The 144,179-nt window shown below is 38.2% G+C and overlaps 1 protein-coding gene across 2 annotated transcripts; it reads left to right on the forward strand.

Annotated features, from left to right (window-relative positions):
* The first annotated feature begins 35,793 nt into the window (after nucleotides 1–35,793).
* Nucleotides 35,794–115,945, forward strand: ADAMTS18 (ADAM metallopeptidase with thrombospondin type 1 motif 18). 2 transcript variants are annotated; one of them, XM_074839877.1, is made up of 23 exons: nucleotides 35,794–35,995; nucleotides 36,154–36,232; nucleotides 38,109–38,425; nucleotides 64,585–64,867; nucleotides 68,650–68,849; nucleotides 69,602–69,685; nucleotides 70,550–70,709; nucleotides 71,337–71,442; nucleotides 74,751–74,888; nucleotides 76,353–76,506; nucleotides 77,541–77,636; nucleotides 78,604–78,752; nucleotides 84,315–84,487; nucleotides 86,456–86,586; nucleotides 86,722–86,845; nucleotides 88,075–88,319; nucleotides 98,982–99,123; nucleotides 100,652–100,778; nucleotides 105,311–105,515; nucleotides 107,824–108,015; nucleotides 108,391–108,603; nucleotides 110,021–110,168; nucleotides 113,876–115,945. In XM_074839877.1, exons 1-23 carry the CDS (start codon nucleotides 35,894–35,896, stop codon nucleotides 113,989–113,991), a joined length of 3,684 nt encoding a protein of 1,227 aa, XP_074695978.1. In that variant the 5' UTR covers nucleotides 35,794–35,893; the 3' UTR covers nucleotides 113,992–115,945. The 2 variants fall into 2 exon arrangements, with proteins under 2 accessions (XP_074695978.1, XP_074695977.1); XM_074839876.1 differs by lacking the exons at nucleotides 35,794–35,995; nucleotides 36,154–36,232; nucleotides 38,109–38,425 and having other exon boundaries at nucleotides 64,813–64,871.
* The last annotated feature ends 28,234 nt before the right edge of the window (nucleotides 115,946–144,179 follow it).

Consider the following 144,179-nt stretch of genomic DNA (forward strand, 5'->3'; position numbering starts at 1 on the left):
AAAAAGGTGATTCACTTGGATGGTGGGGAGAACTACAGCTCTTGTGTAATGAATTCATTATTAACACAGTGAGAGACAGAACCAGGCAGTTTCAAATTCACAAATCATCTGTCTTTTTACTAATATCTGTGTTTTTTGGCACCCCAAGAGCAGGCCCTGTTCCCCTGGAGAGACTCTTTCATAATGCTCAATAATGCATCTGTTATTATGAGAAGGATGTTGAGAGTTTTGAACACAGCAGCTCAGCTGAAGCAGCTGTTGCTTCAGAAATGGCAAAAGCAGAAAAAAGGACATTTAAAATTTTTAAATATATGCTCCCATGTGGTCTATTTCTCAGCCCAAAAAGGGGCCTTTGCATTGCAGCTGCCACCTGTCTGCAATGGGGGAAGCTTTATAAAGGGTTTTCCTGGAGCTGCACTTGGCTGCCCGTTTCAGGCCACAGCCAAAGCCAACTGTTAAAAACCATTGTAAAGAGTGAATTCAGCTATTCCTCCCTGCTTAGATTTCTCATGACCCTGATCTTCCACAGGGGCTGGCAGTTAGAGTGAGTGACATGGTAAATTTTGGTCAATGAAAAGCCTAGCAATCTCCAGAAACAAATATAATTATCTGGTTGATGATAGGTATTTGATTCAAAGTGCCACAGGAAACAACAATTTCTATTTCACAGAAAAATGACGTGTTGGTAACCACAGCAGAGGTCTGTTTTTCAGCCAGGTAATGATCCTCACCCTGCAAAGGGAACTGTTGTAGGCATCCATCTCTCATGGGGTGAGAGAGTCCACCTGATTGAATGTGATAGCAGCACTGACGCTAGTTAGCAGCTTTCTTGAAAGGATACCAGGAGAGAATCCTATGGATAAGCTGTGTATATCTTTCAAAAACTGTATTTTATTGTATACAACCTAACTGCCCTGTTATATGCCTACCGCTGCTTTTTCTGAATGACAGATATTTACTCTAGTTTAGATTCTGCCTCCCCCTGCAACCTGCTTTCTCATATTAAGTAACACCACACTCCTTAGTGAATACAGCTAACTCAGCTGTGACTTTTAAGGAGCGGTGAAAATCAGTTCTATAGGAAGTCTTGTTTTTAAAGCTGTTTCATATAAGATTTTATATCTAACTTCTTTAAGTATGAAGTGGAAAAACTGAACCATAATTCATGCAGTAGTTCCCTTTCTCTGTGTTTTGAAAGTGTAAATCAAAGGTAAGATTTATACAAATAAAAACCAGCAAGTGCCCGTTAACACAGAGAGTGTTGGAATTCTGGATTTGCCACACTGATGTGCAGAGACCAATGGGAGTCATATATATTTTAATGCATTTCTAGTCATTTCTAGAATTCAAGAGCAAGTATCCTGTCCCTATTGCATATTATTTTGTTTATCTTCCTTGACTTCTCCAATTAACACACATGGCTATGCTTGAAGTTATGGCTTTTATAGACCCATGTGGCTTTATACTGACACAAATTGCAGCTTAAAAGAAAAGTAAGGAAAAGGAAAATTTATAGTTCAGCCCAATACTGTTTGCCAAAATCTAAAAATGGTTTAAGACAGCTTCTTAAATAATCATACTTCAAACAGAACACTCAAGTTCTTAGGCCAGAAATGTTAGGCATTTTTGTACTTCCCCAAACTCTGTGGAAATGAATTAGTTTTTAAAAAACAATCAGACAATTATTGGAGGAAATGCTGGACAATTTTCATTCAGTCTTAGAGCTGCCAGTTCTCACAATATTGGGATTTTTAAAAATAATTCCAGGTCCTAGAGCATGAATTACAATAGATTTCTAGTTCTTATTTTATTTTTTAAAGGCAACTTCCTTGTTCTAACTGTGGAAAGAAAAACATAAATGTGAACCCTTAAGGCTAAAAAAGTTGAAAGCAAATTTCATAGTATTATTCTAAAACTGTGATGGTTAAAGTTAACTCCTCATTTTGGGGACCTAACTCATGATACTACAGCTGTGCCAATACTGCTGTCTAATTGACGATAACAGGCATTCTTCTGGAAGCAACACTGCTAAATAGGATACTGTAATATTGATGTTGCATAGAGAGGTAATGCCCAAACTTAAATGTTTTAACTGCAGATTCTAATGGCATATATGAGAATAAAATTGAGCCTATATAATTCTTTATGGACTACATATAATTTCTTGTGATTGCCTTCAAAATAGTATTTTTTTAAATTCTCTAAACAGGTCAGATAGTTACTGTTCCAGAAGATATTACAAGAAAAAAAATCTGTGATGGTTTAAGACCTAGTGCCCATTGAAAGGGATGGAGTTAGATTTCTGGTCAAACATCCCATGTCAGTACAGGCAAATTGTATAGCGTTAAAGTACATGGCATTTTTGTATCTCAAATGAGATACAGGAGTATAATTATATCAGCAGTAGGAATCATATAGAGACCTAGTGTCTACCATTACTAGTTTAGATTAAGTAAGCAAATTTTGGGCATTATTAACTACAGAAGAAATGCATTAACTGTGAAAGAAATGTATATTTGGAATTTTTCTCGAGTCAGTAGAGTTGCAGAGACTGCATTTCAGGCAGATTGGTAATATGTAGTTTCCAGAACAAATTGATGTCTGAAAGATCATGTAGATAGCTGATACCAGGTCTATCTTTTGGTTATATCCATGCTTATGTGTGTCACAACCACACTGACATTGCAGAAAAGCATTGGAGAGAGTTTATTTTATTACTGCAGAGAAAAATAATCCAAGGTTTAGGGCCAGTTCTTGGGCACAGGTGGTAGGATTGCTCTTTGTGTGTTCTGGCTCTGGCATAGGGTTAGGTGGTGTGTTACTCTGCATAGCCCCTGTTCCTGGTGCAGAGCAACCACCTGCTTGTCTGTGCACACAGGAGAAGCCAGCTGGCTGCTGGGGCAGTGCATGCTCTCTGAATAGCTAATCCCAATCTTTTCTGAACAGAATGTTGTGAGCCAGGTGGAAGGATACACTTGTCTATGACTGGCTTGTGAAACAGCTGGAATTGCTACACTATTTTCTTTTAACTGACATACCCTATATTAACTGTCTCATTTTGTTAGGAAGTAGGCTGTACTTGTGGTACTACAAAGACATGAAGAAGTAGTAAAGCATGAAGTATAAATCTGTGCATAGCAGAATTATTCTGCAAAAATGAAATACTTACTGATAGTGACTGATGGCAATGTTTGTACATTAATTTCTTAATTTATACTGTCATTGACATGGAGAAGAAAGTGGGGATAAGTAAGATCCCATAATTGCTGGGGAAGTATTCCAATTTTCAGCTATTTATTCTTCCTTGTTAGTCTCAACTCCTTTATGATAATCCACTGTTTCTTTTTCTTCCTAATCCATTCTAATATTAATATATTTTAATATATTAATCTATGTTAATATATTAATCTATGTTAATACATGTGTTTATGTATTTGAAACATGGATTCTAAGGTGTTATATAGCTCTGGCTCTTCACTTATTCTGCTTCTTATTATATTTATTTTTATATGTGTATGTATACATATATACACGTACAGACATATTTATGAATATATAAATATGTAAATATATATGTAAAAACATGTATGTATGTATGCATTTAATTGCTGTGTGGTTAAGTCAAAAGTACCTGAATACATACGTATATGGGTTTTGCCTTTTATGTACACATCTTTCCTTAAAAAGAGAATATATCAAGACATATGTTTGTGTATGCACAAACACTAAGAACTGCGCAAAATGAGGTAGCATCTTTTTAAACATAAACTGTAGAAAAGTCAGACTGCTGTCCTAAATATTTTTGCATAACATATAAATACATTTGTGCAAAAAATTCATTTTCCATTGCTCTACAGATTTATGCACAGGCTTAAGTCTATAAACTGTGGATAATCTCATTATGATCAGTGGACTGCTACCAGGATTTAGTTAAATATGAACCTAAGTCTTTCTAGAATTAGGAATATATATTAATTAAATTATAAAGAACAGGCATTTATTTGGATGGATGCGCATCATACTGAGAACATTTGATCACACTGTAGCAAACTGATCCTTTTTCTATGTGTCATTTAAATCCACTGGAAAATGGCCTTAGAATTGAAACCCCGATGTAACTCTAATGTATTGTGTAATCGTTCATTTTAGTTAAAACTGAGGGTTGGGAGGGTTGTTTTGGTTTGCTTTTTGCCCTAAGGATGTCTAGGACTTAATCAGACTTGCTGATTTATTTCCATATCAAAGTTAAGTAGTAAATATTTTATTAACAGATGTCTGCATCAAAAACTTCCATTTGGATACCAGCCCTCAATACAAAGTCTTATTACAGAATAAGAACAGCTCCTGTACTGCAATTATAATTCTCATTGTTCTCAGACAGGAACCCACCAGTGCCCCACTTATGAATGTTCTTACATATTTCCTCCAAGGAATAATTGCAAAACAATCAGAGCACATCTAGATGGGGCTCTGAGTTGAAAGCTTATAAATCACTTTTGTCAACATTTTCCATCAGTGGTTGATTTATAAGACCGAGTGCTATCATGACACAGGGATCCTAATTTGTAATCATCCATACAGCAGAACTGAGATTCGACATTATGGAAAAGCAAAAAAGGACTTTCAGATGAATAGATGAAATGTGCTGAAGGATAATATACCATAGACAATCCCTCAAGTATTGGAGAATGGGGTTTTACAAGCCAACATGTGGCAAAACTGTTTGTGTTCCAGTAAAAACTGAAGATGAGGTAAAAATTCAGTTACAAATTATTAATAGCTTTGGTTTTGTAGTGGTCATTTTGGTAAGGAGTACAGGATCTATCAGAACTGTGATACTCTGGAGTAGTTTATTTTACTCATTTTACAGCCTTACTGACCCATTGCATGTACTATACACTTGAGTAGAGCAGTGGCTTTGGGAGGCTATCTAAACTAGGCTTCCAGATTAATTCCTTTTTAGAAGTGTTTTTCCTCTCTGAAAACAAACACGTAGAGTGAAGCAGTGTCCCCTGAAGAGAAGAAAAACCATGGAGTCACCTCAGTTAGAGGCTACAATGGCCAGTTAAGTAATTTATTTCATGCTCCTGAATAGAAGCTGATTTCATTCTCTGTGAATGGAGATTGATTCAATATAATTATCCTCTCTAGAGCTTTAAAAAAAACAGCTTTAAATATTTTAAGTGATGTGGCTTTTATCACTTCCTTTGGACAATATTTTCATTGTCTAATAGATCTCACTCTGAATTTTCTTCTGATATCCTGCCTACATTACTTAACCATATATCATTATCTCTTATTCTATTTAGCTAAAATTCCTTATAACAAGCCCTGTCAATTACTGTTGCCAGGAGCTGCTGCTTCAAACGTTTCAGCAGAGATCATATAGCTAAAATCTTTCATCAAAGAAGGCATTCTCATAGGTATTAAAGCATTTGGCATTAAAAAATATATATATCTCACAGATCATCTCAGTTTCTAAGCCTATAAAATAATCCTTAATTCATTATAAGGACCCTATATTTATAATTAATGCAAAATTGGAGATTGATCTAATGATAAGGAAGATATGCTCCTCTGGTAGCACTGTGGATTGGGATGGCCAGTGGGAAAACCTTCTGCTGGGTATTGAAGCATTTGTCACCAAGTGCCATGATTTGTCTACAAGCACTGTTCATCTCTTGCAGCTGTGGGCAAAAACAGGTCTGTCTCTGTTCTGGCAGTCATCAGGATTCATGATTGCTCTGTCTGATGGCCATGGGATGTTAGAAAAGCAATCCTGCTTTCTTGATGAAAAGGGTGAATGAGCCAAGAAGCTTGACTAATGGAGAAGGGAGCAAGCTAGGAAACTGCAGGGTTAGATTCAGGCACTTTCCAAGCAGAAGGCAGATGGGTCTTGACTGTATTGGCCAGGTTAAGACTTGGGAAAACCAGACGAGTGCAAAGAAGACACTGATGACAGCTCATTGAAAATGGTTACACTCACTAGCTTTTACATGGGAGTAATCGTGTTCAGGTTTGCTGATTAACTTATAGCTGCTTGGCCAAAAACCCTGATGTGCATATCCACCCTTATTACCCGCATGCCATTGACAGATCTCTTTTTACATGGGCTTTCATTAGATAGACCACAGTCTGAATCCCTTGAACTTAAACAACCATATAATTTGCATTTTTGTCAAGTTCAATTTGCGGTAAATGTTGGAATCTTCTCATTCTCTTGAATCTTTACCTAGTGCATCTTACCATGCTGTAAGGGAGTTGGCCTAGTATTTTGCTTCTGTTCTCAGCAAGGAAGATACTGTGTAGACCCAACCTGGCTGCCAGTCAGAAAGTTGTGTAAGACAAAATAAGCAGATTTTGCTCACTTGCATTAGACCTTCAAATTTACTTCCCTGTAAATCCTTATTGTCACATGTCTTACAGCATAATTCCTGTTGAAGGGTTTGTTTTGCTAAAATCCTGCAATGGAAAGCAATATGTTGGCATGTACGGATGCAGTGAATGTAGTAACTGTTGGGCGATGTAGCAGGACTTTTGTGGTGCTCTATGTTTGTCAAACTAGTATACAGGCAGACCCTCAAGTTAGGTCTGCTCCCAGCTAAACTAATCTTTCTTATCTCATGCTTCAGCAGCTGTGGGTTGACTGTGAGAGATGCATTTAGAAGCTTGTCACATAATCATATGGGATGGTAAAAGAATTCCTGACATACTTCCCTTCCCATGGGATTGCAACATCTGCAGTAGAACATGTTTTCAAGTGGGTTTCAGTCATGCTTTCTACAAACTCTTCTTTTAAAGCTTCCTGCAAAGGAAAAAAAAAAAATTTTCCAAAATGCAAGATGATTTTTATTTCTGTCCTCTCTCAAACTAGTAGGATATTTGCAAAGGAGAGATGTAAATTACCTGAGATAAACACCAGTTTTAAGACAAATTCCTGCCAGGTGCTGTCCTGCTGAATGTTGACGTGATGAGAAGTGGACATAGCAGAACCATGAGCGTGGCCTGTGAAAAGAATCTAATTTGACACATCCTCTATAGATATAGAATATGCTGAACTCAGTCGCTCAGTTACATATTTATAAGTAGAGTTGCATTTATTCCTTTCTTTTATTCTGCTCTGATAACTCCTGTAATGCCTTACCATTGAATACTTCCTTATGAATACTTCACTGTTAAACAAAATCAGTTGCACATCCTGTTCAAGAGATTGTCTTGAGGGCATGAGGCTAAAATGGTTAAATTACTCACCATAAGAAATGACTGATTTTCCAAGGACTGAACGGTTACATAGTGTCGTAGGACAGGAGACATATGGCTGATGAGATTAGTGTGAGGAAATACACTTTTAGTGCAATGCTTAAGGAGCCAAGACACTGAAGCAGCGCACTCACCAACTCACTCACCAGTAAGAATTTCAGATCTGTCCTTTTTTGATCCATTAAACATAATAGATATAAGAATGTAAATAGCCCTAAATAAAACAAAATAATGAAAATAATGTTTTGAAGATACTTGCTACCTGCTGAGAAAATAAGAGACTATACTAATATCTTAAGCCTTAGATTCCCATTGGTAAACTGAGCTCTCTCTATTTATACTATGTACCACTGCTGCAAGTCATATGACTTCTGTGTCATGTGTCCCTTGAAACTCAAGTTCCTTCAGCTTTAGAGTGTCACATCTATTTCTGAGTCTTACAGTATTTGAACTAAACTGCAGAATTAGTTTAGCCTTGAAAAAAGCTTTTGTAATAGTGTGAATGAAGAATCTCCAATCAGTGTTAAAAGAATAACAGAGAGTGTTATTTTTTTGTATTTCTACCTTCCATAGCAGGCAAAATTGTGAAGTTCAATAGTCAGAGGACAGAGAGAGCTCCATGTATCATCTTTAAAAAAAGAATCTGATTATCTTGTATTTGGCTCATGGTGTCTTTAACAGCTGGGGTTGGCAGAGGCATCAGCATGGGGACTGCATACCTTACAGTACCAGTACTTTGTTACATCTTTTCACTGGGGAGGTGCTAGTATAACAGTATTATTTTAACCATAGCAGCTACACATGAAAGGTTGGTTGATGCCAGAATACTGTGAAGTGTAAAAACGGGTCAAAGTACTTCTCTTCCATTATATATATTCCCAGGGTGGAGGTGAGGAGGAGAACATAAACAAATGAACACTTGTGCTCAGCAATATAGAGCTAGCGTAGTCTCAGAGAAGACAATGAGAGGCAGAGTCGGAGTCTGACCACATGCTGTGCTGCTGTCCTAACCAACAGTCAAGTCAGCTGGGGCAGGGAATACACAAAGACTCTTTCTTAAGTTGTTTGAGGTCTTTTTCGTTGTAATACACCCCAATAAGCTGTCCTAGACCTTGTGCTACTGTCCAACAGAATAGACTAACTCTCTATTAGCTATTCAAAACAGATAGCCAGAGCAAGCAGTTTAGAATAGAAAAAAGACTGCTAAAAGAAACATCAAAATGGTACAGTTCTCATGCAAAATATGCTGACTTTGTGGGCCAAGTATAAGATCCTCTAACAATAAATAGAAGAAACAACAGAATTGTAAATAACTGACTGAAAGGACAAAGCTGACTACAAATAAAATCACAATAAAAGAGAGACCTCTATAATTCTTTTTCCTGGCTTTTTTTCCACCTACTCTGCCACATGGAAGGAGAATTAATGTATGCACACCCTCCACATTGCTCCATCACTGCACTTCCATACACAAAGCAGCTGAAATGCAGATCGTGTATATTTTGCTTCTGCTGGCAGCTCCCCACATCCCATCAAAGGCTAATAAGGCATTTTGGATGCTTCATCTCATTTGTTATCTTCCTGTTGGCATTATCATTCCAGTCAGAAAGGCACTGAATTCAGTCACCCATCACTTACAGCCATGTAAGCAGGGAAAGCATATCCAGAATTATGGTCCCCGTGCAAGTTCTTCCTCCTATTGCTGTCACCACAGACATACACACCCTTAGAGACTGGTTATACCATATTTTTATTGGAAGAGTTAAATGAAAATTGCCAGGGCAGCTATTTTTCTTTCCCAATAGTCTTGCTGTAAAGGTGGCCTTAGTGCACTGGGAAGGGAAGTGCTCACCCAGTTATTTTACATGCTGCACACACAGTCTGTGTTAAGTAGGCTTCAGCTGACAGCATGAAAACACTTGGATTTACACATCAGTAATGCTCCACTACAGTGTATGGGCCTCTTCCTCTGATAGCTTCTGCAGAGCAGTGCCCTGGAAGAGCACAATATGACCACTCACAGACTAAAGCTGCCCATGGAGGTTTGCCATGCCAAGCTTCAGGCTCTTCTGTTTCAGCACTGGCATCCATCCTAACTGCACAGCAGGCTTTAAAACAGTGTAGAAATTGGTAATAGCTTTCCTAAGATGCCATACCTATGAGATTATTTATTAAAAGATCTATATCTTGTTAATGATCTCAGAACCACCCACAGGTTGTTTTGCTTTAGAATCTGTACTTGTAAATTGATGATTAGGAAGTAACACAAGGGATTTGTTCCAGTGAAGCACTATTTTCTCCTTAATTAATACAGGAATTTCAGGGGAATACACTCTTATCTCTCTCTTCTTAAGGGGAGCATGAATCTTCATCCCAACAGCAGTAAACTTTAAAACATAAGCACTGTTTGGTCCGTATATATTATTTTTGCAAGTATAAGTAGTCCAGGTAGTTTGTTACCGGGATTCTTTGCTCCTTGTCCTCAAAGGTGGCAGTGAGCTTCAAAGATTTGGATAAAATAGAGCTCAAGGGCAAAAAACAGTGACCAAAGAAAAAGGTTTGTGAGGGTGAGACTATAGCAGACCAGCTAGGTGTCATGCTGCTTTTACATGGAGCACTCACTGTGGGGAAGGGAACTGTTAATTATATCTAGAGGCTTGATTAGAGAAGAATAGATCACTGCTCTGTGGATCTTGCGGTAAGATAACAACATGATCATTAGGCATCCTTCACAGCCTAAAACAGCAAGGAGGGGTATGGCAAGTAGGCAAACTCAGGTCAAAGAAGTCAATGATACAAGCAAAGTCCAAGATCCATGGAGACTTATAAAAGATCATTCTCTGGTGAACTAAATAAAGGGGACTCCTGTGCATTTTGCATGGTAGACATTTATGAAAAATTTATCTTCTTGGGTACTGCAGTGAATTTTATTACTGAGGCTATAGCTGGACCCTGCCACAGGTGTGTGACATAGCATGCTCTAAGGCCATGTTTTTCCAAATTATTCGGATTAGGAACCTGGCAGGATCACACAGACACTCCCTTTGAAGACCTTGGCAAGGCGGTAAATGTGTGCCAAATTCTCCTCCCAGATAAAAATCTAATGAGGACTGTACCTATCTTCAGGTGCTTAGCTTACACAGGCTAAAATAAGCTTTTAGTCCTGAGAAGCTGCTCAAAGAGATCTCTGACAAGACATGCCATGGCTACAGTAAAAGGAACAGAGGATTCAAGTATTAAGACAAATCAGTGCTTGAGTAGTGAAATTTATGTCTGGTGAACTATATGTTTGGCAGAGACTTCTATGCAGTTAGTAAAAATAAGTGATTTAAACCAAGATTTTGGAGGTGGTAATGCTGTGTTCCACATTTTCTGGAGATCCAACCTGAGACATCTAAGCTAATGTTTCTGGTTTGCAGATGTGGCAAGATCTCTATTGCATTGACATCTGTTCTGAGTGGAAATGTGCTATACATTGTAATTGCTTTAAAAAGTCAAGCCCTGTGCTGCTTAAACCAGGCAACCAAAACAAGATAGCACATTTGGCAATAATGGAAGGCTCATGAGTCTGATGAGGTGCAGAAGGTTATGCAGTGAAGGAAGAGGTCAAAATAAAATACTCAATAGTGGTAGTGAGCATTGCCTCTTCCTGTACAAGGCATGTGGCTGTATAATGAGAGTCTGTACCATAATGCATTTATGCACGCATGCTGAATTAAGACTGCATAGGCAATGGCAGAGGAAACCTTAATTCTGGTGCCTCCTCATTGCTGAATCCTTACTTCACAAACTTAATGTCCTTTTGTATGTAGGTTTTGGGAGACTTGACATCGTTAATTTGCACTGCACAACTCCCCAAATGTAGGAGCTTGTTATATTAGACACCGTGCAAACCTATAAAAAGGGATGGTCCCAGAGCAAAGAGTTTACAATTAAATATAACAAAGTACAGGATGAGTGGATATAGAAAGCATGAGAGAAGTGCTGAAAGAACAATGTGTCTCTGAGATATATTATAGTGATCTCTCCTGTCCCGTATCAAACTTAAACTGCAGCAATTAATTAATAGTGGTAGAAGATGTTCGTACATTGTTCAGCCCCCATTTTGTACTGACACTGAACAAGTTAAAGATCCTTTAATCATCACAAGACAGCATCCCTTTCTACAGTCATATTTTCTTTAATAAAAACTATTTGTATCATATTAAAAAAACCCAAATCACCTCCTACTAGTTCACTGGAAGCAGGCAGTAATGTACCATAGGGTGCCTACTACAGGAGGGCTCTGAGCCTGGAGCCACCCAAAAATTCAATAGAACTGTCCTATTAATAGCTTTGAAACCAAAGATTCTTGAGACCTTCTTAAATTTCCCTATGAAATCCTGTCATGCTTTTCCTGACCAACCAAAACAACAAAGTACAAGCCCATACAAGTCAAAAAGCTGCAGGAAAACCTGGTGCAAATTGAAAAACAAAAATTTCAGTGTTGGTGGGCTTCAGAGCTGGACTATTGTGAACTCTGTGAAAATCGAACAAAGCAACCCCCTAACGTTCATATAGGACATGTAAACAGAGAGTCATATCTGCAGCAATTGGACTGCGTTTCTTCTGTGGGGCTGTTATTGCTTTAGCCAGACCACATGCACGACAAAGTAAAACATACCTTTGTCTTTCCTCAGCCTTACTTCTTTCAGAATTAAATGCAACATGAAGCTCATCTTCAGGGAGGTGATGGACAGAACTACATGCAGTCTGTTTTCTCATGTGTACTCACCTTTGTTAGCAACAGAAGGTGTAAAAATTAAGAAATATTTTTATTACTCCTTTTCCCCTAATTCTTCTCACCCCAGCTTTGTGTCTCTTCAGCAAAAGGTTGGTCCTTTAAAGCACGATTTAAAAAATGCACCCATAAAAAGTGAAGAGAAAAACCACAAATACATACTCTCTTGCTGAGGTCTGGTTATCTTGTACTGTTTTGTGAGATATTTTTGCATGGAAAGAGCTGATATAAATGATACCTCTAAGGAGCAAATAAAGGAACTAAGATCCTGATCATGTTCTTCTACAAGACAACTAATGAGATGGAGCTTTAATGAAGATCCTTGAAAAGAGAGCCATACGTAAAGTGGGGCTTGGGAGGGGGCAGGTTGAATATCTCCAGATTCTCATGGATCTGCTAGAGGAGATCCAGATGCTTTGCTGCTGCTTCCCTAATAGCACAGAATAACTGAGGCCTCATGCAATATTCTCCTGCTACTCTCAAAACTCCACTTTTAAGCAGTCCCGCAGTCTGGTGCCCTTCTGAAGAAAAGCCCTATTAGGCCATAATAGCATCTCATGGCAACCCATGAAAGCTCAGGCCTGCAGCAGACTTGCCACAAGGCACAGGTTAGACAATTGTACACTGTGAACATTAAATAAATACAAAACTGAATGCATGTAAAATGCAGGAATTTCACTTCTCATGGAATGGAGCATTGCTTGAGGCTTGCTAATACCAAATCCCTGGATGTGAACGTGGTGACTAATGTATTTAATGCTCAGCAGGTCATCTCTGGAACAGCTTGAAAATGGGGGGTACATTAAGGAAGGGTGTTACACTGCTTTCTTTCACCATCTTCCTGTGTAGAAACATTCCCTTATCCTGAAAGCCCTGAGTGATCTGTAAGATAAAACAGCTGGCTAATGTGTGTGGAAAAGTAACACACTGCTACTGAAGCTTCTGCAAACACTGGAGATGTGGGAAGTAAACCTCCCCCTGCACGTCTGTCTGGCATAGGCAGGAGATAAGTAAAGACAAAGTTGTTGCTTGCAGGCAAGCTGTGTTGCAATGAACCAACCTGTATGCTTTCTGCTAAGATTCATTAGGTTTACTGACATTGTGTAATATTCTTAGTGTGGCAGTAAAACACTTCAGTTTTCCAACTTTGCATCCACCAAGGCTTTTAAAAATCCTGTGAATTTATCTCTAGTCACTTGCAGGAACATTTTAATGGAGGAAGAGACATCATTATAGATTTCTTTACCTCAAACAACAGGGAAGCAGGGTACCCACTGGCAAAAAACAAAGCCAGAAACAAGAGCAAAATTCTCTAGGGGGCCAGGGAAATACAATTCTGCCTAGAGATAATATTTTTTATTTGAAGCTTTTATTGTCTAGATTTTCCAGCTGAGGCTTCTGCTGTGTGAGAATGGGCTGTGTATTGTGTATATTTGGGTTTTTGCTGTTGTTTTCCCAGGGATGTTTGGCGTCCTAAAGGAATATGCAAACTACAGATGGTGCCCAAAGCAAGGAAATGTGGAATGTAGCTTGGAGTGCGACACAAATGGAGCGCCTGAAAGCCTCCTTGTCTGCTCGTGCAGGCCAGGGGAGCAATGCAAAGTAAAGACTCTTTACTCCTATTATGTTATATCAAACTGTTGCTGAAAGACTGTTCATTTTCCTTTTCTTTCTCTCTGTTGCCCACCCAAAAAATCTAAACATAGCCCAGTTTGAATAGTGGAATGTGTGGTACATTCTTGTCTTGCCTGATGGGACAATGTCTGTGCCATGGGGAATTGCTGAGGTAATTATTTATTGACCCAGAGTGATTCTGAGAGCTCATTGTATAAAATTCCAATTAACTGTATTGTGTCAAAACTATGTTTAATTTAATATCTAATTTTATTAACTTTTGTATTCCCTGTGCTGAAGAATGCTAACATGGAAAGACACCTCCCAGGTTGTAGCCAATGCATTTCATGGGTTACACTTGCTCTCCAGTGGCTTAAGCTGTTTTTAAATTATTATTTTGGCTTTGTATTTAAAAATTTTTACATACAATTAGAGCTCACTTTTAAGCAGCAAAAGCAAATTAAAAAGAAAATAGTGGTTTTTCATGTTGTTAAAGAAAATGAAGAGTTACTGTATGATATTTGGGCTTTATTCTTTTTAATTTTCATTTGTCAAAAAAAAGTGTATTGTCTAAATGAATACATCATAATTCTAGTAAATAAAGGGGGACAAGTTCTTGCTGTCTGCAATCCTATACTGAGGTATATACCATCTCTTCTGTGCTAAGTTCATTTACACCATGACTGCAACAAAACAAACAAACAAACAAACAGCTGATTGGAACATAATTGCCTCACCTTGTAAAAAATATTGAGACTGTGTAGAAAATCACAGAATCACAGAATCATCTAGGTTTGAAAAGACCTTGGAGATGATCTAGTCCAACCATTAACCTAACACTGACTGTTCTTGACTACACCGTATCCCTCAGCGCTATGTCGACCCTACTCTTAAACACCTCCAGGGATGGGGACTCCACCACTGCCCTGGGCAGCCCATTCTAATGCCTAACAACCCGTTCTGTAAAGAAATACTTCCTAGTATCCAGTCTAAAAGAAACAATGGATCAAGATGGAAACATAGGCTGTTAATTATTTTGAGGAAACTAAATTCTGAAAAATACATTGAGTTTTCTCCAAAAGTTGTTTCAAGATTTTAAATAAAATCAGATCTTTCTGAAGTGAGGCATATCCAAATGGACCATTCAGGCACTTTCAAACTCAATTGTTTCTATTTCATTAAAGAATTTGTTGGAATGGACAAAATAGTCATCTATGTATCATCACAAACCCTTTTTCAGAACCCTTTGTCCTAAAACTACATAGTCTATACCATTATGCAAGATGCCAGCTTACTTTTTTTTCATCAACTACAGGGGCAGTGAGTCATGGCTGAAAAAGGTCAAACAGGGCACGTGATGTGATCCAAGCATAAATATTTTTAAAAAATTATATATTCAACTTTAGAAAAAGTTGAAGCTATATAATATTGCTTGTCTATGATTTAACACCTATGTGATAGCAATGCAATGAAAGAGGAACAAAGTGATTTAAATGCAGTCAGAACATGAGGTTGCTGATGTAGCAATGACATTCACATCTCTTGAAGATGTACAACTTCTGGAATACAAGTAATCAAATTTGCTAGATAATTTAATTCAGATGTTTTGTGGTTACTGGAAAACAAACAAAGACCACAAACTGAGAGAGAGGCCTAAATATCCTCTAATGATTTATTAGGAAAACTTTCAGCCTACATAAGTGGTCCTATAAAATTGACTTAATAACTGAGATACGGAACACAGTAAAACTATACATTTTTGTCTTACAGTTCAGTGTAACTGTATCCTACAGCAACATTCTGAACACTCAAGCAGATGTTCTTTAAATAAATTGTTTCATGAAACATGCTGCTCTTTTCTTTTGAGAGGAAATGTCCTTTTGGTTGGGCTGTAATGGACATACTTCACTGACTTCAATGGACAGCGGAGAGAAAACTATAACCATATTGATTAAAGCAGACATTTTTAGCTCAAAAGCAATAATAATAATAGAACTGAAGACCTTAGTGAGATGAAAATGTATTCCTTGGTAAATCTCCATAGCTGTAACCACAAGAGCAGTAAGATGTGTGTTCTTTCTTTGGGGTGATGCGATGCATTGATCCCAAACCAGAGTCAGCATGCCATGACACCCAGCTGCAAGGTGAGTCAGAGAAACACCAGAGCACGTGTTCTGAGTGTTCCTCCCATTGCTAACACGGAGTGGGATGTCTGAGAGAGATTTCAATAGACTTGACTTGGTACCACAGGTGGAAGGAGGGAGACTTGATTCTCTGGATATTATCAGGGTACCATGCTGCAGCAAGGGAATATCTATGAGCCTCATCTAACAATTGTGTAAGTGAACGGAAAAAGCCCCTACTGATTTCAGTGGCCTCTGGTGATTTACTAAAGAATCAATGACCTTTAAAACTGAGTAAAAGCAACAGAAGACTGTAGCCTGGGTGAAGGGAATGATGTAATATTGACAACAGTTCCCTTAGTCAGGGAGCTTTTCTTTCCATGCTGGTTAAGGACAACTCTATTTTACAGGAAGAACTTTATGAATAGACTGATAAAATATTTTATAAGCATGTAGGTTGCAACAACGGATCCACTCAACACCATTCCTTGCCTCCAGTGTTTTCTGAAAATCCTTTGTAGGCAGGTGGATTTCAGGCTGCCAACCACCTGGGTAGAAAGTCAATTTTCCAAAGCCTTTTTTTCTTTTTTTACTCAAAAAGTGACATTTGCAAAACCTAACGCTGCGAAGTAGCCTGGGCAAAGACCTTGGAGTTTAATGGGGATTTTGATTTAAGAAATTAATCGGCCCTTCAGATCCTTAAAGATTGTACAGTGCTGAGATGAACAACAAATTATTTAACCAACTGAATCTCTCTCTCCTGATGTGTTTGCTTCCCTCACATTCAACTCTCTTCAGAAAGACTTTTCTGTGACACGGCCTTTGGGAATGGACTGTCTTCTGGGTCCTGCAAAATGCACATGGCAGCATTGTGATAATACATTGGAATAGATGATGATATTAATCAATATTAGTAAAGGATCCTCTGCTACGCTGGAAATATGGGGAATACTGAATTTACTCATCAAAAGATGACATTCACAATTATTATTGTTAAGCAGACCATAAATATGAATAATTTGGTGTCAGGTTATCTGTAAAACACAGGTGATATTTATCACCAAGAAAACTCATTGTGTTGATATATATAAGAAAGTAACAGATAAGAGCTAAGATATCAGAAATGTATTTTCCCTGTACAATAACAATAACTTAATTAATATTTCAACATCCAGGACTACAGATCTCATTTTTCAGTATATTCTACTGTTTACAATAGCTATCTGCACATGCACCTCTATATCCTCTTCATGTTTTAGTCCTTTAAGTTGACAGTTCTTGCTGAAAATTTCTTCTGACATTGGGACTGGTTTTTGACTGTAAATATGTAAATTTCCATTTGATTGTGGTTATTAGAAAAAGCACAGAGATGGCTTAGAGCTCTGACCTATATTCTATAGATGCTGAAATCAAATAAAGCAGTAGAAAAACATTTTACACTCTTCTCTGATTGAAACACAGTAGCTACAGTTACAGAGCAGCAGCCACAGCATGTTGAAATTTTCTGACATTGGATATTACCAGTTTTCAAACCAGGTGAAGTAGTGCAGAAGGCAATGAGACTCCTGTTTCTCTGAATGAACTGTTTCTGTGTGGAAAGCACCAGTGTAACAGCCTTACAAGAGGGTCAGTGCTTTATTTTGGCCTGGCAGAGAAAAGGTATTCATGGCACCAGCAATCAGCAATGTGGTTGGACTGGAGAGGAGACCACACATAGGGTGTGCGAACACACAGATTAATTGGCCTTAAAATATTGCGTATGGGGCACAAAGAGACTGTGGTTAAAATTCCCGGTATGTTGGTTCACGTAATGTCTTCGAGTGCAAACATGTGCTGAAGTGTTCAAGAAGTTTTGCCTGCACATTATTTTTATTATTCCTATGTACAATCTCCAGTTTGCCTATGCTTGATATGATTTCCCTCTATATCTCTGGTTGGAGTGAATAAGCTAAAACCCTTCACCATTTAGCAAAATAACGATTTATGTTCTCTTCATTATTTATTGGCAATCATTTCTGTCTCAGGGATATTTTGTATTTGGTAAAGGATAGATTTAGTTTTCAGCTCTAGGAAACCTGTTCAGTGATGTCTCTGAGCCACATGTCTGTGATGCAGGAACATAAATATGACGTGAATATAAAAATGGAGAATTTCACTGAAAACAACTGTTATCGTAGGTGTGAAATGATGTAAGTAAATTGCCATCAGGCACTAAGGCTGCCCATGGTAAGCTGCTGGAAATATGCCAAGAAACAAGCATCTATCAAACTCTGAATTCTTATAATGAAGGTACTTCATAAAAGTATTGGTATTTGCTTTTTCTTGAGAGATTAATAGAAATTACTTGCTTGAGTTCATCAGGAATGCATGTTATAAATGAGGTACAAAGCACCTGAATCTGTGCTCATTTTTGTAATCATATATATTTTAGTGGAGCTATTCATAAATGGGGCCTTTTCTAGAAGAAAAAAACTCCACAGAGACCTTTTTTTAAAAAAATAGTTGCAGAAATTCAAGTGAAGAGAATTTCAAAGATGCCCCCAATTCTTGTATATAATGTGATTGATAAATGGTAAATTTGTATTTGATCTTTTGAAAACAACTTATGAGAAAAAGTTCAGAAAGCTCAAAAGCCTCTAAAATTCTTTTCTCTAGAAACAATTCAGACTGTTTGGGGGAGTTGTTTGTTTAATCATCAGCATCAGACATCTCTTTTATGTGTTTGGCAAATTCTTACCATTTTTTTTTATTTTGATTTGATTAATTAGACCACAATGAAGACATTGGAATAAAATGGACTGGTTACTTCTTCCTTTGTTTGAAAAATAAACATTTGGTTTGAGATCACATTTTTCCACTTGAGTGCATGAGAATATACTTTCATGGGGCTTGATTTTTGAAGATTTATTTGCAAGATGTCAAGCATGTTTCTGTTTAGCTTTATTTGCAATTATGATTTCTTTTTTATTAATCTATATTATATGAACCATGTTCATATTCTTTGGATTATACTGTTTAGCAGCTTTCAACTACTGAGCCCTCTGTTAATAGGACAATGAGAAACTTGTCAAATTCATGAGGAAAAAAGAAAAAAAATACCAATTTTTTTTCAGCAATTTTAAATCTTTCCACCTCATGACACACAACTTATATGATCATTAAGGAGTTCTGTGACATAACCACATGAAATTATGAAAATATACGGGGTGGGAGTATTACAAAGTGATGACAGCTGATTCTTAATTTCATCATCCATTATATTTCTTGTCTATGAACAGCTTGAGATAAGCTGATTTTTGTGGTTGGTATATTCATAGTTACCATGTTGCTATATTTCTTGAGACATATGTACTCTGCAAAATATTTTAACCAGTGGAAGCCCCTGTCTGAACTAAATAAAATAAGGATAATTTAGGACATGCCATGTAGAAATCCCCCTTCCCCCTCTCCTGCATCTGCATAAGGAATGAGCCATGAGCCAAACCAGGAAAACAAGTTTGACCGTGCTCCAGTTGCAGGCCCACTGAATAAAATGGAGAAAGATGGAGTGAAATAAGGAAAAAAACCAGCTACAAACAAAAGTTTAGATTGTTTGCCTGTATTGTCTGGTCTGTGAGTCAGGCTAATTTAACATTGCAATTTAAGGAGCCAGATAGGAAGAAAATGAAAAGCCCCACCGGTGTCCTTTGACATGACATTTTCACTCCACATTAAAGTAACAACATTTGTATTTGTTGGTAATCAAAGTAAGGGGTACTTCTCCAAAGCCTCCTTTCAAAATGCTATCTGCTTGCTAGATTACACGTTATTACTGAATGATAACCTATGATCAAATACTGAAATAACAGTTGAGAATGGGCCTGAAGTCAGTTCTCCATTCTTAGCATGTTCTTCTATTTTAAGTTTTTTTATGTATTTTATGGTATGTAGCAAGTGTTTCCACATTAATATTTAAATACTTAACTTTCTATCTCCGCAGTTTAATCTTATTCTTATATCCTTCAGCCTTTTATGACATTACAGTTATCTGATAAATGCACAGTTCTCTGTTTCCTTTGAAGTAGTGAATTATTATACAGTATAGACTAGATTATGCATAGATTATCTTGCATGCAACACAAATCATGAGTTTCTCAAGAGCCTGGGCAAACACTCTACATCAAGCTGCAAGGTCTGGTTTAGTACTTGCTCCAAGATTTTGGAAGTGAATTTTCCTTGGCTGATTTTAAGGCAGCATATGAGCTAGACTCTTCACAACAAGCAGCATTTAATTTGTTTTCTCTGAAGAGTGATTTCACCATCTAAAACCAAAAATTGTCCCTGCTCTAAGAATAGTCAGTCAGTACTAAAAGGAAGTTCCAATTTCCAAAATTTTGCTTTTTAGGTCCAAGATTTGATGCTTATTATCAAATTTAGTGGTGGTAGTAAGGAGGAGGTAATGTCCCAAGTTCCTTGAAATCATGTGGTCATTTAAGGATACTACCTTTCACCTAAGCAAAGAAGTTTCCATCTTGTAGTTGTAAAAGAAAGGCTAAAGTCTACAAAAAAAAAAAAGCAAATAACCTGTGCACAACTGACTTCTGCTGCATAAACTCATGCAAACATGAGTACGTAATGGTTTAATGACTTGTACATTTCTCTTATGATTTTTAAAATGGCTTTCATACATCTGGTTTGATGTAAAATGCTAGAGTTAGGACTGGAATGGTGCCTCAGCCTTCTCTGCATTCTGGTAACATCGATATCTGGATAGTGAGAGGTGGTCTAAATCTGTTAGTAAGTAGCCCTGGGATTACATGCATGTGAAACATGCTTGCATCTATACTCAAGACTACAAAATCCAATGTGAAAATGAATGTTTCCTATAACATTTCAAAAACAAATATTCTAAAGTAAAGGAACAAAAAAAAAAAAAGGAAGATATTTTATCAGCTAGAAGTCTAAATGAAGAAGTGTGTTGTCTGAAGATTTATGAACCCTGTAATTCTGAGTGTGGCTCCTGTTACTCGTTTCCTCACAGGGCATCATCAAACTCTGTGATATTCACAAGGGTTGCAGTGAAAATAGTTTTGAAGAAAATAGCAATACCTCCGCTGCACCCTTCAGTCTCCTGTTCGGGGAAAGTATTCTGTCTGCATTGTGCACACCTCTTCAGGTTTCCTTAACGGATACCTCCAGTGGGCTGATCTTCTGGTCTTGTCCTGGCCAATTGTTTAGAAGCTTATGGTCCATGCCCAGTTCTTAATAACTTTTTCCACTCCACAGAGAGTCGGATGGTGCCCTTAGGAAATGTGTGATTCAGTCATTCCAATTATCTTTTAATTATTAATTTCTACTCTCCATTTGTATTTCATTGAACTGCAGAAAATCTCCAGTCATCACAGTGCCACTTCCATCTCTTAAGAGCCTGAAATATTTATTGAACTCATTAAGCTCCAGTCTCAGTAGCTAATTACAACAAACGTATGTTTATGGAAACAGATCTAGCCATGAAGATTAAATTTAAATGAGTGCTAAAAACTCCTTGCCTTTGGAGATTTTTGTTTTTCCTCTTTTTAATTTGTCATGCTGATTTGTAAAGCTTCCTACTTATTTGGGTAACATTAGCACTGTTGATAATAACAGACACTGTTTGTCTTGGAGAAGTGCCAGTATTCTAAGTACATATCTAATTTGTCCAGACAGTTTTAAAGTCTCTTGAATTTAAATTATAAGTTTAACCTGAAGAGTTACAACAGCTAATTACAGATTAAAATTTGGAACAAGATTTTTTTAAACAAAAAGAACTACCAGAATTCTTTGAAGTTAAGGTCACTGAACAAATTCTACCCCTTTTGTATAATGGATATCACCAACCCGTGTATTCAGGCAGGGGTCTCAGAGGATTGAGCATGTGGGTTTGATGCTATTTAAGGGTTTCAACAGACTTTGTGTAGCTGATTTTAAGGCCACTGCTAGATCTAAACCTCTGTGTGTATATCTACTGGGGTAGAAAGACACTTTGCCATTGCTGGAGGCTCTTCTGGAACACCGTCCAAGTTAGACCTCCTTTGAAGCATCCTCTGGAGGACCATCTCCAGGAACTATAGATAGGCTATTGGGATGAGCTATTTAGGCTGTGATAGGTCACATTTTAGAGTAGTCTTCAATCTTGCACTGTCTCCCACAACAAAATCCTCAGTAACGTATTTTTTCAGCAAAGTCTTCCCATGAAGATAGAAAAGTGTGTTTAGGCTGCCATAGCAAAAGTGTTAGCTACTTGAATACTAACTCTCACTCACTAAGAGTAATTGCCTTCATTTCTGCTTATGAACCTCTCTGGAACCTGTCGCCAAAAGTATGGATGAGCTACACAGTGACTCCCCGAAGAACCATTGGAATAATTCTGTGTACGTAGGCTATACAAATCTTTCTGGAGAGCACTTTCCTGTCTTCTTCAACAGAAAGGGAGCAACCTCTTTCCCTCAAGAAATTCTGGCTGTAGGATTTACTGGGGTTGCAGTTTGTTTATGGATATAGACAATATGAGACATCCAGACTGGATTGAAAAGCCTCTTGGATTGCTTTATATTCCCTAGACAAAATTTGCTATTGATGCACATTTCTGCAGTTCTGTTGGATTTGTTACACTCTGAGCTGGCCTGAAATTCTGTCTAGCAAAACGTTTCAGCAAAACATGACTTCAGTGGAGCTATACCAGTTCACACCAGCAGAGACTTTTTCGGGAGAATCTGACCCCCTGTTCACAGCAAGGAGCCTTGAAGTCTCACTGATGCTTTTTAGTAAACTGATATCCAGTTTTACTACAAATATGTTTGCTGTGAAGTGCTGTGAAATTCAGGGAACTGTATAAGATTTGTGGGTTATGTGGATTAACAGAACATGAGTCAGGAAGATTCTCTTCTGAATGAGAAAGGTAGTTTAGGAATTTCTTGGTCATTTATAGACTTTCACTTCAGTTTCAATAGAGTGAAGGATCTGGAGTATGTACAAAACTGAGCCCAGCTTGACTTGTAATGATGGGACTTCAATTCAAAGTGATACAACACCTGGTATTACAGAATGCCATGTTTCAGAGTTATATAGCAGCATGAAAAACCTAAGAAGCTTAGCTATAAAAGATAACAGCAGATCTAAGTAAACAGGACATAAAGAAATAGAAGTTATATGCTGAAACAGTAGTTTTAAATAGTATCTTTCAGCTTTAGAGTCAAAAGGTAGAAGCCAGAGATTCTTAAAAAGACAAAAGGCCTCCCACATAATCACCCTTACAATGGAAATATTGGGGTTTTTAATAGAGCTGTTTCCTTCTTGATTTATATGTCGATGACTTTCTCTTCTACTTTTTGTATAAACTGAGTTCAGTAAATGCCCTGGAAGGAGCTACAAAAGATTATGTGACCTGAAGATGGGTGCACAAGGCTCACTGTTGACATCTCCTGGGTGGAATTTCAGGTTTGCTGGTGAAGGGAATGTTGTCTTGACTTGCTTCTTGGCTGCAGTGGAGTCAGGATATAAAATGTTATGGTGGTGTAGAACAGAAGAATTGCTTTATGCACATATTAGGTCTAGCATATCATTCGGACGTGCGTAGCAAGTTCCACCATCTCCACACTGACTGCTTTTCAGGCTAGAGCATGCAGAGGGACTGGATGCAAAAGTTGCCAGATAAGTGTTTCTGGGTTTGTGATTGCCTGAATCTTACCCTTTGAATTTAGAAAAATTGCTTAGCGTTATTTTCATAATGTTTTAAAAAATATTTGTGGGTATGCTTTGAGTTAGGGTACTTAGACAGATAAGCTTGAATATGGAGTGTCCCTCTGGCATGGTATGCTGTAATGAGACAGATTTTAGGAAAAAATAGCCCTTTTTTTTTTTTTTTTTTTTTGTCCAAAGAAATAGGAGTCAGATAAGATATCATAGCCTGATAGCCATCGGAGTACATTTCCAAATAAAATCAGATTTTGTCTTAAAGTGTTTCTGTAACTGCCAGTCAATAAGTATATGCAGAACTTGAGTCATGGTACAATGACATTAAACAGGGTTCAGAGAGGTATAGGCATGCAGAGCGTAGCTTTATAAGGTGCGGTCGTTCAGCCGCACTAGAGTGGCATGTTGTACTAACTGTTCCAAATCCAGTTATTTCTTCTAGTATACTAAAATATTAATGGTACACTGCTGAAGGTAGAATCACTTCATCATTTGACTTTCAATTTTATAGTTCAAGACAGGGAATGTGTAGATGTACAGCAAATGTACATTCTGGAGTTCCAAACATTTCAGTCACTCTGAATATGAAGGGCTGTCTTTCCCCATCTGAGGACTGCAGAACCTGTTCAAGCTACATTGAAATGCATTTCCAAAAATGCTTAAAATCCTTAAAATCTGTGGTTAAGGTCAATATTTTTAGTGTATATTAATCAAATTCATCTATTAGGCTGGAAAGAAAAAGGCTTATTGGATTTTTAATGCTTCAAGGAGTATCTCTCTTTCTTGAACACCAACACTTATTTCTGTCCCTCTTTAGACAAGAGTGGACAATGAAATTTTTCTAATCTTACTCCACTGAGCACTCAGGGAAATAAAATGGAATTCTCCATTTCAAGAATCTGTGGATTTAAATCCTTTTTTTTTTTTTTTTTACCTGATGCGAATGATAACTTCAGATGTTTTTATAATGATACCATTAAGCATACCAAATGAAACTGGTACTGACATAGTTTACTTAGGACTGCATCTGACTTTTTTCAGATGTTTTCCTCTTTTTTTCCTCTTTTTCTACCTAGATATTTTGTCCAGGAAAAATTGAGGCAATGTGATGCCTGTTTAGAAGACTGATGAGCTGATCAAGGCCATTTGCAGACATATCTATTGCATATGGTCAGGTCTATTCTACAGTATATGAACAATGGATCCCATGCATTCAGGATGTATGGAATCTAATGTGTGCACACTGAATAGGTGATCTGTGTGAGCACAGTAAATCCAGTGCACTCTGAACTTACTCTATGTGTATAAATCAAGGATGCATCCCAGACACATTAGTCTCACTGTGTTTCATTTTGTCTGGGAAAACCTGGACAGAAATATGGTAGCCCTAAGCTTCCCACATTCCACACTCCACACACACACATAATAGTTTCATGTCTTGAACCCTTAGTCTCTCTTGGGATTTCCATTATTGTTGATACAAAATATAAATCTCAGGTTAAGTGTTATTCTGACTTTGCACTTACTTGTGATTTTCCTATAGGCCCAACAGTCTTTAAATCCTTCTGAGTCACTTATTAGACTTTTAGGTGGGAAATAACAGACGACCCTTGATTTAGCTCTGAGGATGATTCAGTAGAAATCTCTTTTCTGTGTAATGCCCTGGTATCCGACAGACCACTTCAAGTGATTTTTGCAGACGTGGGCATTGTTCTCTTTGTTTAATGTTCTATGTTATTTTCTTAGCCAAGTTTCTTTGGTATTTACTAATTGAGAGTTGTAAGTAATTTGGTTAATCTAACACTTGATCAGCAATTTCAAATCAACATTTGAGAGGGAACATGCCCTAAGGCGGTTGTTATTTATTCTGGTCAGGTAATTCCTTTCTGGGCTGTTTAAACAGCAACATGTTTTCTGTAACAGTGAGACTACCCAATTTAGGAAAGAAGTTTGCAGAAATCTGTCTTTCTGTTTCTTTAAAAGTTTAGCTAAGTAGACTGCTTAGTGTGATAATGATAATCAAGTATTAAGATGGGCAGATAGCAGCATAATTAAGAATATGCAACACTGCAATATAAAGTCCAGGCATCTGGTAAGGATTAGATTTGCTGGTTATACAAAATCATGAAGATACAAACCATTTTGACAGATCTGATAGGGAAAAGAAAAATGAATACATTACCATTTAAGCTGCCCTTGTAGCACTGAGAAGTCCTGTAGCACTTTCCACTTAAAATATTTCAACGTCAAAAGCTAAACATTTGGCTCTCAGGGAAAAGTTCTCATATTTACATGTATCACCCAGTGCTAAATTCTCCCTTAAGTATTTAAAGTATTTTATTCCTTTGTGGAGGAAATACCAACTACACTGCTCACATTTGGATTTTAGGAGATTTCTTTTCTCCATTTGAGTTTTGGAGTGTGTGTAAGTCTGACTTGGTATTCCAAAAGAGTCCGGTAGTCATGAAGCTCCATAGTAGAGTTGTTTCTGGGCAGCCCATAAAGAAGAAGTTAGAATAATCTCACTGAAATATGAAAGACTGAGCTATAATAAAAGCACTGTGATAATTCAGGGGCTAGCATATACAAGCCACATTTGTAGTTAATAAACAACCGAGCTTTAATCACTGCAAGTAGATCGCTCCCTTTACACCTATAAAAAAGTGCTTTGAAAGTTAAGCAGCACAGGCGCTTAGTGAAAACTCTGACATTACAAAAGTTATACTTCATCATGTTTATCAACAAGGTAAAGCCATAACACAAGCTCCGTTATCCCTTTTCTTTCTCCTCCTAAGAACAACAACCTGCACACTACCAAAGCATTAAGCTCTATTTAGTGAATTGTTAGAGCAGGTTTTTCCTGGACCTAATAAGGCAAGTGTCTGCAGCTCCAGAATAAAGTGGGAAACTGAAGAAAGCTTTGAATTTCAAACATCTTTCAGTGAGGAATCAGTTTTAAAAGACATACAACAATAAGCCATGAAATAAGTCCAGACACCATAATTCAGGGATAGAATATGCTATGAAACTGGCAGGCAGCCAGGCCAGAGCCAGGTGCCTGTTTTGGATTAGATTCAAGTGGCCTTAGGCCACCTACAGAGCTTTCAGGTAAAATCTGGAAGCCGCTCACCTCAATATGCCCTACCTTACTTCTATTTCAGGTACTTGTGAAGGATCCCCAGATGGCTGGCCCTCGTCCAAAACTATGTGCTTTCAGATCACATTGTCTCTATACTGTGGTGAGGCAGGTTTCAGAAAAAATGTATCTGGAAAGCAGAGACTTAATAAACTGTCCATTTTCCTCAGTTTGCAATGAGAAAATTTTACTCATGAGAACAGCATTTATGTCTTGCTGCTCTTAACACACTTAGTGTGTGATTGCAAATGAGTAAGACACAAGTGGATATATAATCAAAGGGACACAAAAGGTAGATCCTGAAAAAAACAATCTTGTATCTTAGACTATTATAAATCATAAGAAATAAAAATACTTTGTCAATCTAATTCATATTTTATCTGTCACATTTTTGTTTACTTTTAATTCCATTTTATTCGTGAAAATAGGCCAAGGTATCTCAAGTTGTAGACTTTAGTGTGTAGACTTCTGACTGCAAATAATTTTTGCTTGACTGTGGCTAAGTCCTAGACATGTAATGCCTTCCATAGTCCTCTGAAAGATCCTGTGTATATCCCAGTACTCATCGTGCAGTGTGCGACTCCAGTTTCATACCATGAGGGCAGCAGGCACTGCTAGCTGGCCTGGCAGAGCTGGAGTCAGCACATTTCTTCCTGCTAGATGCAAGTCAGTAAAATTATCCTGCGAGCATGGGTAAAAAATAATCAGGTTACCCTCAAATAGACTAATCAGTTTCAGTTTCTGGTTATGAAGCTCTAGCACAATGTTGCAGTGTCTGTGTTGCCAAGAAGGTTTAAATCTCATTTAAATTCAAGCTAAAAAAACCCTCTTCTCATTAAAAGTAAAATGATTGAAAAGGCCATGAAATCACTTTTATTAATATTACACTCTTAAAGAGTTCATCCATGGAGCAGAACAACAGCACTTTCACAATATTTGGTATTTCTTAAAGGAGAGGAAGGGAAGGATTTTGATTATAAGGCCCTTCCCAGCAAACATGAACATACCTAGCATTAGACTCGTACATAAGGGTTTACGGAGTAAAGCTTCAACCTACATGACTCCAAGTTTCATGAATATTCTATTCTACATTTCTCTTATTGTAATATGCCTAAAAATCACTTCTCCTTTAACTCTCCCAGCTACCTTTACATTCTTACTCCACCAGAGTGCTTGTCTTAATATGCAAGTTCAGAATTGCCACCATAAAGGTCCAACTCTACACCTACTGAATTCAGCTTAAGAGGGGCTGTTAATTTCAATGTTACAGGCGTACAGCCTAAAATGATTTCATTCCTTTTTCTTCCCAACATCCAGCTCTATTGAAAATAGACAAAAATCAAACACTTTCCACTCAGTACACACACAGAGTTATTAAATGTTGTCACAGCAACTGGTGCAACACTGAGTTTGTAAAACAACTGTTTGACTCCTCAACATGCTGAAATCACTTTGGAAATCAACACCAGTCAGGGAATAGTTTTGTTTGCAAATTAGGAATGCAAAGAAGGCTGTGGTAAATTAAAAACCGTAAGCTGAGCTCTTGGGATAGGGACCAATTTTCTGTTTCGCATGTGTTCAGTACCTAGCTCAAGGGGTCCTGTACAACTACTGCTACCATATTCTTCATCTGTTATTGTCATCTTTTGGCAAGAAAAATAGTAATAAAAATATCCTTCTTTGCAGACAATAAAAGGTAAGTCATAAAGGCCTTTTTTTCCTAGTGGAAGAGTATAAAGCAAGTTAAATATTTAGAATTAATACTCTTATACAAAGCTGTGAAGTGATTGCTCACTGCCATTGTGGTACAAAATAGCCTACAAGAAATTAGAATCTGGTCCTCAAAAATACAGCTTTCCAATGTCTAATACAAACCCACTCTTGTTATGGTACAAGAGTCTGAAGTCTTTCAGTACACAGCAAATAGAATATCTATGCAGATTTATTAGACAACGCCTTCTTTGTATAGTATTGCAGGGTGCTGTAAGCCCTTTCTTATAGAAGCAAATATGGAACAGCTCCATAATTCTGTGGGAGACATTTTCCTGTTTGATTGCCAAGCTGTAGTTAAAATTCCCACTGAGAGGTCCATTTTGAGTAAGAAAGAGATGAAGGTGGTGGGTCTCAGCAGACAACTACAAAGGGAAGATGAACACACACTGAACCAGAAGTAAAAGTACCTAATTTTTATAGGAAATGGGCTGATACTTAATTGAAAATGGTATAACAAAGTATTTGTAGGTACCCTGCAACTGTTACAGAGAAGGGACTGAAAAGGCTCCTGAACTTCTTTGCAATCTGTGTTCCCAGCAAGAAGGCTGAAGTAACAAAGGCTCATTGATGTGAAAAGGGGGGGGGGAAGTTTTTAATAGAGGAATCCCAGGAGCCAGCCAAAGAAGCATTATCTTGTATTAAAAAAATCTGCAAATAATGAAATTCAGAGGAGAGAGAAGCCAATTTTCTTCTTTGCTTGGCCCATGAAATTAGTAGCAAATAAAAGAAGAAACACATGTAAAAAGGACTGGAGACTAAATCTTCCCAGCAACATTCTTCTCCAGGTATGTTGTTCAAAAGAGTACAGGGGTTTGGTTTCAGAAATGCTGAGCAGGTTCAGTTCCTCTTGATCTCAACTGGAGTTGTGAATTCTTGATACTTTGGAAAATTGAGTCCACCGAGTGCACTTGAAATTTTCATCCCAGACCTCAGACTCCCACCCTGAAACTAACTGGATACAAGCAGAAAAATTGTCATCAGAGATCTTATCTTACAAAGCAATGCAAACTGATGCTAGCACTTGTGGGAACAAGTCACATCAGCAGAAGTTACCTTTCCAGTCCAGAAATAAAATGAAAAAGCAAGATAATATGTCAGGCTTGGGTGAGGTGAAGCAGTACGACTAGGAATAGGGGAGAAAAGAACAACTTTCAGCCTCTTGGATGAAACAAGTATGTTTTGTTTACAGAGATGAAAAGAAGAACCAATAAGAAATGAATGAGGTACCATTTCCTCTCAATGCCATTTGTTTTGGGGGTGGAGTAACCTCATACATTCCTATCATGGAAGACAGAGGTTGAAACTTCCATATGGATTTTATCTCTTGGCCTGGTTTATCCTTTTCTGGGGTGCAGATGCTGGCTGACTGTAACAGAGACTGGGCTTTCCTTCCTGCATGTGATGCCAAAGTATGTCTGAAACCAATACTAGTGTCTTAGAAGTAATTTGCAGGGGTTTTAAATATGTCTTTGTGACTCTGTAGGCTACACAGCCTTCTGGGTATAGTGCAAATCAGTATTTATAAAAAGAATTTTCAAAGTAGATCTTTGAACCTGCTGGACTGCACGGTTTCTCCCGTGCCATTTTTGATCCATTGTATAAATACAAATTTTGGCACGTGCACAACATTATAAACTGCATAATTGTTTTTATTAGAGTTCTGTGAGTTTGGAGGTACCTGTGCTTTAATTACACTTGGCAAGTTTCCAGGAAAACTCTTCTAAAATGTAGTGCTTGCAAAGCCTTAGTCGGGCCACCCACAATGACAGCTTTTATTTTTCTTCTATTACTGATGGACATTTTCATTTAATTTTGGTCTGGGTGTGTGACAGAGCCCCCATGTACTGCGCTGCAGCTTCTCCTTGTTCACTTTTCAGCCATAGAGTGTGTCGGGACACTGTGGCAGCAACTTGTGACATTTGGATCCAAGCCAAATGAATGCTATTTGCAAAGTTTTTAGGTTGTCTTTCTTCCTTCCTTGGTCTCCCCTCCCCCTGTTAAAAATTGCTGGTGACACTAGAAATGCAAGTCAGTTAATCTCTTCTAAATATCTAAGCATTAGCCTACAGCACTGACTGCAAGAGAAATGCAGAACATTGCTCTGTGAAGTTTCTATATGTCAGCCGTAAGCACCCAGCATGGAGGTGGTTTTAGTTCCGCTCCTGAGCCCAAATCTCTTGTGTTGCAGGATAGAGCAAGTACAATGGTAACAAGTCAGCAGGATAGCTGGAACTTCATACTCCATGCCAGAAAATAGGATGTCCAGCTAGCACAAATAAATGTGTAGAACTAATCAAATTAGGATGGACATGCTGTGCAATACAGAGAAATGCATGTAAGCAGAAAATTGTTTTTAATATTTGTAATCAAAAGCATTTATTTGGGACTATAACAGCTCAGTGCTACGTGCAAATTGGGTGAGGAAAAAATGTAAACATTGTTTCTTTGATTTCGTTGGGAGTTAGGGTACAGCGGGAATGCTGGATCAAGCTCCTTTTCCAGTGGCTGTGATTAAAAAGCTATGTGAAATGAATTTAGGGGCTTATTGACAGAAAATATTACTGTAAATGGTGGTGAAAACCTATTCCACAGAGATTACTCTTTATTGCATAGAGTTTGCCAGAATTTATAGGATGTAAACTGAAAACTGTGGGTTTAGAGACCATTTGAGGAAATAACTTCAGTCCTAACACCACGTTTTGAGGCTTCTGCAGAAAGCAGAATTTAATACAGAAACTGGTGAGACAGTGGAATTTTATTCTGTGAACTTTCAGGCCCTTAAGGATCAGGAATTAATGGAGGAACCACACTAAGTCAACCAGTAGATGTTTTTGTTACTTACACAGTTTCCATGTCAGCTGAAATATAGTTACCCACAAACAGAATAACCAGTAACATGCTATAGCCCATGCCGTGTGTCACTGAAGAATGCAATTAGCCATCATGCAAAAGCAGCTTTATTACAGTAGCTCATATTATAAACTGAACACTGGTTAGAAATGCAGAAACATGCTTTTGAGACCATGCTAGACTAGCATTTTCCATTCCTGAGAATACTGTAGTCAGCTTCCGATTTCATGGAAGTAAACAAAGAAGTCCTTATCTTTTCTTTTTCTGAGAATAACCTTTTAAAATTTGGGGAGGGGGGAAGGGATTCAGTGTAGGAGTGGATCTGCTGTCAGCAGGCATTACAATACTGTCAGGTGCTTTATAAACCTACTCCGTGGAAGTAAGAGCAAGCGCTAATGCCGTTCCAGCTGGAGGGGAAGCTGACGGGTGTTCTCAGACCATCAGTCTGTTAGGATGTGTCTCTGTGTCACGTTCCAGCTGTGCCCCCGTACCTTACCTGAGGTGCTCCCTGTGGCAGGGAGTTTACAACCTTCTTTCTGCACAAGGGATCTTTCTGGCAGGAAGGATACAGTAGACTATCTTCTCAGGTTCTGTAACTCAGCCAGATAGAGGAGCTATGATCATTTATGCCAGTTTAAAGGATTTGGTCTCTTCCTAAACTGTATGGTATTGAGGGGGTTTAGATAGCGTATGAACAGCCATGCAAATGTAATTTGATACCAGGTGACTACATCCCTGCAATTATGCTCAATCTGTATGAACCCTTCTTTTTTGAGTGGCCCATATTTTGTTCAGCTAGAGGTTTTGTCCTGCTACAACTGAGTAACAGTTGCTGAACTATTTAGGCAAATTGTATAAATTCACAAAATGCCTTGAGATTACTGAATGAATAATATGGGAAAGAAAAGCCTCCATAGCAGTTGTGGTATGTATGGAGCATAACCAACTCTGGATCATAACCTCACTTTGGAGCCTCTTCAACTTGGGACAAAGATGAACTTGATGGGTATTGAAAACAACCAGTTCATTCTGAAGAGGGTCATTTTCATCTGTAAAGGGATTTCCATGAAGTCTTCTCCACAAGGAGTTTCACCCAGCATGTGGTTAATCACCACTCTCTATAAATGAAGGCAAAGGGCTTCTGTGCGTCACAAGAATGAAACATCTTCATGAGGGTACACACAAAGAGAGCATAAAGATTGAGCTGGAGGAATCCTGTGGAGTGCTTACATGTATTTTGAATAGCCCAACAAGTATGTCGTTTGGTAAGAAATAGTCACAGAAATGGTCAGGTAGGAATGGACAGTTGCAGAAACTGAATGCTGAGTTAGCAAAAACTGATTCTGCTCTGATTCTGCTACGCGTGTGCACTCAACATGATGTGACTACCTGATTAAAACAACTCCCTCTGCCATTTTCCCATTGGAAGTACTCTGCTTCCAGTCATCCAATCATATATGATTTAACTATGTTATAAATTATTCAAATTAATTTCTAATAAAAATATATCTGGAAAAAATAATCTAGGTTGACAAAGAGGTGAAAGCTGTCAGGCAACAGACTTCTGTGAATCATTCACTCATCTCAGTTGGCACAAATGTCTCACGTGATAAAGAATTTGCTCTAACAAAGACAGCAAAACAAACACAATGGCATTTTAATTCAGGGCGTATTCCTTCTGCATGCCTGTCAGTCATGTTAGTGTGAGTTCTGTGTGGGGCTAGACTCTATCACGATGACCATGACAACATAGTTCTTGGGGAAGAATGTCTATAGAAATTCACAAGAAAAGAGGATTCAGAATTAGAAAGACTAGAGTTATTAAAAATAATAATCCATTTTCTCTGATAAGCTAATAAACGGAATCAAGAACATTCAGCATCTTTGCACCTAGACATCAAGACAGTGGACATTTGCATGCAGTTATGATCTGTCTACAGCAGGTGGATAAGAAGCCATGGTGGAACTCGGGCTATGCTCTTGCAAGCCTCAGTATGGTGATGACAGTGAGGCGGTAACTCACTGCTTGAAAGTAGCAGACCCCTACTTTCCCTTCCAGGTGCCAGAGAATTTCTGACTGCCTGAGTCATGGTACCTCAGTGATGTCCTTACGCTGGAGATCCCGTCCCAGGAAGGGTGTTGATCTGTAGTGCAATGCTGCTTAAGGGTGACAGGCTTCTACTGGGCCCCACACTTTGTTGTATCCACCAGTACTGGAGGAGTATCTCATGTGGGTGGAACACAATTACAACAGGTGGATACAAACAAATAGGGGAAGAAAAAGACCTACTGAAAACATGACAAAACTGATCAGGATAAAAAAGTGATAGCAGCATCCAACCTGACAGCTTAGGGAGAACAGAGAATAGTCCAGTAACAGCCTGTAGTATGGTAATGATTATCTCTGAAGGAAAATAGGGTTGCTGGTCATCCGAGGTGGGAATTGCTAGGGAGTGGGGGGAGGAAAAAACCCCTCTGACTGCATTGTTTACTACACTGCTGACTGTGGAGCTTTATTTCTCTAATGTTTTGCATGGTAACTATGTTTGCACATGGTAACGAGCTGCCTGCAGGATTCTCTGATGTTTATGACCGTCACTGCTGGGATCTTGATTGACTCGGGGAGCAAAGTATGATGTTGTCTGAGCATGTTAACTGATCGGTGTTGCTGCCTACAGGCCAGGAAAGGTTGGGGTCCCCTGCCTAATGCCAACTCAAATTTGGACGCATGTCATTTATAGTCATGCAAAGCAGTGTTGCATTTTTTTCTTCTTCTTTGATCATGCTCAGAAACTATAAATCCCCAGGGTGAAATCTTAACTCCACAGAAATCAAGAGCAAACCTCCTCTCAGTGGTGCTAGGTTTATGGTGAAAGTTGTCTTTTTCTTTCTTAAACAATTCTTGTAATTGCTAGAGAACTGTTTTTATTTCCCTCCCCTCACAGCAAATAAAATGTCAGTCTTCACAGTCATGTAGTCTTCTGAAAACAGTCAAGTCTGTCTGTTCAGGGTGTTGAGGGCCGATAATAAAATTACAGCCCAATAATTTTGTGGTTTTCTCCTATTATCTGCAATGCACAGCATGTTTTATGTGTTCTGCTCCACTGGGACCATCGTAAACCTGTAGCCAGCTATTTCGTTTGGATATACTCAGTGGGAGGTGACAGGTGCACTATTACAAAAAGATCTTGAAACTTTATCATAATATATTCAGCAGGGTGATAATGTAAAACCCACTGGGAAATAGAGAGAGGCGAAGGAGAAATTCCACACCTGGGAACTTATTTAATGTTTAAAGACAGGAAATGCTTTAGAAGGGAAAATATCTCTGATCTGTCTAATCCACTGCCCCAAACTAGTTACCACGAAACCCCCGGTGAAGGAGGCAGATAGAGGAGATGACCTCCAGCTCACCTCAGCTTCCATTGTACTCTCCAGCTTGTGTGCCAACTGGAGCAGTGAGGCACCTTAACTTGACACAGCTACCATTTATTTTCATGGTGTGACCCTGGGACAAGGGAGATTTTGAGTGAGATTGGACTGAGACACATACTGGAAAACAGCACAAAAGGGAGATCATGAGGTGAGGGACACATCTCCAAGTGCAGCCAAAACCATCAGAAACAAGTTCTGTCTTGATTTCCAACCTGGACCAGTCCCATTCACTTCAATACTTGAGTTTCCTTTCAGATTATTTAGATCTTTGATCCTTCACTGAAGTTTTCTGTAGAAGAGAAAGTGTAACCTAATAGCTTAGACTAGAGTTAGTCGAGACCAGAACCCGGTGCTGCACTTGGCTCAGTACATGTCAGCCACTCTGTGAAAGTCAGCTCCTTTATGGGCATCAGTGTTCAATATTCAGTAACTGGGCTTGGCTACCGCAGCTGTATTTTCTTCCCAGGCAACCTAATCTTCGTTTGATTTTGTTTGATTTCTTTGTTTCCCCGTGAAGTAACCTTTAAAAATAATAGAAAATAACCAAGTGAATGGTGCTTTGGCAGCTGAATGGCTGGTCCTGGACTCAGCTCCTTCTCCCAGCATCATCGCGAAAACTCCGCTCCTTTCGATTAAGCCCCGCGGGCCGCCCCCCCGGCCTCGTTTCCGCGCCCCTCCCGCCCCAGGGCCGGTGCTCCCGCGCTCTTTGCATTCCGCCGCAGGTGTGCCAGTGCCGGCGCTGCCCTGCCTCGGCCCGGCCGCTCCCCGCGCGGTCTGGGGGAGTGTGGGGGGGGTGTGCCGCAGGCCACCCCCTTTCCCAGGTGCCTCCCGCCTGCGCCCGGGAGGCCCGGCCCGGCCCCGCCGCCTCCCCATTGGTCCCGCCCGCTCCGCTCCCCGTCGCCCCCCGGGCGGCGGCCGCGCCGAGACACGGCGCCGGAGGCAGCGCTGCCCCGCGGCGGCGGCGGCGGCGGCGGCGGCGGCGGCGGCTTAAAGCGTGCGCGCCGGCGGTGGCGGTGGCGAGGGCGCGCTCACCTGGGCGCCGCTCCATGGGCTCCGCTGCCGCGCACGGCGGGGGAGGGTGTGGGGGCGGGGGCGCGGCGAGCCGGCCGCCGGAGCCGCGGCGGGGCAGCGCCCAGGTGACCATGCGGGGGCTCGGGGCTCGCCCGCCGCACGCCTCGGGGAGCGGGTAGCACGCCAGGTGCGCGGCGGAACATGGACTGTCTCCTGCTGGTCGTCTGGACTTTACCTGTTGCGGTTCTCGGCGGCAGCTCCATGCGATTCCCGACTCTCCCGTGGCTTGGAAGCACTGTAAAGGCAGGTCGAGAGCACTTTCTTTTGCAGTCGCCTAGTGTACTTTATACCAGGTTACTGCACGGTTTCTCGTGCCTTGTCTTTCTGCCTTCCCTTGACAAGTAAATCTCGCCCAATACTCCTTTTCTCTCTCTCTCTTTTTTTTTTTTTTTCTCTTGCAGACCCTTCAGCTGTGCTGCCTCTGTTGCATGTCTCATGCAGCAACTTTAACCAGTGACAGCATCAGTGCATTGAATCATGGTTTGTATAGCTCTTTCTGTGTCTGTGTATATGAACATTTGCATGGATGCTTTTTTTTTGTTTGGTTTTTTTTGTGGACTGAGTATTTAGAGGGAAGAAGCCACAGTGTTCGGGGAACATAAAGTGAAAGCAAGTTGGCTGCTGTGAAATAGCTAACCATGGGCAGAGATTAACTTGTTAAACCCTGTGTGCAAAAGCTAAAAGTAGCAATCTGGAACAGCAAAGTAATGAATGAGATAGTAAATACATTCACATTTACACGTGCGATTAGAAGGATGACTCTGTATGTAGCCCCAACAACAAAACCTCGTGTGTCTGTTAGGGGAGCAATGAGACAAAAGTAATGAAAAGATTTGGGTGGGAGAGTGGAAGAAGCTGTGCAATGCAGGCTAAGGGAAAACAAACCTGCAGGGAAAGGAAGCGGGTGAGTGAGAGCTCAGAAGCTGTTTGTTCCCAGCTTGCAGAGACTAACACTTAGATGCTGATGACTTTGGGAAGTTTGAAGTGCAGTATATGCTTTTTATGGGGTGCGAGTGGAAACAAAGTACAATAGAGAACCACACCAGGGTGCAGAAAGGAAAACCTTCTTGCACCCTATCATCTGCTCACTGGGGGATTCCCTCTCTCCAGCAGCTGCTTGCATTTTTTGGCTAGCAGCCTGCTTAGCGTCCTCAACTTCTGCCGTTGATTAGCACCACTCAAGGAAAGTGAAAGTTCTTGATGTATTGTTTCCACTGTCTAAGGAAAACCAACCTATCTCTGGTTGTGTCTTAATGTGTGTCCAATAAAATCTATTCAGGCAAAGAGATTGATAGTTATTGTACAATCTGTTACAACACAAGAAGGGGGTTTTCTTCTTTAATGCTGTTATTTCAATTTAGAAAGAGAAATGAATTGTTTTACTGTCAGAGGCATGGAGATTTTTAAGTGTTCACAGAGAAATACAGCTCAAAAATAAAATGGGGTTGGGAAGCAGTTCATTCACCATAATTACTCATATAACCAGGAATAGGTGCAAAGGTCCTAGTTCAGCAAACGGCTAAAATTCAGACCCAGCTTCCAGCATACAAGTGATCCCTGTATGACTGGGTCAACAGCAGTGGTAGGGTACTACAAGCTAGGCACCTGCTTATACAGCTAGCTGAACCATGGTCTCTATTTCTTCCTTTCTTGGGTGGTTGTGAGTAGATCTTAGTCTTCTCCTCACAAATAGTTTTGTAATTTTCCATGTATTTTATCCAAAACAATAAACTTCTTTGACATGCAATTAGCAATGGCTGACTAAAGGTTATTAGGTAGGATGTAATCTCCTTCTGCTGAAGGTCGGTTACAATTTGAAACCCAGTCTAATCAAGTCACTACAAAGAGACGAGGTCTCACTCAGTTAAGGCATTAATAAATTAATCCTTTAATCCATTTGAACAAGTGGTACAGTTCTACAAAGTCTCAGTCATGGTTACCCCTACAGTGATATAACATTTGCTGCATTCTTAGGAAAGGGAAAAAACTCTAAAACCAGAGCAGCCTTCACATTTGACAGCAATTAATACAGGGGGAGGGGAAAATCTACAGATCTGCTGGTGATGACAAATGTCTTCAGAAGAGCGATTGTGGGAATGTTCACAGCTATGCTAGTTAGTCTGTACCTCTCAGTGGGGCAGAAAGGAAACAAACACAGTTTGAGAGCCCGTGTGACTTACAGGGGTGAATTTATGAAGTCAAGACTATACACACTTAGCCTGCAGAGCTTTCAGGCCATTCCCTAGATGAGGGAATGCTTCATGCCTTAGTGAAAGCCTGATGCTTACCATGTTAGAATGATGCTTACCCTACTTGTTGGATACAGAAGCTGATGGCTAACTTCTTATCATTACAGATTATGTGTTTGTGACACCTGTCAAAGTGGATTCCAGTGGATCGTACATTTCACATGATGTTTTGCACAGTACTAGGAGAAAGCGATCAACTCAGAGTTCAAAGAGTTCCTTGCACTACAAATTTTCAGCATTTGGACAGGAACTTCACTTAGAACTTAAACCTTCAACCATTTTAAGCAACAGTTTTATTGTCCAGGTACTTGGGAAAGATGGAGTCTCAAATTCTCAGGAACATGAAATTGAGCAGTGTTTCTACCAGGGATTTATAAGGAATGATAGCACCTCTTCAGTAGCAATATCTACATGTGTAGGCTTGGTAAGTGTTTATTTAAAACAAATCAGCATTAAAAGTATTTTCATACATGGAAGAGTAGCTGAAGGTATGTAATTCATATAATATTCAGGATACCGTCCACCGTTTGGTGATTTTCCTAATACCACTACTCGCTATTGCATTTAACAGGAGAGGTTTAGTTGTAGCCAATGAACTGCATCACACCCTTTGTATTTTTGGATCACAGTCTTTCAGGGGGGAAAAAACAGAAGACCAGCTGGTAGTGCTAGTAATTATCCCATAGCAGTTTTCATTTGTTATAGTTTGCGATTGCTTTTCTTGCCTTTGTGAATGACTGTGAATAAAGAAAAAAAAAAATCAATCCGTAAGCTTGTGAGAAAAAAATATTATATCTAGGTTTGTCAACTGCTTTAAGAAAGGGTGAATTTCCTAGCTCAGCAGGAGTTATGAACCAATTTCCTCTCATTTCCATTGATGATTCCAGCCTTATTTGGGTTCATAAGCCTTGATTAGTTGATCTCTTATGAATGTGTTAAATGTTATCATCGCATATTTTCCATTTATGGCTGTCATCCAAGTTCATGAAAAATTATTACTCACAAATGATTTTTTCAAACTACATTTGACAGTGCTCATTGCCTGCAGAGAAGTCTTTGCTGATGTAATTCAGAAGAATCATCTACAGAATTAATAGTTATTGATGTCTTTTAGGCTTAAACCCTTGCACTTGCAAAGCAGTCTTCTATGAATGCAGATTAAAGCAGTGACATTTAAGTGTTAGGTATACGAAGCTATCTGTATGCTTTGTGGTTAACAAAGGTCCAGAGGATATGTCGGGTCACCCTCTAGAAATCTGTTTTGCAAAGGTACTTGTCCATAAGGGCTATTAAACTGTGTGACGACCAAAAAAAGGAGCACTTGAGACACCCAGTGTTTCCTTTGAAATAGTAATCAGTGACTTGAGAAGAGGGTGGCTCATTAGGAAGAGCTGTTGAATACTGATAACTGGTTGAAGTGGTCTGGTTTATGTTTTGAATGCTCTACTTCTTTTTTTTTTTTTTTTCCCCCTCAGCAAGTTAGAGAAATTAGTATCTTATAGTTCATTTGAACACTTGCAAACATGACTTTGGAGCAAGTGCCAGGAACTGGAACAAAGCTTTCTTCAGTTTAAGTTGTGTTTGTAGTGCTGAACTGTTAATATTGGATGTGCTTAGTTGTTTCTGTGGAAGCTTCATTTTCAAAACTGCTTATTTATTCAGAAAAAAAATGTTTTCACTTATTGCAGTGTTTGTCTTTTCCTCTAAGAGAAGTGTTCTACCTACACACAGCAGTTACAGTTTGGGTGATCTCCCCTGTTTGGTCACGTTTTGTTTTTTAACATGTTTTATGAGCTAAGTGAAGCTGGGCTTGTCAAGTCTTGTCTGGAGAAGGAAGGTTCAAGTCTGCCTCAGGTCACAGAGAAACAGAATGTGGTGATCTTAACTGAGACTGAAATGGATCTTTTACCACTGTCTCGACATAGAGATTGTTATGACTGGTAAGCTTCACTTAGGAAAGATCCAGGAACTGATCAAAAGAGAATAAATATTGTGGCATGAACAAATTTATTAAGGCAGAACCTTTTTCAGTACCTAGATTATCACCAATTAGAATCTCTGTCTTCCTTTAATCAGTTCCAAGGTTCAGTAGATTTCACCTTAAATTGTTATTTGAAACTGGTAAATGAAGTAAACTCTTCTGCAGAGCAGATATCACAAATAAAGTATAATTGTTCCTTTCTCCCTATCTATTTATTAATTTCTGTACACCTAATGAATCCCAGGCAAATTATCAACAGGATTCTTAGTCTTTTAGTTTGCAAGGCTGCCTTCTTAAAAATGTGTCGTCAGCTGTCTGTAATGACAAACACGTCATTTTTTACTGTGATTCAAATTCAGTAATCATATGTTAAGTCTGGACACTGTGCTCTGATCAAGAGAACCTTGTGAATAGCTTCTATATCCTCTTTGCACCAACTACTTTTGTCACTTGGTTGCCCTTCTTTCCTATTTGCTTTGTTCACTGCAATTAAACCGAAAGTGGTGTTTCTTCTATATGGTTGGTAGCACTAATCTTTCCATTGTTCCTTTCATTAGCAATAGCTTCTCTACAATAAAACTGCAGTGACCCATTCTTTCAAGCCTGGAACACCACAATGTGATTTGGAAGCAATTGCGTTTCAATAGACTACAGGGACTCTTTGATCTAATTTTTTGGATGACCTAGAGTATTCAGTCATTCAGCTGTCTGTTATCTGCCATTGCCTGCAGAGTAGACTTTTGAGAGAGTCTATATGAAATGGTTTGTTAGGCAGGATGACCTTAACTTAACACTGGAAAGGAGCAAGAATTTGTTCCTTTGGTATAGATCTGTTAAGAGATGTGTGTATCTTACTCATGTCTTAATAGCTTAGTTGACAGTAAGGCCCCACATTTTTATGCTGAGTTGTTGATTTGAGACCAAATGTTTCCATCAGTCAACACAATTTCCTTGATGTGTCAGAAGGCAAAACTGGATCTATGCTCTTTATCTGAGTAAGTACTCTAATACATTAAGTTAGCATTTTAGGAGAATGCATACAAATTTACTATGAGTACTGTCTCTTGCCTTTTCATCATCAAAGTGTTTAGGTGCTTTGATTTTCAACAGGAAACTTGCTTTCTTCTGTCTTCTGCCCTTTCCTGCTTCAGTCAGCATCCTTTACTTGCTGGAGCATCTGTTATGCATCAAGAAAGCTGTGGGTTTTATTTTTTTTTTTAAATGAAATAATCTTGTATGCAAGAAATCTTGTTTAGATCTTTGTAAGTGTCTGTTTCACCATCAGGCATTGAGTAGCAGCATCATACTTACTTAGTGATAAAAGAGTATGACAGAATTATTAAAATTCAGGCTTATTGTTGTACATCACACATTTACTCAGTCACTTTATCAAAAAAAGCTCAATAGGCAGATGTACTTTATACACCTTCAGAAAAATGTGTTCTGGACTATCTGTAGAGACTATGATACATTCCTTCCAAAGAAGTTGTGATAATTTTTTCATATATTTTGTAATACATTCTCACTCTCAGGGGTGTTTTTTTTTAGCTCTTACAACTTTGGGTCAACAAGTTCATTTATGTTAGTAAATCCAAAACTAGTTTTTCTCTTTGGCATCATCTTAATGTGGCCCAAATAAAAATTAATGCAAAATTTTCAACACCTTTCTCCGCTGATATTCATTATTACTTTTAATAAAGCTCTTCTGTTTCTCCAGCATGACTTCTTGGAGCTTCCTTCAATCCCTTGTGCTCTCCCAGTTGATATAGGCAGGCCACTGGTCTTGCTGCTTCATCTTCTGTTTATGTTCTCCAATTCAAGCTGTTCGTTCTCCCCAAATTCAATTTTTTTTTTTCCAAACTCCTGACTTGACCTAATGCTCACTTATCTTAATTATATGTTTTTATTACTATTATTAGTAAGTAACATATTATTACTTATAATTGCCTTCAGCTATCTAATTTGGAGACAGACTATGCCAAATCCATAGAATGCAGGGTTTTTTCAGTTTTTCCGAAGGAGATGGTGCTGGCCTCTGTTAGAATAAGAAATTTTAGGACTTAATCTGTGTGGCCGTATCTGTATTCCTACCTCATTCCTCTTGCCCATTCTCATCCACATGTTGTGCTATCTCATCTGCATTAAAAACAGGTACCTATTGTAGGTTCACTATCTTTAACTCCACTTCCATGATGATATTGTCTCTAAAAGCCTTACTACTGTCTTCCTACTCTGTGTATAAACTGTGTGTTGTTTGTCTCTCTTTATATGCTAGCTTTTGTCTTCTTTCTGTCTCCTTATGTTAGGTCTATGTATACATAATCTCTTGTATAAAGTGACTCGTTTGCAGTCACACAGTAAATCAGGGCAGAATACAAGAGAACCTCAGAGTTGTCAGTAGTCCACTTGTGTTCTACAGAATTCTTAAAAGTAATTTATAACTGTGCATTTAGGAGCAGAAGTCACATTCCCCTTGTGAATAAGAACTCTCTCTTACAAAGTCAAACAAGTTTACGCTATAGCCCAATACACAACATAAAAAATAGTGAACATAATGAATGAGTAGTTTATTCTGTAGCATTTGTGGGGACGTTGCTGCTATTTAGTGGAGGAGACAGGTGAGGGTATATAGCAAGTACAAAACATGTGCACCCAGAGGAAAGAAACGTACGTACAACATAAAGGAACTCTCCTACCATTACATTGCAGAGGAGACATGCATGTGTATTTTGGGTTGGAGAGAAAATCAGTACAGTTCAGTGGAACGGTTCAGATCTTTTAAAACTGTATGATACACACTTTTATTGTTGAGGCCAAATTCAGCCCTAAGCAAGCGCACTGGCATGGAGGCCTGAGAGGCTGCACCTGCTTACACTAGTGGTGAATGTGGGCCATTCTCTCCCTTTTATTTGTGTACCTCAATTAGAAGAGTGGAGTCAGCTTCATGCACTAGCTAGTGCCCTCCTTTGTTTTTCGTAAGATGTGATTGAATCTTTCATTATAAGGGGCCTCTTTCTCTTGTCTCAGGTTCTGTTATGTTTGTTAGTGTCTAGTCAAGGGAAGAGAAAGAGGAGGGAAGGATGAATCATGTTACACTCACTGAGCTGTCAGAGGAGTCTACAGCTGGAGAAAGGGTTAGATGTAGCACTGAGAGATAAACAGGAGATGTATTAATTCAGTGGAAGTTGTGTGTGCATGTCTGAGGGCAGGACTTTGCTCAACGTATCAAAGAAGCCACAAAATTAAAGCTTCTTAATGCAGTCTGGCCACCTAAGAGGCAGGCAGGAAAAGCAACTCATGTACCCATTCTTTGTAGTCATTTAATTGCACCCTGTATTAGCGTTATTTAAGTTCATGCTAACAACAGCCTCTTATTTCTAGAGCTCACACTTTAAGTCCAATTAAATATGTTGAGACAAATCCCAAGTTCTTTATGCAGACAAACTCCCATCAAAATCAGTGAGCCAGACTGCTGGTAAAAGTACAAAATAATTGTTGTTTGCAATGAGGTTCCTTTAGAAACCTACAGCTGTAAAAATAGGACAAAATTTGGCCCGGTGGGACCTTGAAGAGAAACTAAGTACAGAATTGGTGATTTGACTCATTCTCAAAACTATTTTTAGTCCATCCACAAATCTTACATTTTCTGCCATTATACCAGCACAACATGAACAGCATCTGGCATATGAATTCTTTGTCTTTCTTTTTATTCACACACCATTACCTCTCCATCCTTTATAAAGCACAAACTGTTTTACAGGATCCTCGTTTTGTCCACTGTTTTAATGGACATTTTGCCATTATTCACTCCATGATATGGTAAAGATGAATATAAGAAAAATCTTTACAAGAAAATGGAATGACAATGGGAGAAAGCCATTATTCTTGAAGATATTTTAAATTATACTAGACAAATACAAGACACTGTTTTTGGTCTCAGCATTGAATTGACTGCTGATGGGGAATGACTTGTGTGATTAGATTATTGATTGCCCTTCTCCATATCTGTCTGATAAGCTTTCTGTTTAACTCTGGCTTTAGCTCTGCAAGACAAAGACAGTATTATCTCATGCATTTTGACCCTATTGATCCCTGATGGGTAAGAAATGGAATTAAAGAGGATTAATGATGGAGAAATAATCTGCTTCTACTGGACAGGAAAGGTAATAGAGGTTGCATTTCTTCCAGGCTTAATATTAAGTAACCTGGAAAATACTTAGAGGAAATACTGTGTCACTGAGAGCACTTTGGCTCCATCAGCCTGAACACAGTGGGCTGTAGACATAGAACAGCTCGCAAGAGTGCCCACAGGAGCTGGTACTTCCAGCCATCTTTGCCTGCTCCATTATTGCTCAGCTGGCAGTAAGAGCCTGGAAATTGTTCATCAGTGTATTTCAGAGCAGACTTCAGGCTGTTGCGAGCACTGCACCACTGCTTGCACCCTTAAAGCAGCTCCAGAAAGAGAGAGCCATCCGTTTGTACATAGATAGGCAGTTCATCCTGGCTTTTCTTGATAAGCAGCAGTCTTATCATGACTTCTAAAGGAATTAGTAGACTCTATCTATACTTGAAACATCAGCATTTGTCTTGCTGTAGCAAAGTCTTTCCACAAAGCTTAGTTCCCACACTTTCCCTAGTCCATTAGAGAGAAGCTTATAGTCAAATGCCCTCCTAAGGGTCAGGAGAGGATGACCTGTCTGCACAGACTTGACCTCTTCGTAACAGGATGTCTTTGATGTAAATGAGGATTTTTATTTTAAGCGCCACTATTTTCATTTGGACCATACCATCTCTGCTGCTGAGATTCACATATTCTCTCTGCACAGCTGCGAACTGCTGAACATCTGAAATACTTCTCTTTTTAGAGGCAGATTCTAATAACTAATAGCAGCTTTCAGTCACTAATAATTAACCTAAACAAGGTGCTATTTCTGTCTTTTTGCCCTTCTTCCTCCACTTCAGAAGTGTTTGAGGAAGATACCAGATTTGCAGACCTGGAGTGTAAAGACTTTTGTTTACCCAAAACACAATGATAGCCTGTGAAACTGTAGTTCAAGTCAAACTCAAGCAGCCCACTCCTAGAGCTCTGTACCTGACACATATCAGCAGAGTGGAAAGCACAGGAGTATCTTGGTTGTGCCCTGGCCCTGCCTCACAGTCCACTTAATTTGAGCAAACAGTGGTATCAAAACTGTTCTTAAACCTTTTTTTTTTTTTTTTCCCCCAAGCTTACTCCCTCCTTAGCCTCTCTGCAAAACCAGTGCCCTGATTATGACGACAGCTTTGCGATTTGCTCACTTGTACTCAGTTGGGAACTTGACTTTGAGTCAGCATAGGCTGCCCAGTCATAACTGGTCTGGATGGTCACTGGGAGTTTGTTAGCAGCTCTGTAATTCCCTCAGTCATTTTGGCACCTACAGTTTTTGTTTGTCACAGTTGTTTTTAAGTCTACAAGACATTTAAGATAATGGTTGCTAATTTGCAACTTTTTAGGGAAGGGTTTGTGTTTCTGATGCATGGCATATCCCATACTCTTTGAAAGAGATGGTAGATTGATCACTGGGACTGCTGTCCAGTACTGCAGTGAGAGAAGGATGGAGGTCTAAAGGCTGTTTTCAGTGTCTGTGGTTTTGAAATTTGCACTCCCCATGGATGGGGACAAGATAAAGCTGGGGCCATGTTAGACAAAGGCATCCAGAGCTGCGATGCCAATAATATATCGGTCAATTCTTTAGGACCATTTCAGAGCTATTTGCTTCAGATTTCATTCTCTCCTGAGCATGAGTAATGTTGTTGACTTAAAGATATATAGCTCTCTAGGGATTTTCTAGAAAATACCTGCTTTCTCTTTTTGGAAGTTGCAGTGTCCAGTGATAACCTGACAGCAGCCTCACTAAAGTCATCAGCCTTCTTAGTCATCAGAAGTGTTCCCTCTGACTTGACTCCTGACCACATACAGAAGCTGTTAGCTTTGTGTGCCTCACTTTATAATGGTCTTCTCTCAGTGAGCTGGCAGGAGAGGGGTTAAACTCAGTTATCTCTGCAGTGAGAGCTAGCAGTGGACCTACGGTTTTATCAGCTGAAACTCAGACGTCAGTATCTTTTCTCTAAAAACCACTCATTTTGTGTTAGAAAGGCTCTGACTAGCCCTTAAATGGTATCTGAATTGAACTTTAATGGATAATTACATTACAAACAAGGTTTTCCTCTGTCTTTTTGATCATGTCACTGGGAGCAGAAATGTTGGTTCTTTCTTGCCTTTTCTTATCCCATTTTAATCCCAATTCTGTTGCTGCAGGTCTACCATAAATTACAGTATGCTAAAGGAATTTCCTATTGATTTGCTCTGACAGTGATTTGACCAGCTATGTGAATAGCTGATGGAAGCAGAACTTATCTTTGGTTCAGACAGTAGAGCATTGACTAAATCTTCGAAATAAACATTTACAGAAGAAACCTGAAATCATAATGCCTTGCAGCTCAGCACAACTTACAAACATGTATTAATTAAGCTTCAGTACTAGCTTTACTGTTAGACGAGAACAGCATCCTGGCTCATAATAGGTTGACATCAGTAACCTTTTATTGTTTATCATGCTCGGAAGTCACTAAGAATGAGGGTGAAGAAATGTCAAATAATCAGGTCATATGCAAGTGAATGAGTCTTGATGGCTGAAGCTCAGTACCGTGGGAACCATTATTATCCAGAGTAATTTCTGGAACATGCAAGTTAATTTCTTTTTTACAATGTTAGTTCATAAACTAGGGAAATCTGCAAACAAGCTGTACAGTCAGATGAAAATCCTTTTCCTGAATCTCATATGTGGCTGCCCAGCTAGTTCCTGCCAAAAAACAGTAAAAGAAAAAAGTTTGATGTCAAAGATAATAGGTCTTGAAGTTATTCTTACTGGAATAACAAGGCCCAGCACAAACCTGCTTAATAGGAGAGGAAGCTGAGGCAATAAAGTGATATTTACTTGCACAGACAATAGGGTGTTGCCTTTTCACTCTTCTGTGGCATTAGCATTTCTAGCTGCCCCACTATGTACACAGCACACTCATGGCTTTATTCTTTGAGGACTGGATTCTTGCTGTTCACAGTGGGATCACTTGAATGCTTGTGCCTGCCTGCCTAATATATGTTAATTGAAGGACTTTTGTGTCTCAACATCTTTATTAATATTAATGGAATGAGATTTTTAATGGACCTATACAAAATATGCTTGACCTAGCTTGAGCCCTCACTTTTGTTTTTATACTCCGCAGCACAGTGTGGCTTCCAACTAATTTAAGAAGGTAATACTATATTCTGTGGCAGAATACACAAACTAATGAATCATGGATTACTCTTCAGATCTGCAGTTTCTTTGCTATGAGATATAGAATTTATATAACACTAGAATATAATTAGGGTTTTTTAAATCATGAAATTAAAAACAGATTTGCATTTTTTTCATGCAAATTATTGCACTTTGGTGAAAAGAGTGAGCATTTAAAAATAATTCTATCTTGAGCAGGCTTGTCTTATGCCACACACATTCTTTTATTAGGAAGAAGTCATCAAAACAGTAAGTCTTAAAGTTAGGCTAGACTAAACCTCAAGAAATATTTCAAATTAATATTGTAATTAAAGTATAATCTGGTCATGGTAAGGGATAGGTATAAATGCTGTAACAGAGTGTCGGAGAAGAAAGTTTAAACTTTTCTAAAAATGTGGCTACCCAGTTTCATTTGTTGCTAAACTTGACAGAATGTTATGCTATTTGTTTTGTTAGATGCAAGTATAAATTAAAGATTAAAATACCAGTCTTGGGGTAGGGCTGAGGTGAATTTTTTGCAGCCCACTGTTGATGATTACAATATGAAGAAAAATGCTTCTGTCACTTTTGCACTTTTTTTGCTTCTTTTTCTGACAAAAGATGATTCCTTATAGTCAGCTCTATGTTACATTGTTTGCAGTAGATGTCTGTGAAATCACTGTAGAGACCAGCCTACCACAACAGTATCTCCAGCCTCCAGTTCTTTTCTTTCTGTTTGCTGGCTTCTCTTCATGCTAGAAGCCATGCTGAAGGCCATATGGATATTTTTTGCACTTCCAACATCATGTACTGATTATCAGGTTGTTATCCTGCCTCTAGCAGCAAAAGCTTGAGCAAATGGGTGGAAAAAAGACAATTTCCAGGCTGAGACACAAGTGAGCAGCTGATGTCTACTGATTCCTGCAGCGCAGTATCTTCCACTCTCATTGACAGGTGTTTGCTAGTTTATGGTCTTCATCTAAAGCTTGTAGTGAGTAAAGAGTTTTATGCTGACTGTTGTGGATCAGAACCTGGCCTCAGGAAAGTTCTCTTTTCATCCTCCCTACACATCTTAGCCCTTGAGTCAAGAGGCACACCATTTCTTTGGGAAACATTACTACAATTACTATTCAGTTTAGAAAGACATTTTGCAAATGGAAAGTACCACTGGTTCATCAAGAAAGTGAAGCATATGTTTCTGCTGGCAGACCCCAAAACACATCTTGTACATAATCCAAGGTGGTGCTCTATAATCCAATTTCACTGAATCAGAAGTGGGATGGAGGAAAACGGCTTGCTTGAAGGGCAAAGAAACCCATCTGCAGGCTGACCCTCTGCTGCTCTCATGGTCTGCTCGGACTAGTAACAGCCAGGAGTGAAATGAGGCAGTTTCCCAGAGAACTAGCTGCTGCTACTGCTGCTAGAAAATGCACTGAAGTGCTTGGCATCTGGTGCCTGCAGCTGCCAGATACTTTTCAGTGCACTAATGCCAACTGTGTTCATTCTGCTATGCTGCCAGAGTATTATGACAGTGAAGGAGTAAAGGAAGCACAATGGCCACCAAAAAATACGAAGTCAAGAGTGAATGTAAAGAGGTTACTTGGCCTAATTCCAATCAAGTCCTGATAAAGTCAAGTCTGACATTGGCAGTGAAAGAGAAAAGTAGCTTTTGAGGCTTGTTTCCCTTGTTAGACAGGAGATGGACCGCACATTTTTTGATCTACAAAAACATTCAAGGATATTATCATTTGTTGTCCTGGGAACACGTGTAAGAGAGAAGATCTCATTCATCTTCTGCTCTTGGTAGGAGAGCCAAATAATTGCAGAGAGGACAGTATGTAGTCTGTTACAGAAATAGTTAATTGATTCCTCTGATTCCTGTGATTCCTCTGCTTGCCAGAGTCCTGGGTGGTCATTTTAACTGCCGGAGGCACAAAGTCCTGTGGGTCTCACTTAATGAAGACCATGCATGAACCAAATACAGGGTGGGAGCCATGACAGAACAGCGTACAGTTGGCACCATGTGTCATTGGACATCAGACTAATAGTATGGTGACAAAGCCTTGCTTTCTCCATCAGCCTGTGTGGCAGATGAAATAGCAATGAAAGGACGATTTGGACCAGAAGCCGAATCAGAAAGAGAGGCTGATAGATTATCATAGGCAATTGAAACTGGAAACAAAAATGTGCCAGACTTTGGTCTTGGCCTATGAATATTGCCCCGCTTTTATTTACAGATTCTCAGCTTTTGGGTTATAGTGCCATGAGAAGATTATTTTTGTTCTAATTTTCCAAGTATTTCTTGAAAACTAGCTTTCTGGTGTGCAGAATAATACCACAACACTAAACCAGTTGGAAATAGCTTGAGGGCTGAGGGAGTAGTATATTTTTTTTGTTGTGGCTGTTCACATGATTTATTTAATAATTTTAAAGATTACAGTTTGGGAAAGTCAGGAACATGCTCTAATGTGAGAAACAAAACAGAAGGAAATGTTATTCACCCAGAATGAAGGTCTGTCTTCTGCAGACTAGCATTTGTGCATAGCAAAGGTCGCTCTACCTCCACAGCCTTACTTCTGTGTTAGGTTTGATAGAAGATGTGGAGCACTTCCCCATGGGGTTATGTTTTCTCACCATCAGCCTGCTCTGAACGGTGCCCATGTGTTCCAAAATACCTCCATGGATATGCCACGTGCCCTTAATGACAGCTTAGCCTCTGAACCACACTTGTTGCATTTTACTTGCTGATAAAAAGGAAGAAAAATTTATATATACATACATACATGTCTATATTGATGCACTGGATTAGTGCCAATCCTTTAATCTTGATTTTATAAAGGACAGTGCAACTCAGTGTCCATTGTCTGTGAAATATTAATATATCTGTATTTCCATAAAGGTGCACAAGGCAATGCTCTTTACAGCTGTTATCTCTTCTGCCATTCAATAACTATATCACGTGCTAGCAAAATAGTAATTAACATTTAAATCAACACCTTCATGTTTATTTTAAAGAGAAGGTTGATGTGATTTGTCTCCTGATTTTTGTAGTAAATGGATGGATGTAGGGTTATTCCAAAAAATGATAATGTAGAGGATGTATATCAGTCTTGCATGACTTCTATCATTATATGTTAATATATGTTAAAGGAATAAGTCACTGTAAGCCTGTAAATTATCTTATAAAATTTATTTACTCTTAAAAAAATCAAGTATATTTCAGATTGGTGAAATTTGTGAGAATTAGTAATAGTATAAATAATTTGAAAAAATATGAAAGTTTAGTGTCCTACTCTATTCCTTTCAACAAGTTCAGTGGAGGTTTATAAAAAGAAGCCCTGGAGAGGGGTGATCAAATGTGGAAACTTGGGCGGAAACTATTCCAACAGGATGGGGAGTGTAGTTTAAACCCTCTCTTATCTTACCAGTGTTCTTGTGCATGCTAGCTCTCCACAGCAAGATGTCTGATTGATTCATAGCAACTGATGGGCAGTTTAAAATTACAAAGCTTTCAATTTCCTTGTTCCTGACAGATAAAGAGGGTGGGCATTTCCTGATTATATGGTATACATTCAAAATACTTAAGTTCCCTATGGTGCTATTTGTGACTAATTTACTTCCATAGCACATTAACACTGCTGGTTTTACGCTGTGGGAGGAGTGTATAGTGTAACATGCTGTGAAGAGAGGAAATGTTTCACAACAAGAGGTCCTTCTGGCTTTTCCTCTGTTTACGTTACCACCTGGAAAGAAGAAAAGGTGGAGTAAATGACTGATGATCCAGGTGGATTGCATGAACAGTCACATCTTTAGTCATGACACATTAAGCTGGGCAAATTCACACTAAGTGGCAGGATTGCACTTCAACTCCTGGAAGCACATATAATCCTATGCAGGAAAATGTGTAGGCACAAATAGGGCTTGACTACTTCATGCTGATAGTCTTTTGGCAGGCGGTGCTCCTTTAGTGGCCACTAAGCAGCCAGATTAGTTTGGGGACCAGTCAGGGATACACTAAGGTGAGGAACAGGGTCTTAAGGACAGGCTCTAGCAGAGAAGTTAGAATCTGAGAATGATAAATCAGTGGCTGTGCAAGTGACACGAAGCTTCAGAGAATGGAAGGACCACATTTTTCACTTTTCCTGCTCACTTTTGTAATTCTTGCCTATGAAAGTAGACAAATTATCTCTTGTTTATGGGAGCTGGTGTGCTTTGATGCACTAAGTATTTGACTCATGCAGCACTTCTCAGTGCACCAAGTGTATCCTGATTTCTAAGGGCCCAAGGTACAACAGCAGTTAAGCTGTACAGCACTTCTCTTGAGTTGCACCTGGAGACCACAGAGAGCAGCTGCTGGCTGCAGTGTGGCATGGAGCAAACTCAGGTCTTGTGTTCCATGGTGTCAGGATGGAGCAGAGAGCACACTCAGGCCCTAGGACTAGGAACTACATATGAGATTGAAGTGTCTGTAACTCACACAGTCCCCTGATGTCCCAGAGCCTCTGTGACCCTGACAGCACATTCCTTTTCTTGGAGCTTGGAGCTTTTTTCTTAACCTATGTTTAACCTGACCTTTGCTTAACCTACTGTTCAGTAGATTCATTGCCGAAAGAAGGTCAGGCTGCTTAGGAAATTTTGCCTCCTAAATCTTCTGCTGATTTTATTTTTTTTTTTTTTTTTAACCATCCTTTTATAACTTTGCAGCATGCTGAGCTGTCAGCAAATTCCATATAATTGTATCTCACTTGACTTTACTGCATTTTTATTTCAATTAGAAGGCATACAGTGTTCAACATAGTGGTAACATCTGTGGCAATAGATTTCTAGGTTTCTTAGACCAGTTTATTACAAAGAATATCTCGTAGAAGAAAAAGTTGCTTTCAGGTACAACCTTCCTCTTGCCGCTTTATCTTTCCTATTTCCTGAGATCTCCATGATTATCACAGGGTTACTTAGTTCTTTGGTGCTCCATAGACTATTTTGAGATCCTGATATGTAAGGTAGTGTGCTGAAAACACGCTACTGTAGAAATGCTTTCATGAAGAAATGCTATTCACTTGCTTGAAAATCATAGCGAATGGTGCTTGCTGACACAGGAATCAAAGCCCTCCCTTCTTGGATCAGTTTCTGTGGGACTCTGTAGAAATGGGAACCTTTATGTCCTCTCCTCAGCTGCTTCTTTGTCCTCTGTTCTCATTTCTGATTCTCAGAGGTGCATAATAGAACTGATTTCTTTAATAAAAAGACATAAGTAAATGCTCCCACACCATCTTTCATACTTTTCTTAAGACTCATCCCTGCTAAACAGACACATAATTCACAGGCTTATACTGAAGTCTGCTTATAGTAAAATCAGTGTAACCTTTCATGACCAGTTTAGTTCTGCAGGCCTATTCAGTAAGTACAAGTCAAACATGGATCTGAATATGTGGAAGCTGTTGTGTTAACACTCCAAATACTGGTTTAGACTTGTATGTTGTACTTTGACCCTGTCAATAGATGGGATGTCAGGAGACGTAAATTGATGTACGGGGTTGAAGAATGGATTTATCTCACTTTATGCTGAAAATCTGGACCAATATTAAGGTAGTATTACTGTTTCCATTTTAAGACAGTTATGTTTTGTTTCATACCAAACCAGGACCTCTTTGTGACAGTTTTTGCATGTCATCAATTATTTCTACTATAGAGATTTCTGTAGTTAGAAAATTGTACTGAAAATTATTTCTCATCAAACTTTCATTTATAATAGTATTAAAAGCTTTTCTAGTCTGGGACAAATCCACCCAGGTTTCTTGCTTTTAATTTCAGTACAGTTACACTAGTAGAGCAGTTACAATATGCTCACCTTTGTGCATCATTCCCTTAAAATAGAAACACAGGCTAATTTGTGGGAGAGAGGAGTGTGAATGAGTGTACACAGTTTTAAAGCAGGACAAGGATTAGTGCAGTAAATCTGAGCACTGCTAATTGGCTACAAGTAGGAAAACAAAGCATCTTTGGACCCATGCTATACTTGGCAATATAATATTGTGAAGGCAGGTTTCACGGCTGTAAATGGTGCCTACAAATATGAGTCTTTTTCATGACGTGGAATATAGATGTAAGTTGCTACATTTATCTTAGCAAATAACTTCTTACTCAGATGCCCATTGTAAACTAAGATCTGGATGCTAAGGATATTTGTATGGTTTGCATGGTTATCTAAATGTTACATGGAGTTGCCATTGTACAGGTTTCTTAATGTTGTGAAAAACAGAAAATGATGAGGTCTTATTTTATCTCAGTGTATCTTTGGGATGATGCTGACCTGTATTTCAGGTTTAACAGTATGAATCGCATTCAAGGTTTTACTGATTTGCTGTTTCTTGGGAAAAAAAAAAATTATTCAGACCCACCTAGGCTGCTGTCATGTTTCAAAGAGGTGATTACACCAAAAGAGAAGATGAAATTTGTTCTTTCCTGCTCCTCCTTTCACAGTGATGCTAAGTAATTACACTTTCTCTATAGGCATGTGAAAAATAGAAAGCATTATAGCAAGGGAATTCCTAGTTATGAGCAAACCTATCAACCTTCTCAGACTCCAGTGAATGTGACTGCATATTGCTGGGTCACATACCATGTAACATTGTTCCTGTGAGGGGAGTAACATGGCAGAAACCCATCCAGGGATGTGCTGAGGGACAGATTGTGGGCAGAGACGTGTTTGAGGAATGAACAGGGCACTTGTCGGTGTGGAGCCCTGCTAGGTGGCACATACCTAGCTATGCTGTGACCTCTGTGCTTAGTGCAACTGGTCACTGGATCACAGCTCAAGCTACTGAGTGACATCCTGAAGGCTGGGGCTGCAGTTGACAGTGAGGAAGATGGAGGCGTTTTAATAGAACAACCCAACTGGGGTCAAATGTTTAGAGACCTTCACAAGTCTCTCTTGAGCATTTACTGGGTTGATTACAAAATCCTGCCTATAAAACTGAGAAATAAGGAACAGAGAAGCTGAATTGCTGGAGAACTGGGAGTTTAATCCAGATAACCCAGGCGCCAGCCTGACATTCTCACTCTTGGGCCATCTTTGCTTCTTGTTTTCCATTCCCTTAATGGCCTAAGCTCTTTTGTTCCCCTCCCTTTCTCCTTCCCACATAGATATTTCAACATATGTATATGTCTGTGTATGTGGAATATCAGCAAAGCTGATACTTTGCTCCCTACAGAGTTCCTTGTGACCGCTCTCTCATGTAACTAATCCATAGCAATGTATACTCCAACAAGGAAAATTAAAAGGTTGGGAACCACTGACCTAACTTCTTAGTAAGCAATACAGCTGGCAATCAGATGTAACTCGAGCTCCTCGTTATTGGAGCTGCCTGAGCTATTCATAGCAAAGTAAAATTGCTATGGGAATTGCGCTGGATTTATTTTGTTTGAATGCAAATTATCCCAGGTCAGACAGGCTCAGATCTTCTGCCCCCTCAAATTCATTTGCATCAGCTCTGCCAGGCTGAAGCTTTTATCTGGAGGATCTTCACTGGGGAAAAGTGGGTATGGGTAGTAAACTGCCACTGTCTAGAGCATTTGCTTTGGGACTTTGATGCAGTCAGTGTAAGTCGTTCTGAAGCCAAGACCTCTGAACAGAGTGAAGGGTCTACCATCAGCTAGCTCTGTGTGGTGTCCAAGTGCATTGGATAAGTGTCTCTCTCTATTGGCTGCAACTTCAACAGGGTATCTTGTAAGGGAGAGGGAGTCTTTCAGGCTTGTCTGCCACTCTCACTCATAATATGAAATGTTGTTCTGAACAGCCGAGCTGCCAAAGTCCCATCATCACAGGAAAAGCTGCATTTTCACTAAAAAAAACCCCAACTTTGATTCTAATATACGTGATCCTAAAGGGTAAAAAAACCTCTTAAAAACTCAGTTGAAAATGGTTCAAGAAATCAGAAAGAAAATAAAACACCAAAGCCCTTCAGCATTATTTTTAAAAAATCTCATAATTTATAGTGTTGTTTCCTGCAAGGCCTGATACATGACTTTTAATGTTTAGGATTGCATGTCTGATAGGAGGAATGTTCCTGATCAGAAACACTCAAGCAAGCATCTGTTAATGCTAAGTACCCATGGAAAAGAATTTCCAAGTACTGATTTTAGTTATCTATCATTAGTTCTTTTGTTTAAGCTGTTCATTTTCTGTGTCACTATGCCCTAATCTTACTGGTTTTGCCTTTATCACAACTATAGGAACAGAAGATTCATTAAGAAGGCATGTACTTTGCCCAAAATATTATTACCTCTGAATTCCATCCACATAAAATCGATTAGCTGTACACAAAGGAGGAGGAGAAGCTTGCCAGAACATTTTCATTGCACCTAATCCTTCAAGCAGCGTGAATAATTCATAGCAAACCAACCTTGGGGTGAAATTATGCCCTGTCCAAAGGTCTGTTAAAGATCTAGGCATCTTGAAGTCGTATTTCAGAGATTTAAGAGGAACATAAGTGGTGCTTTTATTTTGTGCTGTTACACAGAATGAGAGGACAGAGAGGGCTGCGTTTGCTACACCTCAAATTTTCCAAAAGGTACACCTCCTCTCACGCTTTAAAGGTTCTCTTAAAATGTGCGCTCAGTTATATGGGATGCTAGATTATAGGACTAACTAAACTACCTTCTGAAGTCAGTTGTTCTGCCATTCTTGATGTGCCGTAAGTAACTAATCAGCTCTAAGACAGCACATGACAAATAGTGGGCTGCCCCTTCTTAGGAAAAGTGAAGCATAAATGTGTTCATAAAACAACCCCGCTGTTTCCTGTTTGCTTTGTGATGGATTTCAGAACTGTCATAACTAATAAAATATCTAGATTTTATCTTACAGTTGCAGGGATTTGCTTAAACAGGCCATACCCAAGTGCTTGTACAGCTACCAAGCCTAAATTTGAGCTGTTGGTTTTAGCTAATTGCTTTCCAGAACCATTATAGCAAGCCAGAGAGCCATACTGATGGAATCATTAATGAAGTGATCTCAAATGCAACTTGGTAAACCTTTGGCACTTAAATATTATTAGTGTATAGTTAGTGTCATAATGCTGTAGTTTACATTAGTATTTTTCTTCTGTTCATTTATCATGTCTACTTCTGTTTTTTTTAAAAAAAAACCAAAAACATGAGAAATGAGTGAGCTCACGTACTGACAAGCAAGTATTTAATCTGTGGCAAAGCAATCAAATTTGTGTTAGTTCTAGAATATCTCATTACCCTGCAATAAACACCAATTTAATACATTTAAATACCAATGTGACTGGTTCAATTACCTTAAGTGGAGGAACAAATAAGAATATTTCCTTATTTGCCATATGTTGACAGAGGGTTGCATAAAGATGTTTTAAACAAGTTCAGTCAACTGCAGAAATACAAAGAAACTATTCAGAGATAACGCTGTCTTTGTTCATATAGGAATAATTAAAGACATGCAATTTTGTTACCTTGTTTTAATAATTGCTGAATGTTCTGCATAGCGCTTCTTTTGAGCAACCAAACAGAGTAGTCTTTCATGACTAACTCAGACTGGAAATTTAAATATCATACTCTCTTTCTGTCAGATCCTCAGATAATAAAATGCTGTATTCTTAACGAGTTCTTAACATTTTACATTTGCAAGAAATCTATATTATGTTAGAAAACAGAATAAACTGAGTTATTTTTGTGAGTCACTTGAAATATAAAGAAAAATGTAATTTGCTGTAAAATTCTCAAATCAGAATAGGCAACGAGTGATTCTAATGCTTCTTTCATGATAAAAATATTTTAGTGTGTATAAAGGCCATTAACTTAACCTAAACATTTGCTGTGGTACAGAGCCAGATATTCCAATCTGGTGAAAATCAGTAAAGGTCTGCTAAGGTTATTCTTATCAGCCAAGGACCCAGTCCAATAAAACATTACATTTGTACTTCCCTGACTCCAGGCTAGTTGTCAGTAACTGCCCATGTACAGACTTGATGCTTTTTTGAAGGATGGGTGAATTTGTTTGGCAAACATAAAAGCTAGGGAAAAGTTTAGTTAACTTAAATTCTCTCTTTCATTTGGTGTGTTCGCATGCCTTTGTGCTGCCTGGTTTGGGATAGAATCAAAAATGAACATGCTCTGAGTTTTACTCGTGGGATTTCTGACTTCAATAATACATGTGTATTATTGGAAACCTCATGAGAGTCCATTCTCACTAGTTTCCCAGAACATTTTCTTTCCCAAATTGGTATAAATGCGCTCTGGAAATGCTTGCAGAGACAATGTTCAGCTCAATGGGAGCTTAACACTCTTTAAAAGTCAGTCATTTATTTAACAACCTGTGTATGGATTTAGGGTCCAGACTTTTCACTTTTTGTTGGAGAATCATGGATCGTGTCCCTGTAATGTCTCAGAAGTTTGCTTAATTTACCTAGTGCTTCAGTAACATGGGCACATCTGTGTGAAGTGCCCTTCTGAGGGGGACAGAAAGAGCATATGGAGGCAAAATACACTCAGCTCTGTTAGCTGCTGCTGTCCCCTTTGCAGTTACCACCCAGAAAAGGGGCTGTAGGTCATAGCAGAGAGGGAATGAACTTCTTTAATTACCATGATTTACTGCCAGTGGTTTGGCTGTTTGCTCATGATGCTTCCCGAGAGTAAAGATATCTTTCACCTCAGCAACACTTTATGCAATTCGGCTCCTTCTTTCTGCTTTGCCAGATATGCTGCTTGTCATTTTTTCTACCTAATTTCACATCTTAATTTGCTCATTTTGATTATATTTTCCAGAGCATTGACATTTTGACCCCAACCTGAGAGGTGCTCAATAACCCATCTCTCAAAGTCAGTTAGTGATATCAGGTATCTACAATTCGAGGTCAGGCTGTACTATACTGCTGGCTATAATTCTTGGAAGTAGTTTTGCTTATGACTGTAGTAAGGTTATAGTCTTGCATATTTTTCAGACTACCAACTTAACCCATCCCAAGAGGTGAGTCTACTTCATTACACATTCTCTAAAGAAACAATAATTTATTTAGACTGCTTATATGATGCAGGATTGCTTTGAACAGCCTTTTACTGGTATTGGTTGAATATCCTTGCTTTGGAGGAAAGAGGAATCCATAAGATGAATGTTGCCAAACTTAACAGGACTTTATTCTTCCTGGGATTCCTTGGCATGTGAGAGAAAACTATATCTTTACCCCATTTTCAAGGCTTGACCCAAAAGCCATTCTAAACAGCTGGCACTTTGCCTACCGTCTTGACAGGATTTTGTGTCAGGCTGCTGGTATCTGTGCAGGGGACTGCCATCTTCTGCCATTCTCTGAGTATTCATTTGAAACAGAGCTGAAATCAGTCACTGTTCTCCAAGCTGCTGGTGATGAACTAGATGTTATAAAATATCATGTAGACACATATATATGCAGTGCTTGAGCTAATAACCCAGTCTTTTAGCAGCTACATTGCTTCTAGTTTGAGCTGGCTTGCCATCAGCTGCCTTGGAGCACATGCAGAAGGAATGGAGGGTTGATCACAAACATGAAGATCATTTCTGTACTTTGTGAAGGGACTATCATTATCTGCTTATAAAACCTGAGGGAGGGTTTTGTAATGATGGTCTCCCATCATTCTGTGGTGGAATCTGAGCAGAGGTACAGGAGTTATGGGGAGACCTCTCCCTCCTTCTTCACATGATGCAGTATCTTGATATTTGAAAATTGACATCTGCCCGATTCTAGAGGCCAGTCTGGGCCCAAAGGCAACTTCTGGCTGTTGTCAGATGGCTCTAAGATGTGTGAATAGCTTTATCTTCTCTGGATCTCGATTGTACCCTTTCTGCTTCTAAGATGCTCATTATTCCAGTATGGGAAATGCTCTGGCAGACAAAACCCGCAGGTGGGATGTCTGAGCTAGGAGAGTTTCTCCTGCAACAGGGGAATTCTTTGGTGGCAGAGATAGGTCTTTTGTGTTTCCTTTGTGGTGCCAAAGTGCCAGAGACTTTGCAGAGCATCAGGACAGAAAATAGGAGTTTGATCAAAATGAACCGTAGCTAAGATCATTTAATGAGTTTTCACTGCAAAGTGAATGAGAAAAGGCTCCAATATGCTGTGACATGAGATAGTCCCAACAATATTGTGGTGTGAATACTAGCTATATAGGCATCTTTGACCTCAGATAATTTTAAATAACCAGCAACCATAGTTCCTAGGTCATCTGTTCTTATTCTTTATATTTCAAGGAAGTTCTTAATTTGTGTTTTTATTTGGTTTAAGTTGAACTAAAGACTACTTTTTGTCTCTGTACTTTACGTGCTGTAACTCTTGTTAAGATGTGTTTGAATCAATGATTTGTGTTTTTTAGGAGCTGGACAGTTGGGAAATAACACAACAGAAGTCTTGGATCAATGTCCACTCAAGTCTGTGGAAAGCTTTATGCCGATTTCAGTTGGCCTTTTGTCAAGTCTTTTAAAACTTTGCCTGAATATCTGGAACTATTTAATGGGTGTGAAATGACATTTAACTCTTCCTTTTGAGAGATTTTTCATCTTGAGTACATGCACACCCATCTAATGGTATAGACTTCATTGATTTCGTTGGCCATTGTTTTAGCTGCTCTCAGTTAAGACACAGTGGTTTTTTAACACCTAATGTTATGTATATACACATAACACTGAATAAAGCATTCGGGATATAAGTAGCATTCCTTAGACAGTGCATGCAAACTTCTTAGCACTTTATTTAGTTGAGATATTCCTGTCTTCATGCAAACTGTAATTTAACTTTGTGTCAGTCGGTATTAAGTAGTTATGTTTAGCAGAGACATTGCAGTTAATTTATTCATATGTTTTAATTCTCAGTTTCATTTCATTATGCTTCTTACCTCATTATTTGCATCTGGTTTATGAAAATCCTGTAACTTTAATATGCATATGGCCAAGCTGTTGCCTTTAATTTAATTAGCATGTAACGAAAATGCCTTGTATGCAGAGAACCCACAGTCATCAGGCAAGGGTTTGTCTACTATCTCAGAACTTAGCTTTGTTAAATTATAAGCAAGAAATATAAGTTCTGAAAATCCTTCAGTCACTGTCACTGCTGTGATTTTTATGGAGGGTCTGTTTTCTGAAGATGCTGAAACCTCAAAATGAATCAGGTTTACAGGCTGGTAAGCTGCCAAAGGCTTCACTCAGCGTCTAAGAATACGGGGAGACAAATGGGAGCAACCTCTGTGCTATTCCAGTAAGAGGTCAGTGAGACCTGTTGGAAACAGATATGTTAGTGTGTGACTCTCAAAACCATTTCATGTGGGTCTAAAATCAATGGAAGATTTACCTGATTTTGTATAGCTAAGATGAACTTTCAGTGGTTTGGAAAATTCTCCTTATTTTTCAGTTTATAATCTAACTTCAATTTAAAAAAATCTCGAATTAGGTATTTTATTATCATTTCCCTTTCCAAATTTCATTTTGAGATTCTTCCTCCTTTTAAAACACACTGAGAAAACAGAACAAGTGCCTTACCTTGGTGATAACACCCTGATACTGAGGAATTTCACAAAGATGTATTGGATCTGAAAATTCCTTTAGCCCAGAGCTAAGCAAACATTTCATAACAAATAACAAGTGGGAGGAATGCTGCCTTCTCATCTCTTCTCAACTTTCCTTCAAACAAACTGCAAGTTCCTCTAATTTATTGATTCAGAATTATTTGCTAACCCCATAGATCAACGTATGTCTTTTTGTTTACTTTCCAATGGCACAGAATATCCCTTACAGAAGGATAGCAACTATGTGTTGTGAGGGAAGAACAAGAGAACAGTGAATTCCAACTGAGCAATCTCTTGGGTTTTCCTTCCCACCATGTTCTCACAATTACTGCTATTATTAGTGATAGCCACAGTGGGAGAGAGAGGGAATAGACAGGAGTCCCTGGTCTTTTTCATGCTGTGTTGTCTAGACTTAGTAAGAATGTTAGATTTTGTCATCCTGCTTCTTCTCATGGTGTTATAATTGCAGAGAATCTGAAATAAAAATGAAGTTTTGACCTATCTGACCCTCTCCTTATTGGGTCCCAAACCCATCAAAATTAATGGAAAGATATCACTGAGTTCTGATTCAAGGAAAATCGCATGTAGACTTAAAGCTATGCTGGCAATAGGAAACCTAATGCATAAATTTTCATGACAGTTTTGACAGTATTTGTTCATCTACTGAAGTATTTGAGCTGGATAAACATATTGTATCTAACTCACAATTAGAGAGATGTTTCATGTATTTGTAGAAAAAATTCCCAGAAACAGGTTTTTTTTCAACACTTCCACTGCTCAGGAGCACAGACTAGCCAAAATCTGGCCTTCAAGAAACTGGAATTCCTTGGCAGTCTAAAGCTAGAAAAGATGATTTTGTGCTAGTATCCTGCCTCTGTGCTCTGGCATTTCTCAGCTGGCATATTTTCCAGCCAGCATGACCATAGCCATAGGCCACTTTTCTTTACCTAAGGCTAAAATTCAAGAACCTACAAAAAAAGTATCTAACAGTTATTGCCCAATTGTGCCCTTTGCAGTGATCCAGAGGACTGCATCTCTGTCAGAAGCCAGGTCAGCATTCTCAGCATTACTTTGGAATTACAAAAGAGATTATTTTAAAATGAATCCTTGAAACCATCCCATACCTGGAAGAAATGGAAAATGATCTGTGATTGAATGAGTGTCCAGACTGCTCTGTGGCACTTCCCCTTTCTTCTTGACAACTTCATAAAACTAGATGTTATCAAAAAGAAGGTATCTTTCATTCACACAACATTTTTCAATTTGGAGGATGTGTCTGATGTAAAACCCAAAGGAAAGAAGTCTTACTGAGATTTAGGGTCATTTCTGCTGGAAAAGGAAAAAAAAAAAAAAAGGATACATTTGTAAGGTACTCAGTCAGCTATAGGCTATGTAAAGGTGCAGCAATATACATGCAGTACAGGGCCCAGAATTCAGTTTGGTGTGTCGTCTCCCCCTGCCCCCCCCCCCCCCCAATTCTCAATCCACCCTTATAACATTAAATATAGAAATTACATTTGGGGCTGAAACTTGGTGTACATCAGGGACAGTTTCTTACAGGAAAATGCAGAAAACCCTTTGTTCCATATGGTTTGAATCATTTACAAAATGAATCCTACAGGAATAATTTCAGATGTGGAAACCTTTAAAATGGGGAAATAAAAACCAGATTCACTACATTTCTGTTTTCCAGATGAAAAAAAATGAATCATTTAGCAGTGCCCAATTATCAGTGTGCTCTAGAAGATAAAGATTGCCTCTCAGAACCACTTTTAAATTGTGTGATGACACACATCATGAGGATTAAAATATTAGTCTTCTTCCCTACAGGAAAGTAGTTTGTCATGACCAAATATGATCTGACATTTGAAATATGCCAACTTATTGCAGTGAGCAGGCAAGTTAAATTCTTGTCAATTATTTAAAGCCTGTCTCTTATTGACAGAGGCAATTTTAACCTTCATTTAGAATGTTAAGTAGATATAGATTGAGATATGTAATTATGACTTCATGTTGAAGAAAGGAGTGGGGGCAAATTGTTAATCAGAATATCATCTATGTTTGTTTTCATATTGTTTTTCAGGAGCCAATTAGACCCTCCCAGTTCATAATATGGAATCTCTTCTATTGTCAAAATTAAGATCACAGTATGATTTTATGAGCACTATTATTAGGCCCCCATGAAAAATGCTTATACTGGGGAGTACTGCAAAGCTACCTTTGATTTGGAAAGACAGAAGTGAATTTCAATGAAAAGGGCATAGGGTATGACTATAGACTGTTGAGGATCTGTATATCTCTGATTTATCTTTTCATCTGGAGTAGACTTAAAGTCAATTTTAGCATTAGCTTAGTAAACAATTAAAGCTGTGAAGTTTTCGTATGTAACTTTCTATTTTCAGTTGCTTTTCATTTTGTTGAGTTTTCCTCACAGGAAACAGTTCTGAAAGCGCAGATAATCCCACAAATCCATAAGAAATATAATGCTTACATTAGGCATTCAAACTACTCTCCTGATACCCTTGGCATTCTGGTCTTAGGAGGTTAGGCTAAAGAAAAGCATCTATTTCAGAAGGGAATAGGTGATACATGTCTAATATCTGCATTTTCAAAGAATACTTTTTGAGGAAGGAGGTGGAATCATGATCTGGGATGACTTAAGATGTTGGGCAAGATGGTTTGCAATTGACATTTGTTTGTCTGCACATATTTTTCTGAAGCATAAGAGATATGTGGTCCTCGTGGGATGTCAATTTTGGCAGGAGGGTGTTGGCACATGGTAGAACCTTACTGATCCAAAACAAAAATCTGTATCTAGTATTACGTATATAATGTAATAGAATTACCTGATGAAACTTCTTCTTGGTTTTTGATTCGGTAAAAAGGAGTGTTTATTACAACATGTTTTACAAAACCAAGAAATGAAATAAAATCATAACTGATTAATGAGCTGCATGGAAATACTTCCTCAGTGCCACCCACATTTCCCTGGCCCTGATCCTGGAAACACTTCATCACATGTGCAGTTTTATGCACAGATACTATGTGAAAACTACAGTGTAGTTTTCCCATACTTACTTCTGTCTTTCAGGGATCCAAGAAGGAAAACAATCAGAACTTGCTTTCACTGATCAGTTTTCTCTTGTAGGAGGGCATAAATTTTAAATTGCTTTTGTGATGATTAAATTGCAGTGAGTTGATTACTGAATGATAGTACTAAAATGTTCAGATAGTACTAAAACATTCATCACTTTGTGCTGCTGTACTGTGATATGCTTATGTTTCTACTTAGAGTAACCTTAAGTCTGGGATTCCTGTCTGGTAATACCTTGTTCTGAAAAAAACCTGAATCTTAATTCAAATATTTTGTTTTACTGTTTTTGTTTTATGCATTTATTAGAAATTACATTTTTGAAAAGCATTTTCTTTTCATGTAAGACTATATATCCTGTACACAAACAAATCTATACTGTGAAGAATGGATTAATATTGCATATGAAATTATTCATGGTACTGTGTGAAGGTGCTATGCTGCCAGTCCCACAACATTCTTGTTTTGTATGTTACCAAATGCGAAACCTGGTCATCTCCAAAGTGAAACAATGCATACTTTATTTGGGAACACCATCTAGATTATATCTTGAGTAAATCTAATCTAAAGGAGCACATTTCGATCTGTCTAGACTTTGAAGGGGGATCACTTTAAGAGCTGTGAAACTTGACAGTCTTTTCTCTAATTTGTGGTGCTGTTTCTTTTTTTAGTCAGGTTTGATAAGGACACAGAAGATTGAGTTCCTTATATCTCCATTACCTCAGCAGCTAGCACAGGAGCACAACTACACATCACCTGCTGGACACCATCCTCACGTATTATATAAACGAACTGCAGAAGAGAAGGTGCACCGTTACACAGTAGAGTCCAATCCCAAATACTTTTCTTTTGGTCATCACAGAATTCACACTTCCCACAAGTATCATGCTCAAGCGAATGGTTACCACCATGGAAGGTTTCAAAAGCAACATTTTTGTGGACGTCGCAAGAAATGTATGTAAGGAAACTTTCTCTCCTTGTTTGAGGTAGTGGCTCTTAGAGACTCTGTGGTGATTCTGAGGTGTGATTCACAGTCACCTTTGTGATGGAGACATAATAATTTTAAATTATACATTTCTTAAGTGAAATAGACATGAGAAACTTGATTATTAATTTAAATTGATGTCATAATCCATTTTATTAAGCTATCAGAATGTTTAGGTTTGTTATTCTCTACCTAAGGTCCCTTGCCTGATTTTTTGACATTGACATAGTTTTCAGCAAGCAATTCTGTGCAATGATGTCCAAGTCCCTGAACTGCTCTTTGTTAGTTTGGGGATATATAACTAATTAGGCTTGTAGATGGAGAAAAAGTCTTCCAAATCATTAATTTCTGAGAGGATAGAGAATAAGTCTTTCAGAACTCACCATCTGATAATGAAATTTTCAGCAACTGAGATCTTCAAAAAGAACCTCCCATGTAAATTGTTTAAATAAGATTTTGGAGCCACCTCTTAAAAACATATTGGAATATATTATCCTGCCAAGGTCTATTCTGAGTCCTTCATTAGGCCCTCAAGTTGCAGAACATTTTAGAGCCCCCTTGGACCCTATATCTGTACTTAGAGTATTCAGTTGACTCTTTTTGAAAGCTGATCTGCTTCTGAGCTGAGTTTTTTAATGAGGGTCTCCAGGACTGCACACAGTATTGAAAACATTGTCTCAGTCCAGTTATATTCTTCCAACTTCCTACTTGAGTTCTGAGAAAATGAGCAGGTTTCTTTTCCAAAAGGCATCTAAGGAAGAAACAGAAAACAAATAGAAGGGAAGGAATGAGAAAGGGGGTAGTGGAAAAGGTGGCTGTCTGAGACTGAGGTCTATCTGAGGGTTGAAAACTGCTTATTAAATATTGATTGCTTCTTCAGAAATCCTTCTCCTTAGATTTGAAAGCTAGACATCAAATGCCAAATGCACAAGCCTATCATTCAACCTGTAAACATTTGCAATCTGATGCAGTTCAAAACTACCTCATTACATACTCCCTTTCCCTCCTGTCTGGTTTTTCTGCTGCCTGCTTCAGAGCAGAGGGTAATGGTGCTAAGTTAGCTCGTCTGCTCTACAGTCTTTTATTTTATTTGCATTGTCCACTGTGGTCTTGTGCCTTATTTACTGTACCCCCTGTGACTGCTTGTCCAAATTCAGAATTATTCATGTCCTCTTGAGCTTTTATGTGGTGCTTATCCCTATAATAAATGAGTGCATTTTGAACACTGCATTTTCATAACCTCCTGGGATGTGAGAAGATATTATCATTATTCCTGTCTTATAAATGGGACGCACAGACACAGGAGAGGTCAAAAATAACCATTGCTTCTGCGTACCAAATTGATAAACTGAGTTTTTCTTTAAAATACTTATCAGAATATATGATCCTCTAATTGTGTATGTGTATCTATATATTCAATAATTTCAGTTACAGTTATGAGTTCTTGGCTGCATATTCAAGCTGGGTTTATGCTAAATGAAGAACATGCAATTAGCATCCAACTGTGATGAGTTTAGTAGAAGTGATTTACCAATCATTGCTTAGGAACTCGGTGTTGGATACACTGTTAGGATCCGATTAAGCAAGATTGCATTTAATTACCTTAACCATGAAACTCTTTCTTTTCATATCCTGCAGTCTTTCACCTCATGCAGTATATACCTGTAACCTTCTGAGAGAAAGGAAGGAGGAATTCTAAAAAACAACAACCTATTTCCTTATTCAGCCTTGGTTAATCTGTAGAACAAGTCGCTCTCATGTTCACTGACTGAATGCAGTCCTACAAATAAAATCACATATGATTGTTTAATTGAGTAGGGGCAAATATAGGATGTAGAAGAAAACATCACTCCAGTAAAGGCAACACCCCTTCTATGAGTATTTGAGACTTTTTTCTTCTTCTTCATTTTTTTTCTTTTCTTTTTTCTTTTTTAAAAAATTTTTAGATTTTATATTGTTTTATATAAACATTTGTTTTATATATAGTTTTTATATTGTTTTATATATAGTTTTTATATTGTTTTATATATAGTTTTTATATTGATCTGGAGTCATATCAGTTTTAAATTTCCAGCAAAATCCAGTCTAGTCACCTGGAATAGAAAATTTCAGCTTGAATGAACAAAGGCCTTGAGAATGCAGTCTTACGGAAGGCAGTCCTCTGCTCTTAACACTGCCTGGTTAAGGTTAATTTATCCTAACCTAAGAAAGAATCCAACTTTGCTGAACAGTAAGAGGGAAGAGCACACTGGCACTTTAGTGTCATAGAAGTAGCTTGTCCCACTCACCATCTTTTAAAATTTCATATGCTGGCAATTTGTAAGCACTAGAGAAGCCCGTTAATCATCTTTCAAACTCTTCTCCACATTCTAAATGTTTTTAGATCCTGAGAATTAACTGGACTGGAGGTGGTAAATCATGCTCGAAACATTGCTGCTGCTTAGGTTTTATTAGTAGCAGTGAAGTTAATTCAAGAGCAAAACTCCACTGCACATGGATTTATGAGTCAAATGCCTTGAAGTTGTATTGCCTTCAAAATAGTACATGGAAACTGATGGGCCTTGAACTGAACACTTCACTCTTGGGTGAGGCATGTCTTCATGTCTTGATGTGCTTCCAGAAGAGAAAAGTTCTCTGAGCTTGTAAAGGACAATTGTTTGTAACGAGTGATATATTTTAAAAACTTACTAGTGCAGTCACTTGCAATGTTAAATTTAGTTCAGAGTGACTTAGTTCATGAAAGCAGACAACTGTTGTGCATTCTACGGTATTCTTGATTTCCCAGCTTGGCATGGAAGGAAGTAGCGTCTGTTTTAGCTCAGTCATTGGAGTAACATTCTGATGAGGCAAAGGCAGGATTTTTTTAATTACCTGGGGCTCCCTCACTTGTGTCATGTTACATCCTGTGTCAAATCCTATTGTTATCCAAATAGTATGTTAAAGTGGCCTTCGAGTTAATTCTTTATGCAAAGACAGTGTAGGTTTATGCAAAAGAAGCTATAAATAACAGGAGCATAGTAGGATATAGGACATATATTTCTTTTCCCATTTTCTATCTCTACAAAGAAATGGAGTAGAGACCATCCTCTAACCATGCCATTGACCATGCTATACAAGCACAGAGGGAAAAAGTGCACCCTGGCAGTGGGGTGTTACGGGCTGGATGCGCATATCCCATTGTCAAGCCCTCCTTGCTGTTGCCTGACATTTCCCTATGCTAAATAAATATGTTCCCAGCAGGAATAATCTCAGTGGCAAATTCGCATAGAAGGCTAATGTCAATCACAATAGCAGGCTGGCAGGAATCTTACTTGTGGTGTGTGTCTGCTTTCTGTACTGATGGTGGACATCTGTTGTGGAAAGGACTTTTTTACCAACTGCTATGTAAGTAACACATGCCAAACACCTCAGGAAGTTATCAAAAGGGCAGGAAAAATGTAGATATTCTGTTAAAAGTTCTGTGTGTATTTTTTTGCCACAGATGCTACCATTTTATTAGATTAATTCCTTATTTTAAACTGCTTAATGCATATGAATATGGTTCTCCCATTTCCTTCTCTCCCTGTAGCCATCCTTCCCTCAGGAATGAATCAGGTCTTTTTTGATAAATATACAAGAACTTAGCCATAAGTATTAAATCACATGCTGTAAAAATAATCTAAGACTCTGAACCTGTGATACTTCATTTTCTGATGAAACTGTTCATGGGTGATCTGAACCCTTTCCAAAACTGAGTTTTATTTCCTTTTAGATGCACCTAAGCCACCCACAGAAGAGACATACATTCGCTCAGATGAATATGGGACTTCTGCAAGGTTCAAAAGATCATCTGCTAAAATTCAGAAAAATGGAAGTCTAAATGTTGAAACCCTTGTTGTGGCGGATAAAAAAATGTTAGAGAAACATGGCAAAGAAAATGTAACAACATATATTTTAACAGTTATGAATATGGTAAGATGTGGTGTAACTGAAGTATGTTTTCCCTGTGGAATATTGTTATGTCAGAGTAGGATCTTTCATTAGACAAATAGCAATATCAAAAAGAGCAGGGGCACCTTACACAAGCCTTTCTTCAAGCCTCATCTAACATATTACTTGTATCAAAAGCTCTTTAAAGACAGATACCTAGATTATCACAGCTCTGGCAACAGTACTGTAAGGTAGAAAAAAAAAATTGGAAAATATTTAAAATGTTAAGTCTTAAAATACTACTTGTGTAGTACAAAAAAAAGGCAGATACTCTGAAATTGAAACTTTCATTTAATTTAGTATCATGAAGCTTAGTCTGTTTTGTCTGATGTCTCTCCTTGGAAAGAAAGTTTATTTGAGAAAGCAAAAATGTGTTTTGAGAAAAATAATATAATTTAACTAGAAATATGTTTTCCCTTGTGGCTTTGCTCTTTAGTTTTGTACTACAAAACTTGAACTTTGAACTTGATTACAGTTGATCCAGGAGACCAAGGACAGAACAAAGCCCATTGAAATCAACAGATGGTTTTCAAGATTTTTGAATGAGTGTAGTGATTTAGGGCATAATTCTTCTGGGTTAAACTCTTTCGGATTAATAGCACAACGTATATAACTCCATTAATTTGTATTGAAAATTGAAGCCCAGTGCAATAACTCAATACATATGTTTAGTCTATCCAAAAAAAAAAGTATTATATATGTAGATGATATTTCCTTTTGAATAATTATTGCAGGTCTCTAGTCTGTTTAAAGATGGAACAATTGGAAGTGATATAAACATTATTGTTGTGAGCCTTCTTCTTTTGGAACAAGAGCCTGTAAGTTGTGTCAGAATTTTTGTGTGGCATGCTTCATTTGCTACTGTTCACAGGAAACACTGGGGGTTCCCATGTTATGTACATGAACTTTCATTAGAGGTTTCTTAAGACATAAAGCATAAGAAGATGATTAAAATCATAAAAACCTCCAAAATCACTTTCTGCATTTCACTGTTTCTCGAGTTTTGATGCTAAGATCTTAATTTCATATGAATGTTCTTTAGAAACATTGAAATGCTCCAGTAAGATAAAACTTAACAATTTCCAGCATTTTCTTGAAGAGAAATGGCTGGAATGAGAACTCTACTCAAGAATTATTCAAATAAATGAATAAATAGATTTTGAACTGGACATTCCAGGGTGTGGTGATCAGAAGGGGAAAGGAGTCAAAGGTCCCAAACAGAAGATAGCATGTAACCAAAGGTGGGAGTGGAGCCAATTCTTTTGCCAAGGGTGCTGACACAAAAGAAGACAAAATCTCTTTTGATTAAAAGAAATTTGTGATGGGTTGATCTACTTTTATAATACTTTTCCTCCACAGAAATCTCTAAACGTTTTAATCACAAGATTGAAAATAGTTTAGTGTTCAGCTTCATCAGGAATCAAATACATTTGTACACTGCAGTTCTTACCACTGACTTTGACAATATCAGTGTGTCTGTGGAGAGATGCAGTTTTATTTTACAGCTGTAATAGATCCATCAGCTGAATCGGTCATCACAGGCAGTTAACATGAGAATACATAAGTTTATGTAGAACAAATATGAAAAAGTAATTCCCCTTTCCCTAACCGACTCCTATTCTTTCAATCACTTTTCTCAAGTACTGATGGAAGCACCTTATTTCTGTGTGAAATATCTACAGGGTGGATTACTGATTAACCACCATGCGGACCAGTCACTGAACAGCTTTTGTCAATGGCAGTCTGCTCTGGTTGGGAAGAATGGAAAGCGCCATGACCATGCCATCTTGCTTACGGGTTTTGATATCTGCTCTTGGAAAAATGAGCCCTGTGATACTTTAGGTATGATATAAAAACACATGCTGATAAACTCATGGGTGTCAACAGCAGCATCTTGGTTCATAGAGACTGAAATGTTTTAAAATAAAGAAGTCCATTTTTGAACATAACATTAGCCTTCTTCAAGAGGAAAGAACAGTATTATTTTTACATATTTGTCTTTGAGGTACCTAGAAGAAAAAGAGTATTACTGGTATCATTGCCACAGAAAAAGTGGCAAAATAAGCTGTCTGAAGACATCCTTTTGGATTGTCACCTCTCCAAGGAATATTTCTGGTTTTGAGAATATTTCTGAGCCACTCTGATTTTTCTTTTTTTCTTTTTGTGACTACTTGCCCTTTTTGAATGGGATTCCTCCCTAATTTGGGAGCAGTAAACACATAAGGTGGGAAAGAATAATCTTTACAAGTAAAGTATATTTTGGGAGATTAGCTTTGATTTATACTTCTTATACCGGAGTCTCTTTATTGTCAAATAAAAATCTGCTGTAATTCCTCCATGATAAACCTGATGAAGTAGACGACTATCTTCATGCACCACAGTAGACTGACTTGTTAGGACCAGTGCAGATGATACATGTATTTGGAATTCTGTAGAGGAACAAGCTATTCTACTGCTTCCTTCCTTCAGGATTTGCACCTATCAGTGGCATGTGCAGCAAATACCGTAGTTGCACCATTAATGAAGATACAGGCCTTGGACTGGCTTTTACAATTGCTCATGAATCTGGACACAAGTAAGTTTCATGAGTCTTACATGCTCCTTCTATAAATAAATATGTAAGTGAATGGAAACATAGCACCAGTCAATATAAATCAGTTAAACATGGATCATTTATAGAGAGCTATATAATGATTAAGAACATATAGAGCATCCAGCTAATGCATTGGCCTTATTAAGTATCATCTCTTCAACAATCATAAAAATAACCACTGTGGGATTTTGACTGATTTTGCTGCCATAGGTGGAGGGACATTATTCTGATACAGGTACCTCACAACTGTTTCTAATTTGATGGGAAGCTATAGGCAATTTTAGGACAGAGTCAAGACTCTTCACTCAGAGGTGTGTCCTTTAGCATGAAACGGTGAATCAGCTGCCCAGGGTGCTTTCCTCCTATTTTTATTTTTTGACATTTTATGTATTCCAGGTGATAACCAGAATAAAAATTAAAAGCTGACAACAATAATCGACAGGCTTTCCACACTGCTAACATGTTCTAGTAGACAAATTGCTTCTCATATCAGTATGATTGCTTCAAAAAGAGAAAGGACATTGCACCTTACAGTATGGACAAGTGATCTCTCCAAGTCTCTTGGAGATCCCTTTCCCAGAAGACCCGGTGTTTCAGAGGATCTGGGAGTCATTCATTCCATTCAACCTATCCTTCTTTGTTCTCTCTACCTATTTAATGCATGATTAAAACAATCTTTGGGGTGGTTTCTGCCTTTCTGTATCTGTATTCATTGCATTCCCATTTGATTTCTATGGTAATAAGACTGTAATTTTCCAAAGAACCTGCTGTCTCTCAAACAAGTAATAATCTTCCATGGAGCTTAAACTATTCTCTGAATTGTTGAATTAAATCTAAAGAAAATGATTAGGTTTTGTTCTCCTGTTTTTTTCCCCAGATATTTTTTAATTACTTTTTCACAACTTTTTGCATGGTTTTGATTTTCAGTTTTAACGTAGCTCAAGCTGGAGCCTGTCTAACCACTGGAAGTATAGAAGTTTAGTTTCTTTATGTCATACAAACCTGAAATCAAGGGTCAGATAAAACGTGGGCCTAGGATCTTTATTTTGTGCAGTAACATTACTGCACAGAATATCTTTGAAAAGCAATGGTACTGTATTCTACTGTTTGGTTAAGGCATGAATCCTTCCGATTCTGCATGACTGAATCAGGACTATTTAGTTTTCATTGTACAAATATGCTCTACAGTATATACTATGACCTAATGTCTACATGAATGACCCTTTCACAGGTTTCTGTACATCTGAAGGGCAACAAGGAATTAAAGAATAATCCAGCTACTAGTGAAGCCCGTGGGAATTGTGCCAATGCTTTCAATGGGACCAAATATGTAAAATATATAGTGTTTGATCCTCCTGTCACACTAATGCAATTTCACTGACTTCAGTACATTTTTAATGCCCTTCGATCAGTATTAGGAGAGAATCAGGCCCATAGCTTCTTTCTCAAGAATTATTCCCTTTAGTCTCTTAATTTCCTTCCTTCCTGTTTATTTTATTATTTGCTTTGAGAGATTATGCTTGGATTTTTTTTTTCTTTTTCTTTTTCATCACTGCCTTTGATTCTTCTATTATTCAGCCTTTCTTTGATATACTTCCCTACTCATGTCTGTTAAAATGCATCTTATCTCCTGGAAAAAATAATTTGTTCGTGTTCATGTTCCTGAGACTACCTACTATCTAAAACAACAGAATTCGGTCTCTCTGATACAGAGATTCCTGGAAGAAAAAAAACCTGTGACAGCCTCGGAGGTGCTGAGGTCCACTGTGAATATATTAACGGAAGGATTTCACAGTAGGAGAATGTAGTATATTGTACAGATCATACTCTGTGATCCACTGAGTAACTTCCATTGTTATACATTTTTATGGTATTCTTTAACCAGTTTGTGTTTTTACCTGAAAGCTTAACAGTTCCTTTGGGAATTCAGAACCCATCGTGTCAGTGGCTATATAAACTGTGGATTCTTTGGCTGCAATGCATGTGAATAAAGTTAGTATTTTCTAAAGGATTCTAAAACACTAGCTCAGTTGGGACTTTTTTTGTTCATTTATAGAAGGAGCTATATATTTTAGCAAGTTTGGAGCCTCAGCTGGTGGCAACACATGCAGTAACTCTGATGAGCCTGCAATGATTTATAACAGTAGAGGATCGAGTCCAGTAAATTAGATATTCCCTGCACGTGCACAGATTACATTCATAAAGTTGCCAATGTGCTACAATGCTGAAGTAACAGATTATGAAATTTCTATTCAAAACACATTGAAATTCACAGATGTCCTGTACAGTGAGTAAATATAAAGCAGTGAAAGGAAAAAATCTGAAAATTAGCTTTATTATATCCATAAGTCCCCCATAATTTATCATTTTAACGTGTTTTTTATTATTGCTTATTGTTCTTTATATTATCCTAACACCTCTCCTAGTGAAAGCGGGGCCTCATGATGCTGCAGACTAAGCAAAGCACCCAGTAAGAGGCAGTATTCCCACTAAAGCGGTTACAGTCTAGACAAAGTAAATGACGGTGTGTAACAGGCGAGGAAAAGAAAGTGATTTGGCTGAGATAATATTGCAAGTTAGTGGCCAAAATTAGAAAAAGAATCATATTTTTATATTTACACCTTGTATTCTATTCATTCAATCCCACTTCTTTTGCTACAGATTGAATGCAGTTATGTAGTTCTTCCCTCCTATTAGGAGGAGAGTCATGTTATATTCCTACAGCTGTGTAACACTGATATTTCCCTGGATTCTGATCTCCACGCCATTTATGTTAACAGGCATTATCACTAGGCAATGAAAGGCTCAGACTGCATGCATGTTTTAAGCCCATAGATTTATAAGCAAGTGTGACTCAACATGAGATCCACTACTTCCATCCATCTCACCACAAAACATCTCTCCTTCAGAAAAGAGAAATGGTTAAACTGTAAAACTTCTGACACAGTCTGCAGCTCTGGTACTTATGTGTCAGTGTCTTGTCATTAGCTCACAAGAGCTCCAGTGCGTCACCAGTATGGGTCTTCTTGAAACTTGACTATCTTTTTCTCATCAGACAAGTGTGTGATGACAATAAAATTTGAATGCTATTAATTAGAGCTTGTTTCATACTAATGTTCATTTGCATGGTGCATATGTTTTCATCCCTTTGGAATGAAAGGGATGAATTCCACATTCTCTGTGGAGTTCAAGCATAGAACTGTTACCCAGAAAGTGTTTCTTCTGCTCCAAATTTTGTCTTGCTTGTGATTAATCTAGATTTTCACTCTCATGCCTGGTTCTCTTTTCAGCTTTGGTATGATTCATGATGGAGAAGGAAATCCTTGTAGAAAAGCTGAGGGTAATATTATGTCTCCCACACTCACAGGAAACAATGGAGTGTTTTCTTGGTCTGTATGCAGCAGGCAGTATCTCAACAAATTTCTCAGGTAGGTCAGATGTAAATTTGGGCTGGTGCCAGGGAATGTATCTTTAGTAACCGGGCTTGAATTCTTGAACAGACATAAAAATTGCTTAAGTGTGAAATTCACCTCTTTTAAAATGTGCCCAAACCAATGTGCTATTTGAGCCCACACACTTGGACTTACGAAGCGTATAGGTGGTATGGCATATAAGTGTTTTTGTCCTGCCTCATTTCAAAAGAATGAATTTCACCCTTCATGAATATCCGGCAGTAATGACTGGCATATCATTCTTTCCCAGGCATTCCTGTCAGCAGCTAGGTTTATTAGAGAATTAGGAGGAAGTGAACACAAAAGAGGGCAGACGCAGTGGTACCAAAGTCATTACAAAATGTAAATTAACATTAGTAGCCTTTCTCACTGGATTTTCTCTCTTGATCTAGCTCGTATAATGAGTAAGAACATTTTAAATTTTTCATATACTGTTTCTGGGGGGAAAAAAAGGAAAAAGTGAAAGATGCCAATTATTTCTCCAGCATGTTGGCATTACTCAGTGATGCTTTTAAAGGAATTGGTTTTTGGTCTATGTTTAATGACATCAGAATTGCAGCCCTTTCCTGTACAACTTTCCTTTTATTTTGTTTGTTGTACATGGTAGACCATACATGATTACTAAAAAATGTGCAGGCAGTACTAAGACCCAGATCCAATACAGGCATTTTAGATGTTAATTCCTTGGAGAGAGAATCAAGCACCTAGATAATTCTGTGGATCTGATCCTTGAATTCCAAGTTAGTATCTAAGAGTAGCGGCCAGGAAAGGTGACAGAGTTCTAGTGATTTTTTTCTGCTACAATGATGCAACATATTCTGAGTACACAAGCAAATTGCAAAGTAAAAAGTCAGATAAGCCTTCCAACATGGAATATGGTCCAAGAGACTTACACTTGGAAGATAAATCCAGCATAGAGTGACCTTCTGTGTACATGGCTTCTCAAGCATATACAAAGGAAAAAAGTAGACCACAGAGTACCTTTGGTTTTAAGCTGAACACAGCCAACCCAAAGCACACAATCTGTAGCAGTCCTCTGTTTGTCAATCCACACAAAGTGAATGCTGAAATGAGACAGTGTGCCTGTTTGTTGATTCCTGATTTTGGGAATCCATTTAAGGGAAAGAAGTAGACTAGATCACCTTGCTCTTGGTGATAGAGGAATAAAGGGAGGAAAATAATTTGACATCATACTTTCTTGTTGTCACAACAGTCCCAAAGCCTGGAAATTCCTGCTTCCTTAAAACTTTGCAGGTCAGGCTACCAACAAGATATCAAGATCTTTTGGTTCCTGCAAGCAGATATTCTCATTTCATTGCATACCTCTAAAGCTAGTTAAAGGTACTGTATACCATATTACGTGTTTTTGCTGGTCTGTAGCAAATTAAAATATTTTGATATAAAGATCATAGTTATGATTAATATACTCTCTCATTATAGTACAGCTCAAGCTGCCTGCCTGATTGATGAACCTAAGCAAACAGGACAGTATAAATACCCTGACAAACTGCCAGGACAGATCTATGATGCTGATACCCAGTGCAAATGGCAATTTGGAATGAAAGCAAAACTGTGCAACCTCAGCTTTGTAAAGGTACCTATTGATATACTTTTGAAAAGTTAAAATTACATTAGAGAACTGCAGTACACTAAATAAGTACAAGTAATACAGTGTTCTTCAGAGGCCTGGACTATTTCTCTACCTTATCTTGCTTGGCAATTTGCTTTGAAGGTACTGGCCTCTTTTGAGGAATATCACAATCCCAGGGGAGTTTCAGAAGGAAATGTGTTCTTTCAAGGAGTCATAAGGAGTGCAGTTGAATACATAAAGCCTATGAGCTTCTATAGCCTGCTATGCTAAGGGAAATTGGCAGGCAGTAGAGTTTTGATCAAAACTTGCATGGGGTGTGGGGTAAGGACTAAGTTTCTTGTGTTTTGTTCTACTCATGCATTGACAGCAAAGTCTGGAAAAGATCTATAGGGTTATTTTAGAACAATAAAAATGTAACTTATACTCGACTTTGTGATGAAAGATTAATTTAAATTAACTCATTATTTTAGTGACTGCTACACTCCTTGCTGACCTCTTCAGAGAAGACATTTTATTAAATAATCTGGAGTGCTCATTCTGAGAAGAAGCGTTGTAATTTCTTTTACTCCTGTTATTATCCTGGAGTATTTTGATTTATTTTATACTAACCACATTTATCAGGTAATGGCAGCTGTGTTTCTTCTACAGCTAATAAACAAAGAAGAGAGAGTAAACAGCACTGTGAAGAGACTGTTTCCAGATATCTCCTAGGTTTTAGAAAAACTAGTCTCTTCAGAGTATTATTAGTCCCTGTAATCTTGATGGAATTTTAGCCTTGACCTTTTTAACACTGTTTTTGTTCTATTATAGTCTCACACTCAAAATAGTTTTAAAAACTATATAGTGAAGCAGTGCATAAACAAGATGGCAATATCAGGATATGGCTGTGCTATGAATCTTAAACCCTGGATTTTCTAAATTCAGAAAATTTATATGGCTTTTAAGGTAGCAAAGGCATGTATCATTTGTTACTCTTTCAAAACACCAGGGGATAATGGGAATTATGAGTACTATGGTGAGCACTTTTTCCTTTTCAGGATATATGCAAATCTCTCTGGTGTCACAAAGTGGGTCATAGGTGCGAGACAAAGTTCATGCCAGCAGCGGAAGGAACAGCTTGTGGTCTAAGTATGGTAAGTTCTTTTATAAATAGGACAATGTCATTCTAACTTCTTTTTAAACTGTATTGGATCAAATACCAGTTCCTGTCAAAACCAGTTTTATGCAGATCCCTCCAGGTTTGCTATCTTGGACTTCCAGATTGCTCTGTATAAGATTGCACTGTGACATGTAGTCAGGGCTGATCCTCACATTGGTACCTATCTGATGGTCAGGAGTGATGCCTCTCCCTTTGAGATATGGAATAAGATATGTCTGCAAATCTAAATCAGTAAGAAAATCCATTAATTATAACAGAAGCTACATCAAGGCTTCAAATTCCACTCTGCTATAAACATTCCTTAAACCATAATATTTGCTATACAGACTAAGGCTATCATGCATATTTATCATCAGTGATCACTACTAAAGGAGCCTTATTTGTTTTAGTTGAACCTTCTAATTTACAGTCATCTATAATTGCCCAAAATACTTTCTTTTGCTGTAATGTTTCATCCAGTAGAATATTGTTTTTATTTTCAAGTTACTGACAAATGTTCTATTTCACATTTTCCCTTTGTGCAGTGTTTCATGATTGAATGATAAAAGGGAGAAATTTTAGCAGAATTTTAGCAGGCTATTTTTAAATTACATGGGAAGTTTTGAGGTTCTTGATGGCACAGGACCATAAATTAACATGGAATTTTTTGGGAAGAGTAAGACAAAAAATGTCTCTCCAAGAGAACAGTTTTGAAAATTTGTACCTCAGAGATCTTCAGCTCAGAACTTGGACAAATTTTAGGACAGTATTTATACCACTGTGTGGATCGATGTCCTGCTTCAGAGTCCTTGTCCTACTGTGAACTAACTCACTGAGTTCAAAGGGTGACCTCACGTTTATTACGGTTAAGTGCCGGAGCTTTTAAATGTGGATTTTTTCTTTTTTGCATCTACTAGTTACTGCTAACTCTGATAGGATATTTTTTGGCATTCTTTTGGCAGTGGTGTCGAAGAGGACAGTGTGTCAAGTATGGGGATCATGGACCCAAGCCTGTGAATGGCCAATGGTCTGCCTGGTCCGAGTGGTCAGAGTGTACTCGCACTTGTGGAGGTGGGGTCACATATCAAGAAAGACACTGCAATAATCCAAAGTAAGACATAGATATGAAAAGGTATTATTTTTATACTAACTATTTATGCTATTAGAACAAAAAAAATAACAGAATCCAGTTCTGTAGGGAAATAGTATGTGTGAAAATGTTTCTAAGACCTTTCTCTCATGTCCAGTATGACCAGTCAATAGCTGAAAGACAGAAATATGTCCTGATACTAGAAAGTAGCGGCTGTCTGAAGACTGCTAGAGTACTACAACATCTACAGCCCAACTTTCTCAATTTATTTTGTGACATTACAGTTTATCAAATACCTGCAGAAGTAGCAAAATGCCACACAGATGCCACACAGACATATTCACACCAAATAATTTAAGAGCAAGGGATAAAGGTCTTAAAAGCTATTAAGACTTCTGATGAGATCATTTTATCCAAGTTAATAACCAAAAATGTTTAAAGTCAATATCAAGATGGTTGTAGACAGATGTCTTTGTATGTCTGTCATGTTCTTTGCATTCTTTTATGTTTCACAGGTCAGAATAAAGTTGCTGAGCCCTAGAATTGTATGCTAACTCATTAAACATTTCTGGTATTTTCCTCTAGTGAATGTCTTATCACTGTAAATACTACTATTCCTTACTATACTATTTCAAAGTAAAGGTAAAGTGTTATCTGACCAGCATCTTTCCCTGCTCAATTCACTTCAACTTACAAGAAAGAAAGGATTTCACTGTTTTATTTCATACACAGCTTCAACAGCCATAGACACATGTATTCTTCATTGCACACAATAAAAACAGCATTTAAACTGCAGTAATAAAAAACAGAGAAAATATGACACAGTTTATATGAGGCTGTAAAGAAGCCTCACACCTACTATACAGTGCTGCAGTAATAATATCCACGCTTCATATACTATGTTATAGGAAAATGTGAGTTAGTTAAAATAGTCTTTATTGCCCTCACTCAGTCAAGCCAATTTTTGCAGATCTGTAGCAGAGCATTTTCTCAACCTTTTCTGTTGTTTCTCAGTGTATTTTGATAAATAAAATTACTTGGGTAGTTTCCTTTATTAAACTACTTAGCAAGAGAATGCAGGGTCTCAATTACACGTCATACATGTATTTTGGTCTTCCTACTTTGATCCCTGTTTCCCTGCTAAATTTGTATGAATGCACATTGTTCTTTGCATTTATTCATAAGCCTTCCCTTGCTCTCCCTGTGTGACAGAAGAATGTCCAGTATTTGAAATGTTTCAGTTTGGTGCACTATTATAACTTATAATGATTTCCAATGGTCTTCAAACAGAAGCTCTTTAACATGAAGGGTGTCTGTTACTGTAACATTAGGTATTTAAAACTTGCATTCAGAGTGATCTGTCTGTTCTAATTAAAGTAAGACTTGATGCAAGACTTGATGTAATCCAGTAAAACTTGATACCACAACTGGATCATGTTTATACTAAATTTAATTCTATTATATTAGTGATGATTCAGTTAGAGCAAAGAGAAGGTACCATAAATCTCTCTCAGAGTTAGAGCGATGATATGACAGGACTATAAATAAGCCATCCACACAACAGTGTATGAATATCCAGGTAGCTGTATTTCCCATCACAGCACTTTTGTATAGATGTGGAATCATCAGAAGAATGATACTATCCATTTTCAGTATTACACCACATGGAACAATTTATAACCTAGTCACTGTTCATTGTTCACCTCTATAACTACACATAAACAAAGAATAATTATTCCTTTCTTTTTGAACTTCTGAAATATATTTCAGATGTTTATCTATTTCAGTACATACATGTATATTATTTCATATGTAATATATTTATTTCACTTTTCCTAATTCAGATTTGTGTAGGAGCTAGTGTTTATTTTGTTCAAAAGCTTGATAGATGTTTTTGGACAGCAAAATTTTGAGAATGACAAAGAATAAAATGTATTTCTGTAAGGGATTAGGACAAGGGGTGTGGATCTCTAAAGAACTGATTGGACTCTAAAATTAGTTTTTTAAATAAGTAGTCCATTTTTCAAAGTAACTTCTTATGAACATTGAGGGAGATTTCTAGGTTTCCAGTGATTTTAAAGGTGACACATCTTATTAGAAGCTTAAAGACAGGTGAGGAACACAAATTCAGGCTGCTGCTCATGAAAATCTTGTTACCTGTGCGTATGTGAAATTCTCCTCTTGCAAATAATATCCACCCAATTCAATTCGCGCTCTCTCGACAACTTTAAGGCAGACCTTGTGACCACACCCAAACAGCCCTGGGTATGGCTTCTGAATTACCACTGGAGTTATGTATGGATTCATACTAACAAACACCTATGGAGGTCATCTGTAGAACACAGAACTATACAGATTTGCTAAAATCATTATGTTTCTGTAAATTGTCACAGTGTAATTTCATGGATCTGGTTTTCATACCTCACAACATTTTACAATTGAGGTACTTTTCCAAGGTAGAAATAGATTACATAATTTAATAGTTTAGCTGGGAAAGAACCTGAAGAGTGCCCAAGAGATTTAAATTAATACCTAAATCATATCTGTGGGACTGAATCCTACCCACTTCACAATAGTGCATTGTTCAGTAAGAGTAGAATGGAGTTTTAAGCATGTATGCAATTAAAAGACTAAATCAAAATTGCTTGAACACATCTTTTTAATCTTTTGTGTACAATATCTGTAACAGTAATTACAGACTGATGCAAAGTAATGATGCCATTTAAAATACTGTGAAAGATCTTTCAAAATTATGCAGACTAAAATAAACTAACTTTGTGATACTATCATAATATGAGCAGAAATGTTCTCACTTGATTTTATATGATTACAAAACATGAAAAAATAGGAGTCCAGAATTTCAGTCTAATTCCCTCTGTAATGCATAAAATACTTTCCTTGATCAGATTAATTCCAGGATTTCTCACTATGTTGCATTGCAGTGAACATCCATTTCAATTCCATTGTTCATGAAGTCTATTCTTAAAAGGGTACTGCAGAATTAATTTAAGCTACTTTTGTTCCATTTTAATATTTGAGTCTTGTATGAAGTGGAGTATTTACATCTTTGCACTTATATTCCAAAGTCATTCTTTGGAGACTTCTTTTGCTGGCCTTTCTCACTGAATTTCTTCCTTTTCCAATTATGCTCAGCAAGGCCTCAGCTCTAACAGCATTATTCATGCAGGTATCTTTACCAATGCATGCCAACACTGGGGAGGTGCACCGATGGATGAAAAGTTTAGGCTATATCTGTATAAGGAGCACTGTGCCACTACAGAAACATTAGAATACACTCTGTGCAAAGTGTTCCGTTGGAAGTGCAGTTATACTACCAGAGATTCTGTAGGCCGTCAAACTGAAATCTACTGGTGGTATAAACATCACCAATAAAAGCGCAGTTTTGTTTGTGTAGATAATAGTCTTTTCTCAGAAGTTTGATCTACATCTAGTTTCCTGTGAATTACTTAACTCTTACTGACATCTTGTTGGTAAAAAATGAAGGTGGGGAAGTTTCCATAATTCTCTGGCCAACAGTTTCAGTAATGGGAGTGTACTGTAATATTAAAATGCTGTAACAGAGCTGGGAAACAGAATGCCTCTTTCAGTGCTCCCTTAGTTTGGTGGAATTTTATACCATCCTCAAATGCAAGACTGTGGCTAGAAATCACGATCTAGCCATAAATAATTCTATTATATTGCTTGTTTGGTGGCATTTACTTGGAAGGAGGTTGCTTCTTTTCCTTACACTAAAGCAGTTTTGTTCTCTGGGGCTGAAGGAGGTCAAAAATCATACATGTGCTGAAGCTGTAAAGAAAGTCTGTAGAGAATTGAGTAATGACCCAACACTTTGGCTGCCTTAACTCAAAGTTCTCACCAATTGCACAAAGTCAACATAAATACTCCCTGACTTCACTGACGTTGAATATCCTCCCTGCCCTTCACAGACTGAATTGCCACCAACTAGGACAGAAAATTTGACTTAGTTTTAAGACCTTTACCGTTATACTCAGTGTCACTGTTGCTAGTAGGTGACCTCAAGAAAAGTCACTGGAGGTTGTGGGTTTTTTTACACAACACATTTTGCTGGCACTTTAACCCAGTTTTAAACAGAGTAGCAGGTGGGTTTCCATCTCTTCCTTTGAAACACTGTTTTGTAGCCCAGAACTCTGGAAAAGGCAGATATTATGTACATTGAAAGCTGATTCAAAATACAAAAACCAAGACCCAGCTTAGTTAGAGGGTTAGATATATGAGGGTTAAAATTTATAAGAAAGCAAACAGAAAAAGCACCTGGATTTTCTCATCCATGTTGCACCAAGCTGTCTCCATATTACTCCAGTGAGATGCGTGTCAAGAGAAGTTGCATGGGATACTTGATATGGAGAATAATTATAATGTAGTGTTTAGGGATTGAAACAAACAATAGGTTGCAACCATATATTTTATACTATTATTATTAATTTTTAATTATTATTGTTAATATATTATTCAGTATCATTTATATTATTATTCAGTATCATTTATATTATTCTACTTTTTCGCTTAATATGTGTGTAACATGGGCAAGCTGTCCACTGAAAGATCATAGCTTATCTTACAAGTATGTATGTTCCCTAATTTTTAAGATCGTTATATAAATGTGTGCAAATGCAGCATTGTTGCATTTCTTTTCACTTGATGCAAGAAATTGTCTAATACAACAAACACTTCTTAGAATTTGGTGTTTTGAAGATTTGGCTCAGTACTTGCAGATGTGTATCTGAGGATTGTGAAACAAAAAATAACATCAGTGAATTTCTATGTAGATCCATAAGGAATACAAAAGTGAGTGAATACATTTCTCAGCAGCTTGTGAGACCTCTCAGTCACTTTAAAAAGAGCAAGTCTTACATTTTACACTGTTTTACAGTCATGTAAACAGACCAAATTATAGACCAAATAGTTCAAAAACTATTAGTCTAATAGCAAAATAATAGAATATACTCTTTTCATTCTGGCCAAAATTAAGAGAAATGCCCAGGTAAGGTTTGCTGATGTGGATGTGACGTGTTTAAAGTTATCCATGAACTCCAACATTTTCCTAAAGCAGAACAACTATGCACAATCCTTGTTTTCTTGACTGTTTAAGAGCACATCTTTTCAAAATGATTTACAAAACAAATGAACAACCAAATGTAATTATTCATTCTGTTTATGTTTGATCAGTGTTATGTTATCCTTTATTAACTCTTATTGTGATAGGTAATTGTTTGCACATGTTCATTTCTGGGTTACAGCAGAGTAAAAATAGCTACATAACAAGATTGAAACCAGCCAATACAAAATAGCCCTATAAATTTAAATTAGTGAAAACATGACTCACCTCTAGATGGTTGCATCTTTGCTGACTTTGCAGTGTTTCAAGTAGATAATTCATGGCAACTGCTTTGCTTGGTTTTAGGAGCCATGAAAATTAATGGCCTGTATAAGGAATACTGATCTCCTAAGACAATATGTCCTCTCATTTTCTCATACACATGTAACATGCCAATCACACAAGAAGTAGGTTTTGCAAAAGAATTTTTTTTTCTTTTTTTTTAGGCCACAGTATGGCGGCAAATTCTGCCAAGGTTCCAGTCGTATTTATCAACTTTGTAATAATCAGCCATGTCCAGCAAATAGCTTGGACTTCCGTGCCCAGCAGTGTGCAGAATACAACAGCAAACCTTTCCGGGGTTGGTACTACAAATGGAAGCCATATACTAAAGTGGAAGGTAATTATGCCACAGCTCTGATGGACAAAGTCAATTGCAGGAAGCGAGCTATAGGGTGTAATTCATCCATATTGTTTGGGCAAATATCACCCTGATGTAAGCAAACAGAAATTCAGCTGGCTTATTTGAGATGTGTTTGCTTTCTAGCATAGTTGAATCCAGCCTCCTGTGCGATACTGCCTGTATGAACACGCAGAATTGATTTTGGTTGTGAATTTAAATCTTTGTCCTTAGTGTGACTCCCTAGCTGTTGCTACCCCCCTCTTTCATTTTATATTACATATCAGTTAGTGTAAAACCAAACCAAAACAATTTCCATGGATTTTTTCAGCATAGGAAATGTGAGCTCCCACAATAACACTACCAGAATCTTCCTTCCTTTGGAATGTTCTCAGATTTCGAAATGTAACAATAAATCAACCTTTTGACATTTCTGCTGGTATAGTCCCATGAGAACTGGAAAAACAAACAATGCACTGGCATAATTTTTTGGAAGTCATCTTTTACTAAGAGATCTTTATAATGTTCAGGTCTCAATAAGTATTTCTTGTCTTTTGTACAAGCAAAGTTTATTTTTAATTTACACATTTTAATTTTGCAAATATTTTGAATCACTATTCATTTCTATCAAATAAAACAAATATTTTCTGCTGTTTGAAAGCAGTTTGTAGCTGCAGTTGCTACTACTTGAATAAAAACAGCTGTATTATGTCACATTGTAGCTGCTTCATTTAGCACCTGTACAAATTTGCTTTTGATGTGTACGATATATATATATGCAGATACACTTACATGCAACTTCCATTCATAGCCTGATTATATTTTCTTCAAGTCTTTGCAGACATTTTTGTGGGATTTAGAAACCTACATCCTAACAGCCAATGTGAACAGAGGAAAGAGGAAATATGGTTTCACAGCATGTAACAATGGATGTTGTATAATAGGGAGAATAATGCATCTTGTTTAACAGAAATTAAGGTAGCCTACATTGGTTTTAAAGGTAGGGGCTGTGTTTAGTAAAAGACGTAGGGGCTTAAAATTAGGGACAAAGGGCATAATTTTCAAAAGCAAGATGTCCCCAAGTAACTTTGAACTTGAAAATGCCTGTCCTTACTCTCTTAGCTGCTTTTTAAAATCTCCCCCAAGATCTACATTTATAGTCCTGAAAACATGATCTGGTTTTCAAAATTGCTACAGATGCCTTGCCTCTGTAGAAAATACTATTGAAAATCCAGCTGCTTATTTAAGAATAAAAGGATACTATTTTGAATCCAATTTCCTGTTCTGCAAAGTTTTGTCACATTGTTTTATTTGTTGCACTTACTATTAGTATTAAAATTGTGTACTTCAGCAATTGAGACAATATTTACAATTGCATGACTGTTTTTGTCTATATAGAATTAATCAGCCCTTTATAAAGATGGCATACCATCCATGTATAAGAAGAAATTTGATTGACAATAGTTAGGATTTTTTAGAGGAAAAGCATTTTTGTTAAGGGAAAATCTGACCCCAGTCCTAGCTTTCAGCTGAACTGATCATTTATGCCATCTTGTATATTTTTCAAATTTTAACTGAAAATTGAATAAAATTATTATCGTCTCCCATTTCTCTTAAGAAGAAATGAAATTTGAAACTGTGAACCAGTGGAACTGAAATCAGGGCCACATCAGCAGTGCTAATGCAATGTGCATGTTTTCACACTGGTTTTGAATTCTGAAGTCTGTGTGGCCAGTCAAACCCACATGTTCTTTTAAAATAGCATAATATATGCTACTGTATTTGGCTATATTTATGCCCATCTTGGGGTCCTAATATGTCACCACACACAATTAATCCTTGTAGTTTGTCATCTAGGTTGCAGGAAGAAACAATAGCAGGATGCTTTTTTTTTTTTTTTTAAACTGTGCTGCGGGTCTGCGAATAGTTTATTGTCTTGGTTTTTTGTGTTTTTTTTTTTTCCTCCAGAGGAAGATAGATGTAAATTGTACTGCACAGCTGAAGACTTTGACTTTTTCTTTGCAATGTCCAGTAAAGTGAAGGATGGAACTCTGTGTTCTCCAAATAAATATGATGTTTGCATTGATGGAATATGTGAAGTAAGATAAAATTAAGTTTCTTACAATGCTAATGTCTATTTTTTTAAGTGGGCAATTGACTCCTTTATGGAAAATGCAGCTGTTTCTTCAAATTCCCTTGTGTCTGAGTCCTTCACTTGTGCCTTTTGGTTGCAGCAAGTAGGGTGTGATCATGGACTTGGTTCCAAAGCTGTATTGGATGCTTGTGGAGTTTGTAAAGGAGATAATTCAACGTGCAAGTTCTTTAAAGGCCAATACTTGATCCAGCACAAAGCTAATGGTAAGGAAAGCTGTTCCACATGATCATCAACTCATTGCTCTGCTGTATCCCCATGTAATATATATGACTCCTTGCTCATTAGGGCAGTGGCTAAAAGTCCAGATGTGAACTGAAAATCACAGGGAGAGTGAGAGGAGAGTTCACATTTCTCCTGTTTCTTGGTAACAAGCAAGCTCTGAGCATAAGTCTTGGTTAGTTAATTTGCAAGCATTCCTCTTGTTTCTTAAGCCACATTTTCCCTTTACGTGTGAATTTCCTCTTAAAAGAGATTTTAGGATTCAGGCAAGTGAAAAAATAGCTGTCAACAGCTCTGACTGGAATGGGCCTGTAGAACATATAAAAAGCAATACACAGCATAATGCCAAACATGACAGTATTTCCATGTCCATTTTCAAATTAAGTTGACTGGAAGCTGTCCAGCTGATTCAATGGATGATCCAGTCACTGGGAGGTGGACTTTTCTTTAGCGGACTGTCACAGGCTTCTTGTGAAATAATCTCACTATGCCGCAGTTTCTCAGGCATAAAATGCAGATAATATTTCTTTACCCGTGGGGGTATTTTGCGGATCCATTTACTGTTCATAAGACATGTCAATACTACAGTAATATAGGTCAGGAAATTGTTTAGGATACAGTAATACAGAGATGCAATGCTAGAAAAGTAATCTAAATTAAATGCTCTGCGAAATTAGCTGTGTGCGGTGTGTGTTGGAGATTGTCAGCAGTGTCTCATCTGACTGTAGAATGAGTGAGATTTCTACATGCTCAGAGTGCAGTGGCTCACAGCAGGGAGATCCAGTGGTGTACAGGGCTTCGTGAAAACTCCCTGCATCCCAGTGCATCTCACCTCAAAAACCTTGTGCAGGTTGGAAGTAGGGACTTCAAACTACTGTAGGGAACTACAGGAAAAACACAGTAAAAGAATTACAGTGAAACCAGCATTAGTCTGTTCTGCATTTTTCTAAGATGAACTTGCTTTTTCTTGTCTTTAATCGCAAAGAAAAATTCCAGGAATTGAAATACTTCAGAGTTACTCTGATTACAGACTGCATAGGGGGGGTTAAAATCAGAACTGGTTTCTCTTGTGAAAACGGAGGAACTTTGGTGGATCAGAACAGCTGTCTTCAACATCTTTTAAACTGCAAAAATTTCAAATTGGCTCAAAAATGATAAGCCATCTCTATCTGTATGACAACTGCAAAAACGTTGCTTACTTCTTTAATTTCAGACTACTATGCCGTGGTCACTATTCCAGCAGGAGCACGCAGTATACAGCTCCATGAAATGCAGATCTCCACCAGCTACCTTGCAGTGCGCAACCTCAGTAAAAAGTATTATCTGACAGGAGACTGGACAATTGACTGGCCAGGAAAGTTCTCTTTTGCTGGAACAGTTTTTGATTATCAACGCTCTTTTAACCATCCAGAGAGTCTATATGCAGCAGGACCGACTAATGAGACGCTGGTCTTTGAAGTAAGCTTTCTTCTGTTTATTCTTCCCTTGATGTCTATTACAGAATTAGTAACGACAGCTTTAGCTCTGCACTGTAGCTCTCAGCAAGATTAAAGAATAGCATTGAGTCACGATAGTACTCAGACTTAATTGTGTGGTCATGCTAGATTGAAAGGCCTTTCACCAGTTTATCAAGGTCTGAAGTTTAGTAAACTGTCATGAATTCAGTGAAAAAGAAGGTGCATAAAACACACCATATAGCATTATTTGCCAGTTACTGCACAATGATAATAGAGATTATAAATGCATCCCATAAATGGTATACAATAAAATTCAGTGATGTAAAAATTAAATCCCACATTATGGCAAGACTTAATGGTAACAGTTTCAAATAATGCTCCTGAAACTACAGGCACATGTAGCCATTTTTACATCTACCTTGGGACACAGATGGTCACAGTAACACACATAGGCTCCTGTGTAATTTCTGTTGATTCAGTTTTATTTGTGATAGCATCTAAAATAATGAATTTTATATAAGTTTATCTCCCAGTCAAATTTGTATCACCTACTCTGTCTGCCAGATGTCCTGTGTTTAAACTATATTTAGTAGAAAGCAAATTTGGTACCTACATGGTTTGTTCCCAGTGTTGTAATTTTGAAATTGGCCACTAATACTTCTCTTCTAAGAAAAATCTCTTTCTGCATTAGGTTACTTTACTAGATTTTCTTTCAAAATACATCAGAACATCTGAGGGTCAATTTCTGGCTGAATCGCCCAAGTCTTTACTCCCTGTTAGCTATTGCCTGCTTTGTTAGAAAGCTCTAGCAAATCTTTGGCTTTGGAAGTCATCTGTTATGTCTGTTTTGCTGAATCCTTCCCTGTGAGAAGGAAGGAGCCCTCCCCAGAAGGAATTCAATTCCTTCCCACACCTTCCAGCAATATGCTGGTCAGCTCACTATCAAGTGCAGAGCTTTCTCTGGCTTCCACTCGGGGAGCATGAGAGCAAGTGCCGTACCCGTTCTCTGAGGCAGTGATCTGCGGTTCTTCACCCCATCATATAACACGGTAACTGAAAACTGCTCTCTGCAGAAGTTTAGCATGAGCAGTTAGCTGAGAACTCTGCATTCCGTCTCCCTTGCGCAGCTTTGTTCTGTTAAACTAAGAAACACAGTAAGAATAGACTGTGACATGAAATATATTCTTCAAGGTTCATTTAAACTTTCACAACTATTCAGTAAAGTGTTTATTTGGAATACTGAAGAGCCTTAACTGCTATTCATACTGATTGAGTAATGTACTTAAACGTATCTTTAAGAACCACTGAAGTTCATAGACCATGAACAGATGTTAAAGTACTTTAGGATGAACACATGTTTTAGAACAGACAGTTTGACATGGGGTAAGGGTGTGTATTTTCACAAATTGCTATCACAATTTGCAATGCCTTTTTAAAACATTTTTTTCTCAGTTGAATTTTCATTTTGGGTATGTATGTTAATAAGGATGCTTTAGTCCAAGGGAGAGTTTGGTCTACAAGTTACAGACATGCTTCCATGTCTGTAATCATCTCCAAAATAGCCTTACACCAAAGAAACAAGTACACTGCTAAATACTATGAAATATTAAGCTGAACTCTCAGGAATCTTATTTGTCATAATACAAAGGAGATTGAACTGTATTATTATAGACCTAAAGTATGAATAATAAATTGCCTGCAAGATGACTTAACTTGGCTGAATATCATGCACATACTTTGCAGAATAAAGATTAAAGAAAAAATTTTTAGTGCCAAATAACACTTCTATTTTCATCCTATCAAATTATGCTAAACAGTTTTATTAAGATTTAACATTTAACTGTAGGCTATTGCTCCTTTGAGAGCTTATTTAAACTTCCCTTGTATTTTTATTGAAATACCTACACCACTGGCATTGGTAACTAGGGATTCTAACGACTGAAAATGTTACAGTTACGTATTCCCCAATTATATATATCTATGAGCTGCAGTTAAGACTTTTTTTCCTTTCAATAATTTAAGCAATATTCAACAAGCTGAATTCTGAAAAAAATAGCGAAATTTTCTGTGTTCAGAGATCTGCATTATTTATGTTTTACCAGTAACTCTATGCGGCAAAAATGCCAATGAAAGCTAAAGAAATATGCTTTTATGAGAAAATACACATATTACTTAATATCTGTTTGCAGCAGTAATAATGAATACTGCTGCTATATAGAAAATACTACCAAATCCTACCTCAACTGTAAATACCAGAAACTGATAGAAGGCTGAAAAAAGGAGTGTTTAAACATACTATATTGTAGCTTTGTTTTTATTTTTATCTCATCTGTAATTTTCAAAGAAGCATAGAAAAAACTCCTGCCAGCAAGTTTTTATCCAATTAAGTTGGTTTTCAATAAAATAAGGCTTTCCAGGGCTTAGGCCTCAACTTCTTCCTGTAATCTTCAGATATTTCTTTCTTTTTTTAATTAGGTTATATTCAAAAAAAATTTAATACTTATTTTCTAGATTAGTTTTTTTTCCAGAGGAATTCAGCACGAGCCCTTGTAAAAATGCACACTGCAGGTATTGAGAAATTAAAAAAAACTGCACGCATAAATACAGGAACTTTTATTATTCAGGTGGGCAGAAATATAAGGTTTTGTAGGTGTATTTATTGACATTCCTCTATGATCTGAAAGACAGATTAACAGAGCTTGTGCCTGTTTAACTCTATAGTCATAGTTTTGCTAGACATTTGTGTGGTGACTCAAACAGTCCAGGTTTTCGATGTTTCTGAACGCAAATCAGCCCTGCATGTATCCAGAAAGTTCAGGTTAGGCACGTCCTCTGAGCAACATTCACAGGAGAGGATGGGACCAGCACTCTCCAGGTATGGGTCCAGACAGGTCTGGCAAGTCTGTGCTCAAGGCAATCACTTCCTTTGAAATGCAGTCATTCTCCAAAGTATCTTCTTGAAAGAGACATCTGAAGCATGTATTAAGAGAGAAGGAGGAAACCCAAATAAGAAAAAGAATCTTAAAATTCCCTATTGTCTTGCATATCCCAAGTTCAGCCTTGCAGTTCTAGAAAATGTTGTGTATTTATATCTTATTGTACAGTAGGCTCCTATGCATCTGCTTTTCTATCGGGTTTTTCAATAGTTCAAGCTGAGCATGTATTATTTAATCAGACTTTGCAGTCCTAAAGACTATTCAAAAATGGATAAGAGACAAGAAAAAGACTGATAAAGTGCTTTTCTTATTTACCCTGGAATTTAATAAAAAAAATAAACACATATATATATTTACATGTATTATATGTATGTAATTATGGGAACGAGTCATACCAAAGAAGACAAAGGGCAGTGAATCTGTAATTTAACTAGGTTGTGGGAGAAAAAATACAAACTACAGTGGCCAAATGTTTTTGGAGGAGGACAACATTGGAGATGAATGTGAAATTAAATGTGTAGGACTAGTATTTCCTGAGCACAGCTACTGGAAGTCTAAATGCATGATGAGGTTTTAGAATTCATCATAACCCTTTCTCAATTGTTCAAGAATTAATTTCACAGATGGAGGGAAGGCAGAAATGAGTAAACCAGTGCCCTTCAGAATTTGTGTATCTGTATCCTTCTGAAGTTAGTATTATTGATACTTTGGTGATTGTGGGTCTGTAGAAACCAATAAAATCTGAAATGAAAAATATTCATGGATTCAGAAGGCAGTTCCTGAAATGGTCATATTCAGGTTAGATGAAATAATAGACAGTGGTCAAAGGGGTAAAAATATGATAGTTAAATGATAATCTAGGGTAAGAAATTAATAATAGTTTATTAAAATATGGTTTCTTTAGCATAATTCTCTCATCTTAAATGGAAACATGCTGGATTTTTTTTTTTAATGTAGTTGAATATATTTACCTCATTTATCTGTCATTTGGTCATAGGTAACCTAAAGTCAGCACTTTCAATTTAAGACCCTGTCAGTGGTTTTCTGTTAACTAAAAACTGTTGAACTTGAGGAGAAACAAGCAGTAAATTCACCATTCATTTATCTAGCTCTGCAAATAAGGGCTGCCAGTGGGCACCACTAACTGCTGAAAATACTTTCCAGAAGAGACTAGCAGAGCACATGGGACATTGCTGTCACAGGGCTCAATCATATGAGGTTCACTTGTGACATCCATTTGTTAAAATATTCGGTCACTTTCCATGACTCACTTGAATTATGGGAAAGATTCTGAAAGGGCTACAGAAACTGAACTGTTATGTCGGCATTAAAAATATTGCATGACAAGGGATTGATTAACTTAAAAACATGAGAGTTGAATAATTTGGTTTTCCATTCAATCAATAAACAGATGAAGAATTGACTGATTTGAGAAGTCAGATATGATTTGCAAAGCACTGTAAAGTTTTTCAGGCCGAGATAGGATCAGTATCCTCAGTGAAGTTTACCTCAAACTTGGTGAAATATTGAATCAAGAAATTGTGAAATCTTTGTGAGGAAAAAAAAAAGTTTATTTTGACAGCAGTAAGTAACAGATGGAAAGGATGCTTTGCAAAGAAGCAGGCATTCAAGGGAAGAGAAGGTACATGGAGCTTCAAGGCAGGAATATGTCTAATTAAAACCAGTAAATCACTTCCTCTTTATCAATAGGGTAAAAGAAGAGAAAGGAGGCCAGGTGGAATGACTTTACTGATGATCTAGCTGCCACTGGGAGAAAGCCAAGTTGCAGTTATAAAGCATTACATTTATTATTAGCTACTAGATGATAAATTTGTACTGATTTCCCCTAAAGAGAAAGTAAGCTAAAGAGAGCTAAGATGTGCTTATAAGATACAGATGTTGATTCAGTACAATGGATAAAAGGGTTCTCCGTTAGTGAGGAGAGATTAGCTGGACAGTATCTCTGAAGGTTGTACATTTAGCATGTGAACAGTAAAAAAATGGGGACACAATAACAACAGAAGATAAATTTGAAACAGCTGAAGTAGAAATGAGATCATGCAGGACCTTTCAAGGATATTTTTTTTTTTTCCCTTTTAATGACCTTAGTGGACCTTCTTGAAAAGCAATAGTTGTCATAAGCTTTTAGTTAAGATTGTGTTTAAAGTGACTAGAGGTATTGAAAGGATAAAACCCCCTTTGTTTTAAGGTTTGGCTTAAGTAACTAATGGGTAATTCTTCCTTTACTGGTGCTTTCCAAACAGGTGTTCTCTCACTTTCCTTTGAAGCTCCTGGTGCTAGCCACTGTCAAGGATCCCATCCAATAACTGCCTATTCAAGACAACAGTTGTGCTTTAAAAATAGTTTTAAACAGTTTTCCATCAGCATCATATGCTGCATGCTTAGATTTATCCCACTCAAAATAGAGTAAATTCATAAAAGTCAATGGAATTAGTCTTGACTGAACAGAGGCGTCAGAATCTGGCTTAGGATGTTGGATGTTACAGTATTTATTAAACAGCATGTAGATTCACAGTGGATGAAAACTGCAGGTCTCCAAGTATAATGCAGCCAGGCACTAGTCTTCCACACAGACAGACTTCTCCATCTGCCCTTATTAATTGATGGCTCACTGCAGACAGCTTAACTCTGTTACATCCACCTAAAGGAATTATCAAAGACTTACAAAGTATGGGAGTGACCCAGGAAATGCAAATGCAATTTGAAGAGTCAGATCAAAGCTACCATGTATATTGGGATTCAAAGTTTGGGCTCATGCCCATTTTGTAAATTATGCACATGCAGAATGAGTAAAGATGAAAATACATGAAGCACATGTGGGTAAACAGTAGCTATTCCTTTACCTGGCTTTTTCTCTATGCTCAGCTTCACTCTGTAAGTGATTTGTAAATGTCTATTAGTCCTTCACACAGATAGAGTCATTTCTTCAGCTTGTTACACACCAGGCATTAGTATGCTTTCCTATACATTGGACAGAATATTATCGAAGAAAGGGGAGTTTCTCTTGTCTAAATTAATCTCTTTTAATTCAATGTATTGCAAGTAACTTCACATACACATCTTACAATAAAAAACACCCAAAAAGCACAGAGTCAATCAAAACAAAGCAATGTTGATAGACTCTTTAAAAATTTGACCTGCAAAATGGAGTATTGTATTGGAAACTTAGGATAGCCGTGGGAAAAAAAAAAAAAAATTCAAACAAAGGGACAGATGCATAGCTAGTTTAGAAAATTTATTGGTTTAACTTTGAAATCAAAATTAGCAGCAAAAGGAAAAGGTTCTTTACTCAGGAGAATTCAATTTATCCATTGTTTTAACATTTTGTGCCCTAAGCAAAAGCCACAGTTCTTTTTCTTCAGAATAGATCTGGCAGATTCCAGCCGTAGAGTCTGTGGTTTTCAAACTCAAGAAGCTGTAAATTTTATAACTCTGCGCCCTGCGGTCAGAGCTGCTGAGTGTTGTGTCTGAAGTCAGGTGGTTGGTGTGTTAAAGGTAGACATTAAACAGTTCTATTGAGGAACTGGAAATGTTTAAGGAGGTTGTTTGCCAGCTGTAAATTTGGGAGCAAATGCCAGTTGGCTGAAAAGATGCTGGAATGCATCCAGTTAAGTAGACTAGCACTGGAGGTCTTTCCAAATTTGTAGGTCTGATAACTTGGCTGTATATGCAGACTTCAGTTATTGGGTTGTTAAGGAAGGGCTTTATAATGAATGTTTGAAAATACGATAGAAAACTTTTTATATGCTCATTACTTTGGCAAAATTGCAACTTTGCAATAGTATTGCATTCCTGACAAAAACTTGAACATTATACATTGTATACTATTTTCAGCTGAGTGCCAGGGACTTCAAAGTATATGGTTCTGTGCCCTGCAATATTTTGTCTCCAGTACTTTTCCAGAGTTTGATTTTGCCCTTTTTCTACTTAGCTGGCATGATACAGGAGGAAGACGACCTGACTGTGATGCAGCTCTTGCTTTGTAAACATCCCCTCTTGTAGTCTGCTGGGTGGGAAGGGGCTCTAGCTTTGGCTGCCGGCCAGGAAACAGAGGGGAAGTTCACTTCATCTGCCCATTATAATTGTGTCTACTTGCCAATGAGCAAGGGGGGGGTAGCCCAAGGTCTTAAACTGTGTATGGCCCATCTTGCCTGGGGTGCAGGATTTACCCCACAGGCACTCACTCAGCTGGAGGCTGCGAGTTTCTTACACTATTGTGTGGTTGTTCTCTGAAGTGATAGATACTAACATGTCTTGTTCGAACTCGTCCGAGATCAATTCCTCTTCATTCCCTTCACTCTAGTGAAGCACCAGGAGAGTATTACTCTAACAGGAGTAAAACTGGTTGCCACTTCTGTCTTCTCATCCTCCCTCTTTCATGTTCTGAATTCAGTTGTTCAGGATGCATTCATTCTGTTTCTTGCCTCTACTGTCACAAAGTAAAGAGCACTTTCAGAAGACAAATGTTCAGTCTAATGCATCAAGAGATTTTTTTATTAGAAAAGTTTTAAGCTTTACTGTTTTTTTGGCCACTGACATAGCACAGTTTTATGACAGTTGTCAGAATCAAATGAGACAAGGGCTAACCCTTACACAAGGTCTTGAGGTATGGACAAAACCTCCTCGTCTTTTGACACATGACTTACTAAAAGGCCAGATAGAATTTCAGCCTCTGCACTTGAAGGAACACAGAGCACCTTCTGAAATGGGAGAAAGTGCATCCTCGTAGGGCCATGAAAGAGGAAGTCTGACTTTGACTGTTCATACATTAGCCAGATCTTTTCTAACACAAGATGAAAATAAAGCTACTCTCTGAAATTGTTTCTGTCTGCCTGAGATGCTGAGATCTGTGCTAATACCTTGGACTCACAGGACCTTCCAATGAGTAAAAGCAAATTAAAGCATTTTGAGGTCTGGTCTGTAAGAAGAACCAGGAAAGGTACTGGTTTAATTAAAGAATAGTTTTCTGGGGCTCAATTCTTAGGGTTCAATTAGGGTTAACACACCCTATTTTCTTCAGAAGCACGTGTTCTGAAACTTTACACATTAGATATTTGTCTCAATTTGTCCTTAAGAGGACAGTGGAGTGAACACATACTGTTGCAACCTGTTTTTTCTAGAAACTGTAATGCCCATGGACTTGAGGTTCACGATTCAAAGTGACTGTGGAACAGCTGTTTTAACAGAGCTTGACTTTTTGCTATCAGCAGTCGGACAGCTTTCTAAAAATAAAAATTTATATGAAAGAGATATTTTCCTTCATCTGAAGAGGCTGTTAAATCTTATAAAACATTTACACCAGATAGTGATGAATAGCCAAGGAAAAAGAAAGGTCCTGAAAAAAGTTACACTTTTAATGGGTTGAATAGAGCATAGCAAATAGGGCACAGAACCACACACTGATGAATGAGCATAAAGTAAAATATAGAAACTTTGTAATGCTCATTAGTGAGCATCACGTGCTTTGCGCACTGAACATGGGAGAGGCTTTCTGGACAGACAGTATGACATCCAGAGATTCAGAGTGCGTCTGTGCAGGGCAGCGTGAAGTTGCACAGTAGTGTTTCCTAATTTCAGAGTGTTTGATTTGAATCTTGTCCTTGTAAAACAGTTGTGATATATACATACATATATGACTCACCCCTAAAGCAGATATAGTAATATTATTTCTATCAAGAATATTCATTAAAGATAGAGAGGTCAGTAATCACTCTCAGATCTATTTCTTCCGTAATCTCACAGGTATTCTAAGGTGCTCACGAATTAAACTTGGATAGGTGAGATGAAAACTTTTACATGAAATACTTTAATTTATCTGTGCTTGGCAGATCTTCTAATCTGAATCTTCCAATGAGAAGGCATGTACTCTCCAATTCTTTTGGAAGTATTTTGCCTTTTATAGCCCTAATTACTAAAGTCTCAGTTTGGATCAATATTAAGGTTCACTGACTGAAATAAAATCTTTGGCTACTAAGAATGAAAAATATAGCATCCGTTTTCCTTTATTCTAGAAAAGTAAACAGTATGCAGTCCAGATCCTTCATGTGTTCATTATTGAGCTGGAGTTCATGTAAATTTGGTCTGAATTTTCACTGTCATGGGTAATTTCTGTTTTCCAATAGGTACATTTTCAGAATACTTTAAAACCCTTGGCTACATTTCGAAATGTTATTATATTTCTTGGTCTTAAACAGCATAAATGCATGTTTGTTGCTATTTTATGAAACCAGTCTACACAGAGATCAGTGCTACCTACATGGATTGCTTAAGCACTCAGGTTAGACATCACGTGAACTCAACTGATATTAATATTTTTAATGGTAATCATTAACATAGACTGAAATTGTATTTGAAATGCTAGTGCTTATCAAAAAGCATATATAAGAACTGAGGTTAACTGCACCTGCTCTTTATAATACTATGACCAGATCCATATTGGTGAAGAATTAAAACTTCATAGAGCTCTGTAACTGTAAACTCTTACACTTTTTCTATTAAGTATGAATATAAATGCACTTTGCTGCCAAAAAGTTTCTAAAATAAATGTTGTTAAATAGAAATTTCTCCCCAAATTTAGGTATGTGTCAGATGTTCATGCATCTTGCATTGATTATAATTCAGACTTGAATTGAATACAGTGAATTTTAGAAAGTTGCCTACATGAAAACTGCAATATAATTCACCACTAAAATAGTACACCCCTGAGAGCTAGGCTCCCTGTGTTAAATGACAAAGGTTGTTATTATAGTCAGTAATCACACTTTCTATAAATTTTCTAACACATTATGCTAAAATCATGAATAAAAGATTTTTCCAGTCCTTTTTGCCTTGTAGACACCTAAGGACAGGTCCTCTCCTGGATTGAAGCTTTATCAGCTTCAATCATCATGAGAAAAATACCAGCTGAGGGTCTTCCAAACAAAATTTATCCCCAGTCTGCATAGAAAAAAAGCTTTTTACAAGAAAAAACCCCATCTACTTATACCCTTAGACTCAAGAACTGAGGAAGCCATATCTAACCACCTCTATTTCCAGTCCCCACACAGCTATACTACTGCTGTGCTCAAGCTTCTTTCAGTAGAGCATTTGAGTCCTGCTTACTTAATGGGCAAAGGCTTCTTCATTCATAGAAGGCATTGTGGAAGGATCAGCTAGCCTGGATTTTGCTTATTAAAATGGAGGAAATTTCTCCCACCCCCAAATCCTTAATCCACTCACTGCACTGCCACAGGCAAACTCCAGCACCTGCCAGTGAGCCCCCAGTGAATGCAGGGACCCATTTGTTAAGGACCAGTCACAGGAGCAGAGCAGCAAGAGCTGAGGCAGGGGCAGTGACTAATACTCATTGCCAAAAGTCTTTGGATGATATTTCACATCTACTGAAGCCATTTCTGCTTTACCAATCCAGTCAAATGCCTTCTGATTTAAAGGAGCATTATGCTGAACCGTGTATTTCTGCACTCTTCTGTTATATGCCCTGCAGGCACTAGTCCAAGCAAACGCTTTGCTGTTTAGGAATTACTTTGATTGGTTTTAGTTTATCAAAAAATTAAGTCTCCTGAAAATTTTTTCACAAACATGGTATGTAGACATATATTACTTGTGTATCATATTTAGTTCATTTTCCTTCAGAATGACAGAATCCTTTTCTTTTCCTTAATCCCCTCCCCTTTTTTTTTAAACAAACCCCACATACCCCTCTATAGATCCTGTTACAAGGCAAAAATCCTGGGATTGCTTGGGAATATACCTTTTCCAAAACCAACAATGAAAACAAGACATCTGTCAAAAAACATAGCTACGCCTGGGTGACGGTGCAGTCGGAGTGCTCAGCTACTTGTGGTGGTGGTAGGTAACCTTCCAATTGTCAATCCTCTTCTTTTTCATTTCTTAAAAGCATCTCAAACATTTCAGCTGCCTTTAATTTTGCAAACATGTGTATCAGTACATACAGGGGGTTACACTGAACACCTGGTCCTTACTTTTTTATCTTACAACTTATAACATAGCTCAAGTACCTTTATACTTCCTTTAGAGTAAAAAGAATTAATGCCAGTCCCAATTCATGTCACTTATGGTGACTCAGTCTTTTTTCTTTAGGTCAATTCATATGTATATAGTATCTTGATATTGAAGTAATGTGGCGATTAAATATGTGCTTTGATGTTGTTGTAATTTGGGAACATAGATACCAAATAATGAGTAAAATTTATCTTATCTGTAGAGAGTAATTGAAGACCAAAATATTATCAAGACCTTTACTGATAGTTGCACCCTGATCTCCTCACTGTTTAATTACAAATATTTGAGTTCTGCCAGGTCAGTGTCTGAAATTCTACCTAAGCTAAGGAGTTCTTATTACCATATTCCTCTAGTGTTTACTTTGGGCAGACCATCTATTTGTTTTTCTAAATCCTGGATGTTCTGTCAGTGAAAGTAATTCTGGGATGTAATGAAAGCAGAAAACGGGAATGTGGGAATTCCTGCAAAAAGAATTGAGAATTAAAATTTTAGTGTCCTTTAAATTGGAACTGGGTCATATAATGATGCAGTTGTCTTTAATACCAAAGTATAGGACTGGGTGACCAAGGAAATGCCATGTTATGTTCTTGTATTGGCAAAAAAGTCCAGGTGAAATTCAGGAATATCTTGCTAGCGTGTTGTCAGACTCCACAGCATCTCAGTAGACTGTTCATGGAGGAAAGACCCACCAGGAGCACTGCAGACATAAAATATGACAACTGTATTTTTCTTGCTTCCCTTTAAAACAAATGAAGGTTGCAGCGTGGATATAAAGATGATGGAAACAACCATGTTTCCAAATTTGACTTGCTGTGCCAAATGAACCATGTGTGAGGTGAATGATACATCTTAATTAAAAGATAAATCTATAAAATCACTTCATCTCTTAAGGCATTTGTAGTCTTCTCTGTAATCTGTCCTGATGTTGACACTAGATAGAGTTTAGGTACAGAAACCTGCAGAATTCTGAAGTCTGTAAAGATACACTGTAAAAAGTTGCAAAATGTTTTGATGCAGTTTTCAAGTGCATGATGAGAGATCTAAGCAAACACTGCTAGTTTCTGCAGGGAATTAGGATTTGAAGAATTACTAATTTTTGCTGGGGGAAGACTCTGCAAATATGCTGTTTATAATGAAAATGTTTCATCTGACTTCAATAGTACCTGTGTTACAGAGAAGGAAATTAATGTTAAAAACATGTTGCCAAATTAAATCCTATTTTATTTAGTTCAGTGGAATTGTACCAAGGATGAGCCTGGACTTGTTTAGTTAAAATTCTTCCCTTCTACTTTTTCTCTTATATTTTGTGTAAATGTTTATTTTACTATACTCTTTTTTTCTAATACTTCCATAGGACACATTACAGCAAAAGCAATTTGTTTAGAAGATCATCGTACACGAGTTAATTCCTCCTTTTGTGGCCCAAGGATGAAGCCTTTAACTGAAACAAAACTATGCAATACTAATCCCTGCCCAGCGTAGTAAGTTCTCTTTATTTTTATACCATTTTGCTGTGCCTAATGACTGAGTTTGCCATGAAAGAAGTCCTCTCTGACAGGCACGCAGAATTGTATAGCCTGCTAGATGAACTCACTTTTATTCTGTAACATAAAACAGTAATTGTTTAAAAATGTTAGTTGTGTAGGCTTCTGCCCAATGATAATAACAGAGGCGGTATTTCTAATGTTGCTAAGCAAGACCTCCTGAGGATTGCTTGCAGCTCTGTCACCGTGCTGGGGTTAGCTATGTGACACTGAGTAAATCTAAGTTACTTAGAGGCCCATTCTGCCACCTTTACTCACCTTGAATCAATAAGACCATTTCCTGAGTAAAGTGCTACTCCCTGTGTGGAAGCTTGGCCCCATGACTCAGATTCCACATATTAGATTAGGTTAAAAGAATCTTGTGAAGTGTAATTAGTGATTTTTGGACAACATGTCCCACAGAGTATTATGATACCGCAAAGAGGACTATCTAAACCAAATAAATTGTCAGCAATGCTCCTGGTGCCCACAAAAATAAATATGAAGACATTGCCTATGTGAACAATCTTATTTTCTACAAGACATAAGAAAGGTGAGATGCAAAGGAAGACACTGACGTATAGATAAGCATTTAGAATCCAGCTGGTCTAAATCAATAGAGCTCCTTTAAAAACAAGGGAGTTACACTGATTTATAGTAGCTGTAGTAGGGGTCCTTTGTAAAAAAAAATGTTGTGTGCTCATATAATTAAACACAGTATTATGTGGTTTAGAATATAAAAGGGTAGATTTGAGGACACACTGGCCATCTTTCTTCTGTTGTTTTTTTCACTTTTGGATTCCTGACTTTGCAACCTTAGCATTTTTTTAATTTTATATTTTATATATTAAAGATCAGAGAAGCTATACTATGTTGAGCTAGACATTTTGACTTCCAGAACAGGAGATTTTCTAAAGCGATATGTTGAGAAAATTAAGAGTGTTTACTGAGAAATAAAGTCTGTTGAAGATGCATTGAAGTGCACAGGCAGCAGAAGGCAGAGGAAATGGAGGAAAACTCTAAACCTGATGTCATCTGCTAACTTTTCTCTGCAGTGATAAAAGCAATGGGTGGCAAAAGCAAAGCTAGGCCCACTCCCATACTTCATCAAACAACACATTTAATGAAGTTTAATAGGAAGCATTCCTCATCTCCCCCAGTCCAGGAAAGGATGATGGGGCAAAGCAAAAAGATGTGTATGTTCTGCAGTGGCTTTGTTTTTACTTAAAAATCCACAGTTTGCAATATGTTGAACATATTAAAAAATAGTCCATAATAGTTTGGAATTTCCTGCAAAATTTAAAGATTACAGCAGAGTACACAAAATCCAAATGGCAAATTATACATTAGGACCACAAAACGATAGAGATAAGGTTTAAATAATGGTAACATGTGACATGAGAGCCCCGTGTTCCTGCTTCAGCAGTTTCTTTAGATTGCGTTTAGCCACATGATTTTCTCAATACCAATTTTAAGTAATCTTTGTAGCCAAACACAATCTTTTCATATGCAACTTATCTTCTGCCAGAACTATTTTTATCCAATGAACTCAGTATCATGCACACAGAAATGTATTGTCTATGATGTTCCCAGGAGTCTTTTTAAGCTGTTTATGCCTACCTTTGTTTTGAGGTGGCATTTACATGCTATAAAGCTTCACCAAAATCATACTCCTTTCTATTGACCACACCCAAAATTTCCATTTCTATTAACCAGAGATCCCAACGTGTTTTGAACATCCACTGATATACCTATCACTGAAAATGCTGAATATCCATTTTGACAGGCCATGCAATGTTTTCATGCTTAAATTGCTCTGATATTCTTAGATTTACTACTTTAAAACACAACTAATGACTTGAACCCTAGAAAGAGTACAAAAAGAAAAACCATAAAAGCCCTAAGCCACCTCTAGGGAAAAACAATTCAACTCACTAATTAATTATTTTTTAAATCCTTAGGATATATTAATGTATGGAGGATCTACATGTAGGACCATGTCTTAAATTAACAGATTGCCATTCAGCTGAGTGAAACTATGCCAGAATATCTCTGCTGAGGAATCTGCCCAGAAAGTCACAGCATGTAGTACTTCCCATAAAACCGAGACTACCAACATCAAAAAATGTAGTATCAATAAATACCATGGAGGAAACAAAGAAAGCTTAATAGCCAGCAAATAAAGCAAAAACAAATACAGTAGGCATAATAGGCAAGGGAAGGAGGTGAATAATAGATGAGCTACAAGCGTGTCAGTTTTGTGACATAAAAGAGGCTCCAGACTTATAAAGGTCAGTGAGGAATAATTACTGCATAAGAACAAAGACTTATTAGTCTGAGTAGGAACAAACTACTGTCCCAACAGTAAGAACACAGAAAGGCATCAGTATTGCACACTGTTGTTGTTGGATTTCAGAGCTGCCAAATCTGGTCATAATTATTTAGTTATTTGAGCTAATGAAAGATAGTCTTGGATCACAGCCCAGATAATCTTGGAAAATGGCAGTTTACTAGAGGACATTAAAGTAGGGTTATTGCCCTCTCCTCTGTGAAGAGGGGAACTTTCTGGGCAGTTATGGTGACTGAACTCTTAAAATGAACACTTTTGGTTGCTCTACCAATCAGTGTTGTCAGAAACATCAAGGCAAATTAATTAAAAGTTGTAAAATGGATTAAAACTATAACTTTTTTCCAGAAGTTCATATTGCAATCATCCAAATATTTATAAATTAGACAAAAAAAGAAATATCTGATGTGTTCTGGAATTACATAACTACTGACTTTTCTCATTAGTATTTCTTTGTCCTTAAATTAGTGCTTTTTATATTTCCCACTACTTTTGGCAGTTACTGAAGTTACTAGACTGAGAGATTGGATTTCTTCTATTCCCAATGGGATTTCTCCAAAATAGGCTTTTTATACATTTTTTACAAGTTAAAATTAGCTTTGTTTTCAGGCAGATATGAACAGACAGGCAAATGGGATGCTGTTCATCTTTCACACAGTAAGAAAAGGAAAAAAAAAAAGCTTTCTTGTCATTAAAACTGTATGTAAGCAGCTATTCCAGTGGTCACAGGATGGATGCTGTGAGAAACCATGGAAGTAGGATAGGCCAAGCAGTCGGATTTGAGACGAGAACCTTTTCTGTGGCATAAATTATTAAAAATTTGTAAAACTGCTGTTTTAAAATCTTTAGTTTAATTTCAGTGCTGGGTCTTTGAATAAGAGTTCTCAACGTGAGTAATCGTTTAGTCATTCATAATTTCCTTCGATTCTTCACTTCTGGTTTTCTATCTACTTGTTATTTATGGTCTTATGCTGTAAGCCTTTCAGGACAGACACTTGGTTGTATGTTTGCAAAGTGTTCCATAAAGGCTGGGGACCCACTCAGTACTTCAATCATAGAAATACTGAGCAGCTATTGACATTTCAAAACTGAACTTATCCTAAGCAATTGGCAGTAATTCTTCAGACTTTGTGTAACTTCAGTGACATGATGTGTAACTGAAGCGTGCCTGTGACTGGAGTATGATTTGCCCAACAGCTTTTGCTGGTTAAATATTCTCTGTTTTATTTAGATTCTACATCATCTGTCTGCCAAATTTATTAGTCTGAAGACATTTAAATTCTCAAGACACTAGTGACAGGACTGCTGATTTTATCAAGCAGGTTCTTTGTTGTGAACAGGGGCTGGTAAGGTTTGACATAAATACCACTGGACAGCACCACGCCAACACTTGTTGTCCTGTGTGAGTGTATCTACGCTCAAATGCGTTGGGAGGTACATGCTCAGCTAAACTGGCCTCATTCTTTCCTGCCATGCCAGCTTTTCCCTTATATCAGCTTAGATGAGTCTTCTTCCTCTGCCCTGTCTTCCAAGAGAGATGTAAAAAGGAAAAAAATGTAACAACACAGGGCAGAACTTTCCAATAATTGAATCTTACCAACTTACAGAACTCCATCTATCTGGCTTCTTCCTTTGTCCTTGGGTCTGGTTCATCTATTTGGAGGTCTCAGCAGCTAAAGTGACCAAAGTGATCATCCTACCATTTCTTTTCCTGTTTTAGAGAGATTTTTTCAATTAAAAGCACAGACGTGGTTAAAAAGGGATGGTGATTTGTTAGCCAGGCCCTTAGATCTTCCAGATACTCCACCAGCCTCAATGGCAGGACCTCTCTTGGTCCTTGTGGAATTGCAGATTCCAGGCTGGATTCATAGGCAAGCTGGTTCTGGTAGATGAAAACTGTAAATAAGTAATACTGGTTTTTCTAGTTGTGTGACTTACATTTCAGCCCTAGCAAAATGTTCCATGCTTTGAAAATAGATTATGTAACTACAGCTTTTTGATTGCTTGAACAGATATCAGTACATCAGGAGAGTAGGCTAAGCAGAATCCCTGAATAATTCACATTTCATAGGTGGCTCATATGTATAGATTTTATAAAGCTAATTGGACTCCTGTGTTTCTAACATACATTTTCTCCTTTAAGCTGGTCAACAGGCGAATGGAGTGCATGCAGCAAATCTTGTGGAGGAGGGCAACAAAGTCGTCTCATTCAGTGTGTCCAGAAAAGGGCTTTCCAAAGAGAGGAGGTAGTGGCCCATTCCCTGTGTCCTGTCAGCACCCCTAAACAGGTGCAGATGTGCAATAGTCAGGACTGCCCACCTGAATGGAGCCCTGGCACATGGTCTCAGGTAATTTGGAGAAAAACTTACATTTTTGTCTGCTGGCATAATGAAAATATTGCCAAAAACTGCTCAAAAGGAAGAATAGTGCAAACTTGGTGAAGATCGGTATTTTGCAAGTGGCTCTACTCATTAAGATAATATGTAAACTATGTATATATTTTAACTAGCCTTCCTAAGTGCTTGGACAGGAGGGCTTGCCAGAAGTGGGCACATGGTGTCCTTTTTGGTACATACAAATAGATGGATTTTTTTTTTTCTGTTTTCATAACTTAAGGCTCTATGAATTCTTCAAAGCCATTAAAACCCCCCTCTGAGATTACTTCCCACAGCAATATTAACTTTTCTCAGAGATGACAGGCAGTTAAGGAATGAAGAAATACTTGGGGTTAGAGTTGCACATTAATGCACACATATATGTGACTTGTGGGTTGTTAAATTTGTGATTTTCACATTCACTAATCACTTCTGTACTTTTGCCTTTGTTAGAGTAACTATTCTACTGCAAATAGAGTATTGCTGCAGTTAATTGCCATGAGGGGCATAAGGCCCCTGGGCAGATTCCTGTGTGTACACACCCTGCTTTACAAACCTTAGAACTGCCTGACATTAAACCAGCCTGAGTTAAAAAAAACACACACATGCTTACACAAAACTCATCTCTGCTCTTTCTTTCACTACTACTGATGCTAGTGTGAACTGTTAATGTAAGGATAAATGAAGTACTGGGAAATCTGGGATTTGAGAACTCACAGTACACTTACATCAAAAGGAGCTACATTATTTTTATTTTTCCACCATTATTTAATGAGATTTAAATTTACTGAAAAAACTATTACTTCTGTGTACACTTCTTGATACTGTAACTCTTTAGATGTTCAAGAACATCTTGACCTAAGCATTCCCAGCTGAGAAGCAGACTGTCTCTCCAGGGGAGTGCCCTGTAATGTTCTATGACGGACCAGTAACTACTCAATAGTCCATTGTAACAGAGTTTTAACACTCTAAAATAAACCTTTTCTTCTAGTGTATGTGAAGGAAACCTTAGTGTGGCAGAAGATTATAAAAACCAGGTATGGTGATTAGATACTTAAAAAGGAAGAACAGTCTTCAAACACATTCACATTTTCAAAGTTTCCTTCCTCTAATATAAATAATAGTAATAAAAAAAAATCCATTTTCCTCCTCTTTAAGAGGTGTACAATTCAAGGTGGGATTTTCAAATAAGCCTGTGGAAATTAAGTTCACAAGTTCTGCTGAAATTTAGTGAACAGGCCTATTGAACAAATTAGTGAAGTTCTTAAGATTTGTCTGTTGCATCACAGGCTCAAAGGAGTTAAGAGGCAAAAAATGCAAAGTACTACACAAATCAGAGTAATTTTAAATGAAAGGAGTTTTTTCTTTGTTTGGGGGAATGATTAAAAGCACAGATTTTCAGCATGCAGATATTTCTTTTGAATCCTCAGTACAACTCTGCTTTCATGAAATCCTTTAAAAACATTTGTGATTTAATACAGATCATGATAGTGCAGGATTCTGCCTTGGAATGTGCCCCTTACTTATTAGTAAAAGGAACAATTAGAAGAGGATGCAACAAGGTAGAAAGCTGGCAGCATTATTTCAGGGCCGTTCATTTCTTCATTTCATCAGAAATGGCTCATTTATGCATTTTGTTGTATGCTAAGGCAATGAAAACTACAGAATGTCTTTTCAACTGAGCCACGGTTCAGCAATGCATATTTATTCACTGGTGACTTGTCCTAAGCTTCAGTTGTAAACTTGGCAATTAAAATATCTTTGGTCAAACTTCTCAACCATTGTCTGTATCAGATTCTGTCTTGTAGTGAGATTCATTTGGTGAAGGAGTTATGTCTAGATTCCCTGGGTAGTACGCTCTGCCTCTATCTCATCCCTCTAGGCCAAGGTGAGGACAAAATAACAAATAGCTGAGAACATCTTGCCGTGGGAGATTTTGTGATGGGAGGTTAGGACCAACTTTCAACTGTGCTGTCCAGGGAAAAAAGTATTTTGCTCACAAGTCCAACTTACCTCATCTACGGAAAAGAGATATTACTTATCTGTTCTACATGGGGGCTGTAAGAGTTCATAGTTTACATTAAGAAAGCACTTAGAACAATGTTTTAGAAGTGACATACAGATGTTACTGTTGCTTATTTACCAATACAATTTCAAGCTTACTTATGTTATAATGGCAGCTACACAGCACATTACCACAGTTTCTATGATCTGCTGTAAAGTACAAATAATGCCAATTTTCATTTCCTCTAGTTCAAATGAATATTTCTTTCCATCACAGTGCTCCAAGACTTGTGGGAGAGGTGTTAAGAAACGGGATGTCTACTGCAAAAGTACCGGTTCTCCCAAGGTTAAAATCTTGCCTGAAAGTATGTGCAGCAGAGACCATAAACCTGAATCCCAGCAGACCTGTGTGCTAGGACGCTGCCCCAAAAACGACCGACTCCAGTGGGTGATTTCTTCCTGGAGTGAGGTAAAGCAGTGCAGTTACATGGCTCACTGCCTTCCTTTGCTGCTTTTGGAAACGTTGACTCAGGAACACACACAAACCATGTGGGGGAAAGAAAGCTGTGCTGTCATTTGAAAATCAGGTGTTCTAGGCAAGCTGCTATAAAAACAGTTCTTTACATCCAGATGTAGTCACATGTACCCTGATGTCTTTGTTTTTCAGGACTTTCACTGACTTGGATTCATATTTCAGTTTACACATTATAGAACATGGTCTTTGTGGTTTCAGTTATACAATGCTTTTGTAGTTTCGCATAATTTGGGGTCTCTTGCACATAGCACATTCTCCTTCATCTGAATGTGTTTCTATAGATTTAAAAGGTGTGCTTTACCATTGCAGTGTTCAGCCTCCTGTGGCCCAGGTGTACAAAAGCGAGAACTAAAATGTGGTGAGAAAAGCATCCATGGGAAATTGATCACCTTTCCTCAGAGAAGATGTAGAAACATCAAGAAACCAAACACTAACCTGGAAGAAGCTTGTAACAAGGGAGCCTGTCCATCGCAAACATTGTATAACACGGTGTCTGGCTGGTATTCCTCACCCTGGCAGCAGGTAGGAATAGGAAACTTTCTCACCTCTCTCCCTGTCCTGACTAACACTCTCTCCAGCACTATTTCATGTTTTGGCTTTTATGGCATTTACAGAAGGAACAAGTTTCTCTACACATTAGCTCAAGTAGCATCCCCTAGTGCTTTTCACTACACAGTGTGAAAGAACAAAACAAATGCAATGTGACTGCGGACTCTTGGACAGTGTATCCACCCTAATTAGATGGTGAGGCTGCAGTGCTAGGCTTAGAGAGCACCAAACCTAGAAAAGCTGCAGTATCACATGCCGCAGAACAAATGCTAGCTGGACTGGCACAAACACCTGGTGGGTGTAAAATGCTGAAGCCCACACTGCTGTGACTATGGCAGTGTGAGTCCACACTCCCTAGATTAAAGCTCTCTCCAGGCTTACGTGGTGCTGTATGTCCGACTGTATGGAGGAGGTATCTCCAGTACTGCAGTCCACAGGTGTCTCCTGCACGTAGCCATTCCCTAAAGAAGGTCACACTGCTCTGCCACTGAAACATGATGCAGCTGGTCCACATCCATCATGTACTTTGGTGCAGCTCATTTCTTTGTCCTGAGACTGAAGAATGTCACCTAAAAATGTTATTCATGCTCGAGAGGCACTACATTCCACGCTCATTTTCCAACGCTTTCTTCTCAGTCTTCTTCGAACTGCACTGTGGTTGAACTATTACATATCTATATGCACAATGTATTTGAGCATCTGCACAGATTGCCTGGAATTCCCTAAATACTATGATTAATTACGGGATCAGTCTGTATTTGTTTCTACATTCTTGCAAACAAGCTTCTGTATTTCTGGAACTTATCTACTTTATGAGTCACATATCAACGAAACACACACTCATTTAATAACATATACATGAAACAATGTATGTCTGACAATTGTAATCAGATGAAAATGATCACATTTATCTTAAAGACAACTTTTCATGAAACACATACAAGTAAAAGGCTTATTCATTTTAAAATACTTCATAGATCTTCCTGCAAACACATAGTGTTTTTCCCCAGATACTGCCATAATTATGGTTCCAATGGGAGTTTTATCTCTGTTCAGACAGCAGGATCAGGCCCAGAGGCTCAGAGTTCACAAGAAATCAGTGCAGACAATCAGGAACAGGTTTTCTAAAATGTTCCGTTTCTGTCTTGATGTCTAAGTAAAGAACCAAGTTTTCAGCTGAGTCATTAAATAACCAAACTTGTGGAAGGGAGAACAGATGCACGTATCTTTGAAAAGTTGGTCCTGATGGGGGTTGCTGAACAGCAACACATCCGATCCTGATCTCTCTTGCTTTGAAAGTCCCACCCAAAGCCCTTGAATGTTACTCCTTTGGCTTTCATGGGCTCCCAGAGAGTAATGAAAGACGGCTTTTACTTTTTTCTCTCTACAGTGTACAGTAACATGTGGAGGGGGGGTGCAAACCCGAAGCGTACAGTGCCTGCGCCAAGGAAGACCAGCTTCTGGGTGCTTGCCCCATCAGAAACCAGCAATCCTCAGAGCTTGCAATACTAACTTCTGCCCAGTCCCTGTGAAAAGAGGTAAATCTCAGCTCTACATGCTGCAGCAGGGTTGGTTACTTAGAACTCTACATCTAGCAAAAATCACCTTTTCCAGTTACACCCACTGAAGATTAGTATTTGGCATGTTCCTTCATAAATGATTTTTTCACAGACTTTCCAGCTTTATAGTTACTCTCTGATACTACAACATCTCTCTTCTCAAAGTGAACTATCTTAAATCAGACTTGAGAGTATAATTGACACAGGGGATTTTAAAAAAAGGGATATGTTAAAAAAAAAAAATTATGTCCAAAAGTTATGCTATTTGGTTCTGAGCTGCATCTTTATGCTATCTTGTTGAATAACATAGAAGCATCCTATGCTGGTACTGTTTTATGATTAAAAATAGCAACTTTTGAACTAACCAGTAAGAATTTGCCATTTACTTTTAGTCTTTTCAAGTCTGCCCAAGGTTCAGATTGCACCCGTATCCTGGGAGTCCAAAAATGCTTTGTCTAGAATGTACTTCTCTTCTTACTGCTTCTGAGCAGTGTATGATGTGCAATCAGGGAACATGAAATTAAGCTCAGTCCTCACTGGTATGTCAGCTGTATCCCTCTCCACCTCTTCAGTGTGTTTTGCAAGTCTAGAGGAGCTGGAGGAGCGAGAGGTTTTGTGTCACTCTGAACAGTGGAATTCTCTCAGAACTGCCACAGGAAGAGAGTGGTGCATTAGCCCCATCCCATGTATTTGCTTAAAAGCTGGTTACAGTTTGTGACTCCCTCTTAACTGCAGGAAAAAGCTCATGGAGGTCCAGGTTTGTCCCATGTAATGCCAGTTGTCTAGGTATGCTAAAGCACTTTAAACATTAACTTCCAAAAGACCGTACATTAACTGTCTTGTTACCATTTTAAAACTGGGAGCTGAAAGTAACCTCTACAAAACCTAGGCCGGATTGCAAGAAAAAGGTGGTAATAGAGTTGGGAGCAAAGGTCAAGCTCTGGCCCTGCACCTTGTAAACTGACATTAGGCAACCTCCCCCCTCATCTGTACCGATTCCTGGCATTCACTGTGCACAGAAACCCTGTAAAATCCAGTGGTACCTCAACAGAGCATTCTACTGCATCAACTCAAGACATGCAGAGGATCAAACTATACATCAGGGAACCTGAATACAAACAAGGATATATAGATTAAATGGCCCTAAAAGGAACAAGTAAATAGTTCTGCTGTTTGTATAAGTAAATGTTCTTAACACTTTGAATTAATCTTCCTAAAAAGTTCTGCTGTACTTTGGAGTTTCTGTATTACATCTTTTTCTGTCATGATATAGCAAGCACTTTCCTTTCACCCCTGCCTTTCTCTGCTGTATTTCATGTCTGGAGTAATGTCTGTTATTAATTTTGGCCTTGGCCTGTTTCTCTCTCTCCTCACATCTGCAGGAGCCCTTTCCCCTTTATTATAACTGGGTCATCAGGCTCTAGAGATCAATTATCTCTTCACTGCTCTCTAACTTTCTGTCTAAACCAGCAAAAAGAGAGGGAACCAGCTGTGCTGGAATCACATTGAAGCAAATCAGTCTCTATTATCAGCCATGCAGCTCCAGCTCAGTGATCACAGTCAAGAAATTAATGTTTCAGGGAGAATTTACACACTTTCCTAGACAAACTGGGTCATTTCCATCTGTTAAATGCAGTTACGGTCACCATAACTCCTAGTAAATCCAACTGCTTAAAATGAATAGAAATTTAAACACTATTATGAATACTTGAGTAAATAGAAATAAGGAACTGATGGCTTGATCCACATCCATTGAAGTTTGTGGGACTCTTTGTGTTCATTCCAATGGTCTTTGGATTCGGTCCCAAGAGTAATGTTTTCAGCCATACCTCTGTAATGTTAGCATTGCACTCCGATCTTCAAAAGGAGCATAAAGATTTATTAAGATTGCCTTCTCGGTGCTTATACATTTTTTTTTTTTAAAACAGTAATTCATACTTTTTGAAAATTTACCCTTCCATGGCAGGAGAGCTTCTTCCTGACTTAGTCAGAACCTCTTTCCTCACTTCGTGCTGTGCATGTTTTTCATCTGTTGTCTGCTTTGGGGCCACCCAGCCCCAAATTCTGTCTGGTGGACAGTAGATGAAGTAACATGAAAGCTGGTGCTGAACTCCCAGTTCCATCCCTGCTTACACTCAGTTAAGAACAGAAAAGCAATGCTGCAGCGTGGGAGGGCTGCAGCTTTCTAGTTCCTGGATAACTGTTTGTTCAAGGACAGTATTTTCTTTACATAACATTAGCATTTACAGACAGACTTATGTTATTAAAAACTGAGCAATAGAATGGCATCTTTTAAAAATATATAATTATTAAATTATTTTCTTATTCATTCAAATAAATTTGAGGGTGATAAAGGTATACAAAATCACCTTTGCCATCATATAAAAGGGAATCAAAAAAGCAAAGTGGTGACTAATCAAAAGAAGTTCCTATAGAGAGACGGAGATCACTCCTGGCCCACAGCATATGAAGCAGTTGTCTGTGCTATGTGAGGGAGCATTTATCTTCTGTGACTCAGCTTAGCTGATCTGAGAACGCAGACAACGGTGGCTAGATTTTTCTTCACTGTCTCCTTGTAAATTCCTTTTATTGACCATGTAAACAGTAGTTCTGAGAGTCAAATGGAATCTTTTCCCATGCTCACAGGAGATTTCAGTTTAGCTATAAATTTTGCTAAACCTCATTTAAATGTCTTACTGCTCTCTCAGACATGGTGAATTTGTTTATAAATCATCTATATGAATCATCACTCTGCTCTTTTAAAGAAACATAAAGCATCCACTACAAAACTGTAGAAAGGAGCAGTTAGGAAATGTTTTTAAAGCGACTGGGCTATGTGTATAAATGATCTGTGCATAAATCTAAGGGAAATAAAATCTTAATTGAAAAATACAGTTTATTTATATTTGTAATTAAAAGCTGGGCTTTTCAGAACTAAAGATTTTCAGCCTGTCTCTTTTCCCATTGCAGTGAATTAAGATTTCACTAACATGGCATAGTCAAAGTCCTAAAAGCCTGATTCATGCCACCTAACTAAAGTGTCTAAGAAGAGAGATTTCTTAGGCTCCCTGCCTAGTCAAACGGAGAAATAAGTCCCTCTGGAAAGCGTTGGAACACAAACAGATAGCAGAGCACTTTGTGCACACACGTGCACAGTGTAGGGTCCATGCATTCAGATTGCCACGTGTTTTGTGTGTACATGCACATACACTCAGAGCTGACACTACTTTGAGGTGAAGGTAAGCTCCATGTGAAGTTTTGGCAACAAGCAATCAGAATCAAGCGTGGAGCAGGCTCATTTGTGCTTTAGAACAACATTTGTAATCAGAGATGAAAACACAGGTGACTTTTTTTATCCTCTATGGTGGAACTTCCTCCTGTTTTCCTAAATTTCGAAGTGTGCTCTGATTTTTTGAATTCCTTTAGCCTCTGACCCTATTATATTAGCTCTATCTCTATCAATTTAACAAATTTGATCTGTTAACAAATTAAACATCTCTTAACAAATTAAAAAAGAAACTAGTATTTTTGAGATGAAAGCTAGTTCATGGTTCCTCTCCTTTGAATTGAGTCACTCATTGTGTTTTTAATATTACCAAGTGCATACAAGCATGCGGAACTATTGCCTGACTTGTAGACTTGCTAAAACACAGTCTTACCATATTGCTTGGATTTCTTTCCTTCAGATGATCCTTCTTGTGTGGATTTCTTCACTTGGTGTCATCTGGTACCCCAGCATGGTGTCTGTAACCACAAATTTTATGGCAAGCAATGCTGTAAATCATGCACGAAGAAGAACTGATAGCAGCGTGTTATCTGAACCCTTCAGTGACAGGATTCTCTTCTTCAATTTATGTTGGAATTAACTTTGCTTTGAGGCAAGACATGGTGCCACATAAACCACTGATGGAAGAGACATTTATTTAAGGGAATGTCTGAGGTACAGTAATTCTTGGATATATGTTGAAAAAGGAATGTTTCTTTTTTTTCTTTATTTGCTGACCTCACTAAAGTACAGGGTACTATGGATCACTTGAGCACTGAGACTCGAGGGGCAGTTCTTCTTTCTTTAAAAGTGTCATTTTGCACTGTCATATGTTATGAGGAAGAAATTAAGGCAAGGAAGCCTTTTCTGGCTAATTTACCAGAATGCAAAGCAAAAGAGATTGGGAGCTCGAGGAGGAAGGTTACAGCGTGGCAGCATGGCAGATCGCACTATCAAAAGTGTTTTCTTTCATTTTTTTTATTATACTATCATCGCAGGGTAAGGAAGCTGTTCACTGCCACTTTCACAGAAAGACATTCAAATGGCTGTTGTCTGGAGAATGCAGCGTCACACGTGTGACCACAAGAAGTAAATAGTGCACTACAAAGATATATGGTGCTTCTCTATTAGACTTGCTGCTGGAAAAGCAAGTTTTGCATCATGCTAATGTTTTTATTGTTTTGAAGAATTCATTTTCTGCTTTCTGTAGAAACTCAGAGGTGGTTAACTAGTAACTTGAAATGTATTCCTAGAAATATTCAGCATTAGAATATTCGGACTTTTGATATTGCTGTGTTACAAGTAAAATAGAATTTCATATTTCAACTAACTCAAGGAACTCAGATTTATTGAGCTCAATGGTTATGTTTTCAACTTTCTAAGCTCATTAGATATGTCATTTTAAAATTTAAACTTTATATTTTAAAGTAGTTTTTTTCAGAAGCTAGTTTGTTTGAATGCCAGGATACTGAAGAATGTCTTCCTTTTAATCTCAAATCTCTCTGCAAATTTTGATTCATCCGTTACCCAAAGGAAATAACAAGAATATTACAGTCCATTAATTCATGCTAAACTTCTCTAAATAGTTATTTATTCACACAGGTTATATGAAAAAAAATGAAAAAGAGAAGTGGATGATTTACTCTAACCAAATAAAAATCAATTATATTTTTATACATTCTCTTAATACTTTTATTTAGTTCAGAATCCACCAGCAAACAAAAGAAATGTAAACATAATGATTTTTGTAATCATTCAGTATCGAGATGTTTGGTGACACTATATATCAAATGGTACAATTTTAGAAGTTTCTGCATTGAAAAAGTACCCAACCTATTTGCCAAACCCGTTCTGAGACAGAGCTGTGTTCTACTGTAATTTTCTGGGGAGTGCCTACAAGGGACATATTTATCTAATTCCACCCAATCCCACAACTTTGTTTGATGAATGTAGTTCAGTTTTACTGTTTTTTTAAAGTATCATTTCAACGTAAGATTAGCCAGCTCAGCACTAATGCCAGACAGTGGTCACTTAAAATTAGCAGTTCCTTCTGCAACAGTTTAAATTAAAAACATGTATTCTATGATACTTTAAGAAATGATGATTGGAAACATATCTCAACCTACACCGCTCTGTCTTGATATTGGACATTGTGTACTTACAACCTTTTTTCTAGGAAAACTACAAGGGGTTTTTTGGTTTTGTTTTTATAATTGTGTCCTTTTTATTATTTGATGTAAAATAATTAATTTATTAATGCATAGCTTTTCCTTTATATTTCTTTGCTCACTTCCTTAAGTGACAACTGAGGAAAGAAAATGGCAGTGTCACAAAGTATGAATTATGGTGTAAAAAAAGCAAAAAATATAAGTGTAATATTTAATTATTTTATAAGCTTTGTAATAAAGTACTCTAACTGTTTCATTATATTTGGAATTGTAAAATTCATGAATAAAATATGGAGGTTATAAGTAAATATCAAGTAATATAAGTGGTGTGTGCATTCATTTCCCTTTGTGTTGATTGTCCTGTAGTATCTTTAAGTGAAACGTTATCCTGTTTTCTTCTGCTACATAGTTGGCTGATGTCTGTGAGCCTGAGCCTGCGCCAGTTCTGTGGAGGGGTAGTGACAAAAGCTGCTCACAAGAAAAGCCTGTTCTTTGGGGCAGTGGAGGTTTAGCCACCATAGCTCAGCGTGACCCCGCTGCCTAACCATGCCCCGACCATTCAGGTCTTGTATGGGTTAATATTGGCCGGGAACCCTCAAAACAGTGGATCTGAGTGTTAACAAGCCATTATGATGAATGGGATGGAGGTCATTCCTTTCAGGCACTCAAAGTCAGGCATATGGGCTAAGGTCATGTGAAACTTCCCTACTTTTGAAGGTCCCATTATACTAGCAAGTGAGGAATGCACGACTGGTTATTCAACAGTGTGAATATATTGTGTTGCCTTTTAAGAGCAGAAGATGTTTCTCATCTGAATGACTACCCTACCATTGAAGCAGCTGGCTTGGATTGTGCCCATTTCAGGCACAAAAAGGCAAAATGGACATAACTTCATGGGTTTATTTTCATAACAACACAAAGGCTAAAATACACAAAAATACAGTTGCCCCCTATGTGCACGACAAAACTGACCTATCGCTTCTCTCACCACAGACAGTGGGAATTTGTGTATTGCGGAACCAGCAAGATTCTTCCCTGCATGTAGTTATCTGCAAGGTGGTTTGCAAAGTAAGAAGCCTCATTCAACATAGCATTAGGTTTTACAGCCTCTCCCATCTACTTGGGGATACTTTATTTTTCTAAAAATGACCCAGCTGATAATTTTCCAAGCCAATCCCTGGTCAGGACTACATCGAGTCACTGGATCATTTCATACATATATTCTCTAACATCTCTTTGCTGCTTTTCCCTTCATTCCTCATCAGTCACTTCTCTGACAACAGCAAGCTATATAGAGCATTGTTGATAGGAAATACTGAGCTTGCTTCTGACTTGCAGTATGAGCTAGTAGGCACTAATAAGCAGTAATCAGTCTGCTCCTGAAGGATTCCCAGCAAGCGCTCTTTTGCACATGGTTTGGACTAGTGATTTAAATAATTAATTTGCCCACACAAGAATTCAGACTCTAAGCTGCTTTGTGTTCTGGGCTAGAATTTTGGAATTAAAATGAACTGACGGTTGTCGGTGAATTATAGCATTGGAGATGGATGTTGAAAGAGGAAATATTGCATAAAGATGTGCTATTGTGTGGTTGGATCAACCCCAAGTCCACAACTGTTTTATTGCTGAGCCCTTACAACGATATTTGGTATACAAAGCTTGGCAGTTTTCTAGAAGTATATTGCTGCAAGGCTCACTTTATAAAGCAGAATGGGGTCTTTTCACAAAGGAATAGCTCCATTTCCTGTAGTCAGATTTCATCACTCAGGTAAAGCATGCATTTGCCTAAAACTCAAACAGATATTTAATGAATGGCTTGATTGTGTAAATCAAACTCAACTATCTCAGATGCCCAGAAGACATGAAATGTTGGAGACAGATGAAGTTTCGCTGCATGTGGTTTTATGGTAACATGATCCATATCCCATATTTCCTTTATTTTTCAGCAAATCCTATTCAAAAGCATCAATAAAATAAATTAACATTATTATTTCTATTGTAATAGAAGTCCAACCCTACTGAGTCACTGGGATCCCATTGTGTACAACGCTGTATACACATGTCATGAAAGGCTTACAGTCCCAAGTGTACAACAACAAACAATAGGAAAAGAACATGTTAACAGAAGGCTCGCTGTGATTAGTAGAAAAAGTGTTGCTCGTGGCTCACTGTCTGTCTGGACACTGCAGAACGTTTCAAAGGCAGCTCCATGCAGATAAGATCTGCAAGAGCAATATTGAGGAACTTTATCTTGACTCTGTTTTGAATGCAAACGCAGAGCATTGCTGAGGTCTGAGACGACAGCAGAGGGGAGGGGCAGTAGGGAAGCTGGGATACAGTGGAATGAATCAAAACCAAGGTAAGTTCAATGCTGAGTCCTAACCGAGATAGTGACTATCACAAGAGAAAAGCAGTAAGTATGAATCGTTCAAACTGTTAGCCTGGCAGTTACTGGGGACTACAGAGTTGCTGAGGTTTTGGCAAGGCAGTAAGTCTTCTCCCCATCAAAAAAAGTTCTGAAATAAGGAGATGCAGGTGCTAAAAAATACCTTAAATTCCTGCCCAGCCAATATTGTATGAACATCAGCCAAATCAAGCTGACCTTCCTGTCTGTCACAGCTATTCTTCATCCCCTGCTCTTCAGAACACATCCAGGTCCAGCCTGGGCCGGAACATGTCCTCTGGTGTGTATCACATTCCGAAGTTCTCCACCTTGCAGCTTACAAATAACACTTGCTCCCCACAGAACAGGCAGTGACAGGCCGACAGTGGGGCCGTATTGATTCTCAGCCTCTCAGCTGCAGATGGCACAGATGCGGGATGCTGTTTGCAGCATTTGTATTGCACTGCCCATGGGAAGTCATTGCCTCTGCCCTGGGTAGAGGCAATCGGAAGCACACTCCGGCCCCAAGACCTGCCCTTCTAACAGTCAACACACACCAAGTAGGGCAAAGGAAAGTAGTGTACTCATTTATCCATGAGAGATAAGGGGGCAGAATGTCCTAGCTGGGCTGAAGTACAGACAAAACCTGAATTTCTAAAGTCACAATGCAAAGTAGTAATGTCAAAACCAGTTTTTCTGATGCTCCCTGAAGAAAAGAATCTATTATGGGACCTATACTTCAAACTACTAAATATTTTATTTACTTTCTATTCAATAATAAGAAGTAGTCAATCATGAGCAGAATCTGTTTGAATTTCTGGATTCTGACAATGGAGGCAGGACCTTCCAGCTAAGCCCTAACTTCCAGGCTTACTTTCTAAGCTTTAAATCAAGCTATTGTCACCATACATTTCAGCCTTAACACTGTTGTGTACCTACTGCAACTTAAGACAGACCTTTAGTAACCCTTAGGTGACTCAGGCTGGCAGGCATTAATTTATTATGTTCTGTTGTGATAATGTTCACTAATCCTTTCATAATAACATAGGAGAGCTGACACAAAAGCTCATTCAAAAAGAATATGAAAGGGTTTATAATGGAAATGTTTACTCATGAAGTTCTTACCTATGGGAAGTGAACAGATTTCAGAGAAAAGCATACACAAGAACTCCCTCTTTGGGATCTTCACCTTCTCGTATCACCATAATATTTGAATTCAGTCTGTCTAATAGAAGAAACTGAAGGTATTCTCCCCAAAGCAGGAATCCCCTGCCAACACTCCTGTGCTTGCATGGAAATAATGGCCCTCTACTAGCTCTATTTAGATTACAGCTGAAGACATGCAGGATATCTGCAGAATTCAAGAGTTGTTCTTGTACGAAATACTTAATCCTATCTATAATGCTCTTTCTGACCAACTGTCATATCGCTTTGAGGATGGTAATGTATTGCTGCCATCCTGATTTCTCACTTGGGCACTGCAGGACGCTGCAATGATACTCATGGTTCCTGCGGGCTCATGTAGAGAACACCCAGGTGGCTACATTTTCCTTCCCTAAGGTAAGATGAGAGAAAATGCCATTAATGTTTTTCCTGGATGCAGTTAAGACTCGTCTCAGAGGGAAAGCCATTCTAGTGCAATGTGTTCCCCAGAGCACTAGAACTCACATTTCCGCATTGTATATTCAACGTAGCTGTTGAGCAAGTAAAAAGTAATTGAGGTCTCTATTTCCTCAAAATGCACCACCAAAAAATGATTTTTACAAGCTACTGAACAAAACATTTTGTGGCTTTCATTTGGGCAGCTTTTGATAGCTGAAATATAACTTCTGATTAAAAAAGACAGAATAAATTTTCCAGGTATAATTTTAATATCCAAACAGATCATCTCACTGATTTTTTCCCCATATGATACAAATAGATAAACCGTGCAGAAAGTCCTCACAGTTTATTCATTGTATCAATGGTATGCTACTACTTATTCACAGGACCTGAATAAGATTCAATATGCAAATCATTGGTTCACCCTCTGCAAAAAGATACTCTACTTCCAAGTCCATTAAAGGAATTTTAACTTTCAGAGAATTTACTTTAACTGTACAGCACCCACCATTGATAGATAATATTTTAACTGGATCAGAACTTTTCTTTTCTAGCCACAATTATTGCCTGTCAGCAAAAAGCTCACCAGCTCTGACTTTGTAAAAATACACTGCAAATGCCAAGTTGCCCAGAACTGCCATGATTTACTCATTTGCTGGTTGTGTGGGGAAAAGTCAACCAGCACAGACAATAACAGGCTGTAAACACAGCTCTCTCCAATTAAATATAGTATATACTTCTTCAAACTGTACCATTTACCACAATTTAATTTTGCGGGTTTTGGTGTCCACTTCCAAAATACTAGTTGCAAAACGAAAATTGTATATAAACAAGCTGGAACATCTAATTTGAAAAGCATTCAGCTATTGAGTGAGACCATCAGATGGTATATGGGCCACTGTGATATACATCTACCATATTACATGTTCTGAACTTGAATTGGGGTTGTGTCTTGTGGCCAGTTAACATCTAACGCTGACTTTTTTTTTGTTGTTTCTCAGCTGCAATGGAACTTGTCATGAAAATCACGAACTTGTTATAAGCTTATTGTTCAGATAAGCGTACAGCTTGCTCAAGTGTCAGAAACAGTCTACTAATCTCTAGCTACACTAGACCCAATACATGAGCCACACTGATTCAAGAGTGTACCAATGCAACTCTCAGGTAGCTGATATAAAACACTTAACTCACTAAGACACATTTAACATCTGGCACACTCATCAGCCATTTTATTTATCCCTTAGCACAGTGATTCTACCCTAGAGCTTACATGTTTTTGAGAATACTGCTCAGTTTCACCAGTCACATTGCTGTTTGTAAGGCAGAGCTAAAGCCTCCATGCCTCCCTGCCATAGTGCAGTGTTGCAGGTTGGTTGTGACCGCTGGTGAAAAACTTCACCTGGGCTAAATAGCTGAGAAGCCAGAAGTTCACAGAACTGCTTATATAAAAGATGGGGTTTGATGCCAGAGTTATAAACTAAAATTGGGATTACAGGGCTTCTGAGCTTTGACCTGTTGTCATCAGCAATGCGAGGCTGAAGGGAGGCCAGACTGACTTGTGTTTGCTGCACAGTACTTGCGTTGCATTGACTTCGACGCACTCTTCAGTGTTTCTGCTGGTCTTCAGCAGGGGCCAAGAATGGGTTTTTCATCTTGAAGCTTAACTTGGAAACCCAAAGTAGAACAGAATTTATCTTCTGCCTGACAAAAAGCAGAGATGAGATACTCTACAGGATTTGCTGATACTCTCTTGTTCTTGGCCGAGTGATTTGTTCACTCTTTTTTTACACCCAATGCTAAACCTATGGTCCACCCAGTTAAGATCATCTGGACATTTTCAAATACACTCCTAGTATTATTGTACATATTTTAACCTCTTCTACAATCTTCTGTGAACTACCAAGCTTTGAGTCTTTGACCTTTCGTATCAAGTCTGTTCTAAGGTGGTAGATAGTGTTTTTGCAACTTCTTGTACTGGGGAAGGGGAACAGAAGAGTAGATACTTTTTTGGTTCATTCTGGACTCTACACCTATGACACAGCAGTCTCGTGTGGTCAGAAAATGGATTTGATAAAACAAGTGATCACTTTCAGCCCTTTAACCACCTCTTTCCTGCTCACTATCTCTGATTAGTTTACTTAAATGGTTAATTTTATTTAGGGCAGGCACAACTCATACCTCATGTCTGCAGGAAGACAAGCACAATGGGGCCCTGGTGTTAACTGGTACTGATAACAGCACTGATCTGCTGAGAGATTCTGACTTAAAGGGAGATTAAAGGTCTTGTTCTTCTTTTAGGTCAGAGTAGAGATTCCTCTAACAATGCCAATTTTAGAATCTGCCACCCAAACTCTTATCCACATATATACAATATACTATATAGTTTTTCCAGGCTGTTAATATAAATCTAGCTTTTTTTTTACATAAGGAACTTAATGAAGGTGGGAAAAAACCCAAACTATTTCATATATGCTATGTCTTCTTATTTAAGAAACAGCCAAGGTAAAGTAGTTCCCCAGCTTCCTAGATGACACAATCACACTTTGCCCAGGAACAGAGTACTTCAAGAACTGGGTTATTCTTGGTGCTGGCTTTTGTAAATGCTCTTCTCTGAACTTCTCATTAACCTTCTGAACCTCATGCCTACTGGATGGATCCCAGCCAGCATCCTTCAGCTACCAAAGGACTCTTTGAAAGGAGAGTTTACACCTCAGTTTCCAAATTGTGCTTCTGTGGCATACTAACTATATAGAAGAGGAAGGAAAACAGTGGATTTGCCTTTTTAAAAACAGCAGTTGATTAAAAAATAAAGTACCAATAATGTGAGAATCATACAGTCCTGAAACCTTCAGACATTTTGGCACATAGCTCTGTCTCTCTCGGACAATTGCATCCCCTTTTTCACCGCTTCTCTCCTCCTGTTCCAAAGCTCCCCCCCGAAGACATCGGGGGGTGGGGAGCAAAGTGGGTTGTGAAGTGTCTTGGGGTAATCCACTTTGACAGGGAACTACGCTGATTAAAAGTTATGGCTTTGGAACAGTAAAGCTCCCACTCCTGTCCATGTACAAGTTGCTGCTTTCTATTTAAACCTCAACAGTCACATCTAATCAAGAGAAAATACGGACGTTTTTATGAATTCCATGAGAAAAATTCCCCTCAGGTGCAGGTTGCACGGTTTGATCAGCTCCACTATCATGTTTTAGCGTTTCATATTAATCCCACAGATTCCGAGCCAAGAATGCTAGCTTTCATGCTCGCCTGACGGCCAGGCAAAAACATTTTGGCAATTTGTTATTATTTCAGCTAAACTCGCAATATGCAAATTAAGATTTATGGCAAATGAAAGCTTAAAACTATGCATTTATCTTCACGTGGAAAAGGTATCATGTAGTTGCAAGGTGCCAAAAAACACCAGAGCTGGGCAGAGAACAAGCGAATTACAACTCCCAGAAGGCACTGGAGAGTTGTACATCAGCATTTTGTGTCCTGATGACAGGAAACAAACTATTTCACAGTCTGAGATTTTCTGGAAGATATGGAGTTGACCCAGCCCTCAGACTAAGTATCTCATTTCAGTATTTCCAACTGAAAATTGTTAAAGTGTCAGGTAAATCTAGGTTTTTCAACAAGGCTAAATTAACAGAAAAATTATTGTTTTATGGAATGTAAGTATCCTGTTGAAAACACAGTGATTAAGCACAGAAAACATTTATATTCCCTACTATTGTCCCATCTTTCCCCTTGTTTCTCTGTGCATAAGCAATTAAGATCATTCCCAGCCATGTGCCGATTCAGCTTTGCTGCAATCACATTAAGGCAAAGACACATGACACTGCCTATTCCCTGACTCATCTTTCTGGGGTAGGACGGAGTAACACAAACCATGTAAGTAAGATTCAGAGGTGCTCTAGAGAGATGCATTACTGTGTGGTCTTATTCCCTGCTTTATATTCTGCAGTACGGAAGACAATAGGATGACACATGGACTGGAGATAGATCCATGCATACTTTCCTTCATAAGTCAGGGTTTCCAATGAAAAGCATTGGAAAACTGAGACACATGCCCAAAGTTCAGCTCAGCCTGAGCCTTGGGGTCCAATTTTCATCTCAATCAGAAATAATTTCCCTTAAGTTAAAGGATTCATAACCATACAAAATCCGTGTGTACAAGCCAAACTCAAGGCACATCTGGTAATAAGGACTTTAACAAGAAGGATGTTAAGTGAACAGCACATATTTTTTTTCTCAGTCTATCCCCTCACATACAAACCACAGTTTTGGAAGCTGCTTTGCCTCACTCCTCTAGCTTACTGGAAGAACAGACTAGACTTAGTTACGCACAGTCTACCTTATTCCCTGTTTTTACCTAACGCTTAAGAGCTGGCATAGAATTTGAAAACCTGGTGTTGCAAGGAAGTCCTTCAAGCGAGCCTTGGACTTAGTTGGTATAAATACTTCATTCTGTCTTGGAGAACAAACTGGTTTAACCGAAGGGATGAGGTGTCCAGTGCCTGTGGGGCTGGGTTCCCTCAGCCCAAACCTTACAGCTGGTACCTGGTACCTGCTGTGGCTGATGCGAGGCTGCTCTCCAGTGGGAGATCAGAGCATGGCACAGCAGCCAGAGCCGTGGTTCGACAAGTAAAGGAGTATGTGTGTTCTTAGACAGCCACCTAGTGAGCTTAGTGAGGAATCGAGAGCTGGAAGAAAATTCAGTGAACTGTTACAGAGACTGAAGTTACACTACTAACACAGCGTTAAAACAATGCTAAAATCAGCAATGGATTTCATAGGGTTTTCGCCTCGTAGTCAATGCAGTACAGAGCAGAAGGGCTCTTGAATTACTTAACAGCTGTGAGACAAGATTCCTCATCACTTTAAGATTCTAGAAATGAATGTTGGGGTGAGAGTTCACGTGTTAAAAAAGATGTCTGAAGGTTAAGTGAATTTCAAAATTTTGTTTAGGAACAAGTATATGTGTATGTTTTTATATATATATATATATATTCACCTCACTTTTTTCATACATACCCATTTCTAAATCAAAACTTTACTGTTGACTGAAAAAACTTTAAAACATGCAATACAAAAAGGGCTAAATACAGAGGGAGAGATCCTTAGAACTGCCCCTGGGGTTAGCACAGAGCCCACTTCACCGACCTGTTTGTATTCTACCACTTTTGCTAACCTACATTTGAACATGGTTGTGAAAATAACATGAAGTCTTTTGAGTAAGACAAGAGAACCCATTAGCCCAGTTCATATCAGGAATAGCACTTGTGTTTGCTAGTTGTTATGTGCTACATTCTAGCCCTATGAAAGAAAATTTTTAAAAAGCCCTCAACCATAAAGTCCACAGAAAAACATTCAGGTATGATTTCTGAGTTTGCCTTTGCAAAGTTATTCCAGGGAGACCTCCGACAAAGTTACACCCCTTATGGTCTCATATCTGTGCTAGTGCTCTGGATGGTGACAGAGCCAAAACATGTAACTTTATCCTCATGTTAGAAAGACCCAAAATGTGTGGAATTATAATGAAGCAGACAAAGTTGGCACCTCATAAGTCTGGCAGTTACCTATTAACCACTGCTTGCTAAATTACTTTTTGCTATGAAGACCACTTGCAAGAAAGCTCCCAGATAGTCTCTTTTTATAACTGTGATCATTGAAAAGAAAATGAAAAAAAGATTGGCTGAAATGGAAAAATAAGACACTAGTGGAAAACCTTATCAAAACCATGGTTCTACGAAGTTTCATCTACTATTAATATGCCACAGAATAGCTGCAGGGGGGTGAGTAGGTCAAAGAAGAAACAGTTAAACCCTGCTGATGATACTCTGTTTGGGATGCTGTAGAATTTCTACTTAGATATATACTGCCTCCCAAAAATCAGATACAGAGAACCGCCGTAGCTGCAGATCATGTCAGTCCTGAACCACTGCTGCAGCCTTGGACATATAGTTTCTTTGTTCTTATATACTTGCAGTGTTTGTAATCCCCAAGTCCAACAATATAATCATATACTAAAAATAGCTATGAGTGTGCTTTGAATTCCTCTCAGAAACATCAGCTCTACATGCCTAATTAAATATCCTTGACACACAAAAAAATAATTGCAAGGAAAAAGAAATCTCCCTCATGAGGGCCAGATGTTTTTAATTAGGTCTCACTCAAAATCTTCCTAGCCTCACATGGCTCAGCTCACTACAAAACACTCGGTCACACTGAGATTGCACGCTGTGCTCCAGGCCTCTCCTTTCTCTTTCACACTGGTTGCTGCTCTTCTGTCCCAATTTCTCCCTGTTCCTTAAGAGTTTACTGTCATCCAGCCCTCAGAGCTCCAGTTCTGAAACTTCGCAGACATGGGGCTGGTGCCATTTGCTGATTTCTTATTTTTTAATACTTCAGGAAGAGCTAGCCTGCACATATGGTGTGCTTCTGTGTAGAAGCTGAACATATGTACAAAGGTTCCACACAAAATCTGTGGAGGAGGAGAAACAGTATTTATTTATTCCAGATAAGAGCTACAGCCCCTTTATCCTCCCACAGACACAAGCAGCTCTGCTATCAGCCCAGCAACTGGAATACAAACAGATCTCCCTGCCTTCCTTGCAGGGCAAGAGGGGTTAAATCCTGATGGCAGCTCACCAGACCCTGAAGGGTACCACCAGAGGGAGTGTGGGTACTACCACCAGCAGAAGAGATCCTGACAAATTCACACTTCTGCCATCTCCTTCCACAAGCCTCTGTTTCATCTCTTTTGTACCCAGGGAAGAATTTGGGCCACGATGCTGTGGTGTTCTGTGACTGTGCTGAGACATGTGAGATAAGCACTTTTCAGTGTCCCAGTTCCAACTCAGATATTTAAGGCTTTGGCATTAAAGAACTGGGGCATCTCTCAAGTACAGTCTTCCACCTCCCCCTTTCTCAACCATACTTATTAGTACTAAATCCTAAAACTTATACTATATGAGAATTGGAATGATATGAATATCCAGTTTGCTCTAAGTATATATTTACAAATACTAGAATTATTTCATGCACTTCAGTATAACAGATATTGGTTGTCATTGTTACCAAAGTCCTCCAGTTCATTCTTGTGTGATTTCTCCCTTCCTGGTCGTGGGTACTCTAAAGCATAGACTTTTGGTTTGATATTTTTTGTGTGCACTATGGGTTCAAACATATCCAGTATTAAGTGTCACAAGACTCATCCTGGCCCTGAATGACTTTTGTTTACTACATTTTATCTGTCATCTCAAGGGTTCATTCTAGATCTTGCAGTGACTTTTAAATGGTTTTTGTTTGTTTGTTTGTTTGTATTTAAATGACAAATCAGGGAGTCTGGGAAATTACAATTTTCAAGATTAAATTCCAGCTGTTGGAAAGACTTAAAACACGGAACATAGACCTTCTGAAACATCTCTGTTACAGTGTCATACTTCTCCTCCACTTGGGGTCACCTGCAAGTGTTCCCCAAATGGCCACTGGTTCCCAGTGCTCCCGTACTGCTGGAATTCAGCACTCGCAGGTGCTGCGTGTGACATTTTGGTCTGAACTTCTGCCAGCCACTTCCACAGCTGCTGAGGTTTCCAGCTCTGCTGTTAGGAGTTCTGTTTCTCCATGTTGGGTTTTTTGTTCTTTATCTTACTTCTAGTACTGCAACTTATCCAGGAATTTTATCAAGAAATCTGCTTCCAGTTATCATTTAGTTACACACACAAGCCTCTTTAAAGGAACAGTCTCCACAGTCTCCCTGATTCCTCTGTGTGCTTCTCCAGTCTAGCACAGATATCCGCACAGATCTTATTAGCAAAATTTAGAAGCCTTTCTCTTTAATTATTAGAGGTTGAAGCAACAAAATTAGATTGAGTCATATTTAATTTGGCCAAAGAGAGAAAGCTGCTTCATGCTGTTGTATTAAGGTAGTACTATGCTAGTGATTACAGTTATAAAAGTACTCTAACCTGAAGCAGTTCCTTTAGCTCTGAAGCCATGCCTATATTGAGCTTCCTGCCTACATCTTAATTCTTATTTTTATGCAGCTCACCTGAAGTGCGAGTAAAATTCATCCCTATCAGACCAAGCAGCAGGTATTGCTTCTTAACACTTGAGAGTGTATAAAACATATTTCCTTTATGTTAGACATGTAGAAGTTTTTCTACATTATGTAGTTAAAATCTTTTCAGTGATGATCCCTAAAAAACAGTCCTTTAGAATACCTGGGTTCCCCTGGAATAGTTTGACTGTGTGTTCCTATCACGTGCCTACAAGTACCTTTCTGAGAGTATTCGACCTCTGTTCCTGCAAAGTAGATGAATATTGCATGTTTATAGACATCTGCTACGGAGAAACATCTTTCTTGTGAAGCCAGATTCAGATGTTTGGGGTTTTCCCCCCCGCCCATGACCTTTTGTTATGACACAACCTTGTAACCCGAATCACCCCATGAGGTACCAATTAACAGCTATAAGACACTGAAGAATTTAAGTTTGCAGAAACAATAATGTGAACAACTTCTGAACCTACAGGTAGGTTCAGGCATAGCCTGTAATTTTGTTCTAGGACTTCTGTTCATTCATTTGACAATTTGTTCAATACTGTTGCTCTGCCATATTAAGCTAAAGGTCTAGGTAGGAACTGAAAAGGCCCAAGGAATTGAAGGCAGACCAACTTTCTGTGGCCACTGGAAAAATATCTGACTTCTCATATGAATGACCATTAAGCTGTGTCCATCTTTCTGTGGTTTGAAAATAAGGGCAGGACTTGACCAAATATCTTTGTGATCATGGGTTTAGCCTTTAATGATTCAGGGCAAAAAATATTTCTCCATGGTCTTCTAATATAGGAAGAAATGCCACCACCCTCTCTGGTGAACTACTCCTGTAAATGGAAATTTGGTATCCCCCAAAGCCTCTGGAAAATACTCCAAGCAGACCGGCAAAATTAGAACCATGAATTCTCCTGCAGAGGACAGTTTTTGGTGGATTTTTGTTGCTTCCCAGATATTTAACTACAGAAACATTCCTTTTAAAACTCTGTAGACCTTTCATAAAACAGAGTTTGGATTATTGTATTGTTTCTACCCCTGATTTACTAACTAGAGGTTTTCTTTTTAAGTTTTGAAGGCAGTCAAGAACATGAAATTACAGCCTGAACTAGTGAGAACTAGAAGTATGGAACTACTAAAAATTAACTTCTCATGTCTGAATAAAGCCATTTTACAGGAGTAACATTGTACATCGACATAACATTCCCAACATAACACGCTCAAGCATATGAAATTGAACATGTACTGGAAATTATTTTACTATGCTTTTTTTTTTTTTAAATCTGAAATGCTGACACAGAATATGGCAGAGTACTAGGAAAGCATATGTTTAGATCTCCAGTGTATTTTATGTAAAAGTTTGTGTTATCCTGTGAACATGAGATACACAGGAACACAAATTTAACTATTAAAAATTGTTCGAGTTTCTTGACAGCTTCAACTGAGCTGCAATCAACCAAACTAATGTAATGTGTGCTTGTGAAAGATGCTCTGCAGACATGTGTAAGGAACTGAGAGAAGTAATGCCTCAAACATTCATCGACACAGAAAACCTCAAGGACAATCTGTGGCCTTTGGATTAGCGTAAGGAATGTCACCCAAGGAAGCGAGAGTGTATGGAAGGATGCACCCCCCACTCCCTTGCAGTTGCATTGACAAACTACTTAGATAAGCCTCAGAGGGGGGAAACTGGACTGAGTGAAACCAAATGTTTCCCCTCAAGCACAAGTACCGATAATCACTGGCTCTATTGTTTAAGCCCCATACTTTGTGGCTCTGTTGTGCAAGCCAGACACCAGGCTTGCCTTGCTAATGACTTCGTGCCTTCGCCATTGAAGTGGTAACAAGAACTGTTAAGAGGTGATCATTTCTAGGATGACTGATAAGAAGCATGAAGTCAGCAAAAACCTGTGGGAACAGAGGAAAAACCAAAGGTGGGCAGGGTGAGTACAACCACCGACTCAACTGGAAGCCATGCTCCCACCTTTTTGCTCGTCTCTCATGGAAATTAATTTGTGGAATACCTGCCCCTCCTCGTCTAGTATGATAATCAGCTGATAAAATGAATTTAAAAGGCGACAGAAACTTTACTGTGTGCACCCACCACCCAGGATTACCGGACCTGAGACAACGCTGGATCCAAGGTTGGTGATCCGGATTTGACTCTCTTTCTCTCCTTTCTTTTTCTTTCCTTTTTTTTTTTTTTTTTTTTCTTATAGATTTATACGGGACCACATTGCTTATTAGCCTTTTCCAAGTTTAAATTGTTCTCTACCACAAGTAAAACATTTTAACCGGTCGTTTGGTGTCGTTTCACCTTAATTTAACCCGAGGGGATCACAGAACCCTTGCAACTCTCTGGGCTTCCAGTCCGGGTCGTGACAACATAACTTTCCTGAGATTCCTTGCAGGTAGCAAAGTTTCAAAGTCATATCAAGAATACAAGAAAAAAAACCTCTATTTGCTGGATGACTTGATTGCAAAAACTGATCCATTCTAGTGAAAGCCACCTCAGAGACACAAAGTTGTCACACTTTTTGCAAAACAGGAGAAACACTGACCCATCCGAGAAACTTAGATATACCTACTGGTTTAATAACATTACATGGATTAACAGTACACTTGCATTGATAATACCACAGACCTCAGATGACAGAGCCAACAGAAACATGCTACTGAGCTTGGAGATAGCTTTTCTCTCATCAGTGTTGCTCAATGCCAAGCCTATCTAGTTTTGAAGAAAGTCTTGTATTTTGGATCTGAAAGAAATAAAAAAAAAAAAACCCTCTCTGTTTTCACAGATTTAGGAGATTTAAATTCAGGCAGTCTGTGAAAATTCATAGAAGCAAAAACTTCCCACAGCTCATCTAGAACTTAAAAGAGGTGTTTGCTCGTTCTATTTGATGTTTTACACTCTTCATGTGAGACAATTCCCTCCACTGATCTCCCTAGTGGTCTTAATTTCAGAACAGAAGTGTTGTATCACAGAAGCAGACTGCGTGGTGAGATGGTAGAATAAGTTGTAGAGAAACTTATGTCATATGGGAAAACTTTGAAAGCAAGTTACAGGTGCTTAGATTATTACAGAATGAATGACAAATTTTTCTTTATACACTTTTTGGACATTATAAGAAATGCTGTAACAACCATCCCCAGAAGTGAGCTATTCTTGCTGTTCAGTATCAGTAAGACCTGAAAACTCCTTTCCCCTTGTTCCTGTATCTACAAATCAAGAGGGCTGTGGAACAAAACTGCAAAGAGGCTACCACTAATTGGCTCTGAAAGCATGGGAAGAAAGAGCTCGTAGAGGTCCCCTGACTATGGCTTGCTGCTACGTAAGCATAAGAGGAATCGATCAAAGCTCGGTACGAGATTTGGAACAGCACATCATGCAGCATGGGAAAGGTATGGAACAACAAGACAACTGTTCAGGTAGATCTGACTGGCTTGAACCTGCTTGCTAGATTAAAATCTGTCCAGGTTAAACCTAAGCAGTATCAAGTCTATATTATGCTGCTCAGAGCACACTAGAAGGGTTGGCTCCTTACAGATAAAGTTACAGGTCTGGAGAGGAGGTGGCCTACTCATGGTCAGACAGATCTTGTGAGTCTTTGCTTAAGGGCATTGTCACCTTCAAAGTATACACCAGAATTAGCTTTGGCTTAATTCAGATCACGGTAAAATCATCAAGATGGTACCTAGGGGAAACCCTGCATGAAGAATGGCACAATTCTTAATTTAATGACTTTCTATTTCTTTCTGTGATTTCACGGTAGCTCTTCTCTCTAGCCTTCTGAAAGCACTGTAGAGAAGTACATGGCAAAACAGCTGGACTGCTACAAGAAGCAGGATCCTTGCTTCCTTCCATGAGGGAAGTCTATACATAAATATAGTTCAAATGTTTCCAGCAAGTGACAAAACTCAACAAGCAACCTCTTTACCCTTTCATGTTATGCCTATCTATTTCTAAGATACCTTTGCCAGTAGCATCCCGAGTTCATAAAAATTGAAGAAAGTTTATTAATGTTACACGTGTTCCTTTAATATACACCTTTAAGAAGGTGTTTAATGACAATGCCTTTCATAGTGTGTAACCACGCTCTCTAACCCCCACGTCACAAGCCTACTTCATTGAACCAGGCACTAAACACAATGCATAAATGAGCAAATGCATTCATATTGTCTGCCTGAAGGTTTTGCACATATGTGGATCTAATATGCTTTAAGAAAAAATACTCCTTCAAGTAAAGACATGAATGTGTCCTTAAAATTGCCCTTCTGAAAATAGCTCAGCCTGTTTGTAAGAATTCCTGCAACTTAGCACATGCTTCATCTTTAGCTCAGAGTGTTAGCCAAGTAATAATCAGCACTCAGCAAGAATTAGAAAGCCAGTTTGTCACAGTGAGGTCATGGGGAAGATTATTCCTGCTTTATGTCTCCATTTATAATAAATATTCCATAGCCTGTCATGGAAAGGATGTAGAACATATTTATACTTTCAACCTCCCTTTTCACATACAATTCATCAACTTGTTCTGGTAAATTCAATAGGAGCCTATTCCCTTTTGTCATTTTTTACATGCTTCCCGGCTCAGAAGAACCAATAATCTACCTTAGAGTGCAATGGAGATACTGTGTATCTTTGAAAGTTAATGTAGTACAGATCTAGATTAGCAAAGGTATTTAGGTATTTCCTTTTAAGGCAGAACATAACTGTATAAATCTTCTTCTCAGAGTCAAGTCAAACATATGATGTGCTCACCTCATTTAGGTCACTTATGACCCTCTGTTGAGATATAATGATTCAATTTCACAAATTCATCTTACTTCTATCCAAGTATTTATTGCCAGAAAATTGTAGGGTTGGAAAAGCAGGCTACATGACAGTGTAATGGCCATCTCTTCCTCTTTCACAAACACTTTCAGGAAAATCTAGTGCATTTCTCAGAACAGAAACTTTCTCTTCTCTGCAAAAGGCAAGAGGAAACGTGAGCAGTGTCTCACTACGTGGCAATGAGTTACTGGAATAACTTGTGGTAGTCATTAAGGAATTAGTCCTACCCTAAGGGATCTCATAAGAACATCCTAGATAGTGTAGTTATCTCTGCATCTGCACGTAGAGGTGTCAAGGAAAATGGTGATTAAGTTGGCTATTGCATAGCTTGATGGGAGTACTATATGAAAATATTTTCTGCAGATGGTATTGACTACGTTGGGGAAATCAGTAACCCAATTACAGTGTCTTAGTAATCAGGGAAGCCAGAGCAACTAGTCTAATCTATAATGGGTGGCTTCCAACATGACATCTCCCATACCCAGATGGTCAGAGTTCAGCAGACATTAGACACAATTTTCCTATATCCTCAGATTCTCAAAGGGATTATGGCAAAGGCGCTGGCTGCAGTATTTTTACACAGACTGGAGACTCCGCACACTAGCAAATTCCCTTGAGGATACTTGGAGAACAGGACATGCCAACACCAGTTTGCAACTTGGTGTTGCCAAGTTTGCAAAACAAGTTGAAGAAAAACTCTAGGTTCATTGCCTTTTCACTCTGAACATTTTAGCAGCACTGCAGTGACCATGCAACTTTAAAAACAAAATAACAAAATAAATCAGATTGAGGAATGTATTATAGTTTGGGTCCCAAACCACTGAAATGTTATAAAAAGGCAGGAAACAAAACACGTCAGCTAAGATTTCAACAGGATGGTATCTCAGAAAGGCTTATAGCATGAAATTGGCCAGTAAACAGAAAAAGCATTTGTTTACAAGACATGAAGATACATGTTGTATCTGTGTCCACTATAAATATCTAATGAATATTTTAATGCATATTCTTGAAGCAAATCGAGTACAGACAGCTATTTCTTTTTATAAAACATATGGGAATGATCATGATTGAATTACTCTTTTCAGAAATTCAGGCATGAAGTTTTGGGGAACTTCCAGTTGTACTCCAATAAAATAATTGCTTAGAGAGAAAACAATTTTTCCTATGAAGAAAGGTTCTACTCCTACAGTTCTTAATCCTATAATTCTTACCCAAATGGCTTTCACTGAAGTCTACTGCATAAAGAAGTATTCTCAGGTGAGTGAAAAATAATAATGAAAAACTAGTAACATATTTAAACTTCACAAAGAAACAGAGGTTTGTCTTGAGACAGTGAATGAGATGTTTGTTTTGAGACCAACTTGAAAAATAACTTGCATATGAATTATTTTTTCACAACAGCATAGCAATTGCTGACAGGGTTGTGTGGCATATCATAGGTGAGCCGATTCTGCATTAATATTCAGTGCTAGCAGCATTTAACTATTTCACAAACAGAGCTTACAGAGCAAATGAGTGCACCTATCCCTACGAGGAGAGAGGACAAGGATGCTGGAATTAGAGAGGAAGGATTTTTTTTTTTTCTTGCTAACACCTTATGTAACTTTGTGGAGTTTTTCAGCCGATTCACACAATTGTTATTTCAGGACAAGAAATCAGAGAAAGGATGAATGAATGAATGAATAAACAGTCAGAAAAGAACAACTCTGAGAACAAAGCAGTAACCACATCTAGGTGTTGAAAGATGTCAGAATCTGTATTTTAAGTCTTTAAAATTACCATCTTGCTCCGATGACCTGAAGATAAGTACCCTTACCTCCATCTCCTGATCTTTTCTTCAAATCATGCATCCTCTCCCAGCTGCAGATCTGACCTGGGTCATTTCCCATAGCCCCTCCCTAAAAGCTCCTGACATCGGCACCTGGTCATTTGCTCTGGCTGTCTAACTTTACAGTAGCCATATCTCGTTTTCCATATCCAGGAATTGTTAGCATCGCATCATTCAGTTCACTGGACATTTCCATCATTATACTAAGCAGGATCCTATGACATTTTAGTGGTTCTGTCATTTCAGTCCTCTAACCTAATGCTGTTTGTAATCCGAACAACAGAGTCTGCATTCTGATACATATACATACACAGACTTTCACGTTGCATGGAAAATACTGGTGTTTATCTGAATAAAATGTCACGAGCTTAAAACCACCAGGTTTTGTGAGTCTTTCTGAGGCTGCAGCACTTTAAAACCATTAGCCTGGTGTATGAAACAGTCAAGAGTTAATAGTGTTTAGCTATCCTTTTCAACCAGCCATTTGCAGTTGAGAGAGTAGCATTAGCATCTCCAGCTGGGGAGGCAGAGGCAAGAGGTTTATGTACCTTCTAAAGTAACACCTACCATTAGGATCAGACCTGCTTAGAATTCAGGAAAGTCACTTTAAAACCTGTATACAATCCCACCTACCTACCTTGCTGAATCCTTTCCTTTCCCATGCTAACAAAACCTTAAAGTATTTTGCTGAATAAAAACCTAAAGAAAATAATAAAAAAGTATCAAGAGGCAAGCCTGCTGAAAAGTGAGAGTAAGGATTAAAAACTTGCAAGACAAATAAACATATGAGCACTGAAGAAAAAAAACCTGAAGCACATCTCATACATTGTAGGTAACATAACTTTGGTTAAGATGGACCACACAATAAACCTGTCATAAAAGCCTTCTGCAGACTCATGAACAACTATATTTTTAAAAATCCTATAAAAACCGCTGAACACAAATCCAATTTAGTATAACTAAATAGTATTTCTTCTTGAAGTAAGCTAATGTAGCACTAGTGCAGCACTCAGTTAAATCTCTGGCACTTAGTAGCACTTAGAGAAATACACAATGCAATCTTGGAAGCCAGGCAAAGACAGATGGAAATGAACAATAAATGAACGGGTGGCTAGACAGACAGAAAATCTCACCCAACATTTTATCTTCCATCTGCTTCTCCTTGTAACTGTACCTTTACACAATCAATTCAAGCCCTAGATTTCCCTTCCTGACACTGGAAATGGCACAAAGAGTGTTTATGAGAGTGGAATGTGTTTAAACACAAAAAACAAACAACAAAATTAAAATCTGAAGGTAAGCATTTGAGAGCAGAGACTTAGGAGAAAGGTTTCTTTAAAATAAAACATTCTTGTTATTTCCTTTGTTTTTCCATATTGTTCTTTAATCTTCCTCCTAGAGGGGGATCTGAACAACAGCAAGAGATATAAGCAGAGAAGAGATGAAAGTAGTAAAGATGCAGCTTTGAAAAAGTAAAATGTGTTTCTCTTTGTCTAGCTCTCTGGTATCACCTGCAGCAATATGGAAAAGCAGTAGGAAACGTGCTGGGGTGGGAGTTTTGCCGCAAGCTTGTGTTACAAACAGTACATTTTTGCACAGCACAGAACACAGTCTTTTTCATCCTTCCCATCAGCTCTAATGGTATTTGACACTTACAAGTTAACATATATCATGTTATTTCAAAACATTGTAAATCATCTTTCATTTAAATTTAAGTTGCTCCTGTGAGGCAGAAGGGAGGACAAACAACAAAAGTGGTTAAAAGCTAGGTAGTTACTGAACAAGTTTCCAGGCTCAATAAACTAAGAGTCAGTGAAGTTCTTTAACGGGTTTCATATAGGAGGATTGGCACCTGTGGTGCTATGTGCCGTATCACCACAGATACTTCAAAAATACATAGGGTTAATATTTTCTTCTGCCATCAAATGTGCAGTGATAGCATGAGACCAAAACTTTCTCTTCCTCTGCATAGGAAGAAATACTTTTCTACCTAATATAAAGTTAGTTCTTCAAGAAATAAGTGATAAACAAAGCATACTTAGGGCTGAAGGTACATTACAAATGTACCTAGATTACTTCTTCAAAGAAAACAAAACAACCCCAACTTGTTGGACTTTAGGAGTTCTCACTCACCATCTACATCATACTGCATCTACTCTATCATTTTCCATTCCCATTGACTAGACTCAGAGAGAGTACAATAAAACATTTTCAACAGGATTGACAAACTTAGAATCAATCGGTTTTATTGGTGCAAAGGACAGTGGGATTTCTGGTAGCAAAAGAAAACATGTACCTCCACTTGAAGCTTCCACTAATCTAGATTTCTTACTTAAAAGCAGCAAAACACATTTGAGTTGCCCCTGGTGACCAATTCCCAATGAGAATAGGGTTGGCATGGAGCACTAAATCAGTGCAAAAAAGGACACTGTTCCCTGGCACTGATGTAGTGTGTTTTTAAGGCAAAACCATACTGATTTCAGGACCATTCTGTAGTCAAGCCTTTCAGAGTGCTGCGAACACTTTGCAAGAGTTGCAGCACTGAATTTTATCAGTTGTGTCAGTTTGATTGGGTTGCACTCTAGCTTCAGAGATGCCAGCTATGTAGTAATATTTTATTGTTTGTACCTCTGACAAAGGCTGTATTATCTAGCTCTAGAAATGTACTCAGAGGGCTGTAAATAAAAAGCAAAATTTTGCAGGACTAGGATTCTAGATTGTGAATGGCAAGAGGGCACATTCACAGTAGGATGCTAGTAGCATTTTCTGGCCCCTAGTTAAGTGTTATTGCTATTTTAGCAACCGAATAATGATGGAGGAAGCTACAGCAACTTTGCCTTGGGTCACAAGGGAGATCAGTGTATAGGTTCAGAAAAAACCTCTGCATTTCCATCTCCCTGCATGTTAGTTCCCTATCTTAGGGAAAAGTCTTTGTTGAGCAACTATAAAATACAGTATTTTGGTTAAATATCAGAATTAAGTACAGAAGAGACTACTTGTACTGAGCAGAAACTTTGCATAATGCACATCATAGCACATACACAGCACAGAGATGGCACTTCTGAAGATATGTACTAACCTGCATCTAGTGCCTATCACTACCTTCTAGCATATGGCTTATTTGGCAGAATTGCTTATGTGTTCAGTATTGCAGATGACAATACCAACTCAGCTAATGGAGAGTTTACTTCAGCTGACATAGTGGAGAGCTCCTCTGAGAGCAAAGGGCTGCAGAGTTTGCATTTCTGTGTTGTGTTGAACCTGATCCAACATCCATTCCAGCTGATGGAGAGACTCCTGTTGACTTCAGCATGCATTATATTAGACCCTTGGTGCAGTTAGTTGCAGTGACAGTGTTTGAATGCTGAAGTTCCTGAACCCTTATGCTACACAGATATTTCACAACTTAAGGAACACATATAAGACAGAGCTAAAGAAAGTTATTTTCCCTGCCTTTCAGTGCTCATTTTACAGTCTGCCACAAAAATAGCAGTTTCTCCAAGCCACTGAGCAACTTTCTTGCTTTTACATGCTTTTGTTCTTGGAAAAAAAAAATCAAACAAAAATATCAGCTGCGTTGTCTCAATATCAAACAGCTACTTCAGAGCAATGACTGTCTTATTCTTTCCAATATTTAGCAGTTCAGAAGTGGATTGAGAGTTGAAAAGAATCAGCCAAATGGCTGATTTAGTGAATTACAAAATCCTAGTTAAAACCTTCTTCCATTTTAGGCATGTCCCTATATCACACAAGGCCATGCACTGCCTTGATCGTGCACCAAGAGAAGTGGTTCTCTCAAGAGACTCAGCTGAAAACTTTTCAAATATCACCTCATGCTAAATACTTTTAAATTTGCTAAATGCTAAATACTTCAAAATCAGTTTCAACAGTCTAATTTCCCCACCACCACCTGCTTCTAAAATTGCTATTTCTTCTAACATCCACATAATACATGTAGAAATAATTCCATTCGTAATTGTAGTTATCTGATGCTTTGTCATACTATCACTGTGATTAAATGTATTAGTTCTCAGCACGAACTCCTACTGACAAATAATCAGAAACTGAAAGTGCTTAGGGGAAAAGAGGCTGTATATGTAAACAGGATTTTCCTTGTGTTCTGTGTTTTTTCTATTCCTAAGTGCCTCCATAATATGAGATGTCACAACTAACATACGAAATGTAAGTTACTTAACGATCTTACACAGTATTCTTTGTCCCTTCTAGCAGTCAACTGTTTCCCTTTATTGTTTAGCAGAACAATGCCTACACTTGGTGACAGTGCTGTGACCAAGGCTTAACAAGTTACAAGCCACTGAGATTTGAAATCAAGGTGCATTCTATTACTGTAGAACATATTTTGGTTTGGGGTTTTGGGGGGTTTTTTTAAACATAAGGTGGCATTGTCAGGCCAAGGACATACCCTGGAAGATTGTTTCAAGAGAATGAGGATTACAAGCTATCCATGGAAACAATCTACTTGAGGTATATCCTAAAGATCCTATCACTGTCATAGTAAAATTTCAATGTGTGAGGCAGATAAATATGGATGGCAACTGAGCTGCAAATTGACCTTGTAGACTTGGGATAGATTTAGCCACTGCTGCCAAAAAAATTTTCAGGTACATCAGAGATTTGTGCCCAGGGGTCCTCTTCTTACCCAACTAACTTGTAATCACAACTGTCAGTTTCAGAACATTTATATGACCCTGTGGAGTGTAATGTGAGTCAACCATCTGAATGTGAAATTCGTTAGACAACTGCAACATGCTCAGTGGGAGCAGATTGTGAGACAACGGTGATGTATAAGAGAAGATGAAAGAACAGGTTAAAGGGTTCCTGCAGTGGTTTTGCAGGTTTGGGAATAGGTGTGCACATATTATGTGCCAGTGTGCCTTCTCACACACCTCAAAAGAGATCATTTGGATGCTGTGAAAACTTTAGCAGTAACAGAATCTGACACCTATCTCTTCCGGTATCGGGGTATAACAATGATTGGACTACACTGTAATAAGTCTTGCCATTCCTTGTTTATCAAGGACATCAGGCTTTGAAAGGACAATTTGCCAGATTATAATTTTGCTGTAAGAGGTGTGAGCTGCCCTCCCCACACCACTCTACCCATTACCACAGCACCTCTTAGCCTATGCCAATCACTCATCTGTAAAGCATTCTGATTGTATAAAGGGGGTTTGAACACTACTAACTTGCGTCTAGTAGAAGCAGGTTGATTTATTACTCATCCTCCACTTGTTTTAGCCTTCAATAGTCCAAAAGGAATCTATTGATACAGTTAAGGGCATTATGTAAAACTGAACCCTTAGGCAATGAGAGACTACTTGGCAGGCTCTCACTGAGTTATCAGTTACATATATTTTTTCCATTTAAGTCTAATTTTACTTCCCACTTCTATTTCTCCCCATAATTTCTTATTGCTGAGGTGGGCACTTACAGAGAAAAGCAGTACTGCTATTAAAAGAATCAATACTTACATTGCACAATACTTATACTGCTTCATTCTGTTTGCATCCTGTGCCCTTCATATGTCAGGAATAGTGATCAATTATGATCTGTCAGGTTTGTTATTACATGAGATCATTTATTCTGTTAAGAGGATAAAGCAAAGTCAGCAAGCCAAGAACATATCAAGTCAACTACAGTTTTGAAGCCTACAGCCACAACCTGTTACAAAGACAAGTATATTTCCTATATTCTAAACTCAGAGCTTAAGCACAAAAGGACAATTCTCTTCAGCCTGACCATAAAGAAATGTAATTGAGAATCACAACATATAGCTTGAAAGTTTCTGAAAAACTTTTTCTAATAGTGTTTTTGCCTAAAGGCTTTCTCCTAAAGGCCTGCCCTCCATCATAAAAACAGTCAACCAGAACAGCATTTATCAGATCCTTTTTATACTGGACCAAGAGAATTACTTCATTTTCCATAGCTGGCCCAGTTCAGGTTCTCTGGGAATTACAATTAGGGCATGCAGTTGTGGTCTTCTCTTGCCTCTCTAAGACAATGTCACCTTGAATTTGCCAAAACTAGCAGATGCCCAAGCGCAGTGTAACAGGTAAAAAGAAAAGTAGCAAGTATGAACAGAATACAACTTCCAGATCTCTAAGAGCTTGTTATTAGTGTGATTAAGCTCCAGTATTATAATTGAATAGGCTGGACACCATATCATTAGACTTGCAAACACGTTCAGTTGCTGACTAACAAGACTCTAGTTCCATATATGTGTATGCCCAATCCAGGCAAGCGTAAGGTCAAAGGCAGACTTTGTTTCTTAAGGTTTTATGGTTTTGCTTTTCTTCACAAGATAAAAGATAAAGACAAGAGCACAATTTCTTACAGTGATTTTCAACTAATGCTTTGAAGGGGAATTTCTGAATATTTCAACTTTCCTTCACAGTGGGAATTCTGATATTTGTAACCACTGCAAAGGAAGGATTTTTTACTACTAAACTGGTTGAAACTGAAAGTGAACATACTGCAGAGTCCGGGAGAGATGCCAGAACTGTGAGTTCTCTGCATAGCTACAGAACAGGTATAGTGCAAGTACAGCATGTTCAAGATATTTTCTATCCTTGGAAAACATTTAATCCTGATTTGGAAAGCCTATGTTGAGGGTAAAAAGTTTTTCATTCTGTACCTCCATTCAGCAGTGATTTAAGGCGCTAATTAGCGCCCACATTTGAGGTCCAGATCCAAAATAAGCATAAGCACCTATTATCTATTGCATCTCATGCCAGCTGAAAGCCAAGTACCTCAGAGGATGTGAATCCAAAAGCTACCATAAGAGGTACAGCCATACATGTTGAACCGTGTTGCCGTCCAGTTAGAGGAAACCCATGCACATGGAGACCAGTTCACACTTGCACTCAGACCTTACAGGCAGGAATAATAGATAGGAGTCTGAGAACATGAAGAGGAACTTGACCCCAGGTACCAAAACCAGTAAGGTTTAAGCTATTTGGGCCTTCAAAACCCTAGATGAGCTACCACTTAAAGTCTTGAATCAAATTGTTTCCATTACAATGCATTAGGTGATAAGTATCTGCTTGGAGGTATACATAATACCACCAACACCCTTAAGACATTAGCTGCTGCCCTAAAGAATGATGCTTAAAATAGGCTTTTCTCTGCCATTCTGCTTTATGGGTCTCAAAGCAGAAACTATGGTCTTAAACCACATAGACTGAATTCTTCTTCTAGCTCAGCTCCTGGCTAACCTACACAATGTAGTCTGTGCTATTTCCAGGGCCAAATTTTCTTCTCAGTACAGATTTAAACTCTACAGAATACAGTGGAGATTTTCCAGAATGCATTTGTTTCTTGTTTTTCTCCCATATATCTCATGTACAGCTTTCTTTTAAAATGTGAACAATCTTAAAATATGTATTTGCATATATGAAACTAGAGTTTGCATCCTACTCTGAATGTGGCCCAATGACATTTGTGTTACTGTGCCTGTCCTGAGTCTGCAGATATGTTACACAAGCAATGACAAGCTGCAGAGAAACAATTTAGAAGAAAAGAAATGCAATTCTAAATGTGTTATGCTTATCTACATTTGTAATTCCAGTCATGGATCCTATCTGTTTGTAAATTTCAAAGCAAAATATCTCTGAACTTGCTAAGTCAGTATGGATATGCTCATCTTTTTCTTGCTGCATAAAATTAGACACATACCAGGCAACTGTGAACTGATTAAAAGAGTCTCTCCAGCAAAATAAAAGAAGATAGGTCTTGCTATCAACTTGGTTGCTGACTCTTGACAGAGGTAAGAACATAAGGTGCATTGAAATGCTTATGAGATTCCTACTGACTATTATGAGAACTTTAAGAAGTGGTTATATGCTGAAAAGTGACTCTGAATAAATAGCATTGTGAAGTTCCAAATTTATTTTCTCTCAAAGTCTTAGAGAATAAATTTGCCTGCTTTACAGGTAAAGATACATTTTCTCTTGCTGACAGCCCTGCAAACTCTGAAAGTCACAGCTGTGTTCTCCTTGACATGTGCATTTCATTACTGCTCTTCTGAAGTGGCGTCTTAGTTAAAACTCTATTGTTAGAAAGAAAAAAATACCCAAACTACATCCCTACTACTCCATTGATTCTACAGGACTAACAGGAATAAAAAGACCCTGGAAATTGGTTTTGCCATATAAAAGGAAAAAGGCACACAGGGAACAGATCTAATGAGTATGAAGGGAACACTGAACATGGCTCCATTTTTGACCAGGATAGAAGGAGCACAGGGGTAGGCAGATGCAAGCAGTGGCCTGTAGGTTTTCTGAACTGAAAAGAACTTTCTTGCATTCTTCAGCAACCCACCTTCCAGTTTAGGTTGCTTATGCAAAAATTAAGGAATACGTCCCCCCAAAGTTAAACAACCCTTGCATTCTGACCACAAAAAATATCCTGTTTGTGTCCAGTTCAAATCAGAGGTAAAGGTGCAATCTTCCTTACATAACCTACTAGTGTGACTGACTCAACAGTAAATCTAGAGCACAAGTTCAGTCATGGCCCAAAGGCAGCTGTGTCCCAAGGCCAGCAGATGAAGGTAGCTCATGCACCACATTCAGTTCCTTTGCTCAGAGATCAGAGCTGGCAGCTTATTATCAGCCAGTACAGCTGTGCTGCTCAGAACAGAAAGTGAATAGCCAGATCTTATTTCCACACTGTTTGTCTAATCTGATGGGTTGTGTGGAGTCTCCTCTCACATTGATACAAATGCATATGAAGAGCTACGTGGAGTGCCTCTATGCTGTGCTTACCCCAACAGATTCCTCTGTGGAGACAAGTGTTTACAACTGTGATGGCTGCAGTTGCTGTGGGCTATGAAGTAAATCTTCAGACATTTTTGCTGCTGCTCTGAAGTCTTCCCTGACTCTAGTGGAACTCCTCTCTGGAAAACCTCTCACTTCAGCCACATTCATAAAGACAATTGGCCTCATGATGTACTAGGAAAGTGTGCAACCTGCAGTACATTTACCCATTTAGCTTCAGATATAAATCCTTTAACAGGCCTTGAATATAAAACACAACTAGTGCACATCCTAAGATTACTATAAAGCTATAACCATAGCTAAGGTGGGACACAAATCACTCTGAGATTTGATTTCTCTGAATCATAAAGATTCACCATAAAAATCTAGTTATGAGTGTCATTAAAAAAATGAGCTTCAGAGCATGAAATGTTAGAGACGTTTGCAATCGTTTAGAAAAATAGTGTCTTGTTCAAGATCAGATTTTAAATCATCCTCTCTTGCAGGCAGGTCAAAGAGATGTGTAAAAATGTTGTCAAAGTGTGTTTTAAAAGTGTCATGTAACACACCCAGTACTGGGATGTCATGGTCTACTCTTCTCAGAAAGGGATTAGGGTCACATTTTGAAAGACATTTCATTTCTAAAGATGTAGATAAATGTCTATTGACAGTTTTGAAAATTTTTAGTATCTCACTCTCGTCAAAATCCTTTAAATCTGGAAGTATCCCAGCTGCTTTTAAAATTCCAGGAGGTACTGAGCATGGCAAATACCCAAATGACTTTAAAAGTCTAATCATCAGTGTGCCTTTTAATGGCTGGCAAAAGAACATATGGAACAGACCCCTTACATATTTAAAGCAACAGGTAAATTACAAAAAGTAATGGGATATTTAACATTGCTCTGCTTCTGTTCCTTTTACTAGGATAGGTCATGTTATGTCATCAAAGTTGACTGCAGTGTACAGCTGTAAAATCAGTATGGGATAAAAATCATGCTCAATATGAATATATAAAAAATATAGTAACATTTCTTGTTTGTGAACAGATAGGATGTCATGATTCATCTTGTGTTAGGGATTTCAGGATTT

The sequence above is a fragment of the Strix aluco genome, chromosome 14, assembly GCF_031877795.1.
Source record: "Strix aluco isolate bStrAlu1 chromosome 14, bStrAlu1.hap1, whole genome shotgun sequence".
NCBI lineage: Eukaryota > Metazoa > Chordata > Aves > Strigiformes > Strigidae > Strix > Strix aluco.

Bases quoted from the DNA above. Each gene is read 5' to 3' on its own strand.
- ADAMTS18 (XM_074839877.1), top strand. From the start codon at position 35,894: ATGGACTGTCTCCTGCTGGTCGTCTGGACTTTACCTGTTGCGGTTCTC. The intron at 77,637-78,603 runs GTAAGTTCTTTT...TTCTTTTGGCAG, and splicing joins CAGCTTGTGGTCTAAGTATG to TGGTGTCGAAGAGGACAGTG. The intron at 86,587-86,721 runs GTAAGATAAAAT...TTTTGGTTGCAG, and splicing joins GCATTGATGGAATATGTGAA to CAAGTAGGGTGTGATCATGG.